This window comes from Chelonus insularis, unplaced genomic scaffold (genome assembly GCF_013357705.1).
Source record: "Chelonus insularis isolate UGA/USDA-ARS -01 unplaced genomic scaffold, ASM1335770v1 contig_164_pilon, whole genome shotgun sequence".
Classification (NCBI taxonomy): Eukaryota; Metazoa; Arthropoda; class Insecta; order Hymenoptera; family Braconidae; genus Chelonus; species Chelonus insularis.
Window position 1 is genome coordinate 1 of NW_023276404.1, and position 119,177 is coordinate 119,177.

At 29.0% G+C, this 119,177-nt stretch overlaps 14 protein-coding genes across 17 annotated transcripts; 7 read left to right on the plus strand and 7 right to left on the minus strand.

Moving 5' to 3' along the window:
• The first annotated feature begins 9,082 nt into the window (after nt 1-9,082).
• Nucleotides 9,083-16,811, plus strand: LOC118064176 (acetylcholine receptor subunit alpha-type acr-16-like). Its single transcript, XM_035078600.1, has 6 exons — nt 9,083-9,326; nt 9,942-10,051; nt 10,161-10,363; nt 11,230-11,424; nt 11,737-11,881; nt 11,965-16,811. The coding sequence occupies exons 1-5, from the start codon at nt 9,284-9,286 to the stop codon at nt 11,819-11,821; spliced, it is 636 nt and encodes a 211-aa protein (XP_034934491.1). The 5' UTR covers nt 9,083-9,283; the 3' UTR covers nt 11,822-11,881; nt 11,965-16,811.
• Nucleotides 16,812-66,283: 49,472 nt separating this feature from the next.
• Nucleotides 66,284-69,219, minus strand: Pka-C1 (Protein kinase, cAMP-dependent, catalytic subunit 1). Its single transcript, XM_035078584.1, has one exon. It carries the CDS (start codon nt 68,444-68,446, stop codon nt 67,385-67,387), a length of 1,062 nt encoding a protein of 353 aa, XP_034934475.1. The 5' UTR covers nt 68,447-69,219; the 3' UTR covers nt 66,284-67,384.
• Nucleotides 69,220-69,835: 616 nt separating this feature from the next.
• On the plus strand, nt 69,836-72,478 carry fzy (cell division cycle 20 protein fzy). 2 transcript variants are annotated; one of them, XM_035078601.1, is made up of 8 exons: nt 69,836-70,020; nt 70,144-70,327; nt 70,407-70,531; nt 70,639-70,736; nt 70,806-71,091; nt 71,172-71,469; nt 71,553-71,869; nt 71,959-72,287. In XM_035078601.1, the coding sequence occupies exons 2-8, from the start codon at nt 70,215-70,217 to the stop codon at nt 72,285-72,287; spliced, it is 1,566 nt and encodes a 521-aa protein (XP_034934492.1). In that variant the 5' UTR covers nt 69,836-70,020; nt 70,144-70,214. The 2 variants fall into 2 exon arrangements, with proteins under 2 accessions (XP_034934492.1, XP_034934493.1); XM_035078602.1 differs by having other exon boundaries at nt 69,836-70,327; nt 71,959-72,478.
• Nucleotides 72,479-73,026: 548 nt separating this feature from the next.
• Nucleotides 73,027-76,604, plus strand: in (protein inturned). The gene is made up of 5 exons (XM_035078586.1): nt 73,027-73,415; nt 73,590-73,905; nt 73,982-75,656; nt 75,723-75,892; nt 75,970-76,604. The coding sequence occupies exons 1-5, from the start codon at nt 73,255-73,257 to the stop codon at nt 76,447-76,449; spliced, it is 2,802 nt and encodes a 933-aa protein (XP_034934477.1). The 5' UTR covers nt 73,027-73,254; the 3' UTR covers nt 76,450-76,604.
• Nucleotides 76,605-76,939: 335 nt separating this feature from the next.
• On the minus strand, nt 76,940-78,449 carry LOC118064165 (F-box only protein 6-like). The gene is made up of 4 exons (XM_035078585.1): nt 78,184-78,449; nt 77,486-78,065; nt 77,247-77,393; nt 76,940-77,174 (listed from the first exon to the last, which is right to left on the minus strand). The coding sequence occupies exons 1-4, from the start codon at nt 78,189-78,191 to the stop codon at nt 76,947-76,949; spliced, it is 963 nt and encodes a 320-aa protein (XP_034934476.1). The 5' UTR covers nt 78,192-78,449; the 3' UTR covers nt 76,940-76,946.
• Nucleotides 78,450-78,814: 365 nt separating this feature from the next.
• On the minus strand, nt 78,815-80,076 carry RpL18A (ribosomal protein L18A). The gene is made up of 3 exons (XM_035078599.1): nt 79,918-80,076; nt 79,373-79,552; nt 78,815-79,209 (listed from the first exon to the last, which is right to left on the minus strand). The coding sequence occupies exons 1-3, from the start codon at nt 79,933-79,935 to the stop codon at nt 78,874-78,876; spliced, it is 534 nt and encodes a 177-aa protein (XP_034934490.1). The 5' UTR covers nt 79,936-80,076; the 3' UTR covers nt 78,815-78,873.
• On the plus strand, nt 80,049-83,492 carry LOC118064173 (zinc finger protein 568-like). 2 transcript variants are annotated; one of them, XM_035078595.1, is made up of 5 exons: nt 80,049-80,346; nt 80,806-81,038; nt 81,135-82,802; nt 82,875-83,030; nt 83,103-83,492. In XM_035078595.1, the coding sequence occupies exons 2-5, from the start codon at nt 80,817-80,819 to the stop codon at nt 83,337-83,339; spliced, it is 2,283 nt and encodes a 760-aa protein (XP_034934486.1). In that variant the 5' UTR covers nt 80,049-80,346; nt 80,806-80,816; the 3' UTR covers nt 83,340-83,492. The 2 variants fall into 2 exon arrangements, with proteins under 2 accessions (XP_034934486.1, XP_034934487.1); XM_035078596.1 differs by lacking the exon at nt 80,049-80,346 and adding an exon at nt 80,421-80,625.
• A 287-nt stretch (nt 83,493-83,779) lies between these two features.
• Nucleotides 83,780-93,114, plus strand: spel1 (DNA mismatch repair protein spel1). Its single transcript, XM_035078594.1, has 9 exons — nt 83,780-83,930; nt 84,014-84,063; nt 89,864-89,987; nt 90,072-90,340; nt 90,402-90,758; nt 90,846-91,240; nt 91,311-91,525; nt 91,610-92,382; nt 92,466-93,114. Exons 1-9 carry the CDS (start codon nt 83,900-83,902, stop codon nt 93,042-93,044), a joined length of 2,793 nt encoding a protein of 930 aa, XP_034934485.1. The 5' UTR covers nt 83,780-83,899; the 3' UTR covers nt 93,045-93,114.
• On the minus strand, nt 83,968-87,625 carry LOC118064171 (filaggrin-2-like). The gene is made up of 2 exons (XM_035078593.1): nt 87,484-87,625; nt 83,968-87,410 (listed from the first exon to the last, which is right to left on the minus strand). The coding sequence occupies exon 2, from the start codon at nt 87,399-87,401 to the stop codon at nt 84,339-84,341; it is 3,063 nt and encodes a 1,020-aa protein (XP_034934484.1). The 5' UTR covers nt 87,402-87,410; nt 87,484-87,625; the 3' UTR covers nt 83,968-84,338.
• A 150-nt stretch (nt 93,115-93,264) lies between the features above and the next one.
• LOC118064174 (uncharacterized) lies at nt 93,265-97,068 on the plus strand. The gene is made up of 5 exons (XM_035078597.1): nt 93,265-93,581; nt 93,889-94,734; nt 94,819-95,182; nt 95,285-95,588; nt 95,669-97,068. The coding sequence occupies exons 1-5, from the start codon at nt 93,454-93,456 to the stop codon at nt 95,755-95,757; spliced, it is 1,731 nt and encodes a 576-aa protein (XP_034934488.1). The 5' UTR covers nt 93,265-93,453; the 3' UTR covers nt 95,758-97,068.
• Nucleotides 97,069-98,975: 1,907 nt separating this feature from the next.
• On the minus strand, nt 98,976-100,683 carry Rab39 (RAS oncogene family member Rab39). The gene is made up of 3 exons (XM_035078604.1): nt 100,370-100,683; nt 99,706-99,815; nt 98,976-99,584 (listed from the first exon to the last, which is right to left on the minus strand). Exons 1-3 carry the CDS (start codon nt 100,475-100,477, stop codon nt 99,146-99,148), a joined length of 657 nt encoding a protein of 218 aa, XP_034934495.1. The 5' UTR covers nt 100,478-100,683; the 3' UTR covers nt 98,976-99,145.
• Nucleotides 100,684-101,028: 345 nt separating this feature from the next.
• Nucleotides 101,029-105,565, minus strand: xmas (RRM_XMAS2 and SAC3_GANP domain-containing protein xmas). Its single transcript, XM_035078588.1, has 2 exons — nt 101,792-105,565; nt 101,029-101,694 (listed from the first exon to the last, which is right to left on the minus strand). The coding sequence occupies exons 1-2, from the start codon at nt 105,454-105,456 to the stop codon at nt 101,100-101,102; spliced, it is 4,260 nt and encodes a 1,419-aa protein (XP_034934479.1). The 5' UTR covers nt 105,457-105,565; the 3' UTR covers nt 101,029-101,099.
• Nucleotides 105,566-105,638: 73 nt separating this feature from the next.
• On the plus strand, nt 105,639-108,257 carry inc (BTB/POZ domain-containing protein inc). 2 transcript variants are annotated; one of them, XM_035078592.1, is made up of 4 exons: nt 105,639-105,874; nt 106,033-106,329; nt 106,446-106,574; nt 108,002-108,257. In XM_035078592.1, the coding sequence occupies exons 1-4, from the start codon at nt 105,683-105,685 to the stop codon at nt 108,029-108,031; spliced, it is 648 nt and encodes a 215-aa protein (XP_034934483.1). In that variant the 5' UTR covers nt 105,639-105,682; the 3' UTR covers nt 108,032-108,257. The 2 variants fall into 2 exon arrangements, with proteins under 2 accessions (XP_034934483.1, XP_034934482.1); XM_035078591.1 differs by lacking the exon at nt 108,002-108,257 and having other exon boundaries at nt 106,446-107,160.
• A 2,251-nt stretch (nt 108,258-110,508) lies between these two features.
• Nucleotides 110,509-111,456, minus strand: Lamtor2 (Late endosomal/lysosomal adaptor, MAPK and MTOR activator 2). The gene is made up of 4 exons (XM_035078603.1): nt 111,258-111,456; nt 111,127-111,200; nt 110,887-111,049; nt 110,509-110,774 (listed from the first exon to the last, which is right to left on the minus strand). The coding sequence occupies exons 1-4, from the start codon at nt 111,264-111,266 to the stop codon at nt 110,625-110,627; spliced, it is 396 nt and encodes a 131-aa protein (XP_034934494.1). The 5' UTR covers nt 111,267-111,456; the 3' UTR covers nt 110,509-110,624.
• Between the last annotated feature and the right edge of the window lie 7,721 nt (nt 111,457-119,177).

Here is a 119,177-nt window from a genome sequence, read left to right on the forward strand (position 1 = left end):
AGGAGGCTGAATTGAATGGATGGAATGTGGTGTCAACAATAATGTGCCTCTCTCTGTTCGCGCTGAGATTACGGAAAACGAGGCTTGGCTCCGCCAGACGACAGAAACGGGGGGTGACAGTGAAAACAGAGTAGTTGCGGGGAAATCCGATGGCGGTGGGTGGCAGGGCGGGGCGGGTAAACCGGGAGAGCAAAAGCGAAGGGAGCACGGCGGGGGCCGGTGACGGGGGGTAGGGAGTACGGAGTCGGAGAGAAAGGAAAGAGGACAACAACGGGGCGCGAGGCAGGCGAGAGCCAAGGGGGAGGAAGGAAGCTAAGGGGGGGGGCAGGGCCGGGGAGGCGAGAGGGGGGGGGGGAAGAGGGGAGGGCAGCGGGGGGGGGGGCACGGGCACACGGGACAGCCGGCCAGAAGCCGGAGCGGGCGCGCAAAAAATCGACGCGGAAAAGGCGCGGGCAGGAGAACGGGCAGGACGGAGGGAACGGGGGGCAGCACGGGAAAGCAGGCAAGAGCGAGTGGAAGAAAGAAAAAAAAACGGCGAAAAGGACAGAGAAGGCGAACGACGGAGACAGGAAAGACACGGAGAGGGGCACGAAACGGGAAACAGAAAGAAGCAAGGAAGCGCGAACGGAAGAAAGCCACAAAGAGAGAAGGGAAGGGAGAGGGAGGGAACGACGGAGAAGAATGAGAGGCGCGCAAGCGCAGGCGAGGGAACACCGGCGGCCCAAAAAGGGCGGAGAGCGCCGGGCAGGAAGCAAGACAGGGGCGGGGGAGGCGGGGGCCTCGGCTGGCGGGGCAGAGCGAAGCAAAACGCGGCACGAGGGAAGGCTGGAGAAAGCGGGAGAATGAAGCGCCAGCGGGAGCAAGGCCTGCGCGAGGAGGGGGAAAGGGAGGAAAGAGGCCGAAGGAAGGAACAAAAGAGAGGAAGAAAAAGGGGAAAAGAAGGAGCAGCAGGGGGGGCGGGGGTGGGTGGGAAGGACAGGGACAAAAGGACCGGGGCAGGAGGACGAGGGCGACGGGGGGGGGGGGGAGGAGCAAGGGAAGAGGAAGAAGGAGGGGCAGCAAGGCAGGGGGAAAGAGGGGAGGGGGAGGAGGGAAGGTAGAGGCAGATGACGCAGAGAAAAGGGGAAAGGCGAAAAGGCAAGGAAACGAGGAGCGGGACCGAAAACGGCAGGCAAGGGCGAAGGGGGAAGGGAAGGAAGGGAAAACCAAAAAGGAGACCGGGGAAGGGGAAAAAGAGGGCACACGCGGGAAACAGGGGCGAGAAAAAAGGGGGCCAGCGGGGGGAACGCGAGAACAAAGAGGAGGAAAGGGCAGAGAACGAAAAGCCAGGGAGGAGAATGAGCGGCCAAAGGGACAGAGACGGAGGGGAAAGGAGGGCAGGGGCAAGAGAGCAGCGAAAAAGGCGGCAGCAGCAACCCCCAGAGAGCGAGCACAAGAACGGCGAAGAGAAGGCGACAGAAAGGGAAGAGAAAGAAAGAGGGAGAAGAAGAAGAAAACAACGGAAGCCAGGAGCAACCAGCAAGCGAGGGCGCGGCCGAGGGAGCAAACAGGGGGGAGGCCGGAGATGCGAAAAAAAAAAGGAGACCAGGGGGGGGGGGTGGGGGGGGGGGGGGGGGGGGGGGGGGGGGGGGGGGGGGGGGGGGGGGGCAAGACGGAAAAAGCGGAAAAAAAAAGGAGAAGAAAAGAAGAAAAAAAAGGAGCGAAAAGGCGCAAGCAACGAAAGGGGAAGAGAAGAAAAAGGAGGGAGACGGGGGGGGCAGCCGGCAGGGTGGGAGGGCAAGCGCGGGAGAGAGGGAGAGAGGGAGGGGGAAGAGGGGGGCGAGGGAGAGGCGGCGAGGGCGGGGGAGCGAAGAAGACCAGGGAGAAAACACGGGCGGAAGACACGAAAAGGGGAAACAGAAAGCGGGGATAGCGATTGAGAGGGGTGGGGGGGACGCACGGGGAGATAGACATACACAAACAACACCGATGTAAGGGAAGATCAAATTTCAGGGGGATAGAAACCACTGCACAAAGCATTTCGATTATCTAGAGAAAAATCATTATCTTTATTCAATGTATTTATCTATGATCATCAAACAATCACAATTCATAGCCTGAATATATGCTGATACATCCGGGCAATATTTAATCATTTGGAGAAACTATTTTCATTTCAATGATTACATTTAAATAGATTTTTTATTTATGAGAAGTGTTCAATGAGTAATGGAAGCAGTTCCACCATCAAAATGAACTATATCTAAGTTTTTTTTTTTATAAAATATCTTAAGACCCTAAAAATCTATAATACATGAGGATTTGAAGTATCTAAGATAAAAATATATTACGAGAGAAATAAACTTTGTCAATTCTAAAAGTGTTCTTTTCAGCACGAGTTAATATGATTTTTGAAGATTTATTGTTTCAAAATATATTTTAAATTGGCTGATTCTTGAAACTTTCATTTATTTTTCTATAAATAAATTCCTTATATATATATTCTACTGATAAGATAATAATTTATTGATTATTGAAAAGTTTTTATTATAAACTACAATATATAACCTATATTTCATTTTTCTATAGAACATTATTCATTTTCAGGAAAATCTTGGCCGTTTAAAAAATTGCATACGACCACTATTATCACCTTCTTATCATCACTCATATTTTTTCGTTGTACAAAAATTTTCCCATTAACTGATACCACTAGATATCAAGTCTTAATACTGATTTTAAAAAAAATAATAAAAATATTTAAGTATCTATAAATACTTAATGCTTGCTACTTACTGAACAGTTCTCATGATTGATGATCAACCAAACAACAAATTTAAACTCTTTCAAAATTTTTCTTTTGTAAACTTTGAACTTTTTTCAACTATTTTTATTCATCTTCTTTTAGTATTTATTTTAAATCTTTACTAAATAAAAATTACCTAAAAATTGCTACCAAAAAAAATAAATAAATAAAAACCTCGCTTATTTGTTTACTAGCAAGTTTTTCCAGCCACATTTAGTAAAAATAATATTTTTTTTTTGTGTTACTGCGGTTTAAGAACAATACAAATTTCTTTTTGTAAAGAATAAATTCAGCTGAAACACTCGTACATATAAAATCATAAAATTCATAGAGCTAACTGCTACTAAGCTGTGAATGCTATTTTTCATTTTGTTTTCTTTAATTTTTTATTATCATTGTGTACTTTTAAATATTTTGGCAGCAAAAATGTTTTTTATTTATTCCTATTTCATAAAATTCACAAATGTTCTTCTTGCTTATCACACATCATATAATATTCCTACCGAGTAGCTTGTGTGTGTGCGAATGTATCTGATATATAAATTTTTGAATCACTAATGACTATGAACACACTGCCTATGTGTCAATATAAATAATAATTATAAATCAATGATATCAATTAAATCAAGTAAATAATAAATCAATAAGTTGTATTTAGATATTAAATTAAAAATAAAAGATAATTATAATCACTTATAAACAACACGTATTTTAATAGTATTAAAGAATCGTATTTATTAATAAATAAATCTAAGTAAAATAAATGTGATATTCGTTTGCAAATAACTCTTTTTTTCTCGTAGTATTTGCTTCTCTATTTACATAAATCTCCTGTCAATTATTTGCAGATCTCGTTTATGTAGTGATTATTAAAAATTAATTAAACTTTCACTGGAAATGAAATGTTTAACCAGTACTTGTTTAAATGCTACGTTTGGTTACTGAGTAATTAATTGATTTTGTCGATCCAAATGCTATTAACCGCACGAAAAAAAAAAACAAAGACTTACATTACTTGAAGACTTTTGAATTGAAAAAAAAAAAAAAATAAGTAATGGATTGTAAAAAATCAGTTGTAAAAGTATGGAAGTGGATTATTTTGAAAGATCAATAATGAGTTAATAAAAATAGTAATTTGCATTACAAGTTTTTTAAATGAGTAGATTAAGCAGTGAAGGTTGATAGTTAATTGGTTGGAAATTGATGTTGTAACACAATTATCCAACTTAAACGAGTAATAGAAATTCAAATTGTTCATTTTCAACAATCATGAGCTATCGACACTGGCATATACCAAAATTGGATCGACGAAATCAACTAATCATTGAATATTCACGCTTGACCGATAGAAGGACATCAATCTCTCTCAATTGGGCTCTTAAAATTGCACCATTAAATTCTCTCGAGGGCCTGGGCGAGCCGTACAAATACGAATAAGCAATCAATAGTTAACTATTTTAATTTAATGCTAATTAAAGCTTCTCAACAGTAACAAAATATTACTATGCCTCCCAGACTCTCGTTAAAGTATCTATAAATAAAATAAAAATATTCCAAAAATTGAGTAATCAACTTATCTAGAAAGTTACTGATCTCCATACTCATAGTTTTAATAATAACATTATTTATGAACAATATAATAACTCGTTAAAAGTTTCAACAATATTAATTAAAAATAATTGCAGTTTCATAATTTTTTTAATAAATTGACTTTTTCGAGAGTTGTCAAAAAAAAATTATGAAGCATATTTTTATAAAAGCATGTGTTTTTTAGAAAACTGCAAAATAAAATTAAAATGAAATAATTTATATTTAAATGATAAAACTTATTTTTATATCACTATGTAGGAGCTTTAATAACTACACAAACTTTTGAATTAAATAAGTGACTAATAAACCACATAATATGACAGCTAGTAGTCCGACTCAATAATATGGTAGTGGAATATATGAATGTACAGTCAGGTTATATATTCCGAAAGATTCAAAATATAAATGAATTAATTAATAATTTCCGGTACTCTATCAAATGGAAAAACTTTTAAATCATTTAAAAGTCAATCCTTAATTCTATAACCTGTCTATCCATTGATTTATACTACTGTGAAATTCTTCATTGATTCGGTCTATTAGAATAAAACTACGGAAATGAATTGAATTAAATAAATTTATTTTTTTTCTTTGTAAATTCTCTCTTTACTTTCTCTCTTTCTCTCTATGTTATCACTCTCTCGCTATTTATTACCTGCATCCACATATGCCAACAAACCCGCATAGCATCTCTTTTTCATTTCTCTATCTCTTTTCCTCCTCAAATCGTTTCCTTATTTATTCTATTAGCCACCAGCAGCGGGAATTACAAGGTACTGTTATAAAATACTCAACTTTAACCTTAACTTTGTATCTTTTTCATTAGATATTTATTTTTACATAAGCGACCACTAAAGAAATAACAGTTTAATTATCTTCTTCGGTCAGCAAATCGTTTTTACAAACAGAAAAATTAACCGACAGAGGATTAAGCAATAAGACACAAGAGATTTGTTATAAAATATGAAAAAAAAAGTACTTGAAACAAAATAAAATATATTTTCTTGATTTTTATTTTTGTCGTCACTTTTTTCTTCTCAAGTGTCTCTGTCTCTTTTAGTTCAGACAGAACACCCGCGTCTAACAGAGTCTACACATAGTATCCTTACTCTCACGACTTAAATTAAGAGGCGCTGCAATGTTAATGAATGTCCCTGCCAGCCACTAGAGCTGGGGAAACGCGTTGCCGGCAATTTATGGGGTATATTCGTTCTAGGAAAGCACCGTGATAAGAGCCTCACTGCCACTACACCTACAAGAAGGAGTGTATACTTTTATCTCCAGAAGTAAACTTGCTCCCTAGCAGCTTGATAACACCTCTACAAGCTGCTTCTATGAATAATTTTCCACGAAAATTAGGCAAGCCGATATTCTCGACATTCTTAAAGCTTTAAATCTTCTATTTCAATTTTTACTCCTTTTTCTTCGCACTTATAATGCTATTATTGATGAGACAAAATTGCTTTTAAATATAATCAGTAATTAACATCATATTTATACGCTAAGTCTTATCATCTATTTTCTGATTCTTAAAAAAAATAATTGACGTTACTTTTAATTTTAATGGAAATATATTTTTTATCTGATACTTATTCGTGTTCGTTTTAGAAATAATTCCTTTTTCGATAAATCACTCAAAAATTTATAGGATACAAGAATATGTCTATGAATGGATTTAGTTTATGAATTTACGAGGGTCATATATCGAGTAAAGATTCTCCTTATTTTTCAGTAAAAAAAACTAATCGCACTATCATGAAAATATTTTTCTGGCAACAGTTAAATATTTTTCTCTGAATAGAAAGAAATAAATTATCAGCTCGATTAGAAGTTAATTGGTGAAAAGAGTAAATTTTTTTATTGTTAAATGATATCCGATAAGTTTTTTAAGAGTGATAAGAAGAATATAGCAAAGTAAAGTTGCCATTCTCGTAACTTATTAATGACAAAGTATTTTCAAGAGTACAGAAGAGACTTGCCTCAAGCTCCATCATATTGGCAAAAAGCCAAGCTCGTCCATCTTCGTTGTTCTCCATGCGTTTTCAACAAATTCTTCCTGCCGATGGCAAGAATTAATGCCTGGTCCAAACTCTCCACCGTATTGATCTCGAAATATTTTTCCCGCGAGACTCGATTTTTCGTTTTTCCTGTCTTTCACGTGAATAAATATCGTCATTCGTTTTAGAAAAATATTCTGGGCGATAACTATTTTTTCTCCTTTGACATTTAAAGCAATTTCTTTAATTTTCAGTCTCCAGCATTTTTTATCAACGAATGAATTTTTTCATTTACAACAAAGCTCTTGTGTCTTATTTAAATGAGAAAAAATCTTAAATTTCCGTTCAGTCAAAAATAAAAAAAAACACCACAGTAACAAAGAAAACGCTATTTATATAAGAAGATATTAAATAAAGCCAGCAAACCAAAGAGAATTATCAAGATAATTTTATCTTCGTTCACTATACAATTTACAGTATTATTTTAATGCAGTATGTAAAGTCATAAATTCAAGAACTCTATCCTCTTTAAATTTACTGATAAACCTCCTGATTCCCTCGCGAATTATACTGAAAACATGTACTTCAACTACTTTGATATACAATGCACATGGAACGTTTAAATACTTTGGCAGTTGTGGCAGCCCACGAGACTAGAAACATTGCATCATATATACATATAGCGACTTAATGTCATCGTTTTAAACTTTCTATACAAGGAATTCCTTCTGGAATGCGCTCTTTAATTTACATAGATTTCTTACCATCACCACACTTTATTTAATCGAGTTAAAAACTTTAACTTATCTATTTAAATTTCACATCTCCACCATTTTTCAATTTCTGACTCCACACACAATCATTATGAATTAAAAATTAAAAAAAAAATCTCTTTCTTATGTTAATCATTTATCAATTATGTATTTAAAATTTTTAATATATTTTTCTTACCTTTTTTTTTATAGTTCACATTTTTCTCATTTCTCACGATTTGATGAGACTCCTATTCCTCTCATCGTAACCCGTTATCGCCGATTTTTATCACAGCATCACCCATGCCTTACTCATTTCCGGGGAATAGCCTCGAGAGTAGACATACTATTCGCTCACAAGAGAATAGATATAACCTCCGTCTTCATTTCAGATCCCTCTTGTGCCCTTCTCTCAATAGCCTGCACTTCATTGTTCTCTCGTTTTCCGATCTTTTCTGCGTCCCTTGAAGCAGCGGCGATTCTCTGCAAATGAACGGGAAATCGAAAAATAAAAAAAAAATATATATATATTTTTAGTATGAGAAAAAGTTCATCAGATTGATTTTAACAAAAACACAAAAAATCGTTGAAAATTAGTTTGTTACAAAAAAAGAAGAGTGAATTAAATTTAATTGTTATGATTTCAACGAGATTGAGAGTTACTTTCAGTTGATTTAAATTGAAAATTCAAAATTCTGTCTAAGAATACTGTGCTTCTAAGAAGAATGGAAATTATATTTCTAGCAAAGTTTAACTTCTTACTTTAACTCAACCCTCTGATTCTTATTCTCTATTGCTTCAACTCACAGCATTATTTTGCTCACAAACAAAATTTATTTTTTTTTTTATAATAAGAAAATATTGACAAATATCTTAATTAACTTCTGTAGTTTCTTCCAACGAAAATGAAGCTCTCAATGTGCCGCTATTATTGCAAAGATTAATTTTCACAAGTTTAAACACAATTATTAATATTTCAATAAAAATAAATTATCAATTTTTAATTAATTTCCGATTTTTCAAAAGTTTTTTCAAATTCCAATAAAAGCTTTGATGATATATTTTCAGTGTATATTGAGTTTTAACAACTTTAAAATTAGTGTCAATAGTAATCAAGACTCAACTTTAATGAATCCATCCCTCGTAATGAAGAAATAAAATTCAATTTCTCAATACTACCTGTGATGTGTCATTTCAACACCCACGATTTTACGAGTTAGTTATAAAATGCTGTATGATTCACAAAATCAAACTTGACATTCTCAATCAGTTAACCAGGCTTGCAAGTGGTTAATTTATTTCTCGTCAGCGTCACTAATTTACTTCATTCATGACGCCATTGTTCATTTTCTCATAACTATTGTTTCCTATTAATATCAGTTCTGTTTGTCTAAACAAGACCAATTACCCATCTAACCACTAAGCATCTATTTATCAGAATATTCTACCAACAATTTTGTCATCAACAACTTCATTCTTTCCCGATAAAATTTTATCTACTGAACTTTTTATTTTTTTATTTTATTTTAATAAATATCTTGACCACACACAGAAGGAAACCTCAGCAAATCTCTAGACACTTAACAATTCTACGAATGGAGAATCTAATTTTGCCAATTTCTTTTAGATGAAATAAGTATAGAATGCAATAAACAGCCAAAATTGCTGGCAAGAAGAATTATGAGTGTTATTAAATTTCAAGTAGCATCATCGTGTCTCCGTAAATCTCATATTTCACCGCCTCGTTCAACCTACAAGTGCCACTTGAAACTGGCTTTTCGACCTGATAAACCACTCCCAAACTGACAGACCATTGTACATTTATTAAATCAATAACTTTTAAAAAAAAAAATTAACTCACTGCATCCAGATAATAAACAACTCAAAAATTATTATAAATATAATAACCAAACGAAATATGCTACGAAAATCGTAGCGTGCTTTAATTATTACACCAGTCTACAAGAGCACCTTGCATCCAAATTGATAAGTATTCAAGTAGAAAAAGTATGTAAAAAATACTTTGTACTATGTGTCATTGTCAGTATTGTTAAAATCGCATGAATTATAGTTATTGAATGTTTTGCATTATTTATGTTGAATGTTTGTCACGAAAAATGTTGAACAATAATCAAAAAATGAATGATACATTTTAGTAAATGAATCAACTGTGTATGAAAATAAAAGAGCATTGCGCATTGAGTAAGTACGCTTTCTTTATCATCTAACTATAAAATCTCTTTTGGCTCGCGTACGTGTGCTTTTTCTCTACATATGAATATTTATTGTCTCACGTTAAAAATGTCAATTGATTCTTCTTTCAGCTACTTTTTAATTAATTTTTTTCAACTGTTTTCGTTAAACGATTTATATTTGTAAATGACCCGAGAGTGAATATTCTAAATGGATCTAGAGAGAGAGTGAATTTTAATGAATGGACGATGCAAAGATCAAAATTTGTTTTTGTTCCGTGCATCGAAGTAAAAAAATTTATTTACAGAAAAAAAGAATATTAAAAAAAAGTGTGAGTTCTCATGTAAATGGTAAAGAATTATTTTGTGATTATTTGAAAATTTTCAAGCTTTAATCACTCGATTTTTCAATAAACTAAATATTGTTGTGATTATTTATCATTTGTAATAATTATTGTTTTTAACAAGTTTCGATTAATATAAAAACCTTAATCGTAAATAATTCTTTATCAATAAATAAAGAAGTATAAACTATAATAATCTTATTAAATTCACACGCTAATCGCTTTTTTTATTTTTATGGGGAATTTTTTACAACAAAAAAAAAAAATTCCTCGGTAATCAGGAACATACTTCAACTGCATCATGTTCATGGTGGCGAGTAGCGTAGTCTTAACAGTCTTGGTGCTGAACTATCACCATCGAACTGCGGACAACCACGAGATGAGTCAATGGGTAATTGAACGATTGATCATTAACGATAACAAGCATCAAAAAACTTCTATTCACGTCATGTTCATTGTTAGCTTTCGTTTGTCTTTATGACAGGTTTTCTTGCTTTTAGATTAAATCGGTCCTGCTTCAATGGCTGCCATGGATGCTTCGCATGACAAGGCCTGGTAGGAAGATCACGAGAAAAAAAATCATAGAAAACAGCAAGATAAGAGAATTGGAGCGGAAAAATCAAGGCAGTCAAAGTCTTATTGCAAATGTTGTTGATCTCAACGATGATCTTCTACTTAGGTTTCCTGTATCAACTTACCCCCGGTAATTGTTTACTTTTATTCCTATATCTATTGTTCATATTAGAACTATTTAAGTAGCAAATAAAATATAAATTACTCTTCAACTATGCTACTACTACCTCATTACTACCATAGAACTATTCATTAGATAAATGATAATTAAATGGTCCTGATCTTATCGTCTCTTTTGAGCCTGAATTTACTTCCTTAAAATCCCAAATCAGGCGAGGCATCTTAAAAATTAAGTGGGCCATTTTAAAGACACAAATATAGGGCTGGATTTAAATTGCTACCTGGGTATTTCTATTCGTCTCGAAAAGACTAAGATAATATTCTATAAACAGTTTTTGTTTTATACATAATTGTTAAAGAAAAATACCCATTTTAATTTCGATCATTGTTATCAGTATTGACTCTTGAATTGTCAATATTCGTGATTGAAAAATATAAAAGTACCGAGGCGATGAAAAATAATGGGCTCATTTTTAACCACCTAATTGCAGTCCTTTAAATTATCGTCAAAAAAATAATAAGAGTAATTTTTGTAAAATATAGCTGTAGTTATTATCTGTAATAAAATCATTGAAAAATTTCATCAATTAATTACTCAGTAGTATGTAAAAAATAAAAATTATTTGACAAAATCAATCCAACAGTTTACAGTTATGTAAACAGTTATCTATTACATGACAATTGACGGTTACTATTAATACTCCGTACCACGAATATTTGTGGTAATAATATTCATAACAGGTAAACGTGGTGAAGACGCAAAATCGATCGATTATATCCGATCTCGAGGGAATTTCTTGTGGCAGAGTTTCTCGCAAGCTCTGCATCTCACAGGAATACGTAAGTGCACGCATTGATACGGCTAATTGGTTTTAGCACACCGGGTCATCACCCTTCTGGCAGGCCTCCTACCATTGAAGAGACCACAACCTTTATGCCTCTCAATGGTACTCAAGTTGAGCTTCAGAATATTCTGAGGGAGCTTCAGTTTATTACTCAACATATGAAAAAAACCGAAATGGAGGCAGAAATTATCAGCGATTGGAAATTTGCTGCCATGGTTGTTGACAGGTTTGTCTAAATTATTTATTTCATGTCAAAATAATGAATATGAAATGTAGCTGTCATTTAAATAACTCCAAATAAAATAACCTTCGAGAGTGATTTGTTGATAATAATATATTAAAATTATTCCATAGTAAATCTGCACAGTAGTTGAGTAAATAAAGATAAAGCATATTTTTGCATGAGATCATTTTTACAGGTTGTTTTATTCAATATGAGTTAAGCTTATCAACTTTAAATATGAATATCTATTTTATTAGTTAGATAAAAATATTTTTAATAAATGTCGTAATAAAAAAATATATTGTTTTTTTCAAGGCTTTGTCTGATTGTTTTCACACTATTCACCGTGATTGCAACGATAGCAGTTCTTTTCTCAGCGCCGCATATAATCGTCCAGTAGTAAACTGCCCAGGCCCAGCAGTCAAAAAACCTTTCCGAAGAAAGCTCCTCCTGATTCTAGGTATTGCTGCATTTTTTTTTTTTATATTTCTCATAAATATATTTTTCAAGACAGAATTTATATAATTGTAATAATTATTACAGTAATGAAAGAAAAAATCAGCTAGTGAAAAAGTAAACCAACAAAAACAAGTGATAATGGTCAATAAATAATCGGCCGTGTCAAAAAATAAGTTGGTACAAGTGTAAGCATTTATTTGGAATAAAGTACAATAAAACAACAAGACGAGGAAGGAATAAAAAAAAAAATAAGAGTAAGGAATGCCAAAGAAATAACTAGCTGAAATTCAACCATAAGAATCAGGGGAATTCTTCACAACCCAAACTATGTTCTCCAAGTACTTTCGATAACTTCTCTGAATTTCTTTTCTCGACATTATTCTCCGCGACGCGAGTATGCCAAAAAGTGATTTAAAAATATATACGTATGTATATATGTACACCAAAAGATCACAAATTCTCAAAGTACTGGAACCTCTATGTCTTCACATCATGACCATTGGATTTCTCAATCTCGCAAGAAGAAGAATTGCGCGGTAAGAAGAATTTCAATTGATTCGTCGATAAAAATAATTCAACCAACAAATTACTTGCGAGAAGATGCTCAAGTTCATTCTCTATCTCTTTTATCGTCGTGTTATACGCAAATCATAGAGATCAAGAGAAAATAAATCAAGACACTAAATAAAAACTGCCAGTCGATTCGCCTGCATCAAAAACGCTGGCGGTAGGAATAATATTAAATTTGCAAATACTCTTTTTATCTCAACACACTCATCGATATATCTTCGACAAGAAAACAAAACCAAAAACTGTATCATTACTATTATTATTATTAAATATGTAAGTATATGATTAATACATACATGATATAATAATAATTAATCGATTAACGTTAATGAACCGCCGACTTTGTTTATCGCGATTGTAAATATGAATTTGCAAAAGAGAAATAAATAGAGCGTAGCCTAGATTTTTGCACGCAAGAAAAGTTTATGTTGACGATAACAAGCATAGATATATAGAAAAAGTGTTCATTTTAAAATTATCATTGTGATTTCTTTCTAAATTACGTGCAACTATTGAAAAAAAAAGTAATTAATGATATCAATATACGAGAGGTATAGGGAAAATAAAATATCCTACTGTGAATTTAGTTAAAATTTTTTATTTATTGACTTTTTCACACTCATTAAATATTTATTTTTTTTGTCCTGGATAGTTGAATGTAGGTCAACAGGAGTTTTAGTGAATTTTCAATGAATCCTTTGACGGTTTATTGATGTAAAAAAAATTATCTGATTAATTAACTGAACTCAAATAAAATAATAAATTATTTTTAATTAGCACAGCAATATGATTGCATTGATTTTCATTTCATTGAATATGACATTGTGGGTTTTCAAAAAGAGCTTAAGCCACTTGTATCCGTCACTTGTATGTGATTGGATATGGTGCTTTCTATCATACAGAAAAATTAATACTTTTTTTTTTTTTTATTCTGATTTAAATCGAAAAAAATATTAGAATGTTTTCTTTAGCGTTTGCTTGCACTCTAGACAGTTGATGTCATCATTTTTATAGACAGTAAAGGAGAATTGAAATTTCAAAGACAAAAAACAGTACAATTAGAGTATGAATGATACGAGAAAGACATATAAATAATAACCTAATTGCATTTACGTCTCTATACTGAATAGTGAGACCGACAGTTGGGTTAAATGGATTTTCAAAATTGCATTCGAATTTGCGGACTTAGATTTCCGGTTTTTAGACGTGTGTCATGTACAAACTCGACAAAGCCATTAGCAAAATAATCAAAACAAAAAACCGAAAGCTTACAGTCAATCAATTAAACTTCCAAAAGTCTATTTAATTGAGTTTAAAAAAAAAAATTAAATTAAAAGTCAGTAGAATATAAATAAAAATTCGTGACAAGTTCATGAAAAAAAATCAAATAATGAATAAAAATTTCAAAAGTTGCACGTATGAGAATTAACGAGCGTCGTTAGAGAATGAGTCGAGAATATTCCGCTATTCGCTGTCTCCTGTCGATCCACTACCATGCGCTGGGCTTGAAGATAATTAAGCAAATAATTAAATAATAATAACTAATAATAATTATAATAAATAATTCGTGATACATTGCATCTCTCTTGCAAGTGTCAACGATCATTTGGCCAACTCTAATCAAGAGTCTAGGCATAATTAAATCGTTCGAGCAACGTTAGAATATTAAAAACCTCATTGACGATAAAGTGTTCCAATTAATTAAAAAGAATAATAATAAAATGAATGAATAAATGATTAGAATAATCGTATAAATATTGTATACTTAAACAGGGACGACAAAAGAAGATTGTCATGTTATGTCTTCATTGTGTCCAATAAAAAATGTGATTGTATATCATTCATATATTAGACTCAGTTTTATATGAGTCCTCAACGTAAGCAGGATTCGATGTCTCGCTATGAATTGATTTCGTTTCGCTTTTTAACTTCACTTTTATTTAAATATTTAATTTCATTCAATATTTTATAAGTTAAAACAATTACTAATGGCCTGTTATGAACAGCAAATTTATTTCTTTAGGCGAGTTTATGTTTATAAATTTACGATGGTGAAGTGATGTGTTATTTAAAGTTCGTATTAGAGGGCAATAATGTTAAATTAATCGGCAAAATGGAAGAGCATAAAATGAAAAGTAGCTAAAATACGACTGTAAAAAATAATAAAAATAAAATGAGCCCTCGGGGAAATTTGTAGACTTCTCTAAGACGTTAGTTGACTTTAGTTCTTGTGCGTCTATTGTCGGAAATATCTCATACTATTGACTTCACTTCTTTCTTTATTTCATTTCTTTTTGAATCTAGAAATTGGCTTTTTCTTTCATTAGTTTTCAGAGACAATCAATTTTAATTTTTCTCAAGAGAATAACTTTTATGTTCAATAATCAAATAAACATACTGCTATGATAATATTAATCATAAAAATAATCATAAGAATATTATTAAAAAAAAATCTGTAACTTTTTGGTTCATCCATTTTTATCACCTCAATTTAAACCGGGAAATAAGTGAAGTAGAAAATACGATCGGCCAAAAACTATTTATTATTCACAATCATATGTGGGGAAATTTTATAAAAAAAAATCACTCGAAAATTTAATACCTCATGCTTTTTAATAATAAATTATTTAATGAATAAATTTATTGGTTTACAATCAGTTTAATATAGTTTAGAATTTTTATTTTAAAATATACACTTAAGTACTTGAAAGCTTTATTACAGCCAACAACTGCAGTTGAATATATAGACTTTATATCGTTCTTTTGAAATTTAAACTCTTCATCCACAACTTCCGTTGATAAAAGCACTAGAAAAACGTGCTGCTATATCTACTAGTAATTTCGCATTCTTTGAGCAACTTCTTCCTTGGTTTCCACGGATTCTCGTTATCAAGAAATTAATCGTGAAGCGTTCAAGTCACTCCATTATACGAGACTTCGATATTGTTCGTGATGTGAATATACTAAAACCGTAGTTACCGCTTTCTAATAGAATCGACGAGTGCAAAGAATCGCCATTGTCGAATATTAAGTCTGAAAGAAGACGTACTGATTTCGGAAGCAATTTACTGAGGTTTTGGCAGCTTTAATTGTCGACTATTAACAACGTCAATGACTAAAACGTGAGAAAATTTCCAACATAAACCACTGGAAATGTGATTTTAAAGGATTCACTCGTCATAATGGCTATCTTCTGTCATGGAAAACATAAAAAGCTTATGAGTTAACATCATAAACGGTGATAAATGAAGTTGAGGGCAAAGTTAGAAATATTAATAAAGTGGTAGGGTTTCAGGGGAAAAATACAAAAATTATCATTAAATAAACATATTTCAAACTTTTTAAATACTTTTTCTATCTGATTTTTTCCTTGCGGTTTTGTATTTATTTGATTCTCTTGCGATAAATTGTAGCATTGCAGTAAAGTGGTTTTCATTGAGTAGAATAGAAATGTAAAGTCACTAGAGTTGATTTAAATAAATTTTTAAAAAATTCAAAATATAATATGAATTGTTAGAAAAAAAAAATATTTTTCTTAAAAGCGATACGATAACAATCATAGCGAGAATAAAGTTCATTTTAATAATATAAATATTATGATAATTGAATAATAAATATAATAGAAATAATGATAATGATAAAAAACAAATAATTAGTACGAAATTATACACATATGAACATAATAAGCATATAGAAAATACGTTCGTAATCGGTTTTACGAGAAGAAAAATGTAATATATGTGTGGAAAAGATTATAAATACGCGAATAACAATAAGCTAATGAATAAACAGATAAATAATATGGTATTATAAATAATATAATGTAAAGACAATGAGAGTTGAATAATTGATTAGAATGGATAAAACTGTTAATGAATTGTAATATTAAATAAATTAATGTTAAATTAAAATAATTTAATTAACGAAAAAAATTTAATAAAACACAATGGAATTGATTTAGGATTACATGGGCAATGAAGTATACAATGTCCAAAATGTTTAACTTTATCATAATCTTATGAATGAATTATGACATATAATAAACAAGTTATAAAGCGATAATTCTACAAACCAAAACAATATCTGATAAATAAATATTATTTATTCGCCATTCACTTGTATAGATTTTTTTCCAGAAGGTGAATAAAACTAAATTTATTTATAAATTTAAGAAATAAAACTGTCAAATAAATATGGAGCCCGAGTTCATCGATTATGTCCAGGGCTATTACACTTAGGTTAAAATAAATATTCTCATTGGAACATTAATTCATAGAAATAACGGCGAAAAATACTATATTTAATCTTGTTCATATAAAAAAATAATTGCTGACTTTGCACCTGTTTAGATATTTCAATTACAAAACAAATAAAAAAAACATTCAATGTCCAAATATGTAATGAATTATTTTACAATTTTTAGATAATTTAATTATTTTGTTTAAATGGAAAATCTAGTATTTATTAACTTGTTTTGCAAAAAAAAATTAAAGTCACATAGAATATTAGTTAATAATTTTTTCTCGTGGATGAGCAACGATTTATCAAATTTATTAGCCGAAACAATAACCAAAAATGTTAATAACTAGACAAATTAACATATAAAGACCAATTAGAGTGCGCGTATATATGTTAATTTACGTGAGAAAAAAATAAAACAATTCATTGATTAATAAATAGTGATAAAAAAAACACAGGAATTTCGATGAATTAAAATTAGTGAATCCTTTGCAAATATAATGTATCGATTGATCTAAAAGAAATTACTATCTACCATTTCCTTATAGATGATTGTTAATAAAATTTAGCAAAGATATTAAATTAAAAGAGAAGATAAATAATAAGTATATACGTTATAATAAAATAATTCAAATAAGAAGCCGCGTGATATGCTCAAATTGTAGTTGAAAATCGTTATTTCTTTTTGAATTTATGTTACCACTCGTTTTTCCTCTCTTTTCTCGTGTATCACGTATCGAATGTATCAGTAATATACCGTAGATACAAACGACTTTGTGAATACGTGAGGAAGAATATTAAAGTAAAAATATAATAATAATAATGTAAAAAAGAGTTGCGAGACTTGTTTCAATATGTATGAGTGCGTGTGAATGTATGCGTGTTAAAAATGTTTGCCTGTGGGATGGAATAAATAAAAGAAACATATAAAGAGCGACAGGGAAAAGAATGTAAGAGAGAGAAAGAGAAAGAGAGAGACGAAGAGAGCAATAGAAAAAAATAAATGTTGAGAATAAGTTTATTTAAAAATGACTAAATAGAAGGAAGGGTAAGAGAAATAATATACCTAGTAGAAGAATAAGATAAAAGACTATTCGGTTTTGAAATCTATAAAGGAAGTTGAATCCAATAAGCCTTGAATTTTAAATCTAAAAATATGTACATATATTCTTATTGTTTAATTTGTTTTTTAGATTTTTCTAAATGAAATGATAAATAATTTGATAGTAAATAAAATAAATAATTTAACAGAATGATCGATGAAGAAAATGTATATTTTTCTTTTAAAAGCATTTCCACTAATTGCTGATAACAATGATATAATAGCAATTCATAATTGAGATGCATAGCTATTATTATATATAAAGAGATTTATTATAATTTATAAAAAAATTTTATGACATATGATACAGTGATAATGAAAAGTTATAAATGATCATCTGTTGAAAAATATTCCGGAATATTGATCACACTTATAACTTACTTCTGCAGTACGTAGGAAATATGTCATAAAATAATAATGGAATATTCAAGAGTATGAATAATTAGAAAAATGGACGTCAAGTTGAAGTTGCTCTCATTCGTCTTTCAGTATAGATTAAAATGGAATAAAATGAATTATAGTAGTAGAAAGTTATTAACTAAAATAAAGAATCATTAAATGGATTATTATTAACTGGAAATTCACAATAATATAAAAGGGAATCAGAATTGAGCTCAGATAAATGAATATACAATAAAAATGAGAAAAATTAAATGAATCCATTTCGTTATGATAAAAACGTTAATGACTTATAAAAATATTTAATAATCTGCATTGTATATAAAATTGATACGCATCTATAATTAGTTGAATGTATAAATGAGCAATGAGTATTATCTAATTGTGTATAAAATTACAATGTTGAGTTTTATCTATTTAAATGAGTTGAATTGAATATTAATCAATGTTTAGATTTGACATTTCTCGTAGAAAATAAATATAGATTTAGAATAAACAAATGTTATCAGAAAAAAAAAAATTGTTGAGTAAATTTGATGTGTATGCGTCCAAAACAGGAAATTAAACTGCAGGACGGCAAGTTTCCGGGCGGGGACATTGATCGATTTTATATACAACGCAGAGTTTGTATACACTATTTATCATTTTACATCAACATTAAAACCATTTCAAGTTTATACATATTTTATTCGACGAATTTTAGCAAGTTCTTTGTTATAAAATGAAAAAATTTTTAAACATTCTATTCTATTGTGTCTTCTACTACTTTTATTCATATAAATATATACAGTGATGAGACGACTATAAATTCGTTGTATTAAAACGGCGAATGTAGATGGTGTAAAAAAAAAAAGAAGATAATAATAAAAAAAAATAAAACAATGCGAAAAAATGTGTCGCTTGCGGTGTAGAATAATTTGTTATTTTTTCTAACAAAAAATAATGTTCTTTTATAATTGTTGATATGAAAAATAATTTTTATGTGTATTCTATTTAGTTTATTACAAATATAAAATTAAAATAAAATAATTATTGAAAAAAAAGGACACATAAAATGGAATAATGTAAAAAAAATATATTAAAAAAAAAAAAATAATAATAATTCTTTTTATTAGAATTGTATAATTAATTACTACACTTGAAATTGTAATTATTCAAAAGCTTATAAAGTAATAAGTATGTCCGAAGAATGTTGCAAAATTGTTTGATAAGCAACACATTCGAACAGTCAATTGTAAAGTATTGAAAATAGAAATTGTATTTATTATGAATTGATAATTAATTATTGATTATTATATAATTAAGAAAAACTTAATGAAAGAATAAACCAGTCAAGATAAAAGATAATCACTTTTGTATTTTTACGGAAAATTAAATGAAAAGAAACATGACCATACCTAATAAATATTAATCTTTAAGATTTAAAAAAGATAAATCATTGAAATAATGTTACTGCATAATTTTTCATACGAATTAGAGTGAGTTTAATGATAAATATTTCATTAATTAATAATGATGATATTAAAATAAATGTATAAAATAAAAATTTAAAAAAATGAATTATTAAAATGATGTAATAATTAAAAATAAATGAATGATCTGCATGTTGTAATTTAAAGTTTAGAGAAACGTTGTATGTGTGTGAATTGCTTCTCACAGCATATATTTGTATATGCCTGTATGTTATAAGTGCAGAAAACGAATTGCAGCAGTGAAAATAAATTTTAAATGAAAAACGTATAAATAAATATATGAATATACATTACAAAGAATGTTATAAAATATTCTAACGCACGAGTGGTTTAATAATAATATAATGAATTTTTTGTCTCTCTGAGTGACGTCTGATTATTGTAAAAAGATAATAATTCATTTCAAGTAAAGAGAGAAATTTTCAAGATCTAAATTGAACATATTAATTACTAAAGTCATCATTTCAAATACAAAGCTCATATTTAATAAAAAAAAAAAAAACCATCGTGCATACAATTTTTTTCTGTTAACTCTAATTGTGTTTGTGTACATAGAAGAAGCACCAACGTGTTATATATATACATATGCATTAATTAATGTTACATAATTATTGAATAATGTTTTATAGAAATAATGTAAGAAATAGAGATAAAGAAATGACAATTAATTTGTTTTTTTATTAATTAAAATCGATCACTGCTGCTACACGATAAATATATTAAATAAACAAGGAATAAATAACAAGAAAATTTTTAATTTTAGTTGATATAAATAAATAATAAAAAAAAAAAAAAAATACAAACGAAATAATGAATGAAGTGTGTACGAACAAACGCCTCGAGTCTTTCGTTGTTAATGCAAATGTAGATAGTGCTTCCACTCAACATATTTTTTATTAATATTTTTCACAATTGACACCTGCGTTCGTACAATTTTTTATAAAATGAAAATAATAATAATAAATAAATAAATAAATAAATATCTGAGAGTGCAGGAGCGGTGATTGTACGGTGTTCTTCGTACGCACATTGCTTCCAAAAAAATTCTCTATCTCTCTTTCTCTACCTCAATTTTTGAGGAACTTGGATGCTTTTGGCATAGCTGAATATTAATTAAATAATCACCTATTGTAGTGTACATTCCGATCTTATAAAGGCACCATCTATTATAGAGAAAAATAGTTTAGAATACCGATAGTTTGATGAGCTTTACTCCGAAAATTTATTGCAGTATTTTATCCATCATTTCTTTGTACTGCAATTATGATTGGCATATCAATGAACAACTTTTTCATCATACTCAATAATCATTTTATCATCACTATTATAAGATAACATTTATCGAAATCATTATCTAATAAATATCATTTATTAATTATAAAATTAATTTAAATATCAAAGAGTAAAAGCTCATGAACTATCGGGCTTTAATCGTTGTAGAATCTATGGCAAAAAAAATCATTCAACTTTCTCTGTATCTACTTTTTCTCTAAACTTTAGAATATTATCTCTTCTCTCTTACTTCGAATATTAGCACACAAATAACCAGAACAAATGAAAAAAACAAAAAAACTCACCATTTCTATATTAAATGAAAATCCTTTTCAAAGAAAGGAGCACAAAGTACCATTGTAAAATACAAGTTGAAAAAGAGAGAATTGAATTAAATCTAGTAACTATATTTCTCCATACTTTAATCATTCCACTAAGAATGCCAAAATAAATATAATTACGAAGATGTCACATACTATTTATAGGGCCTAAGTACCGTCTAAAATACTTGAATCATAAATTTTTTTAAAACAAACAAAAAATCAATGAATTTGTGTTAACTTCAAACAAATACACAATCATGCTTGCTGCAATCAATAACTAACTAACAAAAGAGTTTGTAAATTTTTTTTGTAAAATACTTTTTAAGGAATTCTGTTTTCATCTTAATTAACTATATATTCTCTCAATATAAACAATTGATAATGTATTTTTCACAATATTAGTAACAAATTAATTACTGTGGACATTATTTTTTTAAATAACTCGGGTGCGACTATGAAAATAAATATAAAAATTTTAATATTAATTTTAATTATTGATGTAAATGATAAATAATTATGATAATTAAGTTTTTAGTGTGAAAATAAATAATAAAAATTCACTTTACGAATCTTTATGTAAAATACAACTTTCAAGTGGAGAATAATGATGAATTAAAAATGATTGCCTGCCTGCGAATTGCCTTTTTTTAAAATGTAAAGTAAAACAATGAAACATGGAATTCATACAAAAAAAAATCCTTGTATTTATGCGGAATAATTTCCGTTATTTGTAGAGGCAATTGAACTTGTGAATAGCCGCAATGAGAAATTAATTAATCAAACCCGAGATATTTAATGTGTACATTTGCGTATCGGACAAATGGTTCCGTTATGTAATTTAAAAACATAATGATATACAGGCTGACTCGGTAAGTCGGTACCAGATCTTCCGAGAGGGCATTCAAACTGCTCGAAATTAATCTATATATGGCTAAGTACTAGTTTTAAGAATAACCAAAAACTACCGATTGTATTAAAAGGAAAAAAATGTGGTCATATTAACAGATAACTGATTAACAATGTAATTCCCTTGTAATTACAAAATATGAAATACAGAAACATATTAATAATATCAATGATTAATAATAAAATATTTCAAAAATTTATTAATTAAGTCTTTTCATTTATCTATTTCCTTCTAATTTTACATTTAAATTCATCACTTCAACTATTCATTTTATCAGCACAGAATATTTTATAATAAAACTTATTTTAAAATTTTCGATATCACTGCAAGTAAAAGATAGCGCCACTTGTCAGGTGGTTCAAGTTATCTAGGTAAGATAGAGGTACCAATAGTGATGACACTAGTGCTTGCTTAAATGTAGATACGATAAAAGCCAGAGGCCGCTTTTGATGGTCTGACTGAAAGTGACTATAACTACTGACAGTAAAAAGACTCAATGCTTACCCAACTGACGTAAATGTCCCGCTGAATGTATAATTTATTCTCATTACTACCGACTGAAAAAGGCATCTCGACTGCCTTTCCACTGTCCATATCTCTCGTGATATCACACATTTACTGGCTTCCCTCTAAATGATATAATTATTTAACAAGGCTTCTTATAATAAACTACCGACAGAGACGCAATAACAACCTTTTTACGACGTGACCTAAATTGTTAGCCATAAAATTTCCGCTCCAACGACTCTACATAATCTTCTTAAAATCCTATAAAACATTACAACAGAGATTTCATTATATTTAAATTTATTAAACAAAAGGTTGATGTAATAATGAAAAAAAGTAATAAAATTTTCAATACAATTTTACTTTCAAGAGTGTTATGCTCTACTTACGAGACATTTTGTCGTATTATCTAAGTTGGTATAATTTTTATAGCTCCAAAATATATCGATTTATCGGTAGCATTGGCTAGAAACTAGACTTTTCGGTCCAGTAAATATATAAATTGAATTCTCAACACACATTCAACTATAAAAGTTGACCTCGGCTGAATCTGCGACCGGTGAGGGTTAACCAAGAGGGCTTGAGACAATAGTCAAGGAGAATTACAGAAGGGAGGAATGTGAAGACTACAAATTTAGCCCACGTATGACCTCTAAATACTCAATACTCTCCACTATTCTCCGGTATGCTCGTTGACATAATATCATTAATGTCATACGCCTTGACGATATTACATTGATCGACTTAAGCTTATACCATAATTATGTATTTAATAGCAACGGCTCTCACAAAATGACTCAAAAGAATAAGAGACATTTATTTACCAGGAAAAAGTGAAATCTTGAGAATGAAAAAAATGATTTTATTAACGACTTTTAATTAAACTTTCCTTTCAATTAGAGAAAACCTTGATAGTTGAGAGCAAAATGTTTGCAATCATAGTCGTTTTCTATCTGTTCTATATTTGTTCATTGCAGTTTTATTTATTTTCCATCAATCAACAAAGAATACAACTGTGCCAAAGTCACTAAAGTTATTATTAATATTCAGCTTGGTTAATAAATATTTATTCCAATAAACAGCACACTTTTTTACATAAAACTATTTTAAATATTTATAAGAGAAGATTGTATCAATTCAATTAACTTTTATCTCTGGGGAATAAATTAATAGATATCAAAGAAAGGAAAAATATCTCATTAAATCGTCTAAAAGCCCATACATGTATATATGTTATAGTTATTTAATAATATAAATTCTTTCCCTTGTTATTAAATGTCAATGGTATATTTCAGAACACACACAGACACTTGAAATGTTAAATTATCGAGAGATAATAATTGAATTAAAGGGGGCAAACATGTGCCAACAGCACATGATATTTGAGTGCAACTGACATCTCTAAACTAATCAAAATAAAAATCTGTGTAAATATTAAATGATTCAAACTGCCGAGAATATAATACTCTTGTTTGTTCTCATTATGTTATAGTAAGAAGAAAAAAGTTTAAAAATTAGAACAATGAAGGCAAATTGAATAAAAGATCTAATGCTGTGTCATGTAATTTTATAAAATATTAGCAAAGCAAATGAGAACAGGTGTAAGACTATCGATAGAGCGGATATCGTAGCCATAATAACGTAATGAGGAGATTCTCGAGCGTTCGGATAATGATCGATATCCGGAAATGAGATCGATGGACGGCTGACACGATAACACGCGCATTGAGAACTGCTGAGTGAGGGCAAATCACACAATCTCACATACAGTCATAGCCAAAATTATCTCGACAATTTAAAATGTTATCAACAGTATTTCATATGCATTCTCTACACATAAACTATTCTATCTCCTTCTAAGTGCGCGATTTTAAAAATATACTTGCATATATGATGATATCAATAATATTATATTACTTACAAAAACATAATGAAAAAAAAAAATTTTTATCAACTCATTTTGTAATATTTTTTTATCTATTTATTTATGAAATTTTTTCTCTGTTATTTATAAAGTAATAACAGTTGCAGAAATAATTGAAAACATCACTACCAAAGATTTTATTATGTAATCAATTAATTAATTACACTTATATTTCTTGAAGCTATTGAATAATAATTTTCCGATGAATTAATCCAGTTAAATAATTTTTCAACGGAACTGTCTACCAACACCCACGTACTATTATCAGGAGAGCTATATCTACACGGGTTATATCTCGAGAAATCCATGTGAGAGGAGTTATAGAACATCCAATTGGTATGACAGGAGATGGTCCACATGATCGGAGGACACACTCATAAGCGTTAATCAGAATTTCATTAATGGAATAATCGTTACTACGATAAGGACTTTGAATTTCGTTAGCACATTCGTGATTATTACTACAATTTTATCTTTTTATCAATTTCTTTCACTTTTTTAGATTAATTATTATGATTCAAAGGAAAGTGAATCACTAAAAAAGCAGATTATATTCAAAAAGAGCGGAAAAAAATAACAATTGAGAGAAATAAGATGATTTCTTTTTTTAAACTTTATGATCACTTTTTTATCTATATTTATTTTCTATATAACTTTATAAACGAATAAGATCTTGTTTTCTTTTTCTTATTTTCATGTACTTTCTTTAGTATTATTTTCCAATGGTTTGGTATTTTCCCACGAGCATTAATATTTTAATTACCACTTCGAGGCATTTTCACGGCATTAGAACAACAAGAAAGGAATATATTTTATTTTCATTTAGATTCCGATTTTTTTTTTAGCAAATATAGAGTAGGTCGCTACTATTTTTTAGTTGTGTCCAATTTCATGTGTTTATTTACATTTGTTCTTCCAACTAATTTTATCATTATCACCAAAACACTTTCGTTCAATTGTTTACATAAAACAAAAAAATAATTTGAATCATGAAAAAAATCTTTGTTGAATATTTATGCTTAAAAAGTATGAATAGAATTGAATGAAAAATAATTGAATAAAAAATAAAATTTTATCATTCTAGCAGACTTCTATTGATTTTGATTGAAAAGATTTTTTTTTTTGCTATTTTATAATAAACTTGCCTGTACATTTGTTGTATTTTATTCTGACACATGCGCTGGTCCTCTTCTTGGACAATTTCAGCAATGTCAGTTTCTTTATTTATAACCCAATGCCGTGGTTAAGGTCAAACTGACTGTGGACGGGCAATGTCTCGACTCGTTATGTCATCATCATTCTACTCATCGTTTTTTTCTCCATCTCGTACTGCTTTTTGTACATATTTGAAACGTATTTATATAAACCCCATTTACATACATAAATAAAATTAGGAGTATATTCATTATTTGTAAAAGTTACTCATAAAAATTCTACTTAAAATAACAATAAAGTAATAAAACAAAACACTTTCATATTTAAATATATTATTTTTAAAAAAATATTATTTTTCATTGTACTAAAAGAGAATTATAAAATTCATATTTGATAAAATGATAAAAAAAATATATATATAAAATAAAATAGATTGAAAAAAAAAGAAAACTTTAAACTCTTGTAGTAAAAAAATATAGCTAGATGCATAAAATTATTCTAATAAAATATGTTAGTGCTCTAGAAATCCCACTCACTTACAAAAGTATCATTTTAGATGGTAAAAATCCCTCTTACAATATAATATTTTCATTTTTAGTAAATGGAATATTTTTCTTTTATCGACACTCAAATATTTAAACAGAATTATGACATTTTCTTGAATCAATACGATATATAAAATCAGTAGAAAGGATTATCATTTCAATTAAAAATTATTAATGAATAAAATTACAATAACACTTGAGTAACTTTGAGTGAATTTATTTACATTTTTATGATTTGAAGATAAATAATGTAATAATGGAAATGATAATAAAAGTGTGAAAAAGATAAAATAAAGTATTATAGAAATTTACAGGCATTATCTTCACACGTATTAGTCGGTTAAAAAAATAATAATAATGATAATATTAGTAAAGCTCATCGACTCATTTGCATGTCCATCGACCCACTGAGTTATTGTGACTCAGAAGGCGTTAAAAAATATCTCATTTCTGTGTCATCACTGTTTCTTATCCAGTCACGCCTTGAATTCTCGTATTATTTTGGTCTCGTTCCTCCTCTAATTACGCCATTAGGAATTCTCATTTATCACACATTTTGCCACGTACAGACGATTGAAAATATTTTTCAAAAATAGAGATGGAAAAAAAAGGTGCTGTAAAATTGAATAATATGTAACAGAGAATGAAAACAAATACTGTGTGCTGACATTGAAAGATAATTGATAAGATAATAACAATGATGAAAATGATTTCTACATAGGAATTTAATTCGACAAAATATTTACTTTTAATATTCTCTGAATAATAAAAATTATTGTTGTTTAATATTTCTTATGTCAATACCATATATTCATTAGCTATTAATCAATATTTATTTTCATCAGTCTGCCATTTAATTTCTTCTATTTTCCGAGTATTAAAAACTCTCCACTGTTCTAATTTCCACAATCGATCGCACCAATTTAAATGCACCCTTTGAAATTATTTTCTACCATCATCATCTAGAGGGAAATCAAAGTGGTAAACACATTTTCCCCACAAGCTTTTCTCATCATGCATTCTCTCTCTCTCTCTCTTGTTTTTTCCGTACTGAATATTTATAATTTTTTCTAATTGACAAAAAATTCATCTTTTATTTGAATATTCCAGAGTTATTTAACTTGACTATTTAATAGAATAATGTAATGAAAAAATCTCAGCTTCATTATTTAAGTATTCATAAATGAAATTTTTTAGTTGAAAAAAAATGAAAAGTATAACTATGTGGGTGAGTCGTTATGTTACCCTAAATAAATGAGAATTCGTGTATGATAGAATTTAGCTCAGTAGGCAGACGTTGGTATACCCCTTACTTCTTAACCACCCCATTTTTCACTCTCACCAACCTTGACCCCAATTTCTCCCCTACTCGTAGCTCGTTGCAGCTCTAGAGTCTAGTCTCTAGCTCCAAGTAGTGGTGGTTAACTTTGAAGACAACTTTTGCAGATCCATGAAGCTAGAAAAGCATCGTGATCAATTTTCCTGAATAATCCCTCAGCGTTTTCATATGCCCTAGATTCAGCAAGCTCAATCAGCTGGGTGAGAACGAAAGCACTGTAAATTCTCAGCTTTTAACAGTAGTAGTCGACAATAAAGCAAAGAGGAAAAAGACTTTCCAACAAAAAATTTCTTTTGTTGATACTTTTTATATCCTTTATGTCTTTAGAAACAATATTCAAACTTCAAGCTCCAATAATTAAAATATATTTCCCTTTTAAAAACTCTTTAGAACATAATTTAATCATCTTTAATCACAATTGTTCAGTTATGTATTTTAATAAAATGCTACATTAAACAGAAATTTTTCACGATTGTTAATAAAATTCCTCTTGTTTGTTTATGCATATAGAATATATATTATACTATATTTTATCTATTTGTTCACCTTCTCACTTAACTCTTGTTTCTCATCATCTCTCTCTTCTTCAGCCTCACACCCTTTCTGTTTATTCATTGGTTGAACATGACGCAGAGTGACATTGACGATCCATTTATTCGTCAGTTCGTATTCGTATTCGTTTGTTGTCTTGTTTATTCTCTCTGACATGTGAAAATATATTTATAGATCTAACGAAATATGTTCTGTTGAATAAAACAGCTTTACAAGGTATTTCGTCCCTGAAGGGTTTGCTGAAAATTTATTGTTACATTATACCATTCTCTCATAACGCTTCTAGAAAATCCCATCTCACTCTTTTATCAAAATACATATCAGTTTGAGTCACACTCCATTTTTTAACAAATAAAATGTTAGCACAAAATATCAACAATTTCATATCTTTCTTAAACAATATTTTTTTAAATGCTATTTTATACTATGCTTGAATGTAGAGTCTCATCTCGAGGTCCTATAAATTTATGTGGATAAAATAGTGTACTCAGAATTATGAGTATAATAATTTTATAATAAATATGATATGATATAAAAGTTATTTGACATTTAGAAGAAAAAACCAATTACATTTTATGGAATATAAAATGATGAAAAAATATATAGCAACCTTCAAAAGCTAGAGGCCATTGCCATTTTGATTTCAGTTCTTATCCTAATCTTTTTGGGATTCTTTTTGTGTGTGTACTTGAACTGATTCACTGTCTCAGACATTTCAAAAACAGATTAGACGCTACTTAACGCCTAAGTAATAAGATTTATCAGAAATCAGATTTATTAAAGCCCCAATAAAACAAAGATTTCGGGTTTAATAACTTTTCAGAGTAATTTTTAAGTGTGAATCCTTTATTATGATGATTCATTTCAACATTAGCAGCAGCAAAAAATTTATAGTCTTTGAGAATATTTTTTTTAGATAAATTTAATCTCACAATTGACATGATAAAAATATTTATAAACTTCAAAAAAAAAGTGTCGCATTTAAAATGCTAATAAATAACTTTCTAAATAAAAAACAACGTACGTGAATGAGATATAAACCACTTTAAAGCTCATAAAATTTACTGTACACTGCAATTCATGCATCGATTAAATATTTAATGGCAGAATAAATTTTTTTTTAGCATCTTTTTTTTTTTTCGAAGCATCCACCTGAGCAATCCACGTGTCAGTACCTCTAGAGATAATTTGTAATTAACAATCTAAGTTATTTGTTCGAGTACGCAGTTGATTTCAGTCTTTGTATGAAAAGTTTAATCATTAAGGAAATTATGAACAGCATTAGAGACATATTTGTCGTAGTAGAACTTTTTTAGTGTACGCTTTCATTTTCTGTTAAAGTTTCTAATATAATATATACATGCATATTATAGCAATCGAGGACAAGTTCATTATTATGACACGTGTAAACTATTTTATATATATGTATATTAATACTATTGACATTGTCTATTCAATGTCAATATTTAATTAAGCAGTTTATTATTATTTATATGATACGATTCTATCCAACTATAAGGAAATATTTCTCGTGTGCTAATAAGCAATATGAATCTTCTGATCTGCGTGATCTTGAACTCACCTATACGATGGTAATAAGTGTTAGAATAACTTATATCAAGTTTATATATATATATATATATATGTATGCACAAAGTATGTTTCGGAGACATATTTTCGAGCGGACGAATAGTTTGGGGACATTTGTACACTTTGAGGACGGTCCCCAAAATATCTTTATATTAAATGTATGTTTAGGGGACATTTCGAAAATATATTAAACGTATGCTTTGACGCCTGCTCAAATTCGACAGACGCAGCAATAGGTGGCACTAGTGCCGTCATAAAAATTTTACTAGTATATCTTCATGTCAAGAATTTTATATACCGTATATAAGATGACGGTACAGAATTGTTAATATTGCGGTCAATTATAAAAAAAAATCAGATACACATGGGCGACTACAGTGTTGCTAATTGTACGAATTATAAATTTATGTAATTTGAAAACTTCGATCAAATTTATTTATTTTTTTATAAGAGGTTTCGATTTAAACAATCCGCAATACTCATAATTTTTTTATTAATTATCTTTATAGAAGATCCTACGGAAACCCATTTTACGTGATGAATTTGTGTAAGGTATTTGCCCGCGATAGATTAATTTATTTCAGAGACTGTCCCTAATCTATACATGAATTGAACTTACAAAATTAATACAGATATAAAAGTTATATTTTGGAGACAGTCTCCGAAATATACATTTAATCCAATTATAACGTTAGCTTGGATCGTATACAGACAAATGTTATTTTGGAGACAGTCTCCAAAAGATATATTGAATCCGTTCATAGCATTTGTTTGCAATTACTTAAGTGTATACTTCGAGGACTGTCCCCAATCTATACTTGTATATTTTGGAGACAGTCTCCTAAATATACATTTAATCCAATTATAACGTTAGCTTGGATCGTATACAGACAAATGTTATTTTGGAGACAGTCTCCAAAAGATATATTGAATCCGTTCATAGCATTTGTTTGTAATTACTCAAGTGTATACTTCGAGGACTGTCCCCAATCTATACTTGTATATTTTGGAGACAGACTCTGAAATATACATTCAATCCAATCATAGTATTAGCCTGAACTGTATACAGACAAATGTTATTTTGGAGACAGTCTCCAAAAGATATATTGAATCCGTTCATAGCATTTGTTTGTAATTACTTAAGTGTATACTTCGAGGACTGTCCCCAATCTATACTTGTATATTTTGGAGACAGACTCTGAAATATACATTCAATCCAATCATAGTATTAGCCTGTACTGTATACAGACAAATGTTATTTTGGAGACAGTCTCCAAGGGATACATTAAATCCGTTCATAGCATTTGTTTGTAATTACTTAAGTGTATACTTCGAGGACTGTCCCCAATCTATACTTGTATATTTTGGAGACAGACTCTGAAATATACATTCAATCCAATCATAGTATTAGCCTGTACTGTATACAGACAAATGTTATTTTGGAGACAGTCTCCAAGGGATACATTAAATCCGTTCATAGCATTTGTTTGTAATTACTTAAGTGTATACTTCGAGGACTGTCCCCAATCTATACTTGTATATTTTGGAGACAGACTCTGAAATATACATTCAATCCAATCATAGTATTAGCCTGTACTGTATACAGACAAATGTTATTTTGGAGACAGTCTCCAAGGGATATATTGAATCCGTTCATAGCATTTGTTTGTAATTACTTAAGTGTATACTTCGAGGACTGTCCCCAATCTATACTTGTATATTTTGGAGACAGACTCTGAAATATACATTCAATCCAATCATAGTATTAGCCTGTACTGTATACAGACAAATGTTATTTTGGAGACAGTCTCCAAGGGATACATTAAATCCGTTCATAGCATTTGTTTGTAATTACTTAAGTGTATACTTCGAGGACTGTCCCCAATCTATACTTGTATATTTTGGAGACAGACTCTGAAATATACATTCAATCCAATCATAGTATTAGCCTGTACTGTATACAGACAAATGTTATTTTGGAGACAGTCTCCAAGGGATACATTAAATCCGTTCATAGCATTTGTTTGTAATTACTTAAGTGTATACTTCGAGGACTGTCCCCAATCTATACTTGTATATTTTGGAGACAGACTCTGAAATATACATTCAATCCAATCATAGTATTAGCCTGTACTGTATACAGACAAATGTTATTTTGGAGACAGTCTCCAAGGGATACATTAAATCCGTTCATAGCATTTGTTTGTAATTACTTAAGTGTATACTTCGAGGACTGTCCCCAATCTATACTTGTATATTTTGGAGACAGTCTCCTAAATATACATTTAATCCAATTATAACGTTAGCTTGGATCGTATACAGACAAATGTTATTTTGGAGACAGTCTCCAAGGGATACATTAAATCCGTTCATAGCATTTGTTTGTAATTACTTAAGTGTATACTTCGAGGACTGTCCCCAATCTATACTTGTATATTTTGGAGACAGACTCTGAAATATACATTCAATCCAATCATAGTATTAGCCTGAACTGTATACAGACAAATGTTATTTTGGAGACAGTCTCCAAGGGATACATTAAATCCGTTCATAGCATTTGTTTGTAATTACTTAAGTGTATACTTCGAGGACTGTCCCCAATCTATACTTGTATATTTTGGAGACAGACTCTGAAATATACATTCAATCCAATCATAGTATTAGCCTGTACTGTATACAGACAAATGTTATTTTGGAGACAGTCTCCAAAAGATATATTGAATCCGTTCATAGCATTTGTTTGTAATTACTCAAGTGTATACTTCGAGGACTGTCCCCAATCTATACTTGTATATTTTGGAGACAGACTCTGAAATATACATTCAATCCAATCATAGTATTAGCCTGTACTGTATACAGACAAATGTTATTTTGGAGACAGTCTCCAAGGGATACATTAAATCCGTTCATAGCATTTGTTTGTAATTACTTAAGTGTATACTTCGAGGACTGTCCCCAATCTATACTTGTATATTTTGGAGACAGACTCTGAAATATACATTCAATCCAATCATAGTATTAGCCTGTACTGTATACAGACAAATGTTATTTTGGAGACAGTCTCCAAGGGATACATTAAATCCGTTCATAGCATTTGTTTGTAATTACTTAAGTGTATACTTCGAGGACTGTCCCCAATCTATACTTGTATATTTTGGAGACAGACTCTGAAATATACATTCAATCCAATCATAGTATTAGCCTGTACTGTATACAGACAAATGTTATTTTGGAGACAGTCTCCAAGGGATACATTAAATCCGTTCATAGCATTTGTTTGTAATTACTTAAGTGTATACTTCGAGGACTGTCCCCAATCTATACTTGTATATTTTGGAGACAGACTCTGAAATATACATTCAATCCAATCATAGTATTAGCCTGTACTGTATACAGACAAATGTTATTTTGGAGACAGTCTCCAAGGGATACATTAAATCCGTTCATAGCATTTGTTTGTAATTACTTAAGTGTATACTTCGAGGACTGTCCCCAATCTATACTTGTATATTTTGGAGACAGACTCTGAAATATACATTCAATCCAATCATAGTATTAGCCTGTACTGTATACAGACAAATGTTATTTTGGAGACAGTCTCCAAGGGATACATTAAATCCGTTCATAGCATTTGTTTGTAATTACTTAAGTGTATACTTCGAGGACTGTCCCCAATCTATACTTGTATATTTTGGAGACAGACTCTGAAATATACATTCAATCCAATCATAGTATTAGCCTGTACTGTATACAGACAAATGTTATTTTGGAGACAGTCTCCAAGGGATACATTAAATCCGTTCATAGCATTTGTTTGTAATTACTTAAGTGTATACTTCGAGGACTGTCCCCAATCTATACTTGTATATTTTGGAGACAGACTCTGAAATATACATTCAATCCAATCATAGTATTAGCCTGTACTGTATACAGACAAATGTTATTTTGGAGACAGTCTCCAAGGGATACATTAAATCCGTTCATAGCATTTGTTTGTAATTACTTAAGTGTATACTTCGAGGACTGTCCCCAATCTATACTTGTATATTTTGGAGACAGACTCTGAAATATACATTCAATCCAATCATAGTATTAGCCTGTACTGTATACAGACAAATGTTATTTTGGAGACAGTCTCCAAGGGATACATTAAATCCGTTCATAGCATTTGTTTGTAATTACTTAAGTGTATACTTCGAGGACTGTCCCCAATCTATACTTGTATATTTTGGAGACAGACTCTGAAATATACATTCAATCCAATCATAGTATTAACTTGTAATTAATAAAATGTATATTTTAGGGACTGTCCCTAATCTATACATGTATATTTTGGGAACTGTCCCCAATCTATACATGTATATTTCGGGGACAGTCTCCAATTATGTATTAAATGTTTATTCTAGCGACAGTCTCCAATGCATACGGATTATTGATGAGTCCGTAAAACATACATTTAATAATTAATTCGTTATAATTATTCATTTAATTGTTTATACTCTAAAATTGACTGTATTCCAGGTTTAGAAGGCTTTTTCCGATATTTTACTGATTTTATCTAGTTGGGTCCCAAAACATACATTGTACATATATATATATATATATATATATACATGTGTTTTGCTTTTGATTTATTCAAGTGGAAATTTCAATTTAACTACCTTATGACACATATTCTGCCATAATTATTCCATTAGATAATTGATTTGTTTCACAAGAAAGTGAATTTAAATAATAAATCATTAAAAAATGAAATATTGTTTACTCTTAAGTAACGAATTTCAGATGCAATGAGAATTTTTTTTCCATATTTTTCCCAATCAAATGAATGATTTGCAGTTATTGAAATTTTTCTTTTATATCCATTGATTAAAAAAAATTGTATTGAAGTAACTGAATAATTAAAAATTTCATAAAACTCTCAAAGGAGAGTTCTTTTTTATTGCTATCAATAAAAGTATTTTATTATTTCATAAAAGACTTCATTAACACGATAATTGGAAAATATATATAGTAATAATTTTGCTAAAATGTAAAAGAATGACTTTCAAGTCCAAAAATGGAAGTTGAAAAATGTTTATGTAATTGAATATTGCAAAATGTTACTATTTTTGGACATCAAGATTTATACTGTTGATAATCTACTTTTAATATTCTACACTTCTTTGAAGTGGACGTCAACTTTGTGGTTGTTATCAGCACGTTGTTAATAAAAATGTAGAAATATGTAATTAACATGATTTATATGCAAATGGATTTAGCTCGGCCAATATAATAAAAATAGTCTTTTATTTCCTTGTAAATTTCTAATACGAATCGACAGTAAACTTTCACTATAATTTCACAATACTCAACCTTTCTTAGTTGTCTTTTCACCCCATTTCCTGATACTTAAAAAGTCCAAGCAGCTAGCGGTTGACGAAAGCAAAAATTTTTTTTACTTTTCACTCAACATTGAACATTTGTTAGCAAAATAAAAGAAAACCAACCAGTCTAACAATGAACACGAGACTCTGTGGCGACGTAGATGATGAGAAACGAGTTTTTACTACATAAACTAGGTTTAAACTGGGTCAAAAGCCACATGAGTTCATGCATCGGTCATAATAAAATTCAAGATATTTCCTTGTCCTGAGAAACCTGATGAAAATTAATTGAAAAAAGTCATTGACCGTATATACCACAATTTTTTTTTTATCTGTCATTAAATATTATTCCCATTATTCCTAATAAATTTTATTTTAAAATCACAAAACTGAAAAAACTCATTATTCATTTATTATTCATTATTAAACCGTCTTTTATTCAATTATTGAATGGAGACTCTGGTCAATGTCTAACTCATCGTTACTTGAAATATATTTTCCAAGCATTTCCATCATATTAATAAATTGAGCATAACAAGTTGTTGGTTTTTTATGAACGTATTTATAAATTGAAACATCATTATTATAAAATTTAAGTATAAATATATTCAATGAGATTTAAGGAAAAAAGCTAAAAATAGATATGCAAATTGACAAAATTGCAAAGCTTAAACTTTTCATTTAATGGTTGAAAAAATTATATGAAATTTTTAGTATACCTAGCAATGATCATTTTACTCTTTTCATATCATTCCTTTTAGTCCATATACACATCTGAGTTCTATGCAATTCACTGTATACTCGAAAGTGTAAACCTGTTTTTCTCATTTGCTTGTATTAAAGTTCGCCAACACATATTACAGATAAATAGAAACGCAGTGCAATTCACTGAATAATATAAAACACACTATAACTATAACTACAAAGTTTTTAATGAATAAAATATAGAAACAAGAATATTATATTTCATTTTACAGATAAAAATAATAAACCCTGAGAAAACTTCAGGATTATATTTAATCAAGTTATCGCATTCGAATTAATGTAAATATAAATTTGTTGATAATTTTAAACTTTTATTTTATATAAAAGAGTTTAAGTTAAAAACAACAAACCAAAGTGAAATATTCATCAATAAACTATGAAAAAATAATAAAAACTGTATCAATATAAAACTGTAAATTGAGGGAAATTGATGATAACGACTAAATTCTCACTAGTTCTTTATCTCTATAGAGAACATATACGAGAACATTTTTCCTCTTCTCGTTATAGTGATGACAAAAAGTGAGATGAATGTGTCAAATAGACAACTCAACACTTTTGCAACTTTTTTTTCTCTTTTTTCTCATCCACTTTATTGATTTGGTCTCTAACTTTGCCATAAGAAAATTACTTGACTTGTCACTGTATGTTACTAATTGCTACTACTCACACCAAATAAATATCAAATACATTATTTTTTCCCTCTTTATTACTCTTTCCTATCTCATCTCCACATCTCAATTAACGCTTAATCCATAACAGGTCTTTTTTCTAAATACAAACTACTATTTTCTACATAAAAATACAAGCCCTTCCTGGTTTTCTTATGAATTAATAAGTAAATTTATTTTATTGTTATGTATAAAGCCATTTAATTAACTCCGTTAAATACACTAGGGATAAAAAATTAATTACTATTTAGTTATATACATAAATAATAATTATCAACAGTGAAACATTGATTAACTAAACAAAAATTTTCTATAAATATTTATGGGAAATTATATTTAAATAATTATTGATTAGCATACTTTATATAATGGATCAAATATTTCACCTGATCACTAAAAGTTTTAAAATCAATGGTGAGATGAATTAAATTGATTCTCTGAAACAAAATTGAGGTGTTAAATATTTAGCGAATTTCCATGAAATATCTTGACACCATCTCCTTTAATCCTCAGTTATCTGCTCAATTATTTTGAAGCACGAGAATTGCATCGAATCGGATGTCAAAGAGTCAAATGAATTGATCATGACTGTATTTGTATTACTTACAAGCAAACTTTTTTATTTTTACATCAGATTTAATTTAAAAGAAAAACGAAAAATAGTTTGACTCTTTTTAGAATCAAATTTTATTCAAAGTCCAAGTTGTGTTACTTTTTATTTCTTAATTGCAGACAATTTAACATCCACAAGTTAAAGTGAATGAAAAAAAAAAAGAAAAGAAAGCAACATTTTCAATTAGGTATTTCCAAACTAAACGATTATTGGAATGAAAAATAAATAATCAGTATTTTTAAGTTTCAAGTAGTTACTTAAGTTAAACAGGATTATAAACTGAAAATTAATTTCCGGCAAGAATAAATAATCATGTCGACTGCAACACATGTTTAAAAGGTGAGTTTCCGCAAATAAAATAAAAAAAATTACCAGTTGAGTAATGAGAAACAGGAGATGTAAAACATGAGGAAGATGAAGGATGCTTTAATCGAGAATAAGCGAATGAGATTGCAAAGCTTTTGCACACTCCATCATAGCTAAAAGCTTCTCCAACCTGATTAATATATATGTATAATCAATTATAAGTGTGCGTAATATTCAGTAATACCTACAAAGTTCGTCATAAATATACTTTGATCTATATTCCAACTGTAATTTGCTATCATTTCTTCCTAAATTATTTCAATTATCTAATTAAAATTACATCACTTTGTAAAATTAAATTTATTTTTTAATACTTAAATTAAATCACTTCATTGCATCTGTTCAAATCTATGTGTATTAAGTTAGACTAATTGAATCTACAGACAATGGAGATTCTTATTTTAGAAATCTGGTTGCCATGGATGACTGAATCATGTAACAATAATTGATAAATCGCTCTACGAAGCTTTAATAAAATAGATAACTCAAAATACCCGGGTGGCAATTGAAATCCGGTCCTAGGCTAACATGGTACCTAATATAGTACTTAAAAAAGAAGTAATATAAATTCAGGCCCAGAAGAGAAAAGATGACTGGGATCATCCAGTAATTTTTTATGTATTAAATAACTTGATAGTAGTTAAAAGGTAGTAATGAATTAGTAACAGGGTAGTACTGATTATTTAATTAATTAATTATTTTCTAAAAGGATCAACTTTGTCCCGATGTCATCGATATTATTCACTCAAATTCATTTACAAAGTATAAATAATAATTTATACCTGAGTGTTATATTCATATATAGGTCTATAATATAATGGAAAAGTGAAAATATATTGGAAGCAAGTGTACTATAAACTGCTGCTTGTTTCTATATCGACTAATATATAAAGCCGAGAACGTGTGGTCAATGAAGTGAATTTATTCGATCGTCACTTCCAAGTTTAGCACAAAGGGTGTGGTACCTGTGTGCGCTCAACGAGATACCCTCTAGTGTTTATACCAGAGATAATGATAGCCTTTTTGAGTAACAAGTTTTTGATATTTTTCAGAAGCTTTCGTCTAAATGCCAATTCATGCGACAATCAACTAAAGCTTAGTACGTTCATTTATCTGGAAGGTTCAAAAGCTTCCTCACGATCACGTGATGTCAAAATTCGATCAATGGATGTTTATTTCAATACACAAAGTAGCTGTCTGAAGTTGGAATAAAATAACTAGGGTCAATAGTTATCAACTACTTAGTGTTTCAAGGGAATTGGTAAACAGAAGAAATTAATCAACATTAGACATCTCATCAAGAATAAGTGAAGAATTTTCCATCAACGCCTCTCTCCCCTTCCCTTTTTTATTGGCCTAACTCGCCAATCTCTATCGACGTGGCAACGATCGATACTTCACTACGAAAGTTCCATTATCCATAACAGAGAATGCTCTCATGGAAAAATGATAAAAATCCCAGGATCACGTAACATTCTCATTTTACAACTACCCTCTAGAACATTCACATTCACCCTCCTCTCGTGTATAAATCCAACATTTTATATTTCTTTTTTTCCTCTCTTCCTCTCACTCACTCTTTCAGATATTTTGTTTTTTTTGTTGCTTTCCTTCGCACATGCTCGCTATAGATTTCAATAGTAACAGAATATGTATTTAGAATGTTCATTCCGAAAGTGAATGAGTGTTCTCCAATATCCTGATAACAATTCAATTAGCGCATGGCACTTGATGCAAATTGAATAATAAACATTGTTTGTTATACTTTGTAAGTTTATTAAATATTCGTAAGAATACTCTTAACAAGAAAAAATCGTTAGTGATTGAGCTTGAAGGCTTTCACAACTTTTTTTAAAGTCAACTTTCAACTTAACCAGAAACTTTTTTATGAATAAACTAAAATCAAATTCTATCTCGTTTAAAAATGATTTGCTATTAATCAATAATAATATTTCATTTTTTATATATCCATTATAATTTTAATTCTCTTTTTAAACCAGTAGTTCAATTATTTTTTTCCAATCACAATATTTTTAACACCTTCAATAATAGCAAATAAAATTATTATTACTCATAAAATGATTATATTTCTATCAGAAAATTTACAATACAAATTATTATATTTACATTGAAAATTTTCAATAAAGTAATTTACTTTCGATCGTTAAATAAATCCGGGAAATCCGTTCATCAGCATCAGATCAGTCACGATGACGTCAATTGTCGTAACGAATCGCAAATAAATCCAGTTACGTAATGTCATTTTCAGATAATTCCAAAAATGATTGACAATCCCATTTGTAAAGTCGATCGTCAATAGATATAAGAGAGAATAAAGTGATATGAAATTATGAAAGACAAAGAGTATGCAATGAAGGAAGTTGGAAATATATTTAATGATGACTGAAAAGGAGTAAAACCTAAGTACCTTGGGGCAATGCAAATGACAAGAGAGTGGCAATTCGCACATCCCAACTACATTTCCTACGTTCTTACCACGAGATAATTAGAGCGCACATCACCAATACTAACAAGGTAACTTCTATATACTATTATCTGCTCCTCTGACTCACTCACATCATCTCTACCTATACCTAGACATACATCTATACCTTCTCTTTAACTACCACCAGACAGATATATAATATTGATCGTTGTAAAAGGTCCTACATCTGCTATGCAATTTTCACCATCAGTCATATATCAATTGTTACATTATCTTATCTATATACTGTCATTTAAAGGATCAATAAATTTTTACATTCATTTAATTAAATTGAATATTTTTACTTCATTATAATGAATCTTACATCAATAACTTCCCTTATTAAATAAAGAAATAAAAGTTTCCAAGTTTTTTAGTGATGGTAATTATTTTTTGAAAGATAAAATATGATTGAAAGTAATTAAAATCAATAACTCAGCTTCAATTTTGAAAATAGTAAATTGAATGTCTATAATTGTATAAACGGTTTGTATTAATATTGGTTTGTAAACAATTAATTAGCTTGTTAGCTGACTATCATAAATTTCTGATGAAAAAGTTTATAATATTTAACAACACTCTCAATCGTGAAAGCCCAAAGTGGTTATCCAATTTTAATTTTAGCTTGAAAATAATCATAAAGCAAACATATTTTTTGAACTAATAAATAAATGTGAATACGCAAATAATGAAATTTATACGTTACAATAGCTTCAGAATTTACTCAGTTGAGCATTTATTTCAAAAGTTCATCAGAATAATTGATGAAATTTTTGTTTTTTTCTGTTTAAACAAATACTGAATTTAATCCAGTTAATTATACAAGAATAATTTACATTGACTCCAGTATGTAAACAGAACAAAATATTTTCAGTTGGTCTATAATTTAACACGTAAAAAAGTGATTTGGTGAGCAGACAATAGATTATTTTTAAATGGAAGAAATAACACCATTTGATAACACACTAAGTAGTGAGGGCTAAAATTGTGACAAGGGGAAGTTTTGAAGGTATTGATTTTTCTACTTGAAGAACCCCGCACCATATACTATCTGCAACTCAAACGTGGCCTTTTCATAACAGAGGAGAAAGTAGATATACATCTTCACTTTTCACTTGTTTCTTTGACAGCCTCTAACCTTTCAAGGTCAACGTATAGGTAATTTTGGAGAAAATCGTGTGATCATGATACTTTAAATATATCTTAACTGACGTCACGTATCCATATAACAACCTCACGTTTCGTTGCTTTTATAAAATAAATATACTAACAATGAAATTTCTCCTCCAATAATATCTCTTGTAGCTTTAAAAAATTCACCTGTAGATAAAAAAACCAATTTATTTTCAAACTCCAGTTTCAAGCTAAAAAAATTGTTATAAAAAATGTATTTACATTCAGTAAATGTATTTCTCATTATATTTCTATTCTCAAGAAAGATATTTTATTTATTTAAAATATTCATTCGTGGAGTGAATGATTCATACTCGAATTAATGAGAATTTATTCCCAGGATAATTCTAATAGAATTACTAGTAATTAGAAAATCAATAAGAGAATATAAGATTGTACATGTATAGTACAATATGATAACAATAATAATAACTATAATAATAATAGTAAAAATACTTGTAACAATCATAATAATAACAATATTATCACCTGGTATTAATAGTAACTATTTACTTGTTGCTAATTTGATATTCAATATTATCACTACTGGACACTTCATTAGAGACCTATAAATTTACTACATGTGATTGATAATATACACTATAACTAATACTAGACATTATTTCTCAACATGTGTTTAAATGTGAGAATATTTACACTCAACAAACTCAAATATCTTCTTCCACTCGATTTTGATTAAATACTTTACTAAATATAAAACACAATTCTTTTCTCATTTATTTTAAATGATCTCCATTATATTTACTAACCATATTGGATTTTAATTTATTCCTTATCGATTGGAGAATTAATATCTAATTAGTATTTAAATTTAGAAAAAAAATAGAATAATTAAAAATATACCATGAAAGTATTATTTAAAGGAGATTCATTGATTTATTCTCCAAAGTCTAATTTTAATTATAGCTGAAAGTCAGGCTTCGATTGTCTCAAATTCACTTACAAAATTTAATTCAATAAAAAACATGAAATAAAAGAGATTTACATTTAATTTAAAAAAATTTCAAATAAAATTCTCTGACAAGGCCAACGTAATATCAAAAATAGATTAATAACTTTGAAGGATTTTTTTTTTCCTAGAAAATAGTTGCTTTAACTGCTTTCTGATATCCATATAAAACAACGATGATATAAAATAGGAATCCGATACATCATTTTTATAACAACATCTATCAGTTCTTCTCTTTGATAGTTAAGTGATATCGACCAAGTAAAAATTGGACATTACGAATGTATGAAGATATAGAGGATATAAAAGGCTTCAGAAATACGTTTATACATTCACCAATGTCACGAATAAAATATTGGAAACATGAATAAAAAATAAATATATAAGATTATTGGGTGATACTATTTTTGATCCAATCCAATAAATGTAAAAATAAAAAAAAAAAATTCTCTCATTCATATATAACTAAATTTAAGTTTAATAGTAAATTGAAAATTATTTTTATAAATGTCAGGATGTAATAAAAAATAACTACTGAGTAACAAAAAAAATGAAACTAGGAATTTCGAATATACTAGGGTATAAAAGTATTTAAAAAATCCATTGATATGTTTACCAATGTCGTGAATGAAATATTGGAGAGAAGATAAAAAAAAATTGAACTACTGCAAATTTTTTATCTAGAATAGGAAATTTTTTTACTTACAATTAAGTAATAAACTTTTGAATAAAGTATTCAACAGCGAAAAAAGCTCTTGTGAAGTGTTATATAAAATTGGAATAATAAATTGAACAGAAATAGATAGAATAATTTAAAAATTTATTTTTAAGTGATATAAAAATGTGAGAAAATTACTTTCAATACCTTTTTAAGTAATCGATGAACATTACTGTCAATAAGTAAATATAGGGGAAACCTTGATTAATATTCTGAGATAGAAATAAATTGAAACTAATGGAAATTTGATGAAGCGATCAGACGAAAAATTTACAACTGAAACATTAAAAAAAAAATAATGAGTCATGAGCTTCATTATTTTCAAATATTTCAAAAGTTATGTATAAACATTTTAGCAGAATATCGAGTTAACAAAAAGAAGAAAAAAAGAATAAACAATAAACAAATGTTATTGAAGCATTTATAAATATTTATCAAACACTGCAGCAGAGTTATTTTAAGTTTCACAGATACCTGATGATGGATTAAGCAAAGAAAGATGAATAGACAAGTCGTTTTTAATGCACACCGGGTGTACACAGCTTTTATCAGAGCTCAGGTATCACTCACCACGCATTTATGTGCCATATGATCAAAAATAGAACCGTTGCAATCTCTTTGCACGATCTTTTACCTTGGAACGATATATACTCTAAGTTTCGTACTATGTAAAAACATATATATATATATATATACTGTCCTGTCTGAATTGAAATTGCTATTTCTGTGGGTTTTACTCTACTCAACATTGATAGTGTCTGGGACAGAATTGAATATTTGAATATTTTTTTTCTTCTAACCTCTCATTTATTCAATAGAATAATAACAATGACTCCCTCTTCATTATTTTATAAATAACTTTAAAAAATGTTGAATCTAAATTTTTTGCAATACTCTAGACACTCAAAAAAAATCTACTATATTTTTTATCCCTTTACTATTATTCCTCAATTCATTTTTTTCTTTATTAATTTTTTATAATAATATTGGAAAAATTGTAGAAAAGAATGATTTTAATAAAATTATTTTTTATATTCCTAATTATTGTGAAATTATTTTTATTAGAAAATATAATTAAATAATATCAGACTAAATAAAATAATGAAGTTGACAATCTTATTTCCTGTACTGTCTCTCAAAGTACCAGAAAATCTACCAGCAATTGACTTCTGCTTTTATCTTTCTCCGCAAATATAAAACACAGTAGGGGTGTATTAAGAAATTTCTTTTTATAGTCTCTACCATTAAACCCCTCTTTCTAGTTTCCAATCGACTTTACAAGAGTAATCGATTAGTTTATGATAAAAATAGATAAAAATTCCTTCATATGCCTTGCAGCGTTTAACAGTTGCAGAGTCTCTTATTTTAAAATAAAAATATGTATGCAAAAAAAAGTATTCTCACAACATACTACATTATCTGTATGTTTTTTTCCACATTGGCTTTTTAAGTCAAAGTTGAATGACTTTATTTTAGAATAAATTCAGATTATTTGAATTGACAAATTGTTATTTAAGCTCAAGTTGGCTAACATTTCTTGCTAAATATATTGTTATTTTTAGAAATAAATTTTTTTTTTAATTGATCAATCTTTCCCCTCTATTACTCAATTACTTTTATTTACGAGAAATATAACGTTATGTGAATCTTGTCTCTTTCTACATATTCTATTTATGAAATTCTACTCTGACATCTCAGCCAACTAGGTCTCTCAATAATTGAATGATGTGTACTATTCTTTTAATTACCTTCTTCATAAAACAATTGTGAATGTCAGCGTGATTTGTCAGTTGAGACTATATATAAATATACTATAAAAAAGAGAAAAGATGGGAAAAAATATAGAAAAATTGTGTAAAAAGAGGAAAATTAAAACAAAAAATGTGTATAAAATTGGAATAAAAATGAGGACAATTTAGTGTTATTTAAAATACTTAAAGCACACTTGTGCATTTAAAAAATATTTAAAAAGTGTAGAATGAAATTTTATGAAAGGATTACTTCATCAAATAAAGTAGAATAAAAATTAAACTGGATAACAAAATTTTAAATAATAATGAGCTTTTAAATTATTTTTTAAATCACGATAATTTCCTTTGTCTGATGTGATAGCGGATAATTTTTTTTTTTAAATCCATACGCGGTAGCTGGTAATTTTCCTCACTGTCTGATGGGAAAATTCCGTTAGCAGATTGATTGAACTTCACAGATTGCCTATTATATATAAATAATACTCTAAACCCCTATACAAATATAAACATCGTCGATCATCACAGCGACCTTTTCAACCTCAGAAATCTGTTCTCCACAGACGATAACAAAAATATATATTTTTATTCAATTATCATTGTATAAATTTACGCAATTAAATCCTAATTACACATGTTTGCAATACATATTTATCTTATCGCCTCAAAAACATTCATAATGATAAGATTTTTTATACTCCAAATCCAATAATTATTAATAACAACACTTTTTTGATATTAAATAAATTAGAAAGATTGTTTGCTTGAAGTAAAAAGAAAAATCCTTGATAAACAATTGCTTGGCAAAAAATAAAAATTATTAAGTTATATAACATAAAACTCAACCTCTGCTGTAATTTTTTTCATTATTTGATAATGCCAAGATGAGTAAATAATGGCTTTGAAAGGCCTAAGGATAGATTTTTAGTATAAAATGTACCTCGTAAGTAAAAGCACCTCTTAATGTGCTTGATGATAATATAATAAATAACTTTATCGCTTGAATGGCTGTCGGGCATCGGCAGAGTAAGCCCGGTGACGTCATTCGACGCTCCTTTAATGTCACGTTATGATAAAACAAAACATGCCATCCTCGTTGCGACTATACAGAGCAACATATGAGACACACAGCTATTGACAGGCTAAACAAGACGGCCGCTTGTCGAGTCGACAATATTACTGCAATTGACTCTGACGAGTAGTATCTTTCACGTGTGAGACTCGTCTATATTCTCGTCTGTATATGCTTAACAAGGTTCTCGGGTGTTATTGCAAGCTTTATATAAAACTAGACTAGATATGAGTGCTGATAATCACATTCAACTGACAGTATAACAAAAATTCATCCGACATTTTCATGTCAAAAAGAATTTTCTTAAATTTCTGGAAAATTTTGCTCTTTATCCTTCAGACGAAAAAATCCTTAAGACTTTTATCGATTGGAATACAAATATTTTTTCAAGGCTTAATTTGCTACTAACGAGCGAAAAATTTCTTTTTATATTCAATGAAGAAAAAATTTCAATATTTTAACTTGTGGATAATGATGTGTATGTTAAACTGACATTTTCAAAAATTCATGTTTGTGATCTAGTTTTGAATTATTTGAAAATTTAACAAAAATCATGAAAACGAAGTGAAGAGAGATGTATTATAGATAACATTAGATAATGTAGATTTTTTAATAATTTACTAAATTTGATAAAATATCACAATGTAACTTATGTTGGTATAAAAAAAATGGAACATAAATGTATATTATTAATAAAAATTACCCTGTTAATAATTAAAAACCAAAGATAAAAATAAACGAATTCGTCCTATATTCTAATTTTTATGGTGAATCAATATGTATAAAATATTAATGAAGCTGTATTTAGAGATGAGGATATAGAATTAAATGTAAAAATATATTTTTATTAATTCGTTAAATAAAAAAAGAAAAATCTTTGTTTGTATGATAGAGCATTGTTGATGATTAATATTTCAAACTAAACGCATCACCCATAAAATAAATGTTGAATAATTAAAAATTACTCAATATGTTAAATATTCCAAAATAACCCATTGTTTGCCCTCACTCATTTTTTTCACTTTACCCTAATTACTTTAATTACTTTAATAAAAGCATCATTAAATCTAATCTGGACAATAAAAATGACGTCAAGCTGTACAAAGAGAATAACATAAAAACGTGTGTCCATGGTTCAAGAAGTTCTTTGCTTTTAGTCACTTTCATAGCCCGGATAACTTTGTACTCATGAGCATTGATATATGAACTATATATCTAAGTAGTCTTTCTCCCTCTGGTTAGATCTCATGTGCAGAGAACCAGTTAGATCCCCTTGAAGCCGGATTTAGAGCCGAGTATTCTCTACCGCAGAGTTTGAGGAAGTCTGTCAAATGTTGGCCAATGAGGATAAACGTTTTGCGAGTAATAAAAGCACTCAGACAAGTATATTACTCCAAGCTTAAATTATACATACTTGGTTATTTTTATCAACGATCAAATAATCGTGATTATATTTTAATATCTAATGAGATGATATGAACTATTATTCAATTATTTTATTAATAATCTATTTCTTTTTTTTTTTTTTTTATAAAGTCTGAGTTATTCTTCACAGGAAAAAAATGTCATAAATCAAATTATATAATGACCTTTCAGTCCCACGATCTATTGAAGGGAATAAAAGCTCAATAATGAAGCAAATAAATTTCTCGAGGTCCAACAATTAATTCACCTTTGAACTGTCTTTAATATTTACTCATTTTATTAACTACAAAAAAAAAATTCATCTCATTTTTCTATTTAATACTAATGATTTTTATCATTAAATATTTCTTTAATATCATTACTAAAAAAAACATTATTCAAAAATGATTATTTCAAAGATGCAGATATTTTTTTTTTTTTTTGTAAATTAATCCAATAGTTGTATATTTGTTTGACTCATTATATAATTAATTAATTTGTTTTTGTCCCCAAAAAAACTTCCTTCCTATCAGTCACTTTTTTGTCTTTATATAGCACCGGAAACTTGCTGAAGAGGAAAGGAAAAAAATTATATTCTTATCGCGTTCTATTGTTACGTCCTTGGCAGTCAATATCAAGAGCTGAAGGTTGTATGTACAATATAATCGAAAGTTGAAGAATAAATTGAGTAACTTTACTTTGGTTTTTTAACTATTCTCTAGATATATATTTATATAGATTCAGGATCTTTATAAAACAATTGAATTCATTAAAATAACTATCGCAGTAATTTCAGAATGATGAAATAATGAAATTCATTCAATAGGGCCATAAATAATTTTATAATTATTGTTATAATTATTAGTATTCAAAGAAATCTTTATTATCATTGTTACATTATGCGTTAAATATGAAAAGTAATCCAGCGAATAGAATAAAAATTTTTTTATTAAATATTCATAGACCGGAAGTAAATAAAACGGTAAATAGAACAAGTCTTTGACTATTCTCTTTGAACACACTCTAAATTTGAATTTTAAATTTGACTAGGTAGCATTAAAAAAGAAAAGTTAAAAAACTATTGAAATAATTCAATAACTGGCTACATAAGATACAGGAAATGTATAAGAAGATTTAACAATTCTAATATGATTAATGATCTAATCAGTAGACATCAGTAAATAATATAAGTAATATTTTTACAGTAATAAATCTCCGAGTGCATGAATGATGAATGGAGCTAAAGTTATTGTCTACAAAAACTGCATTGATATTCTACTAACTAGAATCACCAAGTAGATGCTGGAGTGAATATTGACATTAACTTAAATTGTCGTTAGTCAAAATCTTGGAAGAATATTAGTATTCTCCTATCCTAGACCTACTTTTTAATAATAAGTCTGTATTTCCAAGCTAAGTTAAATAAGAAAATTGATTTATCGTTTCTAAAAAATGCATGAAATAATAATTAAATTTTATAATTATTATTTCATGCATATTATTATTATATAATAAAGTTTACCAATTTTTTGATTATATTATATATTAGCAATTGAAGATAATGATAATTTTATGTTGTCATTATTATTATAATAATATTATACTGTGAATGAAATAAACTTTGCTATCAGCATAGGAAATTTCACGTGATATCAAGATAATATAACCAGCTGTAGGCAGATACTGACAGAATAATTGATGCAATGTCTATCATATGTAGAATGAATTTCTATGACAGCTAATTCTACTGGAGTATTATAGCAATGAACATAGGAATTTTTTTTTTTTTAATGAAACGAGAAATATTTTGACAAATTAATATAATTTTCATATTAGTTTCTGACACTCACTAAAGATCATCTATTGAGCTTTAACTCTAGTATTCAACAATAATTAAAACAGACTAGTTTTAATGTCATTTCATTTTATAAAACAAAATTACCATTTTAACTTCTCTTTTGATATGAATCACAAAAAAAAATATATTAAACTGTTTATTGACTTTTTTTAATTAAGAAAGTAATAGATATTTAATAACTTGGACGACAGTTGGCATTTCGACATTATTCCAGTTAATTTTTTAAGCTTTCAAGACTTAAAAAGTCTAAAAGATAGGTCAGAGGTTACCAGAAGCTGTGATACAACTGGATTTCAAAAGAAAAAAATTCAATAATAAAATATGAGATTGCATTACAAAATATTTAAGATGATTAACAACAAATTGGTTCTGGTTATTATTACAGAACTGTTTATAAATTATCATTTAAATTCATTATAGTATGTATGTTGTTATCACTAAATAAACATGTTAAAAATTTATTAAACTAATTAATTCATCAAGCTCTTCCACATCTAGAGAGTTGGTTGAATAGGTCAAAAGTTGACTGAAGTAAGGTTGTAACCAGATTTTGGGCAAAAATTTCAACAGAGAAGTATAAATATTTAATTTGATAAAATGACACGTGAAGTGAAGTTAAATTATACAATAATATATTTACAATGGTGTCACTTATTAACATACTTACTCCATTCTTACATGATTAAAGTTTAGTAGCAATTTATATCTCTTACAATAAGAGAAAGTTTGAAGGTCAAAAGTGAGAATCAATTAAATTTTGCAACCAGTAAATAATAAACATAATTATTAGAAAATACTTAATGGAAGTAACTAATAAATATAGGTAAACGAAATGGGTTTATAGGTCAGAGCCTAGATCTTGTACACACATTAGAGCAAATACCTCTGATGGTCTGAAAACGATAAATTCAAGCACGTCCCACCGTATTATTACTCTTGTTCCTAACATTTCCTTTATAAATCTCCTTTGAACATCAACATCCACTTCCAACTCGTTAGACACATTAGTGTAACTTAGTTGGATGTATTAAGTGCAGTACCTACTGTGAGAGAATACAGGGAACATAGGGAGTTGAACTACAAAGCTCAATAACAGGATGTAAAAAGCTTTCTATGAATTCTCAACTTTGTGCGAACATTTTTTTCCAACTGGGAATTATGAGCTAAGGATTGAACGAAACTTTTTTCAATTTCTAGCCTGGCATTGCGAATAATTTATATGGTATTGTGATAAGTCCACTAGGGATTACTTTTATCAAGGGAAATTTTTCATTTTATTTTGTTAAATGAATTTGATAATAGAAATATTCAATATTTCGTTCTGTTTTTATATTAAAAATATTTCTAATAGTTTTTAATTTATTCTTTTTTCTTTTTCTAAAATGAAATGTAAATTTATTATCACAATGTAAATTGGATTAAAAGTTAAACAATTTATTTTTAAATTGACGAAATAATCTGGCTTCATTTAAAAACATCTAAAGACTCCCAGCTTCTCTTTTATCGAAGGAAGAAGTTTAATTGAAAAATTAGCTTCAGAAAAGAAAATGTAGAAGAAAAACTGTGACAGTCGAATAGCATTAAGGAAAATGTCTGTAGAATAATGAAAAAAAAAAAAAAATTATTTTCCGTTAGTTGCTATTTTTTTTTTTTTTTAATGCTCATTATTTATGTACTATATTTTGCAACAAAAAACAACATCGAATTTATTTTCGTAAAAAATTAGGTCAAATATTATACGCTCTACTTTTAACAGATTTTAAATTTTAAAGAGATATGAGCTTATCAAAACCGGAAGTACTTTTTAAGCATGAAACTAATTTTTGCTACGCGGTTACAACGATAACTGTAATAAGTAATATGTTTAAAAAAATATTTTAGTCATGAACGTTGATTTGTTGGGAAATAATTCTGATGAAATATTCAGTCAATGTTTCCATATGTCTCTCTTTGTATATCAATAAAATAAAATAATTAGGAATTATATATGTATCTAATGATTCCATTTTATTCACAAATACTATTACGTTCTCTTGGCAATGGCAACAGAATATTTGCATAAGATTGTCGAAGACTACTTACCTAAGGAAGCTCCGCACAAGACGTAGTTGCATAAGACGAGTTAAATAAATGAGTTACGTTGGAAATGAACGGCAACAAAAAAGACACCGGGGAGACGACGTAAGGTTATTTTATTCTGTAAAAATAAAATAGAAAAAATGAAGCAAATAAGAATAATAAATCAAAGAAACGGAAAAAAATTCAAATTAATATAAAAACAAACAATACAGAGATAAAAATAATTTATTTTAAACTTGAAATATAATTTTAAAATTAAATATTTGATTATTCGACGTAACAGTTGAAACTAAAAATGTTGGAAATAATTTAAATAATCAGAGCAAATTTTTCTCTTATTTTATGTTAAATATTTATTCAGTTCGAGAGAAATAGCTGTTACAAGTTGAGCTGATGTTCGTACAAGTAGTTCCATGCTGTTACCCGAGGCTTCCTACGTGACCACGTAAATTCGTCCTACCTCTAACTTTTTTATAGTTTTATTTTTCCACGAAGAGAAAAAGTCACATTGAAGGTAACAGCAGTAGTAAGTTTAGAAAGTGTACAGTACCTGCATTTCGAAATTGTTTTGTAAATTTTTTTTTATCTTTTATAATTTGCAAAAAGGAAAACTTAATAAACTTGTAGAAATTTTTTAATTAAAATTCTAAATCTTTCAAGAAAAATCAATAAGTATTACACTTTTCAAGTTTTATTATTTTTTTTTTTAGTTCTAGTAGTATTACGACAAATAAGAAATCCTATAATATAATATTAAACGCTTTCAACTATATAACTGACTTAATGTACTGTAAAAAAATAAACACAAAAATAGGAGAATTTATGAGATTTCAAAAATCAGACAAGAAAATGTATATAAAAACAAAATGGTTTAAAAAGATTAATTTTTATTTATTATATAAAAAATCCAAAAATAATAAAAAATAACTGCTATTGTTCTATCATTATCACTTGACCCAAAAAATAATTTCTATAAACTTTTTTCGTTAACTATTGCAAAAACTTTATTCCTAAAAGTGACACGAAAAGAAGGAGAATCTATTGTTTTAAAAGAGACAAGAGATAAGAGGGTTGCACATGCATATAACTCTTTTTCTCTCACCCTTATTCTCGTCTACGTCAACTCATAAAGCAACGAAGAGTTGCTCCTCACACAAAAGTACATATTCTCAACATTTACTTCTTTATAACCTCACTACATCTCTTGTGATTCAAGTCCTCAATCTTTTTCTGTTGCTCTTTGTTCGATTATATTTTATTTTCTTTTTAGTGGAAGTTGAATAAAATAAAAAAAATAAATAAAGAAAAAAAAAAAGTAAAAAGACGATTATAGAATATGACGTATTGCTAGACAACAGCAAAAATAAAATAAGAAGTAACTTTAATTGAGAAAGCTTCTTTCTTAATGACTAGACGTTTCAGGTAACATTCTGGAAAACTAATGCAGACATATGAAAACACCTACTGCGAGAAAACCATTCCTTAAAGACAAGTCTAGTGTTTTAAAGCGTTAAATTTCTTCATGAAATAATACTGTTAGGATAACAAGTTAAAAAGGGAAGAGTTTTATCACTGGAAATCGACTACGACAATTCGGTCTCTGGTTGAGTAAAAGGAACATCAAACACTCAGATATCTGTGGGTTAAATTCTTTCCTCTATTCTACCACTACCTATCGGAGAAAATTTCATCAAAAGGATTCCACAGATTTTTCACATGTGAGCTTTAAAATGTGATTTTCACTATCAGGAAGAGACCGGAAATTATTCTTCTAAAGGAGGACTTAAATTAATGAATGAACCAGTCACGTAATTGTATTGAAAACTTTTTCAAAAATATAATACTGAATAAATAAATGTTATCAGAAGAAGAAAAATTATATTACTATTTATAACAAAATGGTTCTTGGTTTTTCAAAAGTAATTGATCAAAATTTATTCAAATATTTTCAAAGCATTGTGAGATAATTCCCAAGATATGACATGGATTAATGCTAGGCTGAGATTTTGGAGATCTATTGCGAAGATTGATGATAAATATTAGATAGCAATGCTAGACGTAGCAACGGTTGTTGATAATGAATAAATAAAACGTGATTGTGTTTGTTCCCGAAATAAAATAAATATTTTGAGATGGTGCATCGATATTCGTTGATTGATTATGACAAATGCTGATCAAAGTTTGGATTATTAAAATTTCATAATACTTTTTTTTTGCAGCACAAAATTTTTCCACTGACACATTTATATTGCAAAAGGGTAACATAGGTTAAATAATATTCCTACCGTAATACCAATTGAGAAAAATGAATATCTATAAATGTCAAGCTAACCTTCATAAGGTTGTTACGAATATAGGAGAACATTAATCGTAGAAAAACTAACCGAAAAGGATAGAGCATAAAAAGTGAAGCATAAAATAGCTATGTATATTTATTTGTTTATCATTTTATCACAATTTACAACCTTAAGAATTTTTTAAAAGTTTTACATGAAGCTTTTTAAAGATTCACCGCAAGTGTAAGTTATTACATATTTAATTTTTTCAAAATTAAAATAAAAAAGTCCTTAAATACATTAAGGATGGAAAATTCCAAGTCTAGCCACGAAGGGTCAGAAGAATTTTAACTTATTTCATAAAGTTACTAAGTCGTCCTTTGTCGTATACGTATTAAGAATAATTATCCTTGAAGCTCAAAGAGTATTAAATGGTTATTCACCTGTATTGATCGCATGGTATTACGTTTTAATAACAGACAAGTTTCTAACAAAAATTATATTTTTTCCTTAAATAATTTTTTTTGATATAAGGCCATAAATAAATCTAATCAAAAAATTCTATCTATCAATTTGGAAAAAAATTTGTGAATAACTGCCAACAATATTCCCAGAATATTCCATCTATTTTTAGCACTATTGACGTTGATTACTCTATTGATAAAAAAAAAATTATTACAATTGTTAACTTATTATTTACTAAATTTGGAATAGAACTCTATTTTTAGTTTATTACTGATTTTATTTTTCTAAACTTTTCCTTCTGTCTTCTGTTCTTTTGAATTCAATTCATAGATACCTCTTTTCGTATTTCATTCTGAAGGTAGAGTTCTTCAGTCGCTGTCTATCGATTACTACCAACGTAAAGCTGGCACAAGTAATGCCGCATTGGATTGGATGAAAGCACAAGAAAATCTGTTATCTGAAGAAGCATAAAAATTGCGTCTACTATCAAAGATGACTATCATTACGATCTTCTTTTTTATTGATAGAAAAAAAAATAAAAAAAAAAAAGATGGGTTAATAAATGATTTATTTAGGTAAATAAATTCAGAAAGCTTTTATTGATTGCGTCGACAATTCATTGAGAGAATAATAAGAAAATTTCCAAGAAAAATAAGTAAACGAAGGCAAACAAATATAAAGAATGAATAAAGAATAAGTACTACTGAAGCGATTGAATTGACGGTTAAAATTCAATTGAATATATAGAGAGCAAAGGAAGCTTGTTCTCGAGAAAGAAAATAGATGGAATGAAAGACAGATGTTGAAGAAATGAAACGAGGAAAATGTCACACAAGGAATAGCATTTTTCCGATAACTTTTTTAGTGACTAAGTAAACCCTTAGATGGCACAGATTTTTCCCACACTCACTTGATCAACTATTATTTTCACACTCACACACAGAAATAGCTTTTTATTATTATTTTTATCTTTCATTTTCCTTTACCAAGATGAATCAGCTCATAAAAAAACAGAAGAAATTGCCCACAGCGACTTTCTTCTCAATACGACTTCTTGTTTCATTTTATGATAGAAAAAAATTGCAATAAAAAAAACATATCAGCTGGGAAAAAATGTAATATGTGAACATAAACAATATAAGCAAAATACTGTTACAATATAGACAAAATAGGCACACATTTTTAAACATTTATTATTTATTTATATCTAGACTACTGTCAAAATATTTTTTGGAATTCTAAAACTACTCTATTCTAGAACTGTTATCATAAACGAATTTTTATTTGTTAAATAAGAAAAAAAAAACTGTGTATACTGTACTTCATCAAATAGTTCTATTCATCTTCAATTCAAAATGAGTGAAGTAGAAATGAAATAGTGATCGTTTCTCCAGAAAATACAAAGATACACAGTATTTTATTTATCACTATATTTCATTATTTCTAGTCTTCTTTTTAACGAGAAACATCAAGTACATCGATTTTCAATTTTATTTCTGAAGCATTGTTATAATTCCCAAGTAGCACAATATATGAACAAAAATCTCATTCAGACGTTATTTTCTACAACTGTTGAATTTTATGGCAGGTCAAGAATATCCAAACTAATTTCGCTTACCCAAGAGACAATAATTTATATAAATGAAGTTAGATCTTATCTAGATCCTTGATTAATATAAACTATTCTAAATATTACCACAATAATTCTAATTCTCTATTTTTTTCTCCATTTATGTTTTTAAAGAAGATAAATATTAAATATTTTCTCTCACTCCCAGCATTTATTCTATGATAACAAAATTAATATTGATTCTACTTTCCAATAAGAGAATCTTTGCTATTTTCTTTCTCTCACGACACATTTGTGTTCCATCAGATTCCCAAGCAAGGTCGAAAAGATTCAAGAAATAGAAAGCAAATCTTCATTGATGTTGATGTCTTTTATCCTACAAAGTTTATGATACAAGAAAATCTTAAAGATTTAACAATAATAAGCATATGCATTTGTGCATATCATAATCTCCAAATGCACTGTGCTTGACCTACATTTACATACTGAATAGCTTAGTTAGGATTCAGCAAATACGTTGAATCTATACTATTTTATGAGTTGATGTTAAAGGATAATTGAAAGGGTTTAATGTTGCGAAATAAACACATTTGTTCACAGGTTATGTTGGTATAAGTCTAAATGTCATTGGTAATTCTCATTTAATTTTCATTCAAGTTCTAATAGAAATTGAATGCAAAAGCAATGAGTAATAATAATATTATTATGTACATTAAACAGATCTAATAGACTCAAACATTACGTGTAATCTCTAACAATAATAACCCCTTGGCTAGCAAGAGACTTTACTCGAAACATCACAATAATACTGTTATTAATCGATAATCAGTCTTCAGTATACCACAAATCATTATTCTCTTGATTGTGATCTAGTATTCTGCATACCACTAATGCCTATAATTGCTTTAGTAAAGGACTTTACTATTATCTATTTGTATCTATTACAACTTCTTGTATTGACATTCAAGTCCATACTCAATGATTATCAGAACACTCCAGTACTACAGCAATTACAACATAACTAATCACGTCCATTGCTGATAAATATTTTTCATAAGAGCATATATTGTGTATAGTTAAAAAAAAATCTAGGTTACAAGCTCTGCTACATAATAGCTAATAATTTTTTTTATTTCACCTTAAAGCCCACACTAAATTAATGAACCCTTGATGTTCAGTGTTGTGAAGACTTGAAAATTATAAATAGATACGTTAAGTTAATTAACACTTCTAAGATCTCAACTAATTTTATTGACTATAAATAGTTTAGTGATAAATTATTTTTATTGTTTCAACAAGATTCTAAATTTAAATCTGTTTTCAGTTCAGTTAAATAATTATTTCAACAAGCAATCTATCAATCAGCAAACTATTAATAGCAATATAATTAATTTCATTTCATTCAAAAGAATTTTAAAAAGTGATTATTCATTAACAGTCTGTAATTGATAAATTCAGAGCAAATATACGAATGGAAATTCGCACAATGACGTAATAGATAGTGAGATAAGTTGAGAACGGAAATCACAAATACTGAGATTGAGATTGTGACATTGATAGTTCCGTTCATTTCATAGACTGATTGCAATGAATATACAATTCTTCTATAATCAAAATGTACTTTTAATAACTCACGAGCAATTCATTATATCTTTAATAACTAGCTACATTGAAATTTCTTGTAAAAATTACATTTAGACATAATTACATATAAACACATGGACAAGATAAGATATAGTTTTATCATAATGTCAGTAACTAATTAATAAATAATTAGAAAGTGTATAATGATAATCTTTTATATCAGGATATGATCTGAAGTTTGTTTCTGCACTTACGTACCTCGTCAAAAACTTCGATAGTTCATCTAGGGACGAAAGATAATCATGAACAGCCGGAGGCTTACAAATTTCTCAAGAGTTAATCTAAGCCAAACGAGCTATAGGATGAGAAGTAGAGTATTCCCTATAACGATCTTTATATAGACGAGGGAAATGCTCTTAAAGTTGATGCGCAGTTTTGGCCAACCAACAGATTGGAGAAATACCCTCGACAGTTTATCAAAGATCACGCAATTGTAGCAGAGATAATAGTAAAATATGTTTGATGATAACAGAATTTTTGTGACGTCATGCCGACGATGATGATCCTCCTCTTGAGTTTGTTTCTCATTCAATGCTGTTCATGTACTACTGATAAAAATGTTATTATCAAAACACTAGCTATGAAATATTTCACTATTTTTTTATATCTATATTTACATATATACATAGTTAATTTAATGGATACCTTTCACAAATATTTGAAAAAAACAAAAAAAGAATCACTTGGTTAGAAATGATTCCGTAATTTTCAAACAAAAAGAATGAATTCCTGATGTTGAATGAATTTTCCCACTCACTTTATCTAGTTTTTTTTTCTTCGTCTTTTCATGATGTTGATTCAACAAAAGATTCGCTGATTTGTCACATTGTAGTTATCAATCACGTTGAAATAATCAGTATTGTATTGCGTCAATGATTGCACGTAAGACTAATGGATTGATAAAGATTGATGGCCAAGACTTGGAGTCTTTAAATGTTGAGTGGATTTTAAAAATAGATGTAATCATATGTTCAGTGTTTATTTACACTTTGTTTGATAACGATTGAGTAATCGAAAATAAAGGAAATAAATAGAAGAGTTTTGTACTTTTAACAGAAAAATTAAAAACAATATTATCATCAAAATATAATTAAATATAGAATAGACTCATTAGAAGACATTTTCATTAAAGTGGACAACTTTCAAATCTTTTCCACTTTAAGAAACATTTCTAATTGAACAGCTAATGATTATAATTAATAATAAATATGTATGAATAACACAGTTGAAACATACAATCTTTACAATAGGATTTATTTAAATTAATATTTACAAAAAATGAGATTGATAAACTTCTTCTCCATAAATCATGATTCTTACTAGATCAAATAATACATAGTTTTTTCATCATTTAGTTCATCTTTCTTTCTTTAACACCTACATATATATAATATATATAATTATTTTTAATTATGTATAGCGAATAGTAATCTAAATTTCATAAACATAATCACAAGGCGACACGACCGAATTTATAATGCTTCGATGCGTTAATTTTAATTTATTCATCTTTCCATTCTTTTTAATGATTCTCCATTTTTTCTAATTCTGCCCATCATTTTTTATTAAATAAAGTCTATTGTTTCCACGATTAACATTAATTTTAATATTTTTGTTACTCAATTTTTTATTTTATCCTTATTGTTCATTTAATTGTTTAATTGTATATCTTTTAAATACGTATCAAGACTCTGCAATTTTCCTTATTATTTTTAGTGTGCAATTTAGTTATTATAAATTAAATTATTTTAAGTCTACTCGAGATTCTGAACCGACGACGCACCTTCTCTATTCATTTATTTTATATTTAACTTGTTATCTCTCTTTTTCATTCCATTGTTCATTTATTCACACAGAGATTCTTTGATAATTATAATATTTCTAACATATAACAATAATACAATAATTTATTTTATTTAACACTCATTCACTAACACATTCACTCTTGTAATATGATTTGACAAAAAGTTTTTAAGTTACAATTATCTAATTTGTATTCAGTTAATTAAATAATTAAATAACTTTTTCAGAAAGATGTAATAGTTTAGATTTTATGTAGAAAATAATGAATTTAATTTAATTTTAAATCCTCATCAAGTGTTCTTTCATTTATTTATATTTTTTTTTTTTTTTGTAAATTACGTATATGTAATCTTAACGATTGAATGTTTCCGGAATTCGATCATCAACACAATACAATTGTCTATTGAAATCGTAAATAACCGCCAGCGGAAACGAACTCAATAGACAGATTTAAAATTAATTCAGCGCATACTGTGTGTTCTTCATTTCAATGTATTTCAGTTGATACTATTTAATCATTTTATTTTTGCTCCAAACTTTTATTATTAAAAAAGAAAATCATGAAAGAATATCAACACTTTAAAGAACGAGAACTAGAGAAACTTTCCTGAACTTATTTTCTATCATACAAATTGTGTTTTAATTAAACGCTTAAATTCATTTATAAATGTTTTTAAGATAAATGTAGTCACTTGAAATAAATGAATTAGTAAGTAATTAACAGTTTAATTTTTGTTTAAAAATAAAAATATTTTTTTCAAGTAACTGTTTTTCTTTCACTAATAAAGCATTGATTTATAATGAAGATTATTATATTTGATTGTAATTTAGTTTTTTTTTTTTTTATGAATGAGAGAAATAAATAAAAACCCCAAGAAAACATAAATATACAAAAATTTATACAGTTGTAATTGAGAGTAGGACAGATAATTTTATCTTATTGGCTTATACTGCGACCAACAACTTGTCCCCGGAACATCAAAATGTCAAACACGTGCTCACAATTTATAATTCCCAATTTTGCCCTCTTTATGTTATTTTCTCCCCAGATTTTCCACCTACTTCACTCTATTATCTGTCTAACTCTTATGAGCTCTATCTCAATTTTATAACACACATATAATAAGTCTCGACCAAAATCGTGATTGATTTATTGCTCAAAAAATAAAGCAAAAAAAAAAAAAGAAAACAACACTCGACACTACGCAATATTTATCCTTAAAAAAAGTATAAAAAACAACTTAGACTAAAATATTTTGATTTTTAAATGATTTCATAAATCAATAAACATTTTAATTAAAATTGTGATTGGCAAAAAATTTAAAATTTATTATAACTTTTTTGATAATCAGCTTATTAGTTAACTATTTACTTTAATTAATGTTTATAATTCTTGTTAATTTTTACATAAACTGTAATATAATACTTATAAGCCAATTAGCAAATTTAATTAATCTAGTAATGTAACAGTTAAAAAAGCAGATTTACGCGGTGGGATTCTCATCAAATTTCGTGAGTATCGAATAATTTATAGGCACAAGTTTCACTAAAAATTTAAATTTACACACCAGTATTATCTCTGTCTCTTTCTTCCACAAGATATTACAAATTGAAATAGAATAATAAAGCGCTTGTAATTACGTCAATCGGAATGACATATGTGTGTTTGTGTGTGCAACATATGGCACCTCAACTATATAATTATAATTACGTGGATGCGCTCAATAAATATTTGTCATTATTATTTTATTCAATATTAATCGATATAGTAAACTTTATATAATTTGTAAAAAAAACTTATTCAATTTCTATTTATATTTTATCTCCATTTAAATTCGGAATTATTGTTTATTTTAATCTCTAACTATATAAAGAGTATCATACAAAATATTTATATGCAAAAAATTAATTAAATGATAAAATCTTTCAATTAATTCATTTTATATGAATGAAATTCTTGTAGAGATAAAAATCGATACAGTAGATAATTGATGACAATTATATTGATGCAATCAATATATAATATTTACTTTATTTAATAAAATAATATTGATAGTTTAGGAAATACATAATAGAAAATTGAATTTGTACATCAATAAAATAAAATAAAAAAATGTAATGCGATTAAAACATTGATATGACCTCCAAGAATTACACGTGCACTTTTTATTGATATATTTTGTCTAGTAAAAATGAACTCAAATTCATTGAATAAACATTAGAACATTTGAGTTTCTTCAATAAGGTCACAGCTGTTGTTGTAAAGCTCAAATTAGACAGATAATTTCGAGGTTTATGTACTTTATTACAAAGTACTTTGATCTTTACCACGAAATCATTAATCAATTAATCAATTTGTGTTGCATTCTATGTCAAAGTGTATCTCATTGATTCGCAATATACATTGGATAGTTTTACCGCAATCCATTGCCATTCCAATATATATCCGTAAGACCTATTGACCATTGGCTTCTTTTGTACTTGTGTAAAGAAATTTTCCAAGTTCTGGGTTCAATCTCTAGGGACTAAAGGATCTTTCAGCATTCCTGAAATACTTTTTAACACCGTTTTACCTTTTGTGTGTGATTCTTTTATCTTCACTGACGCTCTTTATTACACAACCACTTTCTTTTAATCTTTTCTCTCATATTTAATTCATTTAATATACTTGTTTTTTAAATAAATGTCAAGGACGTTTAGTGTGTGAATTTCATTTTAATAAAGGCCACTAATAAGATAATTTAAAATTATTTTTCTAAACATTATTTGAATAATTTATAATTAAAAAAAGGAAGGTAGAGAGATGATAATCATAAAGGGAATATACCCTACTTTTTAACTTATTTAATTTTTAATAATTGTTCTTTTAATTATCGTAATTATTTATTAAGAGAATAAAAAATTAATATATATATAGCGTGCCAATCACAATTTTTAAAATTAATACTTTGATATGTTTTTAAAATAAATTAAAGCTTGGTAAGAATAGTCGTTTTACCACGATTTTGGTCTATTTATAAATATTCATGGGCCATTAAATAGTGACAAAATTAATAGTAATATTAATGGCCGGTAGGAGTAAGATGCGACGTCAGGAACGTTTTATTATTTTTTTTTTATTTAAGCAGCTCGTCGACTTGACTCGCCCGAAATACCTAGCACGGTTCTTCTATCGATTGAACAAAGTCGTTCGTTGGGAGAACACACCAGCATGGATAATTAAATTACCCGGGTCGATGGAAAACACTTTTAGAACTGGATTATTGCAGCGCCACGATATATTCTTATTCAACTCTCTCTCTCTACTCTTATTATTTTCTACAAACAGAAATCACATCTTTCTCGGGCATTGTGTGATAAATAAATTGTTTGAAAAACAAGAATTATTCTCATCATTAATTCACTATTTGATACTCTTCATTTTTAAGTGTATGTATATATGTATGAAACAAGCTGAATAATTTTTATAAAGCTCTCAAGAATAATCGAGAACAAATTTAATGAATTTTTTTTTTGTTTTGTTATCGAGGTAAATTAAAATTATTTAAATATTACTGTAAATTTGAGTCCTTCATTCTCATAAAAATTGAAAAGAATAATATTATCTGTGAATTGTTCGATAAACCATCAATGCAATAAATAATAAATGAACACAGAAGAGATACAATCGTGGTCAAAATTGAATTGTTAAAAATTTGTTTTTTTTCTTCACCTTCTGATTTGTTCCATTACTTATAAATAGACAAAAACAACACTGATACACGGCTTCTGCTACTTCAAATAATCAACCAAAATTATTTTTATCCAATACATTATTTAAAATTTAGTTATTTCGGTTATTCACTCGTAATGTGCGAATCATTGATGAATAAAAAAAGATCTTAAAACCGTGCGTAGGAATTTTTCAAACATAAAGAGAGATAAGAATGAAGAAAATGAAAAATACACTTGACCTCTTCGACGTAAAAGAAGCCGTGTTTATCGAGAATATATTTATATTTATATTTATATATATAGCATTTCTGCTCAATAGCATGAAGAATCTAAATTTAAACATGTTTTAGACGATGTGTGTATGTATAAAACACAGAAACAATGTACAATAGCACAAGTTCGCTTGGACTGTATCGTCCTCGAGTAGTGACGATAGGGATTACGACAGATGATGAATGCGGGAGGGGAATCCCGTGCATTAATGAACGGATGAAACCGAAAGATTTAAAAATACATCGTTTGAAAAAACCGCTGGACGATCATCATTATTTAATTTTAATCATAATAATAATAATAATAGTAGTAACTATAATAATAATAATAACAATAATCATAGCATTAATAATGAACGGTAATTGATAATAATATATTTATTAAAAGTTTTTATGTGATAATAAATGATTTTATCATATTTACAAAATTTCGAGACTGCTTCAACGTGCCGTCAGAATTATCATTATTTATCTGGATTTTCTTTGAAATATTACACCGAGCAAATAATTATTCTTTACACAACATACAGATACAAGACATTAATTTTATAAAAATCCAAGTTTCCCTCCTGTTCTTTACTCCAATTAAGTATGGGCTACAAAAATTAATTTATTTGAAATATTTTTTATCATTTGTATTAATATTATTATTGTTATTTATATAAAGCTGTGTTGTTATATTTCATTATATAATTTACGTTAATTTGTATTTGATAAATTACCCATTATTTCTCAATTCCGCACGACGAAGAGAAATATTATTTTTTATTTAAATGAATTGATTGGAATATAAACATTTTTATTTTTAGAACATGTATTAAATAAAGATAAATGAGTGTATTTATTTTTAAAGTATATTCTAAATTAAGAAAATGGTTATTTAAAAAAAAAAAAAAATAATTATTCAATTTAATATCTCCAATAGTGTTATTCTTTAAAGATGCAAGAAAAATTATTTAAATACCATTTAATGTCAGACAGTTTATGTAAAATCGATCTAGATTCTAAAATTAAACTGTTAATCTTCAAGCTCTGTTGAAAGACGAGATTCTTATATGAATTTATTAGCTTCATATCATGAGAGAAACAGGATCTATTTCGAATTGTTTAATCTACGATATTTTTAATTCATGTAATTACGGTCAGTAATAAATACTTCTTAAAATTCTTTGTGTCCTTGTCTTATTAATAAATTGCAGGTACGAATGAAGAGCCATCTTTTTTCTCAACTGCATCTGTGCAATAGAGAAATAATGACAACCAATTAACAAACGCACTCGGACTATCAAAGTAAGATAATTAATGTTCTCGTATCTGCAATGAAATACGTCGAAAGATCGAAGAATAAACTGCATGGAAAAAAGTGGCCTTAATTTTTTTACAAACTTTATTGCACAGGAAATTTTTTTAATAAGCCAAGTAAAAATTATACGTTATTTTGAAATTATTATTTTTTTATCACTATTTTAATTATTTTTTTATTTAAATAAATTTAAACGAAGAATAGTAATAGCAATTGCACTAATAAAGAAACAAAAGTTTACATAAAATATTCAACAAAATTTACTAACATACAGAGAGAGAAAAAAAAATAACAATTTAGAAATAACTTAAACAAAACAAAATTGTTTATTATTTTTTCATCGAATCTCACATTAAAACTTCAGTTGTTTAAATATTATTAAAAAATGTGGATTTGAAATAATAAAGCCTTTTTTTTTTTATAACAAATATACATTTATTTCAAATCAAAAAGTCATTAATAAATAAAACACTTAATAATTAATTGTTAATTTAATCATTTTTTAATTTAAGTCTTTATTTCTTTGATAAACTATATTTTTTACAATATTAGTATTATTTTTACTTGACTTTCCCTTGCACTCTTTAACAAAAAAATTTTCTTAATTACTTTGTAAAAATAAAAAAAAAAAAAAATTTAATACTTTAGTTAACATTAATAAATATTTATATTTTTAAATGTAATTAAATGTTTTATAACAAACAAAAATAAATTTCTAACAAAAATGTAATTTCAAGAGATATCAATTCAAAACGTACATCTTTTTGTAGAATTAATCTTACAAAGTAATTAATTAATTTTTTTTGAGTGTAATATTTTAATTTATTTAATGATATTTACATATACATGTACGTAACGAAATAAGATTTAAAAAAAAATTAACTATAATTTTTTCCATGTATTTATTGTTAACAGTGGCACATTCGAGAGCTCATCCTCGACCTACGAAAATGAATGATCCTCCACAAATTTCACAAATTCAACTGTACTTGAGGGCACGTGCCAGTTTGCTCAGACTTAGAAATATTTATATGGGATAAAATGTATTTATGCAAATGTTTAGGATGAAATTACGCATATAGTGACAGGATTTTTAAAATACTACGAGCATAAGCTCGCAATAATCCTAAAATAACCGACAGGATACCTACTATTTCTAAATTGTATGTACAATGAGTGCCAAGAGATTGAGCCAACCTCTTCCTCAGTTTCATTACTTTGCCAAGTGTCTCGTCTTCACGACGACGCAAAGGGATACGACAACAACAACGACGACAACGAGGGGAATTGTGAGAGATTTTTACGTTTCTCTATAGAGTAAATAAATGAAAACATTTAACAAAAACCAACTTTTGAGGTAGGGAGCAAGATATTTTAGAGTTGAAATACATAATCTAAAACGTGAAGTTATGCTTTATCTATGCTATCATAAAATACTCGAGAATTTCTCGTAATACCCCCTGTTATTTTCATTATTTTTACTTTTACTAGATATTAATATTTAATTTAATATGTATGTATATGTATATATATAAATATTATTATATATACATATATATTTCGCTCATTCATATCACATTAACGGTCACGTCGAGACTTGAAAATTGCGCTGATAGCCGAGGATGATAAACCTAATAGATCTTTTCTGATGTAATGAGAGAAAAATTATTATTTTATTCAAGAGGAAAATTTCATTTCATTATCATTCCTTTTAATTTATTAATTACTTCAACGATAAAAATTTCTTGATTAATAAAATATATTTTATTAAAATTCATTTTTAAAAAAAATGATTAAATGTTTATTGTCATCAAGAAATTTTTGTCATTCTTTTTCATAGTTGTAAATAAAATATTGAATAATTTGAGTTTATAATAAAATATTATCCATCTCAATGTTAATAATTTTTCACTCAATTCGAAACAATGCTTCGTGTATGCTGAATTTTATTAATTAATATAATCATAATTATTATTAAATATTTTTTTGGAATTCTGATGACTGAAAACTTGTACGCTAGATTCACAGCATTGATCACTTATGTAAATTTCCACTGCACTAAAGCGATCACTTAAAAAGCTGAGAAAAATAGCATTCACTACACTTTTTTTTCATTTTTTACCATTTTTTTTTTTTGTATTTACGAATAGTTAAATATGTATTTTTATATTATTTTTAATGGGTTTTGACTAATTAACGACCGCATAAGCTGCTGCCAAGAGCCTCGGACATGATAAAATTTATTTAGATTCGGTAATATTATTTTTCTTTTAATTGAAAACACTTTTGAATGTTTATTAATGCATTTTGTTGTTTATCCGTTTTCAGTCATTGTGCTCTTGACACGGAAAAACAATATAAGAATAGCAAGACATACCGCAATTTTCACTCACTCGTTCATCCATCCATACATAGAGTCATACTCTCACACATTCTTTTTTTATTTTCGTAAGACGCTTCTTGCATAATGATGTGGTTCCATCGATGGTTGATAATATTCTCCTTGGGATTAAGACTCGTGCTGGTAAATGAGTGAACTTGTTGGCGTAAACTATGCTAGGATCGTTGGATTGACGATAGTCTAAAGGTCCCATCACTGTTGAACTAGATATAATCACTAAACATAGAGATGTCGATACGCCATGATTATTTTTGGAGTCATTTTGGTGTTGATGCATTTGGGCGGGATCTCTTAAGGAAATTGCATATATACGTGTATGTGTATGTGTGTGCTAACGTTCTCATTCATCTTCGTATGCATGCTCTTGCTTGATTATGCAATTGGTTGAACGATGAGCACTCACAAACGAGTATTACCATCATATCTATTTTACTGTGAATAATCTTGGACTATTCGCAATTAAATTAAATCATTTATAATCATTTCAGTGCTTTTTTTTCTTCAAAAGAGGATGATAGACTAGTTAAATGGATACTTAGCAACGTTTATCAACGTCTTATACACAACAAAAAGATGAAGAATCACAGCGAGATGATTTTTCCAACGAATTTAATGTAATATAAAATTCGTTGAACTTGCAAAAGATTCCACTGGGACTTGGATCCATTTGGAATGGGCCGGGTATTTTATTTTATTGATTAAAGATGATTGAGTAAAAGATTTCTTCGTGTAAAACACAACGGCATTCATCGGCAGCAACGAAAATCTATTTCTTGATAACTTTCAATCTCCTTATCGATCAGTTTACTAACCAATCGTTCATCTTTTCGCCGAGATTCAAGACTAGCCATGTGTGATTGGTATTCAACCGTTCAAAATTCAGCAAATTCTTTGGCGCACTTTTCTGTGCTTGAGATTCTTAATGGTTCTTCTTCGTAATCATCGAAATTACTGGTATCACCAGGTCCTTTACATTTAGGTAAGAAAGGTGCTTCGATCCTCTTCTGGAAGACTGCTATCCAATCAGTGCTAGCAAACCATTTATGTCCTTTAATGTCATTGACACCAGCTTTTAGATTGCCATACCTTTTGGTCAGATCAACTTGAAGGAGATTACGGAGTAAATCTTTCAGATCTGATCCAAAGTGTGATGGAAATCGAACTTTTCCGCTGACAATCTTTTCGTAAATTTGAATTGGCTGATCAGCAAAAAATGGAGGATAACCAGCAGCCATTTCATAGACTAAAACACCAAGTGCCCACCAATCTACAGCCTTGTTGTATCCTTTACTAAGGATTATTTCTGGTGCTAAATATTCGGGTGTTCCACATAAAGTCCACGTTCTTCCTTTCACCTTTTTAGCGAAACCAAAGTCAGTGACCTTGAGGTAACCTTGAGAGTCAATAAGAAGATTCTCAGGCTTCAGATCTCTATAAATAAGATCTAAGTAATGTAAATACTCAAAAGCGAGGACTATTTGAGCTGCATAAAATCGTGAATGTGGTTCAGAAAATCGGCCAACCTTTCGTAGATGACTAAACATTTCTCCCCCAGGTACATATTCCAATACCATGTATAAATTTGAGTTGTCCTTGAAGTGGAAACGTAAAGAAACAAGAAAAGGAAAGTTGATAGCTTGGAGAATTCTTTTTTCATTGAGCGTATGCTCTACCTGCTTGAGCTTGACTACTTTCTGCTTATCCAATATCTTCATTGCATAATACTCCTTGGTCGGTTTATGTTGTACTATCATGACTCTGCCAAACGAGCCAGTCCCGAGCGTTTTAATCCTTTCAAAGTCATCGAGACCTGCCGTATTGGTAGGATTCTTCTTCCATTTTTCTTCAAACTCTTCCTTTGCTTCATCAAGGTATTCCTTGACACTTTCAGCAGGATCCACCTTTTTATTGGCTGTCGCGGCATTGTTGCCCATTTTTCCAGCCCCGCTAGAGCCTGCTAAGGCTCCACGGATATCAAATTTCTTCAGAATTTCTGCGGTTTTAATTAAAACGTTTGAAAGAGAAATTCACTCCTGATCTAGGAGTGTTTTTATCAAGATTTGAAGCTTTTTATGTTAAAGCTTCAATCACTAAGCGCGTGACACACCGCTCGATTTCTCACAAAAACTCTCCGGGGGTCAACAAAATAGGTCAACACTCCTCGTCGGCACCTTGCGCCATCTTTCCTGTCAATTACAACCGCCACTGCCGTCTCTAAGCCACTGACGACAGTTTAATTGTATGTACTTGATAACGCAATAAATCCACTTTTGCTTTATTATTATTATCTCCTCACTAACCACTCTTTCTCAATCACTCTTATTTCACTTCAATCAAGACTAAGTGAAAAATTATAAAACCACACTTTACTCGTTCGCACCGTGTACGCTTAACCCTCAGAGCCCGCTTCAAACCGAAGACGTCGGCACACTGTACACCACTCTACACTCCGTAGACCACCACCACGAACGCCACGAACGTCACACCAGAGAGGCGACAACCTCACGTCATCCACACACTAACATTTGTTTAGCTATTAAGATTTTTATACGTCTTTAGCAGTTAAAGACGAAATATTTATTGCTTTTATACTTTTACAGCTTTACAGCTATTATTACTGAATGAATTATGTGTACAGTGTTTGTACTTAATGCTGTACAAACGTGAAAATGAATGAGAGTTCTTTATTGACAAGAGTCTCATGCACACACTGACTCACACTATTACACGAACGAGCAGCTACTACTTGAAACACCAGTCAACTGAAATTTACATTTGTTGACTACTGATGGTAATTCTTAGTCTCTTATTTTACCGACCGTCGATTAATCTCAAATTTCCCGCTAAAGCCGAGTACCAAGAATTCAAACAATCAAAAAATGGCTGAAAAAATTTACCTTAAAAAATTTTAATCCGTTATTATAATCCAAAAATGAGCTGAATATTATCCATTATGACTCAGTAAACATACTTTTACTCTTATAATACAAAAAATAATATAAAACACTTGATTTTTAATATTAAAACACTAAAATAAAATACAGAAGTTTACTGTATAGGAATTAGCATCACAATATTCGTTAAAACTATTTACACATAAATTGTCACATTTAACACACTTAAACATTTGATAAATAATTAAAATTTGATAATACAATAATTTAATAACTTTTTGATAGAAAAAAAAAAGATACTCCAAAAAATTTCAGACCAAACGTTACACCGGCAAACGCGACAGTCAATTGACGCACTGGACATGCGCATTGCGGAGCAAACCGGAGTGGAATCGAAGTGACGTCTATCGGCAGCAATTCAAACTCATCTGTTTGAAATGTTAACGGTCATTTCAACTCCATGCACAGAAATAAATTTTCTTGTCAGTTTCATGAGTTAGTGACGCTCAAGTGCGGCTTTTAATCATTATTTAATATAAATAATTCAATCCACTAATATTTTTACCCTATAAGACTCTAAACAAAGTACAAAAAGTAGATTTTAAGTGATTCAAGTGAGTATAAACAATCCATTGACATTAAATCATCATTTACATTAGTTGGACTACATGACTACAGTTAAACAAACTCCAAAAAATTCTTTATTTATTTATACTAACGATAATTTGTTTTGATAGAATTATTTATTAGACAATCTTTAGTATTTATTAATTTTGATAAAAAAATTTAAATAATTATAATACTGAATATGTCGCACTTGAGATATCAAAAAGAATTAAGTAACTTGACTAGAATGGATGAAGCTATTAAAGGACCTATGCCTCGTTGGCAGAAAAAAAGTTTAGAATCTTCAAATTTAAAGTAAGAAATAATTTATCAATTTTCGATATAATCAATAAATTCATAATAATTAATAACTTTTTTTCTATATAAATTATAGCTCCAATAGTTCAAGAAAGCCAATGAATAATAGCTCAGTAGCTAACATCAGTGTTGGAAAAACTCCTACAAAAAGAACTGAAATACGAACAAAAAAGACTCCAAAAAGTGCTAAAAAATCTCCAAGTAAGTTGAATTTATTTTTAAATAGAATTCATTATTAATAAACACCAAATTTTGTTGATTTTTTTCATGTAATTGAACGACTTTTTAACTAAATAATCATTTTATAGGCCGTGCAAATGGAACAACACCTGCTAAAACTCCCAGTGGTGGAGATAGATTCATTCCTTCTAGAACTACAACAAACTTTGATTTAGCTTATCATAAGGTATTTCATATAATTAAACTTTTTTATCAATCTCGTACCTTTATTTTAATCAATTTTAATATACTTCAGCTTCAACAACATAATTCTGATCAAGATGATAAAAATGATTCCACAAGTCCTTCTAAGAAAGAAATGCAAAGGCTAATTGGGGAGAATCTTGCTGGAGGGGATTTTAGTAATGTTAGAGTTCTATCGTATCAAAATAAAGCACCAGCACCTCCTGAAGGGTATCAAAATCCTTTAAGAGTTGTTTACAGTCAATCAAAAACACCAGCAAGTGTGAAAACTGCTACAAGATACATACCTCAAGCTCCAGACCGGATATTAGATGCACCTGAAATTGTTGATGACTATTGTAAGTCATATTAAAATTATTGAATATATTTGATTAATTGTTTATGAATCATTTTTAAAAATATTTTATTCCAATTCTAGATTTGAATTTAGTTGATTGGTCATCCAGCAATGTTTTAGCGGTAGCTCTTGGATCAACTGTTTACTTGTGGAATGCTGCAAGTGGAACAATTGAAGAATTATTTGAATTAGATGGCAACGACTATGTTTGTTCAGTAGCATGGATTCAAGAAGGCCCTTATCTAGCGGTAGGAACACCAACAGGTAACACCGAGCTCTGGGACTGCAGTCAAATGAAACGAGTTAGGATAATGAATGGACACGCTGCTCGTGTTGGATCTCTAGCTTGGAATGCTCATATTCTCAGCAGTGGATGCAGGTGAATATATATAAATATATGTTTTTGAAATATTGTAATAATTTCTAAAATTCCAAATGAGTTTTTATTTTTATTTATTTAAGATCTGGTCAAATCGTTCATCACGATGTCCGACAACGAGATCATTTGGTTTCTTGTATTAATGCTCATGCTCAAGAAGTCTGCGGGCTTAAATGGTCACCTGATGGCAAGTATCTTGCTAGTGGAGGTAATGATAACATGCTACAAATATGGTCCGCTGTTGGAGGTCACAATCATGCCCAACGTCAACCAGTATTTTCATTTAATCAACATCAAGCTGCTGTGAAAGCTCTTGCATGGTGTCCTTGGCAGTCAAATATTCTTGCCAGTGGTGGAGGAACTGCCGATAGAACAATTAAATTTTGGAATTGTAATAATGGTAAGCTCTTTATTTTTATTATTTATTGTGATCATAATGAAGTTATACAAACAGTTGATTTTTCTCTAACATTGAATTAATATTTTAAGGTTCTTGCGTCAATAGTATTGATACCAAATCTCAAGTCTGTTCACTACTCTGGTCAACAACCTATAAAGAAATAGTATCAGGTCATGGATATGCACAGAATCAGTTGATAATTTGGAAATATCCATCAATGAATAAAGTAGCAGAATTAACGGGTCACACAAGTCGTGTCTTACATCTTGCTATGTCGCCAGATGGAACAACTGTACTCAGTGCTGGTGCTGATGAGACTTTAAGACTATGGAAATGTTTCCAACCTGATCCTCATAAAAAGAAAGAACATGTTGAAGTAAAGTCTGTCGCCTCTAAATTAAAACAATCGATTCGATAACAAACCGATATGATAACTAGAAAATTTAAAATAATTATCAACAAATTGACGAAACCTTTATTTACTGCTCATAAATTTAAATTAATATAATTTAAAGTAAATAATTGTTGGTAGTAATGTTATTATTTCGGACTGAATAGAAATTAATAGATTTGGCTTTCAAATTTATTTTTCTTTTAACAACGCATAAATATTTAAATCAAACAGTAATTAATAAAATTAAAAAAATTGACATTTTATTTTTATATTTTTATACAAATAATTTAATAGTACAAGCTAAATAAACATGTTTTCCGACTGTTTATAGGAAATAAGTTTAAGCATTGTTTTAAGAAAAATGTTTGTATCATAGATTTTTAATAAAGGATACCTCAATCATATATGAGTATTGTTATTAAGTTTTAAAAAAAATTGACACTAATAAATAATAAAAACATTCAATTTAATACCTAAAAAAATAGTTGAGTAATAGTACTATAAGCGATAAATTGAAAAACAAAATTTATTCACAATGTTTATAAGATATAAACTCTGAAATTGCATAAAATAAAAGAAAGTTCAACCAATTAATCTTACTCGTGATCACCTACGCTCGGTTTACAAAGGTAAAACCTGTTGAGTAATGCGTAGGATTAGGGATACTAACGTGTACTTTATATTCTTAATCCCCACTACGCATAGTGGTAAAAAAAATTACCTTCGTTCCCTTGAAGCCTACACCACTGTCAAAGAAGGCAGGTATAAGCCGGTAATCATCTGACCCATAGTTTTACTTTTTTTTCACAGGATTCAGAAGACTTAAGTTTGATTTACACAAACCCAAGCCAGACAAGTTCAACACTAAAAAACTCTAAACGAAGAAAATGGGCTATTGTTTATTTTTTATTTGATTTATTAATCAAAAAATTAATTTTTTATTCATTAATTGACCATTTAAATAAGTTATTGAAGATAATTGAAATATACAATGGATATACCGGGACCTTCGGGAATATCAGGAAGGTTTGACGTAAGATCGAATGTAATTACAGTAAACACAAACGATGTTCGTGAAGACGATGATAGTGAACAGTGGTGGACAAGTGACAGTGGATCTAGTAGTGGTTCTTATTATTCTGACAGTGATAGGTAAATAAATAATTTTTTATAACAATAATTTACAATATCATATTTTTTCAAAATTTATTTGGTAAAAAATTTTACTTAAGTTTCTTTTATAAAAAATATTATTGATCGTCATGAGAATAAATCAATTTATTGAAAGATTGATGATTGAAGAGCTTTTTTTATTTATGTCTGTAGTAGCTGCAGTTCATTTGCAGAATGGGAAGCGGAAATTGGTCCTGGGGGAGAAGTATTTTATATAGAATCTTTTCCGGAAACTCCAGGGAGTAATACAAAATCAAATAATAATAGCAAGGAGTCAGAGTCCCCACCTCCAGAATTGATAAGACGTCGCAGCACTAGGGCGCAAAAATTGATGAGATTAATAAGAAGAAGAGAGAGCAAAAGATATAGTACTAAGGGAAAAAAATCAAAGGGTGCTGATTCTAAACAAGTTGATGGAAATACTCAAAAAGAAGGAAGTGGAAAAGAAGTTAAATTTCAAGATTATCAGGTGATTAGATGAACCGTTATAAATAATTGAATAATTTTTTATTTTAGCTCATTAAAATTTATTTTGTTATTATCAGGCAGGTGAAATAAAGGAAGTTATGCTATGGGTAAATCCAGAAAGACGACACAATTTAGGCCGCCGAGCAACAATGTGTGAAGTTTATTTAGGAATCACTCCAGGGAATTTCTCAGACAAAGTCAGAGTAATGGTTGCAGGATTTATTCCTGACAGTGAAGCAATGATGAACAAAAACATCAAGATTGGTGATTGGTTAAGAAGCATAAATTCTCAAGATGTTACATCTGAGAATCTTGATTACATTCTTTCAGAAATAACCAGTCCAATGATTGTCAAACTTCAACTCCAAAGAATAGCTGGAATCGAAGTCACTACAGATGCACCACTGTCAAATGTTCCAAAGCAGTCACCACTTGTTCGTCGATTGGTGGACAAGGAAAGAAGCCAAAAATTTATGGAATCGTTACTCGATTATTCTTTTGGAGTAATATATCTCCAAACATCAGGTTTGTCTGAAGCAGGTCCCGAACTCCAAGGAGTTTTATATACATATCCGAGATCTGAAAATAAAAATCTCCACTCAATTTTATGTAATGCAAGAGGAGCTTTTATAACTTTAAATCATTTACTGCCAGAAACAGTTAATGCATATCCAATAAGCACTACCATTTCTGTGGGAAGCGAAAAAATCCACATCTCCTATGCTCCTAGAAATGATGAATTATTTCTTTTAGCCATTCCAGAACGATGGTTTAGTTGTGAGGAATCAATAGAATTATTAAAAAATATTATTCGATCATTAGAATTTACATATCAATCATTAAATAAATGCTTTTCTAATGAAGATCATCATCATGATTTAGATCATTTATTTTACTTAACGTTTATTAATTTATTACAACTTAATCCTGATGATGAATCATCCGAAGAAGAGCTATCTTTAAAAAATGTGATAGATCGAAGAGAGAAGTGCGAATTTGAAACAATAATTGGAGCAGCTCATCAAGTAACTCTGCCAAGAGATGCTCTAATACAAATTGATACAGCTTTAAATGATTTAGAAGCTTTGGATGAAGATTGGAACGATGATTCAATGGATTGTGAAAGATTTTTTACATTTCTTGGTGCTTGTATTTATCATAAAAGCTATCTACTTGCTTCTCATTTACCACATGGTGACTTAATGGATGTTCATGCATTTCTTCAGGTCAATGGACTTTTAAATCTAATTGAGAATGAACCTGTTAAAACAATGGTTATTTGGAAAGAAGTATTTCCCCATTCATCAAATCGTGGTATGGAGAATTCAGCATTATATGATGAAACAAACACCAAATGGTTTATTCTAGTCGTTGGATATGAAACGGAATTACTTGTGGCAATTTTAGAGAGTGAAGGTTGTACTGAAGTTAATGAAGATGATGAAGGACCAGATATTTTTTATGTAGAAGAAGCTCAAGAAACTTTGAAACATATTCAAAGAGTTGGAATCCCTACTTTAGCTTCAAAATGGGTTCTATCTAATGCTAAACCCGAAACGATAGATATTAAAGATAGAATCAGTGTTAAAACAACCATTGCAGAAAATTTATTAGGTTTTATTAAATCTTCTGATAATCAAAATTCGACACCGAAGAATACAGTAAAAGAAAGTGGAAATAAAAAGGTTCCTGAAGTGACATCGATACTGAAAAAAAGAAGTCCTGAACAAAGTCCAATAATGATAAATTCAGGTAATTCTTATTTTTCAATTATTCTCATTGATCTTAAAACTTTTATTAATATATTTTAATTTTTAGTTTATTCATTTCAATCTTCTGAAGACACAATGAGTCAGAGCACTGGAATAAACAGCGAAATGAGTGATGAAGCAGCTCCAATTTTAGGTAGACGTGCTTTAAGAGAAAAAGCATTGGCTGTAACAAAATATTCAGATGAGAGTGATGAGTCTGAAGATGACATGTATCGAGTAAGACATTATAATGATACTGAAAATTTTTGTTTAAGTAGAAAACAAATAATTAATCATATTAATTATTTTTGCAGGATGAAAGCCAATCTAGTATAGCTGATATTTCTGACATACGTGAAAACTTATTAACTCAAGCTGAATATATAATTCCTATGCGATTGACAACTGGAGAAAAGAATTGTCTATTATATTTTGTCCACTTAGATACATTTGAAGGAATATTAATGTCATCTAGGACAGTAGAAAACCCAGAGAAAAATTCAGAAATTATTGCAAAATTCAATGAATGTGCTCATACAATTCATAAATTATTAAGCAATACAGTAAGATACAAAAAAATGGTTAAAGAAGATGAAGATACTTCAGCAGTTAACAAAAATCTTGTTACAATAAAAGAACACGGAGTCTTATTTGAATATGAGAACGTAACATTTTGGGTGATTGGCCGATTATTTGAAGCTCCATATGCAAAAGAATTTTATGTTTGCTATGAAGATTCTGCTCCTCAAAATTTAATAGAAATGGCATTTCGACTTCAGGGTACATGGTTGTAAAAATCATTATGTTATTTTAAGAAATATTAGAGATACATTAGAAAATAAGTAAGAAGTAACTATTAAATAATGTAAATAGCATCAAGAAAGTACAAATAATTTTTTAATATTACTTGCAATATAAGAAATAAACCCGTCGTTTATATTGAGTGATAAAAATCCTTGAAATATTAAGAACAAGTAATAAAATTGAATATTCATGTAAATAAGATATTGTTGAAAATGAATGATTGATGAATCAATCAGTTTTATTCTTAATAATAGTCATAATAATGTATAAATATTCATTTTTTTTATTACTTCGGTTAGTGCAAAATTTTTATTTGCATCTTATTAATTAACAAACATTATAATCATTGTTGCCAGCAACATAAAATTAATGAATCGTTCAATGCATGGTGTATATATTTATATAATAATTAATACTTAATTGCTTAGAAAACTTATCATTAAATATTAGTAAAAATTCTAGGAAATAAATATTTTATACTTTTTTGTTATAAATTATTTGTATGATCAATCACAGCCAATGGCTCTTTATTATCAGTATGTTTGCGTTCTGAAACAGTAGTTGAAGATAATTTATTCGGTTTAACTTTAACTACTACTGAAGCTCCAGCCATTTTACTCCCATAATGGCCAGCCCAAAAAAGGCAGTCACATCCACCGTCTTGAAATAAAATTTGTTTAACGCCAGTTCCATAGTTTGTAAATTCATAGGTAAACTAAAAAAAAAATTAATTACTATAAATTAATTAAATAATAGTACACCAATAAATTTTAGAATGAAATTTTACATGATGCCATTTATTCTGTTTCTCATCTCCTTCAAGAATATCACGAAATTTGTGAGATTTAAGTGTTTTATTATTTTCATCTAGGAGGGCAATGAAACATTCGTATGATGCAGGGCAATCCCATCTGCAACTATACCATTCACTTACCTATAAAGAAATTCAACTTTTATTTCAAGTGTTTTAATTAATTTGTAGACATTTTAATGAAATGATAATAAAATTTTAAATAACAACTATACCACAATAGGAGGTTGAAACGTGTCTAACAAGTAAGGCGACAATCCTTCTTCAACTAGGTTGATGATTTGTCTTTTAGTACATGTAAAATAACTAGTGACAAAACAACTTTGATGTCCTTCGAAAACAGGATCATCAGGTAACGGAGGTACTCCATTAGGAGGATTTTCCACTTTCCAATGATCTCCTCCTTGACTAACAATTTGCCAGTCTTTTTTTAATCCATTCTGACCAGAATGATTCTTAACTAGATTTTTATCGAATGGATTTTTTTTACATATTACATAATATACTGGCCATGGCATGTCCTTAATGCATTGAAGTGACTGGCCAAAGATCATTTCAGCCTTTTTTCGCCAAACATATTCTTGGATTAAAACTTTCCATCTTTTACATACAATTTGACAGTTGAGCAGTGATTTGTAATCAACGTAACAAAGTAATTCTGCTAATAGTTCTTCAGGTATATACTTGTCACATAAAACAAAACCATTATTACCATTTTCATCGTAAGCAACTCTCGTAGAAGATGTAGCATTTTGGAGCTGACCCATTGTTTTAGATATAATAAATGAAATAAAACTGTAAATTTAAATGAATAATTATAAAATAAATTTTGATTAAAATTTGTATTAAAACAAAATCATACTAAATCATGTGTCATAATTACCAATAAAGATAAAAGTTAGATTGAACTTACTTTAGCATATCAATGTAACCTCTCACTACACACTGAAACAATTATTTAATACTGCAATTGTATAACGAATATTCCATTTTATTCGTTAACACTTTTTTTAAGAATATTACTAAATCGTTGATTCTATTCGTAATGATGATCGGAATTTAATGTTACTTATTTTCGATGACTCAATCTTACAAAAACAAACGATTACAGTGAAAGGCTCATATTCATAGGTATATCCAACGTAGTAAAGAATATACGTGTTATTTATCTATCTCGTATGTACGATAGTTGTGTTGGTAAAAACAGCTTTAGAAAATACATTCACACCAAATGCAGCATTCACTATGTACACATGGTTACCAGCCGTATCACATGATGAATGTATGGTCACCTTAAATTAATATTAAAGAGCATGTGATGGAAAAATATCATAAATAAAAATAATGCGTAATAATTATTTATGATTAATGACTCATACTTAAATTTAAACATTTATGAATAATTATAATAAAAATAAATAAAGAAAACTATTTTTTTCTCTATAGACTATTTTTTTGTTTGTTATTTTCTAAAATTATTTTTATAATAAAACCTTTAAAATTAATGAAAGTCAAGGGTTTTTCAATAATGATAAAAATTCCAATTTTTGCTCACCACAATGTATTTGCATTATTAAAATACATAATTTCGTACCATTAATATTTAAAGGAAATAGGTACGTGGTTTACGTACGCTGAATAGAGGCATACGATTGCGATGATGGATTCGCTTAGGCAATGGGAATCTAATTTTAGAGTCATGGAACTGTTTAACTTGCGGCCTACGGCAATTAGCAGCTTTAACCACTTCAACTTTAATTATTTGTATCGAATGAGCCCTAGCACGGTGACGAGCTCCCATATCACGATAACACTGAGTAACAGCTCCACTGACTGAAAGATCTCTGTATTCTCTGTACATATTGTGAGTACCTGATCGAGAATCATACCTCAACCAAATTCCAAAGTTTTTGATCTTGGTTGGAGTTTTTTCTGGTATCTGGAAAATGAATAATATTAATTAGAAATTATCATATTATAAATAAAGCAAGTAAATAATCTAACTATTAATAAGGCATAATATTACAATAAGTATTTTTTTTATCAATGAAACTTTCATCGGATAAGCATGTACGAGTTGATTGTTGAAGTAATATGCTCACCTGTTTAAGTGAAACAATTTCACCGGTAGATTTTTTGAATTTTTTCAATTGTCTCAAGAAATACCAGAAACGAGATTTAGCAACAATTGCATCTGGTGCAAATATCCTCATTTTATAAAGAGGAGTTGTCTTCTCCTTCTCAGTTGGAAGTTTCCTTCCAATGACTTCATATTCTTTCAACTGAAACAAAAATATTGATGTATTGTAGGTTATCTACATGAAACCATAACAGATTTAACTATTGATTATAAAATAATTAAACATTATAATGAAAGTATATTGAAAATTTGTAATGACTATCAATAAATTGATATTTTATGTAATTATTTTGTTCAATAGATGAAGAAAAAAAATTTGACAAATGATATGGAATCCACGCCATGCTGAATGGATAACCTTCAAGCCAACAAAAATATTACGATATCTTAATCAAATGCGGAAAAATTGTCCACTAATGACTCATATATGAAATATTCGTTCATAAAAATTGATTTAAAATATATTTTTTATCAGAATTATCAATTTTTTACAAGAAATAAGCTTACTTCTCCCTTTGCTTTCATCGTGTCTTGAATCTACACGAGTGTAACCGGAAAAAGAAATTATAGATGGCGGAAATCATACACTATAATTTACTATAGTTTATGAAAAATCTGTAGCTTGTTCCAAATGACGCTTCATAGCTGATAGGAGCCATTTTGAACTTTGAACATGCGTTTATAATTCATGTAAACGTATGTACCGTATGCATATTGAATCGTTATAAAACGATTTTTAACGTACATGAAAGTACTACTCGGCGTAGTGTACATCGTGTCAGTTATTGGTTCTTTTTACAAAACCTACATTACAGCAATACAAAAATATATTTCATAGCGACATGAGAGTGTAATGGCGTTGGTACTACAAGGAACTTGCCTCGTATCCATTTGTGCTGTTACCAATCGTTCAGGATTGTAAAGGAAAATTTTCAAGTCAGTGCTGACAACTCTTTATTAATTAACATTCTTTTATGTATATTATTTTATCAAACAACAAAATAAAACAAAAAACAATAAGATTATTTATATCAAATTTTTCAACACAACCCATTGATAATTGTTGAAAAAAAAGAATTTGTTTCAAATTGAATTTACGTAATTCCATTCATGGTTTCAGTAATTAGAACACTAACTTTTCGATTACTTTTACCTTAACACTTCTCTATGTTCAACGGACTGATTTTTAAACTAATCATGTATATAGATTTAAAGGTAGTTTAATATTTAATTCTATTTTTTTTTTTAAATAAAATTTAACAATGACTTTAATAATTAGATTGTGATCTTATCACTTACTGACATAAAGTTTTTGAATGATTCTATAATCTTAATATTACATTATTGATATATTCTTTTAAATTACATATTAATTGTTTTTTTCAATCAATGTAGGTATTACAAAGATGACAACAGATTCCAACAAAGATTCTACGCATTGTTTAATATGCAACAGCAAAGTTGGAGTCTCAACGAGAAATAGTGTTCGAATTTTCGATGCAGCAGTAAATGTTGATCTAAATAAACCAATTTTAAAAACCATTGGTTCGATTTTGGAAAAAGAAATAGTTGAAGAAAATGCTCACTCTGATGTTGTTTGTAAAAAATGTTTCAAGTTATTTCATGAGGTAATTTTATGTTATAAAATAATAAAGCTAGTTTTACAAAAAAATTTTGATGTTAAATATTTATTTAAATTATTTTTGATTGAAATATTTTTACAGTATGATGAACTCCAAAATCGAACGTCGGAAATAAAAAAAGAAGTATTAAACAATTATAACAGAACGATGAAGAAAATTACGGAGTTACATGCGGAAGAGGAATATAATGATCATGATTATATAGATCATGACGATAATCAATTATTAGAGGAATTTTCACCAACTCCGAGTGACACCAAGTTTAAGACAGATGATAATTTCAATAAAGATGAATTAACAGAAGAACATCTCGATGAAGAATACCTTCAGGAAATTCATAAAGAAGAAGAAGAAGAAGAACAAATAGAAATGGATGAAGAACATGTAGATGATCCTCTCATTAAAGTTGATATTTCTCAAAATGATATAGAAGTGAAACCATTACAAGAAAAGAAGAAAAAAGAGTATAATAAAAAAATTAAAACTATCAAAGAAGAAATTACTGAGCCAATAGTTTCTAGAGATGACAATACTTATTTTTGTCTCTTGTGTCCTGATGAAGAGCGTGCCTCTGGAGAACCTAAGCAAATCATAGAACACATGAAAACAGTTCATGAAACTCGCTTATATATTTGTGATATTTGTGGAATGGATTTTAGAAAAAGAAATGAATTAACTGTTCATTTAGATGAACACATAGCAAAAGAAGAAGGTGATTTCCAATGTGAAGTTTGTAATAGAATATTCAGTAATTTAAGATTATTTCGAATTCATAAAAGAGTTCATTATCCTCAAAATAAATCTTGGCCTTGTGAAACGTGCGGTAAAAGATATAGCTCAAAAAATTTGTTAGATGAACATGTGAATAATCATATTGGTATCAGGCCTTATATTTGTGAAACTTGTGGAAAAGATTTTGCATCAAAATATACTTTTAAAGCTCATGTAAAAACTCATGAAGTTCGTCCAAGACCCTTTGAATGTCTTCAATGTAATAAAACATTTTTAAGTCAACAGAATCTTAATCAACATGAAAAAACACATTTAGGCCTAAAAGAATATATTTGTCAACAGTGTGGGAAAGCTTTTGGGTCTCAGCATAATCTAGAAGTACATAATATCGTTCATACTGGCTACAAACCGTATATTTGTAGAATGTGTGGTAAGGCTTTTGCAAGAAAAGCTGAAATTAGAGATCATGAACGCACTCATACCGGAGAAAAACCTTATCAATGCGAGTTTTGTGGAGCAACATTTAGTCAAAGATCTAATTTACAATCTCATAAGCGAGCTACACATTATAATGATAAAAGATATAAGTGTGATGATTGTGGAAAGGGATTTAAAAGACGAAGATTATTGGACTATCACATAAAAGCAGCTCATACGGGTGAAAGACCATATAAATGTGAAACATGTTCAGCAACATTTGTTTATCCTGAACACTTTAAAAAACATATGCGCATACATACAGGTGAAAAGCCTTATTTATGTGAAGTTTGCGGTAAAGCGTTTAATAGTAGGGATAATAGAAATGCCCATAGATTCATTCATAGTGATAAGAAACCATACGAATGTTTAGTATGTGGTATGGGATTCATGAGGAAACCTCTTCTATATACTCACATGCAGTCGCAAGGACATTTAAACGATACAATTGTTGTTAATCAACCAAGATTGACTACTGACGAAGAGCAAGTAATTGCAATTCCTGAGGATGTTCAATTGTTAATTAACGATGGAGAAGATGTAAGACCCTGAATACAATTTTTTATTATTTATTTGTTAATATTATTTATTGGTAAATTTTTCTCTTTTAAGTTGGAAGAAACTGGGTTGTATGTAGCTGAATTAAAGGACCATGTAATTATTCAAGAAGGTGAGGAGCCAATGTATGCAGAAGAGGATGCTCTAGATATTTCTCCTGAAGAAAATATCTCACAAGCTCAAGTAGAACATATTGTTGTTAATAATCAGGTAAATATTAATTTTTTATTATTCCAATCAATACTTGTTTGCACTATTAGTATAATTTTTGTTTTCTTTTAGATAGCATTTTCGGAAGGAGATATGATAGAATGTAAAAGAGAAACAAATGAACAAGATGAACAAGTATACAGTTATAATACAGGTGATGAAACGGAGACAATAGTTGTACCAACAACGACAGATTATAAAAATTTAATAAGTAATAACAAAAACAAAGTTCGATTGGTACAAATAAGAATTCCACCTGACTCTGGCGTAGAAGGTAAAAGCTGGCTTAGTCTTGTACAGAACTCGTAGGCTGATTTTTACGTATAAATTTTCATAATTAATTAATTATTAATAAATAACAATAATTTTTATGTTTAATGTATGTTATTTACTTGTAAAATATGGGAATCAGAATCTTGTTTTATTCATCTATTTTTTATGAATAAACAAATTAAAGATAAATACCTAGTTTTAATTATTTAGCATTAAAATTTATTTTACAGTTATTTTTAACTCTATATGAAACAAAATCTTTCAATCTAAGATCCTGTGCTAGATATTTTCTGCTTCCAGTACAACTAATACACGAATAATGTAATTTTTAGAATTTTTCTTTCAAAAAAAAATAAAAGATACGAATAGTATGCTTTATGCTAAATAATATTACTGTAGGGAGTTTCATTTGCTGATGTTTTATGAGAACAGATATTCTTCTATTCAAATTACTCTGTGGCTCCCGCTCTTTTGGATGACGCCGCAAAGAAAACAAAATCCCGCGCATTTGGTCCATTAATACTTTCTGCGTGTTGTTATAAAATTTCTTTGTTAATTTTTCAGTGTATATTGGTTAATTTTGAATTACATTCAAAATGACCACACAAAAAGTGACATACGGAATGGGTTTGTATTAATAATCATTAAAGTATAAGTAAATAAATATTTTTATCAATATATTTATTTAACTGAAAATTTGGTTATTACAGATGCTGGTGCACAGCAAACATTCGTTAGGTTTTTCAGGAATCTACCTGAGGTAGGATATTAGAAAAATGTTTTCTATTAGTTATTGTTTATTATTTTTATAATACTAATGGTTGAGCACAATTATGCATTACTTTCTTCACAACATTATTTTTATCTTAATACATATAATTACCGAAACAACATATTGCATGTTAAAAAAAATCTTATAAACTAATTTATTATTAACTTATTATTATCTTATAGCAAACAAAAAAAATCTTCAAAGCTATCAAAATAAACATATACTATATAGTTCATTAATGATACAAAAATGACACTTAAAAATTATCCAAAGGCATCATTAACTTTTGCCTTAACTTTTTCAAATCCTGTTGTTATTTTTTGTCCAACTTTCTTCCAAAATCCTGGAGCAGGAGTTGTAGACATAAATTCAGGATATTGAGTTTGAGGTTCTAATGATTCAACATGTGCATTTAATTCTCCTGACCGAGTTTGATACTGCTGATCTTCTAAACTTAAAACACTTGATGATGAAGAGTCATATTGATTAGGATATGAAGGTTGTGGATTAAATCCTCCTCTACCTCCTTTAACACCCATGGGGCGATTTGCTGGTCTAATTTCTTGTCCTGAACCATAGCCTGGGTAGTTGTCTAGCTCAATATCAGATCTTTGAGTACTTCCAAGTAAATGATGCCTTGATATAGGTTTGGGGGCAGGTTGACTTACTTGAGAATGAATGTTTTGCTGTCCATATTCTGTATTTCCAGCTGTTTGTTGGGATGGATAGTAATGGTCATCATGTTGATTAAAATCTTCAGTTTGTTGATTTAATCCAATGCCTGTAGATTGACCGTATTGATTTTGGTCAAGTCTATGGCTTCCTGATTGCTGCTGATAGTAATCATCAAACTTCTGGGTTTGTTGGCTTAAATTTTCAGTCTGTTGATGTTGCTGATGTTCATCTAATTCAAGTTTTCCTGAGTGTCGTTGATAATAATCATCGTATGTTTGCTGTGTTAAATCTTCAACTTGTTGAGTCTCTTGACTTAGCTCCAAATTTCCAACTTGCTGTTGACTTGACCGTCCTCCATATTCTTGTTGTCGGTAACCACCATGCCTCTGTGTTTGCTGTGTTAAATCTTTAACTTGTCGATTTTGTTGATTTAACTCTAAATTTCCAACTTGCTGTTGATTGGACCGTCCTGAATAATCATGTTGCCGATAACCTCCATGTCTTTGGGTTTGTTGCGTTAAATCTTCTACCTGTTGTGTTTGTTGACTAAGTTGTGAATCTTCGATATGATGCCGTTGATGTTGATTACCAACCTCGAGTTGTCCAGAGTGTTGTCCATGATTTCCATGTCTTTGTGTTTGATGTATAGATTCTCTATTTTGTTGAGTTTGTGGATTCGAAGCCAAATTTCCAGATTGGTGTTGATCATGTCCCAAATGACCGGAAGTTTGCTGTTGTTGTCTGTAGCTTCCGTATCCTTGATTTGGTTGTTGTTGGTCGTAGTTACCATATTTTTGCGTAAGATCTTCAACTTGTTGAGTCTGTTGACTCAATTCTAAATCTTCAGTTTGCTGTTGATCATCTGGATTTAGATATCCTGTTGGTTGTTGTTGTGTGTAATCTGCAAATCCTTGTGTCAGTTGTGTTAAATCTTCGAATTGTTGAGTTTCTTGACCAAAATCAGTACTTCTAGTCTTCCTTTCAGATTGTTCTATCGATTTCTGTGGTAATTGTTTATTAAATGATTCAGAATTTCTTTTATATCTTCTTTGGTAATTAGATCCAACTTGTTCAGTATCACAATCAGGAGTATCATGACCCAAATCAAGAACTCCTGTATGGAAATGTCCATTGTGACCGCTGTGGCCTCCACTATGACTTTCATAACGTTGATGGTACGAAGAAGAACTTCCCGATAAGTATCTATTACCACCGTAATGACTTGAACTGCCATAACTATCTTCATTTCCTCTAGTTGCATGTTGAGTTTCTAGATCTTCCAATTTTTGACTGCTACTACTAATGTGCTGAGGGTAAGATTCTTCTACTCGATGCCCTGAAGAGCTCCAGTTCTCTTCTAAACGTTTTCCAGACTGAGAAGAAATTTGTTGTTGTCTGCCATGATGTCCATAGCTATTCTGATGACTTCTATCATTATCTAAATAACTTTGGCTAAGTCCTGAATGATCTCTGACCTGCTGATGCTGTGTATAAATTCTTGAATCGTCTCTATCACTATTGTAATCATTTCCTGAACTTAAAGGAACGTGAATAAGACCATCACTGCTTCGATGATCTTGAGATCGGTATTGATTTTGATATTGTGCTTGGGACTGATATTCTTGACCATGAGCTTGATATTGATGACCTTGAGTTTGATAAGTTTGACTTGTTTGTGGGATAACTTGACTGGTAGGCCTATAAATTTCTTGCTGATAATGTTGTTGAGATTCCGAGGTTTGCATTTGATCAGGAATTACGTAATTTGTTTGACTTGGTACATAGCTGCCATGTGATTGCACACGATGTTCTCTTCTTGATGAATGTTGCTCATAATGTTCTTCTCTTGCTCCAGTTGTTGGACTTGGATATCTTTGATGAATGTCACTTTCAATACGTGAGTTATGTCTTGATTCATTATCACGCGTATTTTGATATTGAGTTTCATAATTATTTGTATTTTGAGACATTTGACTGTGATGCCCCCGATGAACTTCTCTGCTCAATTCTTCTAATTGCTTGTGAAGATTATAAGCTTGAGTATGAAGATCAGTTGACATGTCTGGAAGAGGAATAATTGGACTTGCATCACTGGAACTATAACTTGAAGTATAATTTTTCTTGTAATAATTAACTTTTGCTGGTCCATGAGTATATTGACCCTCTTCTTCATACACTCTACCATGTCCTCCATCAGTAACATAACTATTATGTCTACTCCAATTATCCGATCCAACATGTCCTTTTACTCCAGCACTTTCATGAACTGAACTAGTATCTGTTCGTCCATTATAGTCTTCAATCTTTGACGAACGTCCAGATTGATGGTAGTGGTCATTATATGAATTTTGTCTACCGTATGAAGCAGTATAGTTCTTTTTATAATATCGCATTTTTGAATTTCCTTTGACTACTTGACCTCGTTCTTCGTGGACTTCTCCAGCACCATCATGAGTCTTGTAGTCATTATGCTCCGTCCAGTTACCTGGACGGTTGTAATCTCGTTTAAGTTCATCAGTTAAATTATGTAAATCTCGTAAAGCTTCATTCGGTAAATGAATGGTACTCGGTGGACCACATAAATCTAGGCATCCACTTGGAGCTGATAAAGCTTGTGCAATTATGCAAACAATAATTGCAAGCTTCAGCATTTTGATGGTCTGAAAAATTGACCAGTTAAAATAATACTAGATAATTAATTAGAAAAATTATTACTAAAGAATAAAAATTTACCTTCGGATTAGACCAATAATCGAAAAAAAGGTATCAACTGTATTAATAAATATAGTTCAAGTCACAGCAATCTTTGATGCTTGATGTTTGATCTCTGATGTTCACAAGAAAAATATCAACAAACTTTTATGGTCGAGATGAGTGGTGATTCCACTTATATTTCTTTTCCCTCTCCCAATATAATTTTAATGACTTCGAGGGCATATTCTATCTTGTCATTCTCTTCCACGCTCTGACGTTTTCCGCGTCTGGATCATCACAACATGAGACTTTATCGAATTTAATTCTCAGTAAATTAATTCCTAAAGAAATGATATCTCTTTAGTGAAAAAAATATCGGTCTAGTTTTATGAAGCTAATAAACAATTTTTCAATAGATTAGTTAATTGCTTCTTTTTTATGAAGAATCTTTGATTAAATATACAGCAAAATATTATTTTATAAATACATATATTTTAGCCGTAAATAAACAGTTTGTACATTCATTTTTATAATTTGTGAATCAATTTCATTTTCTTAGAAAAATTTTCATAACCACTGTTACAATTAATTTTAACAATGCAGCTCCAAAGTTGGTTGGAGTGGGTTGGAGTTCTCCAGAACGTTCACGCTGATTTTGTAATTGTCTTTTAATTCCTTCAATATCGCGATGCGATTGAAAATCTGGATAATCTCTAACTTTGCGCACCAAAGGTTGAGCTCTTTGAAGTTTCAATAAATTTGTTGTTTGAGAACATTGATCATCACCACATTTGCTCATTATCACAGTATCATCACCCGTTGAAATTGGAATTGTTAGTGAAATTATACTGATAATAATTGCTAGGTTTAAAACATTGGACATCTAGAATAGTATTCAAAACAATTAATTTTAAATGATCTTTCATCTTTTAATTAAAAAATAATTATATTAAAATAAAAAGTTTACCTTTAATTTTCTTTATTTAAATAATAATCGTTATTGCTGGTTTTATATTTCAAATATAATTTTTTTGAAAACTTCATTTGCTAAAGTCTTATTTATACTAATTATCCCTCTTTAAATAAATTTAAATGTCATCGAAAGCATGCTATATCTTTGATATTTTCTTAGAATTTTGAATTTTCGCAGAATAATTTTAAAAATATTACCCATTATCATTTTATCAAGAATATACAGTAATTATTAATATCATTTGATAGCTATTTTTATATATTTTTCTGGTGACGGAATACATTAAGCCATATATTATAGACAGAGATGTGTCACGTGCATTGATTTATTTACCACATCCGTGTTCATCTATTAACTCTTTTTAAAATTCACTTTCGATCATCATTTCTATGTGTGACGCCAAGGATACTAGAGATTATATTTTATCCTATCTTCCCCTGTTTCTCTTAAGGAAGTATAAACATAAATTATAAATCATAAAAATAAATAAATACAATAATGAGATAGAATTCGTTGTCTTCTAAAGATTTTTTAAAGCCTATCAACAAAATCTGCTGGTGTACATAAATGAAATACTGGCGTGAAGTACATGATACCCTAATTCTGATAATAGTTGACCTGTCTTAGATATGAACTCTGGTCTTTTTATCATGCTACGACTTATTAATGAGCTTTAAGAAGCATGTGTTTTATGCATATTTCACAATGCGATGATTGAATTTCAATTTTATTACGTAAAATTTTAATAAAAATGTAAGTTAAATCAAGTCAACGTAATCCAAGTTATTAATGATGTTAATAATTGAAGGACATTCGAGTAGATCACTTACGCATAGAAAGAAGTGATCTCATTCAGAATAATTATGTAATAAATCTAAGTAATAATATATTAAATTTATTGAATAACTTATGAATTAATTTCAAATCTTGTTTTATTTGTGTACCTTATTTTTCTGGTAAGCTTCTCTGAATTTGCATGTGCATAACATGACCTGTAGCCTTATGACTTTTGCTGATAGGCATTAACCTCAAGATTTACGAGACATATTTAATTATAAAATTGGATTAATTAAACAGCTTTCAATTATTTAATTTCTTATGATATTTAAAGTAATATTTTAATCTACAAAGACATAATTGAAATGAATCATCGGGATTTCCTTAAAATTCATAAATATTTATGATCTAAAAATATTAAAACTAATAATAAGAATGCAAGAATAATGAATAATTATTGTTGTCAAATCAAGTGAAGATTTACATTTAGGTCAAGAATATATTTACTAGAATTGTTTTCTTTACAAAGAGGTCAAGGCAATTTTGATATTATTGATAATTTTTTTTGTGGGGAAAACAAACGGAAATACCCACTTTATTTTTAAATCTAAATATAATCTTAAATCATTGTTCAGTCAATAACATTTGATTATTTTGATTGAATTTCAGAAAGCATCCAGCACAATCCGATTCTTCAATAGAGTTGATTATTATACTTGCCATGGAAGTGATGCTACTTATGTTGCTAAAGAATTTTTTAAAACAACTTCTGTTTGTAAGATGATAGGAGCTGGTGAATATTAATACATATTCAATAAAATTTATAATTTATTTAATAATGTTTTTGAATAATTCAAAATTATTTACTCGATAACAGAGGGAAATAAAATCGAGGGAGTTCTGTTGAATAAAGGACAGTTTGAGGCATTCCTAAAAGAGCTTTTACTGGTTAAAAAATATAGAGCAGAAGTATATGTTCAAACAGGAGTTGGAAAAAATAAAACCTGGAACTTACAATATAAAGGTTCTCCAGGGAATTTAAGTCAGTTTGAAGATATTTTATTTGGAACTGATGATAACAATCCGACAGCCACTATTAGCGGAACAACGATGGCTGTGGTGATGGGAATGGATGGAAAATCCAAAGTAAGTTTTAATTTACTTATTTTACTGTAAATAAAGCAATAAATAAACATGATTTTTCAAGGTTGTAGGGCTCAGCTGCATTGATTCAATTTCATGCGTAATTCGTGTGGCCCAATTCATGGATGACGAAATGTTCTCTAATTTGGAGGCATGTGTTGTCACTAACGCTACAAACGAATGTATCTTAATTGAGGGTGATAAAAGTCAAGATTTTTTAAACATCCAAGGAGTACTTCAACGCAATAATATTTCCATTACTCTAAAAAAGAAAAAAGACTTTTCAAAAGATTCACTGATACAAGATTTGAATTCACTACTTAAATTTAAAGATGGAGAAAAAGAAAGCGCTCATATTTTTCCAGAAACACAATTGGAACATGCTATGACTGCAACTGCAGGACTTATTAAATATCTAGATGTAAATATATTTTTTTAAGATACAGAATTTGTTTTATATTATTATTTTTTTTAAAATCATTGTAATGTAATAAAAACACAATTTTAGTTAACGTCTGATGAAGGAAACATTAATCAATACAAGATAGAAGATTTGAAACAGACGAATTATATGAAATTGGATTCATCAGTGGTACGAGCTTTGAACATTGACCCTTCACCAGAATACAAACTGGGGAATAATCGAGGAGCTCCTACAAGTATTTTTGAGCTCTTAGATAAATGTAGAACTCCACAAGGCCATCGTTTATTAACATTATGGATTAAACAACCGCTTCAAGATTTATCACTCATCACCGAACGTTTAGATATTGTAGAATTCTTTGTTAATAACAGCGAAATTCGATCGAATGTCAATGGAGATTATTTGAAACGAATTCCTGATCTGGAACAATTGGTGAAAAAAATATTAAGGAAAAAAGCAAAATTACGAGACATATATAAGTAAATAAATAGCTATTTTCTATGACATTTAATGATGACCTTCAATAAATTAACTATCTTATTTTTTTAGGGTGTACGAATGTATTAATAATCTACCGAATTTAGTTGAGTGCTTATCAAGTTCAGGTGCTCCAGCAGCTTTGAAATCAATGATAACCGAATCACTGAAAGAAAGCATGAATGACATGGAAAAATATCAAGAAATGGTAGAAAAAACGATAGATTTTGATTCAATAGAGACTGGAGAATATTTAATAAAACCTGATTTCACTGAAGAATTGCTCGGTAAATAAAAATTTGAAGATACAATAATTTTATTGTAGTTTAATGTATTATTACTATTTAAATCAAATTTTTCTCGATTTGTAGAATTACATAAAACCATGAATAGCTTGAAAACGAAAATGGAAAACGAATTTTCTAAAGCTGCACAAGATTTAAGTTTAGATGAAAATAAAAGTATCAAATTGGAATCAATGGCTCAGTTCGGATATTATTTGAGAGTTACTATGAAATCAGAAAAAATGGTTCGACACAATAAGACTTATAAAGTTTTTGATGCAAGCAAGAATGGAGTTAAATTCCGAACAGAAAAAATGGAAAAATACAATGAAGACTATCTAGAAGCAAAGAGGAAATACGAAGCGGCACAAAGAACAATTGTAACTGAAGTAATAGATATAGCAATTGGTTACTGCAGTCATTTAAAAAATATCGCTAAGGTTGCTGCAATCCTTGATGTCTTAACTGCTTTTGCAGTAGTTGCTGCAAATGGTACAAAAAATTATGTCCGACCAAAAATACTTGAGAAAAATTCTGGCGTTATTAACTTTAAACAAGCCCGTCATCCGTGCATTGAAAGTCAACAAGATGTTAACTACATTGCCAATGACATTGAATTCAAACAAAATGAATCTGAATTTCATATTATAACTGGTCCAAATATGGGAGGTAAAAGTACGCATTTAAAAACTGCTGGAATTGTTGTACTTCTAGCACATATAGGATGTTATGTACCATGTGATGAAGCAACAATGCCATTGATTGATTCAATGTTTGCACGAGTTGGAGCTGATGATTCACAGTTCAAAGGAATTTCTACGTTTATGGCAGAAATGATTGAAATGGCCTATATAATGAGGGTAAGCATTACATTTTTTTTAATTAAATTATTGTAAAATAATTGTTACATATTGTTTACATTTATAATTAATAATCGTCTTAGACTGCAACTTCAAATTCGTTGATTTTAATCGATGAGCTTGGAAGAGGTACATCTACTTATGATGGTCGTGGTTTAGCTTGGGCCATAGCAGAACATTTAGCAAAACATGTCAGAGCATTTTCGTTCTTTGCCACTCACTTCCATGAGATTACAATGCTTGCAGAAGATATTCCAACAGTCAAAAATTATCATGTTACTGCTATGGTTAATGGCAAAGATGTTATATTTTTATACGCAGTAAAACCTGGTATCAGTGATCAAAGTTTTGGAATTAATGTAGCAAGAATGGTTAATTTATCTGAGGATATTATTGATTATGCTACCAAAAAACTGAAACAGCTAGAAGAAGCTGAACATTTATATGAAGGATATTTCGAAGGACCTTATACACCTGAAGAAAAAAGGAGAATGGTCGTTGAAGCAGATAAATTGATTGAAAAAATGATCGATAAATGCAGTAAATTGGATCAATCTTTGCCGGAAGAAGAATTGATCAATAAAATTAATGAGTACAAAGAAGAAGTTTTATCTCAAGATAATCCGTACATTAATACGGCACTTTTGAAAGTGAAAAATTAAGCCCTACCTCCAATACTCCAGTATTATATTATAATAATTTAACCTGAAATACATTCTATTTGTTAAGGAATATATTTTTTTAATTTGCAAAACATTTTTATATCATAATTAAAGTTGTTTTTGAGATTTTTAATAACAATTATTATTGAGAATAAAGATGATTTTTTTACGGAATACGTAACCTTGAACTTGACTAGCGTATTGGCCTTTCAGGGAGTGTCATGTGGGGTGGTATGAAATAAGGGTGTCTTTTCATACGCGATTCATTACTCGTTTTTTACTTTAAAAAAACCGGATCACGTGATCACACTACACACCCGTCAATTTGCGCTAACGTCGCGAATACGTATTAAACCTTTACCATTGTTACTGTTTTTCGTTCGTTATACTATCTTTTATTAAATAAAAAATGGATCCAGCGGTCTTCCCTGAAGAAATTTGGATTAAAATATTACTTTACTGCGATGTACCTGATATTATTGCGTTCGGAAGTACCTGCAAATATTTAAGAAAAACTTCCGACACTGATTACCTGTGGTAAGTAAGGTTAACCTCACATTATATCATATAACTCTCTTTAATATTCATATATTGGTTTTAAAAACTTTAAATCAATAATAACTGAATTTACTTATTAATAATTACTTTATAAACTAAAGCCTTTATTATAGTAAGTTCAATGAATTGTATCTTTGAATAATTTCTATTTTTGTTAACAATAAATATTTTCTACAATATTCTCTTTTTTTGTTAAAAATACATATTGTTTTATTGTCACTTTATAAAATCAATAAAAAAATTTTAATTTGCAATGGGTAAAGAGTTTTTGTTCATTTTTTTATAGGAAAATCAAATGGTTGCAATTAATTTCAAAAGTCCAATTCAGATTTCCTGATATGAAGTGTCTTCAATTGCTCAGTGTAAGCTTCAAAGCAATGTGTTATCGGCTTCATATGGTAATAACTCTAGGAGAAAATCCACCATTCCCAAAATGCTATCATTGCAGTGGATACACGTGTCAACGTAACTGCGTAGAGGGTTCTAGCGCTAAAGTTGTAATAGAAATAGGAAATAAATATACATGGGTAATTACACCACACTTTGGATTAAGGAGACATTTCTCGCTCTTTGGAATTCCTAAATGCGACAGTAAAACACATATGCAAAATACTCATCCACCACCTTCAGTAGAAAAAGCGCCAACGAGCAGTAGTACTAGTAGTCGTATCAAGTCCGACTACCGATCCATTGCCAAGAAACTTAAATCATTGAAACTATCCGAATTAACGACGACAAAAATTCCACGACCTAGTGGACCATTTTGTGTCTTCTGTAACTCCGTTAAATTGTATAGAGAAAAAAAAAGGCTGCATACACACCCATTAGAAGCTGTGTGTTATTCACGATCGAATCCTATGTATCAAAAATTAGTAAATGGCTATTGTACAGATACGATTGAAGTTCTTGGAATACCAAATGTAGATGTTGTAAGTCCAGCAGAAGCTTTAAACAGTGATGGATCTTTTCCAGTTTTAAAAACATTTGTTGATCACCTTTTTCATCAAATGGAACTTACGCCTACTTTAAGAAAACCTAATGGAGTTTTAATGTTTTGTGAGCCTTTGGCTATGCACCCAGCTCTTAGGAAACAGTTATTACATTATCTTTTTCAAGAAGTTAAAGTTGCCAGGTATGTTAATTTTAAAATATAATTTTAATTCATTGAGAAAGTATATTGTTTTAGCTAATCTTTAAATGTTTTACATTTTTACAGAGTTTGCTTAGTTCCCAAACCATTGGCAGCGTCTGCATTGCTAAATATTGAAACCTGTGTAGTAGTTGACAGTGGAGCATTAAGTACAACAGTAGCTGTAGTGATTGGAGGTAGAGTAATACCCGAACGTTGGCGACTGCTTCCAGTTGGTGGTTGGCATGTTGCATACCATTTGAAACAAGCCATGCATTGGCAGCCAAAAGAATTTCATCAAATTCCAATTTCTCATCTTGATACTATGGCTGTGAAAGAACGATGTAGACTGAGTTATAATATTGAGCATGAAGAATTACGTAAAGGTGCTACAAAAAGAGAACATATTAATCTGAGAGTTGATAGCTACTCCGAATACAAACAATTTTGGGTAAGATTAATTTTATTGAGTTTATTAAATTTATTGATATATTTTTTATGATTTCTGAACTCGAATTAATGGTTATTAATTTTATTGAAATGAATATTTCAGAAAATTTCATTAGGACCTGAACTGTATATAGCACCAGAAATGATGTATATTAGTCTCGGACTTCCGCAAGTAATAAAAGAAGTCACAATGGGATTACCTGAAGAAATAATGCATGATTGTTTATCACATATTCTTTTAACTGGAGGCAATACAGATTTGTCAGGATTTGCATTAAGATTGAATAAAGATTTAAGAGAAGCTCTCCCGGAATATCAATCTATACTCGAAGTAAGGAGTTGTCCAGGTACACACAGCTGGAATGTCGCTATGGGCTCAATTTATGTTCCTTTGGAACTTCACACTGGTAAATATTCTTTTATAAATAATATTCATGTTTTTTTTCGCAATATCTACCAATAGATTAATATCTGAAATTGCTTATAGATAAAACACCACCAAAATACGTTGAAGGAAATCCTTTCTGGCTATCTCGTGAAGAATATGTTCTTTTTGGCTGTCAATCTCTGGAATAAGTAAAGATGTGGCAGGAGAGGGAAAGCATAAGAGTGAGTATTAGAAAAATACGTATCATGTTTCAGAAACAAATGATCAGACTTGAAAAAATCATTCAATCGTAATATTCGTACTATTTCGTCCGTACAGCATACGATTAACATAAAATTGAGAATGTTGCAACGATTAAATATAGTTTATCCCATGTTGTTTTCAAACTGAACTATATTTATTGCTCGCATTTGATAATGTTATTTAGAAAAAGAATTTATTTTAAAGAAATTTGTCATATAAAAGAGAATTATAGGGAAAAAATTTTATTTTAAATTTGATTAAATTATTAAAGTATTAAAAAATATATAGCAAAAAAATTGACATAATACAATGAATTATTATATGTAATTGTTAAAAATGATGCATGCCATATAGATTTGTCTTTATATTTTATTTTTCTTTACTACATATACTATTTCAGTGAATAAATTATACTTAATTATAATCATGAAAGTTATTATTTAAAAATTTACTATTGATGAATGGAATGTTTTTCTTTGAAAATTTTTTCAATTTGTAAATAGATGTAGGAATTATTAGACGTCAAGATGTAAATAAACATATGCCGAATGAAAGTGGTTTGAATACAGAAATAATGAGCAGAAAGTAAGATAGATTAAATTAATCGTTGACGGATGAATAAGAAGTAAAAATTGGGTAACGAAAAGAGGCTTAATCAAAATGAAGTATTAGTTTGTATCTTCAAGACTTTCCTTCTTTGTAAGTTTATATGCGAAACATCTTGCCAAAAAAGAAGACAAATATAATAAATAGGTTGAAATTAAAGTAATAAAATCTTTCTAGTCATATTAAGAACTAAGCAATCAAGCAATTGAGTAATATATAAACATAATACATAACGATTTCGAAAAATGAACCCGTCTAAAATTTATTACCACTTATATACGAGATATTATGAATTACAATAAAACTACATTTTTTCCATTTTTATCGTACACCAAATTGTACTGAAATTCAAATAATTTACTAATTGATGCGAATTATAGCAACTAAAGATTTTGCCACGACATAGCAGAACCGAATAATTATGCTCATAATTTAATAGTCGTAGATGTATTAATAATCGATTTCCACAAGTTATAATCAACTTTGGGATAACTTTGATAAAACTGAACACCATTAGTTAGAACATATTCTTTAGAAATTTTTTAATTATACTTATATAAGAAGAGAATTTAATTATACTTAGAAGATGGAGTTAGAAGAATTTTAAATTCTTTTATTCTGTTATGCCGTAGCAAAATTTATAAATACTATCAAATAGAAAAAAATACTATGTTAGGAATGTTGATAATTATTAAGCTATAATTATAACTTTCTATATAGTTTGTTTTAAAAAATGAATTTTTTATAATCAATGTTAATTTTTATTTTATGATCATTTATTAATAGAAATTATGAAGATGTTTATCATTATCATGTAATAAGCTATATTATATTTCACTCACATTCCATCAAATTATTAATCATTTATAAATAATAAATATAAAGTAACTTTTGTAGATTGTTATAGATTTTTAATAAATTAATTAATCAATAATGATAAATATATTGTGCACTCCAACATTTTAATATAGATGGTCAAAAAATATAAAAAATTCATGATATTATTTTCTGTATCTACGCATGTTTTCATAATTAATAAAAAAAAACTTTTTTTTTAATTTACATGATGATTTTAATCCGTTTATTTCATTTTTTTTTTTTAATTTTATGTGTTAGCTTTTCATAAATGAGATGATTAATTAAGGTATTAAAAACTCTATGCTTAAATTCGATAATCATAAATAAATAGTAATAATTAGAAGGATAATATTGAGAGAAATTCAACAAATATTAATAATAATAAAAAATGATAATACTAATAACAATACAATATATAGGTATATTTATTATCTTTACAATATTTATTTTATAGACACATGAAATTGATTACATAGGAAACTACACAAAATATATATACATACATACAACTTGTATGTATTCTAATTATAGCTAATTATAATTCTTAATATATTACCAATATTTATAATTTTGGACATTATAATGCTTTCGTGAATAAAAATCTTAAATTAGTTTATTTCTATCATGAAATATCCTTTATGCATGATTTAATATTGAAACCTTTTCTATAACATGGTTGTTGAATAACTTTCCGTATTTAATTATATAAAACGATATACAGGATATGGAACAGTTTCTACAAAATAATGTTTTACTCCTTCTGTACAGTTAGATTCGTTTATTGGTGTTGAAAATTGTTCTTCTTTAGATTTTATTTTTTTCTTGATAAATAAATTATAATTGATCATTACGACTTTATACTTTGATAATTTGTTATATTAGTACGTATTTGTATATTTACATTTTTGTTCGATAAGTAAGTAGTACTTGTAAGTTGAAATGTTTATAAAATAATTTCTAATTAATGAATAAATTAATTAAAAATTATTCATATTAAAGCATTGATATTTTTTCTATCTATAGATTGTTCATTATTTTACAAAATTTGGTTTTAATTATGATTTTTGAAAAAAATTATTTATATACTAAAAGGCACAAATATTACATATTGTTCAACCTAAAGTTCAATTATAAAAATAATAATTAAATTTTAAACTTAATTGATTTAACAAATATTTAAAGATTGATAAAAAGAGTTCGCTATTCTTTAACAACTTTCATTCTTTAGAAAGAAATAGATTAATAATTTTATCAAAATTGAATAGTAATATTAATTCAGTTTTATTAGTATTATCTTTACAAGCTATATACAAAAAAATCAGTACTGATTGTAGAAAAATTCAAACCATTATTGAATCACAAGCTGAAAGATAAAATTATTCTCTAAGACCATCATGTATTTTATTTTCAGTACGAAAAATAATTTTAATCATTTTACTAATATTTGATAATATAGTTTTGAAATGAGCTGACATACTATTAATTTTAATTCGTCTAAACTTGGGTTCATAATTATTTAATGTAATAAATTTCCATGTTTTTTTATTAAAAGAATTTTGTCTCTCAGTTTAATAAATTTTTAGGTGTGGCACTCCAAGAAATACTTTAAAAAAGTTGTATAAATATTAAAATTGATAATAATTATAACTAATATCTTTATAGATATTGATAATTTGAAAAAAAAAATGATAAGAAAATATTTGGGATTCTGAAAAATGATAATAAAATAAAAACAATAATCCTTTATAATAACAATATTAAAAACTATAACAATTATCATATGAGCTGCGACATCAAAAGTTTTTGTAATTTACTACACGCAATTTCAAATCGGATAAGAAAAAAAAACTTATTTAGTTTTGTACTACCTCAGCAGCACGAGGATTTAGCAGGTTCAGCTTCGACTAGATTAAAGTCTAAACCACCTGGCCGAGAAAATCCAGTCTTAATTCCATCCCATCCATCTTCGACCTTGTATTCTCCACTTTTTATTCTATTATATACCTCTTGCGTGACAACTCGGAACGCTTCAGTAACATTAATACCAGTCTTGGCGCTTGTTTCAATGTGATGAACACCATGTTTATCAGCAAATGATCTGGCTTCTTCTTTGGAAACTTCTCGTCTACCACCATTAGTTACTAAATCTAATTTGCAACCTACAAGTGCAAATACTGGTCGATGAGGTTCGATATGTCTGCGTGCTTCCATCATCCATTGAGGAATATGTTCGAAGCTGGCTCTATTGCATACATCATAAACAAGTAATGCACCTACTGAATTTCTGTAATAAGAGTTGGTAATAGATCTGAAAAGTAAAGAAGAGAACAAAACAATTATTTTGATTATTATCAGTAAAAGAAAAAGATATTTAAATATATTTTATAAATTATTCAAATAATAGTGATAAAAGTAGAGTATTATCCAACCTAAATCTCTCTTGCCCTGCTGTATCCCATAGTTGTAATTTGATCCTTGTTCCATCATCAACATCTATCAGTCGTGCAAAAAAGTCTACACCCACTGTTGGATCTGAAAGCTGCAGTAAGTACAAACTGTATTATTAATAATAACAACATATCTCTCATCTATAAACATAAACAATCAACACCTGAATGTGAATGAAAAAATAAGATTTACATTACTGAGCAAAGTTTATTGACATAGCTAAGTAATAGTCATGTTTAATTATTCTTCATGATCGGGCTATGATTTCTAATAATTTAAATATTTTACGACGCAATTTAGTAACAATAAAATTTAACCTAAAAATCTTAAATAGACATATTATCTTTCAGTACTTTACTAGAAGTAATTGCGTCACTAGTTACATGGAATTTGTACTTTTAAATAGATTTTGTACTACGTCATATCTAAAAAGGATTCTTAACATATAATCATCAATTTTATAAAAAAAAACTTTAATTCTCTAATGACTCTGTGAGTTGGAGTATGATTCCTTTTATAGAAGTTGGAGTAAATTACATAGCCTTCAGATGTAAACAAAAGGTTAGAAAAGCTATTGATTCAATGATTAAGTAATCGTAAACAATTAATTTTAGGACAGTAAATGACGGATTAATTGCAACATACCTCTGCAAATTTTCCATCTGTAAAATATTTTAACAAAGAACTTTTCCCTACAGTACTGTCTCCAATTAATATCAATCGAAATTGATAGTCGAAAATGGGTTCCACCATATTGTAATTATTTCTTAATACAAAAAAATATTTCACAACCGCATACGATTTTTCAGAAATCAACAACACACTTATAAGGATTGGAGTATTGGTTTCAACTTAATTTTTAAACTTAAAATCACAGCTGATCGTGACGCATTTAATGACTCCTTTCTACGAACGCACAAACACTGAATGAACAAACGAGCTAACAATAGAAATACCAACAACACCGATTGAGGCAGAATTTTTTTTTTGACTTGCGCACATTATTTTATAAGAAAGTAGGGGAGCGGGATTCTTGACATGGTTAAAAAATTCAAACATTAATATTTATAAACAATTACTTAATATGTATTTCCTTATTCATAATGACCTAAAGTTACTTCACTGAGTACATAAAAATAATAATCATTTTATTTTTTTTTAGTTCTATCATACACAAATGTATTAAAGTCACATGATTCAATTATTGTAAGATAGTTTGTAAATAAACAAGAAATATTTTTTACAGTTCGATTTAATTATAAAAAAATGATGTAATAAAATATTTTAATTTTTTCTAATGAATTTTAACGGAAAGTAATTAATTTTTTTAAGTCATTAAAAATAAAATTTGTTCTTTAATTATTTAAAAATTATGTTATGTTTCTTTTAATGCTGATTCAAGTTTTTTTTCTAATGCCTGACTTGAGATTTGTTGTTGTGACAACATCTTCTCGAGCTTCATAGATGCATTTCGAAAATCATCTACAGAAGATTGTTCAATAATTGTGTTTGAATCATTGAAATCACTTTCATCTTCATTTTCATAAATATTGTCATATTTTTCAATAATGCGTGACACTTCTACTTTTTCCTCATCAAGCTGTTGTTGTTTCATTAAAATATCTTTACGTGAATCTCTTCTATATAGCGGTGAAGCTGGCGAAGGATTTGTTTTGATATAATTCATTAAAATGCTTGATTTCAACCACCATGGTAGAGTTCTAAAAAGTTTCACATGATTTTTATTGTAAACTACTGTTATGTCTTTGTCAATATGACGTAGCTTTTCTTTAATGATTTCAATAATGATGAGAATAAAGTGAGATATTTCTTCCTTATCGGTCATGAAAAATAAACTTCCAAGAATATTATAAGATACCGTAGATGGATGGGAGTTTTTTAATGTTAATTGACAATAATGCTGAATAGATTTATGAAGTTCCATTGTATCGTTGATTGGCCAATTAAAACTGTAAATAAAAAAATTTAATTAAAAAATAAAATAACTATTGGATGAAGAAATTACGAATAACAAGAATCAATAAAATAATTCGAATAACTACTTACGGCCAGGGAGGCAATGATAAACTATTAATAACACTTTCAACTTTTTCCCTGTTATCCTCTTTTTTCCAATCACTATCGAAATATTGATAAGTACATGGTAAATAAACTTTCTTGGGTAAGAAGTTTCTAAACTCTTCTGGAAAGTCGGTGTACATAGTATTTTCTGGATCAAGAATTATGTCAATGAAATAATTGACAGTTTCATTATGAAGATCTATAACAAATTTTGGATCTTCAAGTGCAGCTTTGATATTTGGATTAAAGGAAGCATGTCCACTTATTCTCAACCATAATTCTTCTGTCAAACAAGTATCAATAACATCAACTAAAGTATTCATTTCTAAAGGAATCGGTGGTGATTTATTCAGAGTTAGCCAAAATATTCCAGTTTGTGTTAATCTTAAAATAATGCTTTCATCAATCTTCTTTTCATGATGAATAACATACTCTGACAAATATCCCGAATTTAATAATTTTTTTAGCTCTGTTGTTGGTGTAACATTTTCAGACGCTTGATCATCACCCACAATAATAAATAAAAGAGGTGTCGGCATCAATTTTTGCCTAGCAAGCACAGTCTTTGTTAATCTTTTTCCAACAGCTACAGTATCTTCATCAGCTGTAGCAATAAAAAATAATCCATCTGATCCAATATAATTTTCATCATCCACAACATCTTCTACATGTTTAATACAAATATTTAACGTTTCGTAAGGACGGGGTTTATAAACTTTTATAATCGGATCTAAAGAAGAATTTCCAGGACAGAGGTACTCGTTCATAATATGTTTATAACGATGAAGAAGAGGTCTATTTTTTAAACAAGGCCAAGAAATAATTAATTTCCAAAACATAACTGATGGAAATTCGTTGTCTAATGCTTTAAAATTATCTTTTAGACCTTCGTAAATTTTTGTCTCAATAGGGGTAAGAAATTTACGATGTATTTCATCAAAATCAGTCGAACTGTTTCTTTTTCTCATGTTTTGAATCACTAGATTCTGTTCCTTATGGTAAAAAGCTTTTGCACATGCTTCTAGACTTTGTTTAGGTAACCAAACAGGTGTGTTGCCTAATGCTTTTCTTTGTTGTTTAATTTTAGATACTCGTAGTCGCCAAATTTTAGCATATTTCAAGACTATTCTATTTTTTACTCGTTTATAAATATCTTTTATTTTACTTTGGATATATAATTCTTTATCTAAAATACTTTTAACATCATCTTGAATGCATTGATCTAAAAGTTCATTGAAAATTTTGTCACTTAATCGTTCAAAGAATTTATTTTTTTCTATTTCTTCCTTTACAATACTGGCACAAATATCACGAACAACATTGGCCTCAATTAATTCAGCTTCTTTCATAGCTTTTTCATCAATTCTCTTCAAAATTTCCTGTTTCTTTGTTTTCTCTACTAAAACGTCTTGCTCTTTCTTCTTATCTTGGAACGTCTTGTTTTCTTCTTTCACCTTTTCCTTCAATTTTTCTTTTTTTACCGCTTTAGGAGATTCCGTAGTTTTTAAATTAAATTGATTATAATTAGAGGTAGGTATTTTTGGAGCTTGGAAATTTATCGAAGGTGTGGAAGGCGAAGTAAATGAAAAAGGCAATGAAGTTTGAGGTAGTGTATTCATTTGATTTTCGGAAAGAATAGATTTTTGAGGAAAACTTGAAGTAAATGGTGTTGCATCCGTGATATTTGAATCTTGTTTAGAAACATCTTCAAATTTAGAAAGTGCTTTTCGTTTTTTAGGAATACTGCTAGCTGTCGAAGTTGTACTTGAAACTGATGACCTTTTACTTGATTTATTAGAAGATTTCATTTTTAACCTTAAATCTCGTACTGTAGATTTTTTATTATTATCTTTAGATTTTAGAGGATCCAATCCATCTAATTTTTTTTTAGAAATATTTGATTCTAATCTTGAAAAAATATTATGGTGATTAGAATCCTTTGGCTTTTTTGATTCTTCTTCTGTGGAATGGCTTGTTGAATATGTTGGAAGTTTTGAAGTTTCACGATTTATTGTCTCACCTGGCATATCTTCATCCATGTATTCATAAGGATCTTGTTCAATTTCATCAGTACCTCTATTTTGATCGTTAGCATTAATAGCTTCTGACTTTAAAAATCCTTGAGCATCAAAACTATTATGTGGTTTATGATTTAAATAAAGCTTATTCGGCATTTTATCACCAGCTATCATTTGCCCAAGAGAATATCCAAGAGAAATTCTTTTTGCTTCTACTAAATTTTTTGCTCTTGCTTGATCCATCATTGGTGGAGGTGAACAAATATTTTGCCTATTTAATATCACATACATTTCGTCTTTAGAAACATTCAAACCTGCTTGTTCACAAAAATAAATAGCTTCATTTTCATCATCGAATCCCAAAATATCAATAAATTCGTATAGAGGGTACGATGTTGACGTTGTCCTACAATAAGCTTTCACCATAACATTTAACGCTTCCACTCGTACTTGGAAGAAGTATCTTAATAAAATACAAGCATTTAAATAAGTAGTTTCTTTGACAAGTTTGAAAAATTTTGCATAATTTTTAGATTGAATTGATGAATACACTTTTATTGCAAAATTTACTTCACGAGATTTTTGGATGGATGAAGGCAATCGTTGAAGATCCCACATAAAATTAGCATTGTTTAAATTTAATAAAATAATATAAGCTCGAAACTCTGCTTCATTAATACATACAAATCCTTTCTCTCTTAAATCATGATACATATATTTTAAAGTTTGAAGACATTTTGTTAAATTTTCTGTATTAATCTTCTTATCAAAAACTGCAGCATCTTCAGCACACAATCGCTCAGAACAAACTATATGAAATCTAGCACATTGCTCAACCAATTCTACTGTATCTAAACAACATAATTCTTGTTGAGTGATATCTTTTCTTATTCCTCTAAGTCTATCCCAAATAAAATGATACCACTCTGTTAAATTTGTTCCTTCTTCATCAGCTAAATCAGTGATTTCATGTAATAAATAACTCATAGTCATTTTCAAAGAACTCACTGGTCTTAAATCTTGAGGCATAGGCTCCTCTTGATCAGCTGATGATCGTGAGTACTGTTTAACTGCTAAACTATGATTTATCTTGTATTCATCAGTATTTAGAAGTTCATATGAAGCTGCTTGTCTTTGATATTCTCTCATCAATCTTTCTTTTTCTGGACACATATCTGGACAAGTTCCTATAGTAACTTTAGCTGTAGCTAATGTATGAATTTTAGCTTGTTTCAGTCTCATTAATTTATCTCTGGCATCTAGAATTTTAAATCGATCTTCTGCAGTGTTTGCTTGCTGTTTTATTACATTCTTTAGTTCATTAATTGTTGCATCTGATGACAAATAAGGTATAGAAGGTTCCATTTCTATTTTTTCTTTGCCAGATGACTTTTCCGTTTCTCCAGTAATTTTTTCTGTAAATCTAGTTGATTCTTTTAAAACCATTTTTGATTTTTTTTGTAGTAATAAATTGCTATCAGATGATTCTGTTATTTTTTCTGTATGAAAATGATACTCTGTAATGTTAGACATTGAGTCTAATTCCGACTGAATTTCTTCATCATTTATTTTGATTGGTACTTGAAAAATTTTTGAAGAATCTTTTTTTTTCACTATTGGTTTTGCAAACATTTTAATTTTATACACTAATTAATTCTGACATTTTATTGAATGTTATAAGGGTTCACTATATTGAAAATTTGCCGACAAACTAACCTTAAAAATTATTATTTAAATCGAAATAAAAATAATATATCGATAAAAAATATATCGATTATATTTGTTTTCATGAGAGCAACTTCAATTGGTTTGGCATGCAAGTGAACATGTGAAGTTAGTCGATGTTTTCAATGCCAAGATGGCGGACTTTACCGATACAAATTCGCACGGAATGACAGAAAATAATATTCAAAAACGTACTAATAATCAGTGGGTACGGTTAAATGTTGGTGGAACATATTTTTTAACAGCAAAAACAACTCTAGCACGAGATCCTAACTCATTCCTGTATCGGCTTTGCCAAGAAGACTCCGACCTCATTTCCGACAGGGTTAGTTGACATATTTTGTACCGCGTAATTTAAATATATTTATTGTTTATTTAATATATTATTTATAATTATTTTGTTATCTAAAAGTAGTCAAGTTCTTCCTCAATCTATTTATTTTTATAATAATAAAATTGGAGTGATATTTGTTTTGTTTTTAGGATGAAACGGGGGCTTATCTTATAGACAGAGATCCTACGTATTTTAGTCCTATTTTAAATTACCTTCGACATGGAAAATTAGTAATTAATAAAGATCTCACGGAAGAAGGTGTTCTAGAAGAAGCGGAATTTTACAATATAACTGAACTAATTCGACTTGTTAATGAACGAATAATTATGAGAGATACTCGACCTACAAAGGACTCAGAAAATCATGTTTATCGAGTGTTACAATGTCATGAAGATGAAATCACACAAATGGTATCAACACTGTCTGATGGTTGGAAATTTGAGCAGGTATTTTATTTTTCTTATTTATTATCAATACTTTATACTGATATAAATATTTATCACATTATTTGGTAGAGATAATCATCAACACACGCTAAATAAGTTAATGAATTGTTTTTCAGTTAGTCAATATTGGTTCTCAATATAACTATGGCAATAATGACCATGCAGAGTTTTTATGTGTTGTTAGCAGAGAATATGGACAAAGTCAAATAAATACTAAAGAACAGGAATCGACAGATCGAGTAAAGGTACCAATATCTTATTCGCATTCTGCACACACCAGCCAAAATAGTCGTTGATAGTGTGAAATTTTGATCTTTATATTTTTTATGTCATTATTAAGATTATTAGTGTCAATATGATTACTTTATATTTATTATTATGTTTATAATTATTCTCATTTTGATATTATTTTGATAAGATATATTAATTATTAATATTACAATTTTAGTATGCTATTACTTTTTAACCGACGTAACAAGCGACAATTTACACTAATCGTTTTACTTCTTTTCATGAAGATTAATTGTTTCAATTTATTCGATTTGCAAAATAGTAACATCACAGCCAAAGATTTCAACGCTTATAACCAATTACATACCATAGACCAAAATTCATGATCATTTGAAAGAGAATAATTTATAATAGTTATTTTGAGAAATACCCCATACTTATCACTTGAATCTCTTAAACGGCACTGCAGTATTATACTCACTTATAAATAATCAACTTATTAGTATTTTATATTCATTATTTTTACATTTTAGGAGTAAGGCTCAAATAATATTAACATAGCCAAAACCTCCGTAGATATTATATAAAAAAGTTTGCTGATATTATTTTTTGTGAATAAATTGACAAATTTATTATTAATAATTGATTTTGAAAAGAAGGATTTCAATTTTTTAGACATACAAAATTTTGCATGAGCATGTGTTTTTATAACATACATTTGTTTATAACGTCATTAGTATGTTCAATTATTAATATTTCAATAATTGAATACTTTAAATAACAATTTATTTTTTATTATTGCTATTTTGTCACTTATTTGGTATATAAATTAATATTATATTGTAAAGCATGCTTTTCATTACAAATAAAGAATATTTGCCTTTCATTGGTTTGGTTTCTTTAATTCTTTCCTAAGTCCTGCATGATTAGGTGTTGCATGTTCAGGCATTTCTTATAAGGGATTATTTTTGTTTTTTTATGAATATTTTTGTGTTTAAACAAAACTCGCTATTAATATTCGAAATTCGATCAAAAGCTTTTATGGTCTTTTATGAAAATAAGTGGAGTGTTCTTTATTCATTTATCCATTAAATTCAGTGCTGTAAAATTTTTACTGCTGATGGTTTACTTTTTGTGCTTATTAAATAGCACTATATTGGTCAGGTGAGTAAATGAACTCGGATGTTGTATTAATTCAACTAACACAATGGTTAAATTTACAAAACCGATTGAAAATAAAACTAAGCAATAAAAGTTTATATATTTTTAAAAATGTTGTTTTAGTTAGTAGTAGATTTTGCATTCAGTTACGTCGGCAATTAATCGATTGATTTATAACTCTTTCAAAAATAGCATGATATAGTAAAAGTTAATAATACTCTAGTTGATCATAATAGTTTTTGTAGTTGTAATGTTGATTTATGGATTCATTGGGTTCTAGGTGTTGCAGCAAAAAGGTTCACGAATGTAATCATGATTCCTGTATTTCTTCCTTTGCCCAATTCACGATCAAATTTCATCAACTATACACCAATAATGTGAAGACTGTTTTATTTTTTTTTTCATTTTATAATTTTATTTAAATATTATGGTTATGATATTGAATGACTTTGTTAACTTATTGTATTCTATATTTTATCATCTTATTATTGAAGAAGATAAAATAATAGAGGAGTTTTGTAATTTCTAAGAGTTTGTTTAAACATTGTAAAAACTGATTATGAGACAATATCACTTAAAAAATAATAAATTTAATTTTAAATTCAATTTTAATTTTAATATAGAGTCATGAAATGATAAAAAAAAAAAATTAATTAATGGTAAATTAGATAAAGAATTTTGAATTCTCATAGTTAGTAAGAATTTGAAAATTTTATACCAAATTGTTGTAAAAAATTATATTATTTGCATATTTCTAACTGGGAAATATTCAAATCAACTTGCGCACTGCCGCTATTTATTGAGAAAAAATCTTGTACGAGTAAAATATTAATATTCGACTGAAAAGTCGCGATTTATCATTATTTTATTTCAGATGAGATTAAAAGCACTAAAATGAGACAAAAAAAAATCACGCAAAACAATTTTTGTATTGTTAAAATTGTTGAGTCAAAACTTTAAGATGAAACATAAATAGTTGATAAATGGTTTATCAATATTCGTAAATGTTTTTATATAGGAATAAAAATCCCTTCTACTTTTAGCAAATGGACCAAACTTTCATCGATTATGATAAAACATGAAATAAAAATTGAAAATTCTGAGAATACTAAGATACAATTTAAAAATTTCAATAATAAATATCAATAAAAATAACGAAAAAAATAAATCGATTGAAAATGCATAAAAAAAAATTTTGAACATGCATTCAAATATCGAATTAAGTAAACAAACTTTTTAACACATCTCTGCAAACATTTTCCAAGTACATTTTTCCATGAAATATTCTTGAATGTGATGAGTGTATATTTTTTAATTGTTACATACGTAACAGGCCTACCAAAATGAATTTTCACTTTTGAATTTTCTTATTACTATTATAAGGAGATAATGGAGAAAATGTGTTTAATTATGAATTAAAATTAATATTGCTATATCAATAAATGTCATGAATAGAATAAATAAAAATGAATATTAGATTTAATAAAAGAATGGAGAGTAAGAACAAAATAAATTTATATATCAAGAAGAATGCTAATAAGATGGATGGCAGAAATAAGAATTAGTGCAATAATCAGATATTTGATACAACTTGATACGTAATAATATTGTTTTTGTCATTTATATTACAGTATAATTATTATTAGCTCAAAGTTTTTATGAATAATTAAACTGTAATGTAATTAATTACCCATGATAAAAAAAACTTGGCTTATTATACATATGAGAATATAATATTAGTTTACCAGCTAATTAATGAATAATAATTCTAAGAAAAATAAACATAAATAAAGTGATTGGTAGTAATAATTAAAATAAATTATTTAATAAAAGTATAGATGGTAATAGATGTTAAACTGAAAAAAATTAGGCAGCGCATATTACACACAAATGTAAGCAGATGATAAAGAACAAACATTTTTATGAAAGAATTTGTACTTTCATAAGAATCAATATAATTTCTAAAAACTGTTTTGACATTTAATATTTCATAGAGTGTGGTTAATTAATTGATCGTAAATTATATACATATTTCTAGATGCATATGTATGAATGAAAGAAAATTTTAATACAACTAATTTATAAAAAATACACATGAAAAAATAATATTATTCGACAAAATGAGTGACAAATAACTTTCGATCAAAGACATTTTAAAAATATTTTATACCAGAAATAAAACAAATTATTACAATGGATTATTATAATAATCCAATAAATTCTTATAAGAATTATAATAAAATAAAATAAATAGTAATAAAAAAAAATGGAAATCAGACATTTAAAACATATACATAAAAGTTTTTACTCTTTATAAGCACAATTTTTCATACATTTTTGAATTTTTCTGTTATTTTACAAAAATATTTGAATTTCAGTAAATCGTAGATTTTATGATTTCTCTATTAATAAAATGGATAAAATAGAAAGCTGATTGAACTATGCACAATAAATTATTTATGTGCTTTATTCATCTGCAGAGATATTTAATATTTGTGGATACGTAATTAGTGTCTACCAAATTTCTTCATATTATTGATAATTACCAGATCCTTTACACGAATAGATGTTGTATGACGTGAATTATATAAAATGAATAATCTAAAGTTGTGTATTTGAATGATTTTTGTTATATGTATGAGTTACGAATTGAAATTCAATGAAGATTTTATTAAATTTTAGGTTTCTAATGATTTAATAACAGTCATACTAACAATTTTATTCATTATATTTAATTTGCATGAAATCGTAAATACTTGTGAAATTGTCACGTATAAACAATTAATCTAAATAAAAAATATGTAAGAATATATTCATATATATTTATAAGAAAGACATCATTGTATTAATATAACATTTTAAGTTGTCATTTATAGTTTGTTTTTTTTTTTTGCATGAATAAGTCAAGGCATACTAGCAATGGTTTTTAATGGATGTTCTAAATAGCTGGCAAGTGCCTGGGCTTTTTCTCTTAACAATCCAAAGCCTACATTTTCTCTAGCATATAAGCAAAGTAATAAATTTGCTACTTCTGTAATAACCACTCTGCCTTCCTGTAAAAATAAATCGATTACAGTATCCAATAGACAATTATTAGTTAATTATTCGTTATGACATTTAAAAGTTGAAAGAGACTTAATACTGAATTTATACACTCATATTTACTTGACAGTCCATTAAGACAAACTGTAGTTCATCTTCCTTGAAAGCATTTCGACCGTTTTTTTCATAAGCAGACCAAATATTGCTGGTAATTGCAGCAGTTACACGAGCATCCTTATCTCCATAGCCACTGTAAGCAAGAAGACCTCCATCTCTACTAAGTAATCTGTCAAAAAAGCATATTTGTTAGACACTTCGACTACTGTAATAAAATAAGTAAGTATATATTAATAAAAAACTAACAAAGTATTTTGCACTCCTCCAGTAGTTGCTTGGCTTAAAACCTGCATAAGAGCCTTTGGTTTTAACATTTTACACTGAAAAATATGATCAAATTGATATCCCTGAAAGGTTAAATACTAATTGTTGCTTACATCGCTCATAATATGACAAATCAATTAAAATATTCCCTTCGATTTCGCACACAACAACATTAAGCAGTATTCTTTATCTTTTTTTGTTGAAAACAATTTTTACGATTACTCCAAATTCAATAGGCATAAATGTTTATGTTTGCTAAAGAAGAGAAATTAATCACATTTCTCAGAAAAAGATAAAACAATAACATGGAAAGTAGTGCCACTCCGTTTGTAACCGACAGTAATTACCGACTGCGAGAATAATAAATATCGACAGATAATAACTTAGATATCGTTAAGCTTAAATCAACATGTCTATTTTATCGATTGTTAATGAGTATTGGTATCATTTCGATTTTAACAAAAGTAATCAAAGTCACTTTTGGAGATGATAATTCGCGGTAAAGACAATTTTGATCTCCAAAACAAAACTCAATGAATATTCAATATCAGATAGAACAAAAAAACAGATATACGATAAAGTTTTTTTATTATTTTTATGTAAATTATTGATCTATTATTTTTTTTCTCTTTTCATATAATTAATTGAATGAGTTTAAGCTTCAGTGTTTCATTAACGTAATATAATTGCAATGCCAATTAGCGTTATTCATTAAATATTAATCTGCAATTCGAATTCATTTCAATGTACTTAAGATTTATTGAATACATAATGAACGAGTTAGGATGCAGAGAATGTAGACAGCATGAGACACTCAAGTAAATGCATTGCACTCGATCCCATACTTAGTACTTGAGTACTTCAATACATTGAGCATTGCGTTCCGACATTCATTGGCAATCCTACATATATAATTTCCTTCACATGGCCATTAGTCATAAATTCATGATCATATGTCGGAATCGATAAATTACAAATCTCACTTATGACTGGCGATTTGGTCGATTGATTTTACAACCATCTGACTGAACAGCAGTCTTTGAGATTGAAAGTTTTGCATGCTTCATATCAAAGTATTAATAGTAAGGCTACAACTATTTCAATTAACCTACTTACTAACTTGTTTGACTCCTTATTCTAATTCATTTTTCTCAGAATGAACCAGTTTAAAATTTTGGATGAAATGTAATTTATGGTCTCATTTATTGGAAAATGATGTAGTAACACTCTTCAGAGAACTGTTTTTTGTATAAGAATGTTAATAGAATATAATGAATATTTATTAGAATATGTAATGGATAAAACGGTAATCTATAATTAATTAACAATTTGTTCCACTATTTTTTTTATACTGAAATTAACATTCATTCATATATCAATACGCCATAAATCATACATTAAGCTTTAGAAATCGATAATTACTCATAATAATTAATTTAATAAAAAATCAAATTAGGATTCAAGTAAAATTTGAGTAAATTTTTCGTTCCATACTATGTGAAAGTATTTAATGGATTTCAATGAATATTTATAAAACTATTTATAAACTGAAACGGTGGTCTTTATAATTAATTACAAATTTGTTTAAAATATTTTTAAACACGAGTCAACATTCATCAACTTATCAGTACTTCATTAATCAAATTTCCAAAATTTAAATTTGATTTCTAAATGTTTTAAAAGACTGAAAACTTTTCGAATCCATTTCCACTTCTTTATTTTTTTATTTTCATTAAAAAGTGAAATTAGATCAATATTGTTATAATTAAAAATTTTAATTGAATAGATTTGTGATCAACCGAATATGATAAAATAGTAATCTTGATACAGATCGATTGTCGATCTTAATGAATAAATAATGAATAGATACAGAAAAATAAGAATTATTTGTGAATAACTTAGTATCAACGATGTGTTTATAAATCTCAAAACTTTTAATTCAATATCAGAGACTAAATATATCTTTCTTTGTTCGATAAAACAGTTCCATGTTGTTATCAGTTCGCGTGTGGAAAGACACGTGATGTGAACTATTTGATGGTGATAAATTTAAGGGTCAAGTGTTGATAAAGTTTTTAACAATAGCTATCTATCCTTTAGGATATTGTTAGTTTAAGGAAGAATTAATGAAGAAGAAGTTCAAGCTGATACTTTTAAATGGAGACAATGAAGGTGAAAATAAGAGCAATTTTCCTTAAGTAAAGTAGTGTATACCAAAGTACTGAGGTTTGTACATTCATCACGAGTTATTAAACAAGGTAACAAAAGGAGACGGGACTCTTGGGCGCGTAAAAAAGGCGGAGAGATAGAATCGGCTAACTAGTATACTCGGAGCGATGATAGATTGCCTCAGGATTAAGCATCATGGCCTCCAATGTTCTCCTTCTTACTTTCTCGCACTTGTCTTTATCTCGTATTCCTTTTCTCAATCTCTTTAGTCCGCCTTTTGCCCTTAACGGTCTCATCTGGGCTCAGTTGTATATTTCTTTGCCAGTCGAACTGGATGAAAAGCTTGATAAGAATACCTGGAGAACGTTTAAAAAAATTTAATCTTTTAAACATGAGTAAAAAATCATATTTGATTTAGTAGCTACTTCGATTTATACTTGAATTAGGGTGAGATTAATTGTCGAATTAAATTGGTAATTATTCATCCCGTCTATTATTTGTATTCCCTACCTGTCGATGAAATAGTTGTTATTATTATCAGAATAATTTCTGCCAGAAATTTAGGTCGATGAATTGAGTATGAGCAGCAGTGGATAGGGTACGAGTAGCCTCAGACATCCGGTCGTTTAGAGTAATATCGATTTTTAAGGGTTTCCTCTTAGAACTTTAAATTATTTCCAACCTGTCAATCTATAATTTTATATTTTTAAGACTTTAAAATCTTACTTTGATGATTTTATCAAGTGAATAATTATGAATAACAAACATTGACTTTATGAAGTATGAAGTACATTCGAGAAATTATCTCTTCACTTCAAAGGTAGCCAATTTTTAGTTAAATAAAATTTTATTAAGTCTCCGACGGGATTTCACTTTTATGCAAATAATGTTTCGTTGCATGGAGTTGGATTTCATTAGCATAACAAAGCTATTTAAATATTAAACTAATTTAATATTTTTTATTACATCATTTTTGATTTTTAAAGCCTTGAGACAATCAGTATTTCATTTTTATGCTCTATTCAATTTTTATTTAAACAAATTAACTTAACTTTTGTCATTATGAGGGTAATAATAAATTGTAAACATGATTATTTTTATTTAAATTGTTATGAAAAATTATAACGAGTGAAATAAAAATATGCAAATCTTGTAAAAAATGTTAATAGTAAAATGAAAGGATATTTTTCTTATTAAACTCATTCATTTTTCACAGCTGAAAAATTCTGTTTGATAGACACGCTGATGAAACTTTTATCTTTCGCCTCCATTCGCATTTACTTCGTTTCTTCTCGCTGTTAATTTCCATCATCTCTTAACTTCACATTTTTTTTTAACTTCGTTCACTTGAATTTTCATGCTTTTATCTTTATTTTTTTCGTGTTCCTGTGCTACAAAACACCAGACAGTGCAAACTAGCCGCTTATCACGTGGCCTTTTGCACCAGAACGAGCGGCGCCGGCGTGCAATTTGCGAGCACTGACGAACGTGTAATATGATGTATTTCACTTGCATGATTGTACGAATACATGTGTAGGTGTTTGATACGAAATGTATATAGGTATGAGAGACGAGAGCTATTGAGATAGCCGTGGTCCATCCCCTTCGTGCGTTAAAATTTGTAATACGAGTTCAACCCGTGAAATTGTTCACCCTCTGGGGGGTCACTTTTTCGTGTTCCTGATTTTATTTTTTTTCTTCACATTTTTCCTTCTTCCATGCAAAAATACTCTGAATAGATAGAATGTAAAAAATCTCATGGGAATGAGAAATTAGATTCATTGTTAACGAATCTAATTAATCGTCGTCAAATTTTTTACTTGTTTGAAATACAAAAAATTAAATGACGAATAAATAAATTCTTAAAGTGATATATTTCTTCTTACATCTTTGGTTTTTGCGTAAAAAAATTATGGAATATATTTTGTTGATCTAAATAATTTGATCCTTAATAAAAATTCAAAGAGAATAAAAGCGTGTTGAAGTGAACAGATTGTCAGTGGTAATTCGATTTGGTTTACCCTCCGATTTTGTGGGTCCGATCCTTGTGAATTGCTTGATAAATTCATGGGATTTTGAGGAGCTAAAGGGACGACACTGGAGACAGATCCCCGTGGCTTTACAAAGCATCAAGAAAACGATAGCTGGGATATCGAAGGGTGTAATAAACCTCCAACGAGATACTGCTAGGTATTGTCTTCGATAGATCACCAAGAGAAAAAAAATCGGAGTTAAGCTAAAGGACAATCTTTACTTGAAAAGGGGAAGGACTACGAGGAAACGATGATGTTGAAAAGTCTCCATTTAGTGGACAAAGTGGACGACTTTTTTCCCTGATTCAGATGTTGATCTTGCATAGTTTATATTCCAATTTCTTGAGTTAAATTTATCTTTTTTGGCTGAAAAAAAATTCTCATCAACTATTTATTTACTGTCGTGCAAAATTGAATAGATAATACAACTTTATTTAATCATGTTTATTTAATAAATAGGTAATAAAGTATTTTTGTTTGCTTTTTGATTGATAAAATGATTATTATTTTATTTAATTAATTAAAATTGAAATGAAAGTTTTATTGATATATTAAAAAAACTCATTTGAATTTTTTCTTATTTAACTTCAAAGATTCTGATAGAATTTCCAATTTCTATTTGCAATAATTTTGCATAAAATAACTTTTTCTATCTAACGATATCTTGAATATTAAAATCCATTAAAAATAATGTTAAAACATTTATTGACAACATTTTCCAATTTTCTCTATTAAATATAAAACCATCTCCATCAGTTTGAAAATTACTCCAATTTCTTTTTCAAACCTTCATACATTTTCTCTTTGCATTTTTACTTGAATTTTTTTGACCTGATCATTGCTGAATATTTTTCATCTTTTTTCTACCTCGCGACAAATCAAATTACTCGCAGCATCAGAAATCAGTCGGTGGTCGTAGATACCACTGGGAGACAAATGATTTCACTCTTCAGCGAGTAGACTGTGATTATGAAATAAATCTATAGAGGACAGAAAAAGAGGAGGAAAAGGAAAAATGTCGAGTTACCATGACAACGAAAAGCACGGTTAAATCCACAAAGCACCCTTGTGCCGAGAGCGAGTGGCAACGCTATACCCAAGAACAGAAGACAGAAAAAAGCTCAAACGCTAAGCCAAGGGATTTTCGTGGGCCACTCCGGTTGGTTGGTTCATTGTTTCAGCATTGCAGCGTCAGCCATATAATTCTTCTGTTTCAAGTTGAAAGTTTTCTTGCTTGAAACTTTCCTGATTCATTCGAGCAACCATTGAGTATCAAACCCGAGAAAAATTCAAAGAAAATACAAGCTTGTGGTAGCTGCAAACAAGCTCGTTTCTTCTTCTTCTTTAGGATCATCCAATAGTCAAGACTCGATAAATTCCAGTCGTAACTTGCGATTGGTGAGAGAGTACTAAAAGCAAAGTGGAAAGCTTATGATTCAAAGACCTCACCATCTCATCTGGTTTCATGTCTTATACAGTCATAGCAGCCATGTTTATTGTGACAATAATTTAATTTTCAACTCGAGATACTCACTCGTAAATATAACGATTACGTGCTGGCTTATTAAATCCTTGAGTGAAGTTATACGACAAGATCATTTTTTTTTTGTGATAATTTTCAAATCCATTCATAGTTGATTACCACATACTCTTCCATATTTTCTTCAGTTTATCTCGCTCACTCTGATGATTCTCATGCACTCTAAGGAGGAGTGCCTTCCTTTACGATCTCCCAATGCTAATTTCACGGAGCTCGGCACCGCCTCAAACATGGGACAGAGTCAAGAAGAGTGAAAGAGAAAGATAATGTAAGAGTTGAAGAGTTTAGACTTCCCTTCGAGGCGGCTTTACTGATGATGACGAGATGATCACTTAATTTGCCCAACAGCTGCCGCATCGTTGCTTTAGCTTGTCTTTCTTTCATCCTTTTATTTTTCTAAACCTTCCTCTCACTCTTGAAACATCCAATTGCTCGAGAAATTGTTTATGTGATCGCGTTAAAAATTAAGTCACGCCCCTTTGATTATGACGATTGAAGATCGATTATTAATTACTCATTTTTTTTAATATTATTCTTCCACCTGCAATCTTTAAAAATAATAACAAACAAAAGTTACTGCAATACTAAATGATTTTTTAAAAATTTCATAGGCTTCGAGATAATAAAATAATTATTTTTTTTAATAAAAATTCATCATTTATAAAATAAAAAATTAATTAACATTAATTGTTCATTTATCATAACTTAAAACATTTTTACCAAGGTTAATAATAACTGGAATATTTGAGGTTGATTGAAAAAAATTAAAATCAATTAATTAAAATTTTTTATTAATAACTTAATTACATCAATAAATAGTAGAAATGATTTTGAAAACACAATAAATAATTGCAATCTCATTAATAAAACCACTTCAGAAAATATTTCTGCTGATGACTAAGTGTCTGAATGACCGCCCCTCAAGTTGATGACGATTGAATACCGATAATTTCAAGTTTACGTTATTTTTATATAACTTTCCATGCATACCCCTTGACTTTTAATTTGAGGGTAATATTTTTAGTTAGCCAGAATGATGAAGGCGAGAGGAGGATAACGACGCTCTGGGAGTCCACATGATAGTTGTTATACCTCTTTAATCCAAGGAATGATTATTTATGGATGTAGAATAGCAGTCCTCTGGATATCTTGTGAGCTTCTTATACCCTTCTTCTTCTTCATCATCTTCGTCCTGATGATCTTACTCCCTGCCGAATGAGAGAAGAAGCCGAGGTCACATACCTATAGCGCCCGTGAATCCGTTATTAAATTATTATACGAGCAAGAGATTTACCGGCTTCTTCGCCACCGACAGGATTAACGCCCTCTTCCTCTATTTTTTCTAGTCTCTTTTTTGATTTATTTGCCCCTTGATCTTCCTAAAAATGACCAGAAACATGCATGTAAGTTATGCCAATTCAAATAACTACACACTTGTGATGTTTTAATTTAAAATATTTTAATAAACCGATTTGTATTTTTTGACATTTCACTGTATTAGTATCATCTAAAAGAGACTTTAAATGAAACGAGGAAAGTCATTGGCGCTTAGTCGGTAGCTGATTTCAAACTCCTAATCTGCTTTAAAAATACTTTTTGACCAGCCGAAATCCCATAAAATTAATAAATTTATTACTAACAGGTTTTTTAAATCATGTATCTTTCTCTCATTCACTTTAGTAGTCTTGAGGGTCCACCGTCTTCATCTACATCCTCTAGTTCTTCTTCTTCTTGGTTTCAGTATAATTCAAAAATTCAAATTACGTATTCTATTAGGTGCGAGCCTGCGGCGGCTCAGGAGAATGAGCGAGGAAAATAGAAGAAGACTTTTGCGAAGGAGGAGGAGGAGGTGGTGGTGGTGAAGCAGAAGAAGAAAGAGAGCACAGTTAACTGCGACGTGAATGTGTCGTGATCATGTGCGTGTGTTAGACAAAGACAAAATATTATGGAGAGAGGGACACGGTCCGAAAAGGCACATAAAGGAATGGACCGCGAGGGACATGGGGAGTGGCGAGGGGCAAGAAATGAGAAAGAGTGTAATAAATTGGCGGCGAGATTATTCTCGACGTGCATTAAGACGTCAAGCGGCGACGGACGCCTTGGAAAGTATTGGCCGACACCTTCTGCCGCTTGCTGTCTCACCTCAATATTATACTCTTCCTCTTTCTTCTCTTCTTTCCTCCTTTATTCTGCTCTTCAGTTCTTCACCATCTCATCCCCCTTGCACTTACGAGAATGAACATAGACTTCGTCCTACGCCCAGATATATCCTCTCTCCCGCACACTAGCAT

What these genes read in the sequence shown, in the direction of transcription:
- LOC118064173 (XM_035078595.1), top strand. Translation starts at nt 80,817, where the DNA reads ATGACAACAGATTCCAACAAAGATTCTACGCATTGTTTAATATGCAAC. An exon ending in GTTTCAAGTTATTTCATGAG is followed by an intron (nt 81,039 to 81,134) that starts GTAATTTTATGT and finishes ATATTTTTACAG; the next exon opens with TATGATGAACTCCAAAATCG. An exon ending in ATATTGTTGTTAATAATCAG is followed by an intron (nt 83,031 to 83,102) that starts GTAAATATTAAT and finishes GTTTTCTTTTAG; the next exon opens with ATAGCATTTTCGGAAGGAGA.
- Rab39 (XM_035078604.1), bottom strand. Translation starts at nt 100,477, where the DNA reads ATGGTGGAACCCATTTTCGACTATCAATTTCGATTGATATTAATTGGA. An exon ending in CAGATGGAAAATTTGCAGAG is followed by an intron (nt 99,816 to 100,369) that starts GTATGTTGCAAT and finishes TACTTACTGCAG; the next exon opens with CTTTCAGATCCAACAGTGGG. An exon ending in GCAGGGCAAGAGAGATTTAG is followed by an intron (nt 99,585 to 99,705) that starts GTTGGATAATAC and finishes TTTACTTTTCAG; the next exon opens with ATCTATTACCAACTCTTATT.
- xmas (XM_035078588.1), bottom strand. Translation starts at nt 105,456, where the DNA reads ATGTTTGCAAAACCAATAGTGAAAAAAAAAGATTCTTCAAAAATTTTT. An exon ending in TTATCATTGCCTCCCTGGCC is followed by an intron (nt 101,695 to 101,791) that starts GTAAGTAGTTAT and finishes TTTTATTTACAG; the next exon opens with TTTTAATTGGCCAATCAACG.
- Lamtor2 (XM_035078603.1), bottom strand. An exon ending in GGAGGAGTGCAAAATACTTT is followed by an intron (nt 111,050 to 111,126) that starts GTTAGTTTTTTA and finishes CTTTTTTGACAG; the next exon opens with ATTACTTAGTAGAGATGGAG. An exon ending in TTGTCTTAATGGACTGTCAA is followed by an intron (nt 110,775 to 110,886) that starts GTAAATATGAGT and finishes TTATTTTTACAG; the next exon opens with GAAGGCAGAGTGGTTATTAC.
- LOC118064165 (XM_035078585.1), bottom strand. An exon ending in CGTTTCAACCTCCTATTGTG is followed by an intron (nt 77,394 to 77,485) that starts GTATAGTTGTTA and finishes ATTTCTTTATAG; the next exon opens with GTAAGTGAATGGTATAGTTG. An exon ending in AACAGAATAAATGGCATCAT is followed by an intron (nt 77,175 to 77,246) that starts GTAAAATTTCAT and finishes TTTTTTTTTTAG; the next exon opens with TTTACCTATGAATTTACAAA.
- LOC118064171 (XM_035078593.1), bottom strand. Translation starts at nt 87,401, where the DNA reads ATGCTGAAGCTTGCAATTATTGTTTGCATAATTGCACAAGCTTTATCA.
- LOC118064174 (XM_035078597.1), top strand. Translation starts at nt 93,454, where the DNA reads ATGGATCCAGCGGTCTTCCCTGAAGAAATTTGGATTAAAATATTACTT. An exon ending in TCCGACACTGATTACCTGTG is followed by an intron (nt 93,582 to 93,888) that starts GTAAGTAAGGTT and finishes ATTTTTTTATAG; the next exon opens with GAAAATCAAATGGTTGCAAT. An exon ending in CAAGAAGTTAAAGTTGCCAG is followed by an intron (nt 94,735 to 94,818) that starts GTATGTTAATTT and finishes ACATTTTTACAG; the next exon opens with AGTTTGCTTAGTTCCCAAAC.
- spel1 (XM_035078594.1), top strand. Translation starts at nt 83,900, where the DNA reads ATGACCACACAAAAAGTGACATACGGAATGG. An exon ending in AAAAGTGACATACGGAATGG is followed by an intron (nt 83,931 to 84,013) that starts GTTTGTATTAAT and finishes TGGTTATTACAG; the next exon opens with ATGCTGGTGCACAGCAAACA. An exon ending in AAATGGCCTATATAATGAGG is followed by an intron (nt 92,383 to 92,465) that starts GTAAGCATTACA and finishes TAATCGTCTTAG; the next exon opens with ACTGCAACTTCAAATTCGTT.
- LOC118064176 (XM_035078600.1), top strand. Translation starts at nt 9,284, where the DNA reads ATGAATCAACTGTGTATGAAAATAAAAGAGCATTGCGCATTGA. An exon ending in CCTGTATCAACTTACCCCCG is followed by an intron (nt 10,364 to 11,229) that starts GTAATTGTTTAC and finishes AATTGGTTTTAG; the next exon opens with CACACCGGGTCATCACCCTT. An exon ending in GCTGCCATGGTTGTTGACAG is followed by an intron (nt 11,425 to 11,736) that starts GTTTGTCTAAAT and finishes GTTTTTTTCAAG; the next exon opens with GCTTTGTCTGATTGTTTTCA.
- Pka-C1 (XM_035078584.1), bottom strand. Translation starts at nt 68,446, where the DNA reads ATGGGCAACAATGCCGCGACAGCCAATAAAAAGGTGGATCCTGCTGAA.
- inc (XM_035078591.1), top strand. Translation starts at nt 105,683, where the DNA reads ATGGCGGACTTTACCGATACAAATTCGCACGGAATGACAGAAAATAAT. An exon ending in CCGACCTCATTTCCGACAGG is followed by an intron (nt 105,875 to 106,032) that starts GTTAGTTGACAT and finishes TTTTGTTTTTAG; the next exon opens with GATGAAACGGGGGCTTATCT. An exon ending in ATGGTTGGAAATTTGAGCAG is followed by an intron (nt 106,330 to 106,445) that starts GTATTTTATTTT and finishes ATTGTTTTTCAG; the next exon opens with TTAGTCAATATTGGTTCTCA.
- in (XM_035078586.1), top strand. Translation starts at nt 73,255, where the DNA reads ATGGATATACCGGGACCTTCGGGAATATCAGGAAGGTTTGACGTAAGA. An exon ending in TATTATTCTGACAGTGATAG is followed by an intron (nt 73,416 to 73,589) that starts GTAAATAAATAA and finishes TTATGTCTGTAG; the next exon opens with TAGCTGCAGTTCATTTGCAG. An exon ending in TCCAATAATGATAAATTCAG is followed by an intron (nt 75,657 to 75,722) that starts GTAATTCTTATT and finishes TTTAATTTTTAG; the next exon opens with TTTATTCATTTCAATCTTCT.
- fzy (XM_035078602.1), top strand. Translation starts at nt 70,215, where the DNA reads ATGTCGCACTTGAGATATCAAAAAGAATTAAGTAACTTGACTAGAATG. An exon ending in AAGTGCTAAAAAATCTCCAA is followed by an intron (nt 70,532 to 70,638) that starts GTAAGTTGAATT and finishes ATCATTTTATAG; the next exon opens with GCCGTGCAAATGGAACAACA. An exon ending in TTGATTTAGCTTATCATAAG is followed by an intron (nt 70,737 to 70,805) that starts GTATTTCATATA and finishes AATATACTTCAG; the next exon opens with CTTCAACAACATAATTCTGA.
- RpL18A (XM_035078599.1), bottom strand. An exon ending in AAATTGTTTCACTTAAACAG is followed by an intron (nt 79,210 to 79,372) that starts GTGAGCATATTA and finishes TTCATTTTCCAG; the next exon opens with ATACCAGAAAAAACTCCAAC.